This window comes from Oryza sativa, chromosome 3 (genome assembly GCF_034140825.1).
Source record: "Oryza sativa Japonica Group chromosome 3, ASM3414082v1".
Taxonomy (NCBI): Eukaryota; Viridiplantae; Streptophyta; class Magnoliopsida; order Poales; family Poaceae; genus Oryza; species Oryza sativa.
The window spans coordinates 929294-1050504 of NC_089037.1; the positions used below are offsets into that span (position 1 = coordinate 929294).

The window sequence follows — 121211 nt, forward strand, 5'->3', positions numbered from 1 at the left end:
AGGCGAAGGTGTGGTTTCGGAGGCACTGCTCCTTCCAAACGCCGCCAGCCAGTCACGCCACGCCCACGCCCACGCCCCGGCGCGCGCGCGCGCGTGTGGCATTCCGACCCCCACCTCAACTGGTCAACAGGGAGCCTCCAATAACTCCCTATTTAGGTTGAGATATTTCTCGCTTAAATCCTGAGGTGGTATTATTATCCTCAACATTTATTATGGGCCTTTGAGATTTAATATTATAAGTTGGGCCTAGCCCAATTATTCTAACATTCTTAAGGCTAAAGCTAAGACCTAGTCAAATTGTTTCAGCTTAATCTAAAGTGGGAGTGAAGCTGGCTAAAGCGCTATTACAAAATGAATTATAAAAATGGAGCTGTGTTTAAACTGCTCTAGAATTTAACTCCAAATTTAAATTTTAAAATTAAATTTAGAAGTTGGAATTCTATCAAACGAACGAATGTAGGCTGTGTTTAGTTTCTGAAATTAGGAAGAAGTTTAGAAAGTTGATAGTTTGGAAAAAAAAGTTAAGAGTTTATATGTGTGTAATAAAGTTTTGGATATGATGGAAAGTTAGGAGTTGGAGGAAAGTTAAGTGTGACCTAAACACAGCCATATTAGTTCCAAGTAATGCTCCGCGGCCTCCGCCTCCGCAACTCCGCGTTAGCATATCACCGGCGACCGTGGAAGAACCACCAACCAACGCCACACAATGCCTCCACGCACTGACCACTCGTGCTACGACAATATCTGGCGCTCGCCCGGTCAAACACCACAAGGCCACCCTCCCGCCAAGCAATTAACCAACCAGTACAACTAGTATTCCGCATTCCACTCGATGCACCCGTCCAAACCACGGGGGTAGGTGAGTGGTCACTCACCAACTTTTTTCTCTCTCTCTCTCTGGAGAATTGAGCGCGAGAGCCGGTCAGCCGTTCGATCGGCCGGGTCACCCACCAACACACGCAACGGCGTAATCACACGCTTATAAGTAGCGGTGGTTGACGCCTGCGCTCGGTAGCGGGTGAGCAAGCAAGCCGATCGGCAGCCACACCGCATATCATACACTCATACACATTTCGCTCGACCGATCCGCGCGCGCACGGAGAAGATGTGGGTGACGTCGATGCCGCAGGTGTGGGACGAGGAGGGGGTGGCGAAGGGCAGCGTGGTGACGCCGGCGCCGGCGACGGCGCTGCTGGGGTCGCTCGCGGGATGGATGTCCCGCGCCGTCGAGCCGCCGGCGCCGAGGCCGTGCGGCACGGAGGGTGGCCCGCCGGTGACCGCGACGAGGCTGAGGCTGCGCGACGGCCGCCACCTCGCCTACTGCGAGAGCGGCGTCCCCAAGGAGGAGGCCCGCTTCAAGGTCGTCTTCTCCCACGGCTTCACCGGCTCCCGCGAGGACAGCGTCCGCGCCTCCCAGGTAAACATAGCCCATCCACATCCATGTCTACATGTCCCTCTTCTCCTTAATCTGATTTCATCTCTTCCATCACAAATGCATGCACGATCTTCTCTGTAGTTCGAACTTTTCTTGACATACAGTACCTTGTAGATGTATTAGGTCGTGTTCTTGATTTCATCTTTCTAACTTCACCACTCTCATTTTCCCGCACATATTTAACATTTATAAACTGCTAATTAGTGTATTTTTTAGAAAAATTATATGAAAATTGCTCAAAAATACATATCAATCTATTTTTAAGTCTTTTTAAGCTAATATTTAATTAATTAAATGATAATAAGTTGCTCCGTTTTACATTTCTGGAGAAGAGTTCCCAATCATAACACAATAAAACAGCCTTGTTGATCGCCTTGTGGGCAGTCTATTGGATTATGAAATACGAATATATTAGTAAGAAATGGAAGAGAGAACGCGAGTATTTACAACTCAAAAGACTTTGCTTTGATTTTTTTTTCTTTTTAGTGGTAGTGACTGCTAACTAATCATGAAAGTCCCTTAGCTTAGCTAGCTCTCTGGCACGAAAGAGACTGTCGGTGACCGCAAAGGTGTACTGGAGGAAAAGGTCGGGTATGAGCTGGTGGGTGTTCGGTGGCTTCTAAGAATCAATTTGCCCGGTGGAACAGAGCTTTCTTTGAGCATAAAAAATTTGCTGTGCAAGTCTCTCTTGGAAAAAGTCTTTCATGAATGTTAGGTCGCGGTTGCTGTGTATCGGTTTGTCTAGATCAGCCCAACTGTACCAACAGCTGTATCTAAAACTCCCAATAATCTCACCAGCAGCAACAACTCAGATACATTCATGGTGGTAGGGCCAGATTAAGTATATTTATAGTTCAGTTGATGTGCTGCCATGAACCCGGCCAGATCATAGGATCAATTCTTTTGTTAAGCTAGCTTGCGCCTTACTGGATCCGTGCCTGTATCAGTATAAGGAGCTTTTGCTTTCGACCATCCAAAATTCCAAATGGTTAGCTGCCTGTAAGCGTCTGATTACTGCTCTCTGGAGTAATGGACAAATGTCATTTGTGTAGAGCCTACGCGTCCTGAAGTGTCGTGTACTCTGTCTCGGCTAAAAATTTAGCCGTATTCGACGGAATCTTCTTTCACACTGTTATTAGGAGTTACAGTAAGGTTAGGTACAGAAATATACCAGCATGGATGGCCACACGTTTTCTTTTCTTACCTGGAAGCAAACACTATCATGTTCCACTCCAAGTGCGGTGAACTCCTGCTATTGTCAGTTCCACTGTTCATATGGAGAGTAAAAATTGGATATGTTTAGTTCTCCTCGAACTTTCAGAAATTTCGTCACATCAAATATTTAGACACATGTATATAGCATTAAATGTGGACGAGTAAAAAAACCAATTACACAGTTTGCATGTAAATTGCGAGTCAAATTTTTTGAGTTTAATTACGTCATGATTTGACAATATGGTGCTACAGTAAACATTTGCTAATGACAGATTAATTAGGCTTAATAGATTCGTCTCTTAGCTTACAGGCGGAATCTGTAATTTATTTTGTTATTAATCTATATTTAATACTTTAAATATGTGTCCGTATACTTTAAAAAAAAAATTGGCCGTACAACTAAATACCGTTGGGTAGTTGGGTAGTTACCTGGGTACTTACCTTCCCTGTTATTCCTCCTCCATCTTGCATAACCAACTTAAGGACCCGTAACTTACAAGAAAAAAGCAAAAAAAAGGAAGAATAGTCTAAAGGCACTCCCAAATTAACACGTACTACTAATACTAGATACGCTACCGTACCACTCAAGGCCACATGGCCAGGTCATTCAGATTTTTTTAAAAAACAAAAAATCATTCAGTGTCTTGTTGTTTGTCTGTCCACGTGAATTCAGGTTAGGAAAATTGACCTTTTAGCTCCGTTCCGAATCGTAATATTCTCTCGAACACCGTTGATTTGATATAGTGTCAATCATTTGTTTTGTTTAAAAATTTCGATGAGCATCAGCCTTACCCATCCCCATACTAACCTTTGACGAGCAGCAGTTCTCCTCAACGTGCTTCCCACCGACTGGCCCCCTAGAAGACCAGGCAACTCTTCTAGATAGTCTGGGTCCTAATTTTTCATTCTGTGTATGTTTAGGTATTGCTTATTAGTAATTAAAAAATAATTTATAATTAAAACTTTTATATACGTATCTTTAACGATTTAAACGATTTAAAGTCAAATGTTATAAAATCAACTATAATAAAAAATACATAATATTAAGTTTTAAAATTTAAACTTTACTCTCTCCGTCCCAAGATAAGTGTAGTTTTGCACTATTCATTTTTAACGTTTAACCGTTCGTTTTATTTGAAATGTTTTTATAATTAATATTTTTATTATCATTAGATGATAAAATATGAATAGTATTTTATGCGTAACTAATTTTTTTTTAATTTTTTTATAAATTTTTTAAATAAGACATACGGTCAAACATTAGAAACGGATATCTATGACTCGCTTATTTTGGGACGGAGTTAGAATATAATAATATGCGTACATGAAAATAAGCCAAAAAAGGGGCTGCCCGTCCTTGGAATTCCGGGGAGAAAACTGTTAACTTCACGTCAACCTAGGCTGGATCGCACGCCACGTTTCTGCTCCTACTAAAACCGTACGGCTGTATGAGTATAGCGCAAAACTAGCCCCACCTACCTACCCAGCCAGCAAGAACGAGACGTGGCCGGCGCCCGAACCCGCCGGAGCAATGGAGCTGCTGACCACGGCGCCGATGCTGAACTGCGCCGCCAAGAGGGCGGGCGGGTCCGCCCTGGGCCCGCTGGCCGACGCGCTGGGCAGCTGGATCGCCCGCGCCGTGGTGCCGCCGCCGCCGCCGCCGCGGATCTGCGGGTCGCCCGGTGGGCCGCCCGTGGCGGCGCCCCGGGTGCGGCTGAGGGACGGGAGGCACCTGGCGTACGCGGAGTCCGGCGTGCGGAAGGAGGACGCGCGGTACAAGGTCGTCTTCTCCCACGGGTTCACCGGCTCCCGCCTCGACTCCGTCCGCCCCTCGCCGGTCGGTCAGCCTGCACTGCCACTCCCCCCGGGTTTGCTAATTTTGGGTTCCCTTTTCTGGCTTGCTATGGCGCGAAATCGGGAATGGCGCCAAGGCAGGGTTACGACGGAATCGATGCTAGAGTAGATGGGGAATATACATTGGAAAGGCTGTAGCTTTTTTGGTTCAAAAGATTATTTCATGAATGTAGTCGCAGCAGACCGATTAAATCCCCAAATTCAGTTTTTTTTTATGCTTGATTTATCTTATAACTGCCTGTTTTTGTTGTTCACATCACTCAATTGCTGTCACATTTCCCTCCTGATTGGCCTAATTGCTTCATGGCATCTTGTTGCCCACTTTAATCGCCTGGAAAGATGATATGGATTCTGTCGGTGGCAGCGAATTGCAATTCTAGCCTAGGACTTTTCAAGACAACGCTTTAGTTTTAGAGATAGCTAAATCCAAGTCAACCTATCCAATTTAGGATGTTGAGTAGAATATGTTTTTTCAATTCTTAAATATGATTTGTTAGTTTCATGACTGACCATGTACAAATGCCATGCTCAACTTCAGATTTCTTTTCCTAATTGTTGAGTTTGTCAATTGTCAGTGCCAGATTTTCATTTTCCAGTTGACCTTGTCATATGAATGGCTGGACTCTAGATGTTCTCTTCGAACGTTAACTGTTCCCATTTTCTTATTTAACTTTATATATCCTATTGCCCATTCATTCTGCATTGTGGCGCATACCAACTCATAAACTTGATGTGATTTTCAGGAGGTGGCTGAGGAGTTGGGCGTGTACATGGTAGGCTTTGATCGCGCTGGATATGGTGAGAGTGATCCAAACCCCAATCGGTCTGTGAAGAGCGCTGCCCTCGATGTTGAGGAGCTTGCGGACGCTCTAGGATTAGGCCCCAAGTTCTATGTGATCGGTATCTCCCTCGGCTGCCATGCTGTTTGGGGCGCCCTCAAGTACATCCCAGAAAGGTGAGCAACACAGTGCCTGCCAAAAGTGTCAAACACGTCCAGTAATGTAACAAATCAAGCAGTAGGTTGGTGTCAAGAAGAGTGACTGACAATAGCGGTCATTGTTGTGCGTACAGGATTGCTGGAGCGGCCATGATGGCACCGGTGGTGAACTACTGGTGGCCGGGGTTCCCTACCGATCTGGCTGCCGAGGTGTACAACAAGCAGGAAGTGGGTGACCAGTGGGCGCTGCGTGTTTCACACCATGCACCCAGCATCCTCCACTGGTGGATGGAGCAGAGCTGGCTTCCCACCTCCACCGTCGTGGCTGGCACCACTCCCCTCCCCAACAAGCGTGATGCCGAGATCCGCAAAAATATGAAGGCGGATGGCTCGTTCCAGAAGGTCAGTCCACGTTGCTTCCATTTCAGCTAGCATTCCGTTGTCACTACAAGCTAAAGTTGTGATGCTCTTATTGGAGTATATGTCAAGTCTTAACATTTTTTGCATGTGGTTTTGTAGAAAATGGACTTGGCGACACAACAAGGCATTCATGAGTCGTACTACCGTGACATGATGGTGATGTTCGGCAAGTGGGAGTTTGACCCGATGAGCTTGCCGAAGCCGCCATGCCCTGTGCATATCTGGCAGGGCGACGAGGACGGGCTTGTGCCGGTGGTGTTGCAGAGATACCTCGTTAGCCGGCTCAGCTGGGCGAACTACCATGAGCTCCCCGGAACCGGGCACTTCCTGTCTGCGGTTCCCGGGCTTGGAGACACCGTTCTTAGGACCATTTTCGGTTGAGTATATGTAGCAGTCAGAAGAAGCAACAGTTCAGAATGCTGATACTAAGTTATAGTGTCCCACCCGGTACATTACTTCGTTTAAATGGTAAGGCTGTTCGTTACTCGCTGATTAGCGATGATGATGATATAGATGAAAGGGCAGTGTAAAATGAGCTGCTCTGTTTTTTTTTTGTTTTTTTGGTGTAAAATGGCGTGGCCCAGATGCTACCCAAAAATGTTCTTTGACCTTGGAAAGAAAGTGATAGTATTATACAATGTGGACTCTTTTGTTTCGTACTCCTACATGTTACTACATCTCTACTTACGGTTTCAGCCTGCTCCAGTGGCCAGTGTCCATAACTCAGGGAAATTTTAGCCCATACAAAAGCCAGCAGCTCATGACAAGTGGCGTATGAACGAGGCGTTCCTAAGTTCTAGCACGGGGGGCACTGCTGAAACGCAAATTAGCAGTGTTCAGGTGGGCAACCGAATGCATTACCCAGTGAGACGGTGATGACGGAAAGCACACGGGTATGGGCGTACACAGGCAGCTCAGCTAGCCTGCTAGTACTAACACCGAAACAACAGCGATCGGAAGTCGGAAGCAGCCGAGAGCTGTCGGCTCTTTCAATGCGAGCATGGATCACGCGGGGTACTCGGCTTCTTTCTTTAAGACGGTGGGGGTGGGTGGATCACCCGTCACGGCCTCACCGAGTCACCGGACGCATCACGGTCGCGGTCGCGGCCTCACGGGTTGATAGCCGCTACGGCGCTACGAACAGCCGGACGCAGCAGTGCCAGTGCACTGCAGCACGCGGAAGGCGGATCCCCGCACGCGCACCTCCCTCTGCCGCGGTGGGCTTACAGTTACTCCGTGGGACTGGGCTGAATTTCAAAGGCCTCCAATGGCTCTTTTTACAAGCTGTGCGCCGTATGTATGGCTGTTTATTTTGCACGAAATTTAACAATGTGACCCTTTCAAAAACTAATTTCGCAAATGAATTGTTGCTAAAACTTATTTCAAAAATAACCTTTTAGTTTAATATCTAATTGTATGACGCTGAACTTAAACATATCAGCGCCAAATAGCACGGCACTGAATACACGTTGGCACACCGACTCAGCCTCCCATCCACGGTGGCACAACATTCAGAGCCAGTTGACATGGCGTTGAGGTGTCTAAGTTCAGCGTCATACGATTTGGCGCTGAACAAAAGGGTCATTTTTAAAATAAGTTTTGACAACGGTTCATTTGCGAAATTAGTTTTTGGAAAGAGTCAAATTGTTAAATTTTGTGGTTTATTTTGCCGGATAAGTTTCAACTTCAACTCTTTTTTCCTTTTTCTTGGTCGAGCCGGCAAAGAAAGCGGCTGAAGTTTATTAAGATTTAGGGAAAGAGTTTAGGATATACAACAGCCATAAGGCCTGCTACATAAAAAAAAAACAGATTTACACTCTAAGTTCCTCCCAGCAACATGCTTTGCCGTGGAGTGTAATCCGAGATGAAACACAGAGTTCTCTTGCTGGTTATTGTGCCAGGTAAATTTCAACTTCAACTTGCTGTTTATTATGCTGGTAAATCTCAATTTCAAACTTGCTGGTTTGTTATGCACTTTTTATACGACACATCTTGCATAAACCAATGGTTTCGTTCTCAGTAACATATATGCACGGAGCAATCGATTCAGCCACACAATATTACAATTCAGGATGGGAATGATTAGGGTCGATCCATTTATCCACTAAACCTATCCGTAAATTTGTGTTAACGGATTTGTAGGGTCGCTCCAAAAAATATAAATGGATCAAACGGATCAAACCATTAGAACCTAATGTTCAAGGGGTTCGACCCAAAATGACTTCACATGTATAAATGTTTCAAAAAATTGTATAAAGTTGCTTCGCTATATAATAATTCATTCCTACAAAATTCAACTAAATTTAACAAGTTTTCATAGGGTGAACGTGAGTTTAAAAATTTTGGGTCCGAGTTTTACATGTAACTGGAATTTTTGGGTCTTAGCAACGCATCGTGGGCCCCACATGTATAAAAGGCTCAAAATTTACACAAAGTTGCTTCTCTGTGCAATAAATTATCCCACCAAAATTCGACTGAATTCGATAAGTTTTTATAGTGTGAACGCGAGTTTAAAAATTTTGGGTCCGAGTTTTACACACGTATAACTAGAATTTTTGGGTCCTAGTAATGCATCGTGGGCCCCACTTGTATAAAGGGCTCAAAATTTATACAAAGTTGCTTCTCTGTGCAATAAATTATCCCACCAAAATTCAACTGAATTCGATAAGTTTTTATAGTGTGAACGCGAGTTTAAAAATTTTGGGTCCGAGTTTTACCCACATGTAATAAGAGTAGCCGATCCATTTGAATATCCATAGATAACCTATTGATATAATAGACTCATAGTGGATCGACCCTATTAAATCATGGATTAACGAACTCACTTAAAACGGTTTAGGTTCAATCCATATCCTAACCATTCCTATCCTGAATTACAATCAAATTGTACTAGATTAAAGAATCCTAAACAAAATTATCTCCCCGACACCCCTAGGGCCAGCCGACGGCTTTAATCATGCATCAGACAGCAGCATCTCGTCATTTGGAACGCAAGACACAGCTTTGCTAATCTGGCGTTACACCATCATCATCATACATATAACTTGTTAATTAGACTATCCGCAATCAGTAGCAGCAGCACTTTAACAGGGACAACAAAGATAATAATCCCCTAATGCACACACGCAGACACAGGACAAGACGATCCAGCACCGCAGCACAACGAACCAACACCTTATTCCAATTCTAATTCCAGTTCCAATCAGGATGAGCTAAGCCCAAGCTCGCACATGCACACGCGAGAATCGAATCGAACCCAATCCGGACGCGACCAACCGAGCGCACCACCCACCACCACCGCGCGCAGGAGGCCAAACCGACACCGAAACGAGCCGCGGCCGCCCACCCCGAGTGACTCGTCGAGCCAGCTATACTATACTATACCTTCCTTCCGCGACTACTCCGCGTCCGCCCCAAATGGCAACATGCGATGGCCAACTCACGCACGCGACGCGAGAAAAGACGGGAGAAACCCGCGTGCCGCATGTGTCCAGCCCGGGACGCCGAACCAACCAGCGGCAGCCCGGCCGTTTCGCCCTCCTCCCCTGCTCCTGCTCCTGCACTGCACTGCACTGCACATCGGCGCATGTAGCTGTTGGTTGGGTTGGGAATCGCTTGAAGCAAGGTACTAGGAGCTCGTCGTGCAGTTGGTTTTGTGTGCTACCGCGGCAAGAAACTGCTCGTCTCATCTGCATTGGTCCCTCCCTTTTGCCAGAACAGAATCGAGTTGGCCGTTTTCCATGGAGTGTGGGTCGCCGCCGTCGATGACCACCATTAGCATAGCCAGACAAAGAAGGTGTCAGTTGCTTTTTGGGTAAGGAATTGCGAGATGCTGCTACATGCGAATCGCTGAATCGCACACGCCTTGTCGGTGCCCTGCCAACCAAATTACAGTAAGGTGCGGCATACTGGCATCCGCGAAAAGATAAAGAAACCGAACCAATCTCTTGCTTTTTAATCATTGCGCAGGTAGTCTTAGCCTGGAAATTAGTTTCCAAAGGAAATCGTGACTTAATTAACACCATTTCTCTACCTTGATGCGATCCTTTAAACTAATAGAATAGCCGCTCCCACTACACCATGTGATCGGTATGCACCCTACCGTAAAAAGTCAACAGTAGCCATTCCACACAAATAGTACGCCCTGTGCATGCCATTCCTTTCGAGTAGTCAACGTGACACTACTGGGGTGAAATACAGGCTTCGTTCGATTCATCTTGGAGGAGGAAGATTTGTACGCCACACGAAACGAATAATATCATTAGCACATGATTAATTACAAAATAGATTTATTTGCTTTTTTAAAACTACTTTGATATAGATTTTCTTTTTTAAAAAAAAACTCATCATTTCAGAGTCTGAAAATTATTCTAACGTAAAACGAGTAAGTTGAAGTTTAGAGTTGAAGAATTGAGCATGACTTTCAATTCTTTAATTTGGACCAAATTTTAACATGCAAATTCGTTTTGCTAACTAGTGCTAGTTGTGTCTCGAAAACTAGCGCTAGTTGGTGAGATCTGGACCATTGATTTGATCTGCCGATTCAAACAACAACCGGGCAGGTCAAACTACTGTCACGAGACAGTAGTAACTGCGGGCGGCGCGCGCCCGCAACAATTCACACGACGAAGCAACCCGTCGTGCGCGCCGCGAGCCGTGTCGCGCCCGCTCGTTTATTTATTCCCGCCTCTCCCCCCGCGCATCTCGCCGTCCACCGCCTCACTCCATCCACCGCACCACCACCACTACCCTGCACCTCGATCAATTGAACGCGAGCAAGGAAAGAGAGAGAGCGAGAAAGAGAGCGGCAATGGCGACGTCGCACGCGGACGTGGAGAAGGGGGCGAGGAGGAAGGAGGTGGGGAAGGTGCCGTCGCCGCTGTACCCGCAGCACGAGGGGGAGAGGGAGTGGGTGCCGTGGATCGTCCCGTCGTTCCTCGTCGCCAACATCGTCGTCTTCGTCCTCACCATGTACGCCAACAACTGCCCCCTCCACACCCCGCCTCGCAGCGGCAAGTGCATCGCCCGCTTCCTCGGCCGCTTCTCCTTCCAGCCTCTCCACGAGAACCCGCTCCTCGGCCCCTCCTCCGCCACGTAAGTATATCAATCATTGCATCGATCTCCTGTACCCATTTCTTGACGAATTTGTTCGATCGATCGTCAATTAACTTCGTATATATTCAGACCTCAATATGATTCGAAAACTAATTCAACTTGCATTGGACTACCAGTAGGCCACCACACTTGAATCATATGTACAGAGTGGGGCGAACTGATTAAAGATGGATATGGATTGGTCTGTCCATTTCTGGACGAACTAATAATTTGGCATAGGGGATGCATGCATGCATGGGGTTGTTGATGCTTGATGATGAGATGGGGCCTGAGTGCCTGACACAATGTACTTGCTCCATCATGTTCTTGCAGGCTACAGAAGATGGGAGCACTTGTGTGGGACAAGGTCGTGCACGAGCACCAGGGCTATCGCCTCATCACCTCCATCTGGCTGCATGCCGGTGTTCTGCACCTGGTCGCCAACATGCTCAGCCTCATCTTCATCGGCCTGCGCCTTGAGCAGCAGTTCGGATACGGTAACAACTCACAACTGATACTATTTCCATCTCTCTCATTTTAATCAAGTATGCTAGTATTCGATTGCAACACAAAGATCTGAATTGGTGTTTCTTTCGCTGACGTTGCAGTACGAATTGGAGCGATCTACCTCCTGTCTGGCCTGGGCGGCAGCGTCCTGTCCTCTCTGTTCATCAGAAACCACATCTCGGTTGGTGCTTCAGGTGCTCTCTTTGGACTCCTCGGAGCCATGCTCTCGGAGCTTCTCACCAACTGGACCATTTACACCAACAAGGTACATACATGCACGCTTAATCTGAGCCATCTGCAATATCCAGTAACAATTCTTGCAAAATCCAGGCGTCTCACATGGCAGCGAATTGAATTAATTGGTACCGAATCTGCTGCAGGTCGCGGCCGTGATCACCCTCCTGTTCGTGATCGCGGTGAACCTGGCGCTCGGCATCCTCCCACACGTGAATAACTTCGCGCACATCGGCGGGTTCCTGACGGGTTTCCTGCTCGGATTCGTGCTGCTGATGCGGCCGCATTTCGGCTGGATGGAGCGCTACAGCCTCCCCTCCGGCAGCCCGTGCAGCTCCAAGAAGTACCTCGTCTACCAGTGGATCCTGCTTGCCATCGCCACTGCCCTCGTCATTGTCGGGTAAGAATTTCAGACCATTTAATTTTCAGTTTAAGCCGCCACAATTCACCAAGATCACGACACGCGTATTTCACTGTAGGAGATAGCACCAGAATTCTTAGTATTATTCATTATATGAAAGGAAGAAAAATAAAGGATACAGTAGATTGGTATGTGCGTTCTTGAGTGCGCCACATGCATGGATAGATTTTGACGCGCCAACTAAGTGGTGAGGCTGATCTGGGCTTGTTCTTGCACCCCAGATTCCTAGAGTGGCATTTGAAATGACAGCATCCAGAGCAGCACAACGCAAAGGCACAAACCGCACAACACCTCAACTTGCTATTTTCTTATGCACAGAAAAAATATTCCTAGATCATTATTGTAGTGCTAAGCTGGCCCCTTTCGTCGTCCATATTCCAATATAATAACGTGCTCGATTTGCCCTTTTTCTCCTCCAGCGTAGTAGCTAACATGCACCTAGATAACAGCCACGCTGTATACCATTTGCTATAGTTGTCGCAACCACTACGCTGACTAAGTTGTTGAGTTTCTGTCGGTGAATTTGGCAAAGTGGCAAGCAGGCCGAACTCATTCTTTCCGTGCTCTGTTCGTGTTGAACCTTTTGCAGATTCGCGGTTGGTATGACCATGCTCTTCCGCGGGGAGAACGCCAACGACAGCTGCCACTGGTGTCACTACCTCAGCTGTGTACCAACCTCCAGATGGACCTGCTCGAACTGAGAAATACAAGGAGGCCATGAACAAATTTTCTCTGTACTTTTTTTCTTTTTGCGTAATCCTGTATGATGCTGCAAACACATATTCTGTTTATCTGTAGATAGATTAAAGAAGGATTCTTGATCGATCGATCTCATACTGTAGGCAGGCTCGTCGGGGTCTTCCACTCTTCCTATCTCTTGTACAATTGATTCATTCTTTGTATTGCAATTATTGAGGCTTGGAATCTCTTCTGTCCCTGCATCACTTCTTCCAAATTAAAACATATCTTTGAACCTGTATGGACAAGCATTTAGCTACAGCTCGTCTACCACAAGCTGCCAGTTGGCATGTACGTTTACAGTATGGTCTAAAATTGTCAGCTTTGATCACCACATGTGAGAGATTCCATCACCAAGTGGATGGTAATCCATGCATATTCAATAGTACTCGTAGCTGTGGAGTTAAGAATAGTATGCGACGCGCTATGCAGGACCAGGTTTAACTATTCATGACCTGCGAGTAAAATAGTCCGGATCATCTCATCAGAAGGTCAAAATCGCATAAAAAATGCGTCATCAAGCAAGCCACCACGAGCTAACATTGACATTTTGGCTGCGACAAAACAAGTACTGTAGGAAGACTGGGAGACAAGTAAAAACGTACTAAGAGTTACTATGCATCACAGTACCAGCTCTAAGCATTTATATTTTAAAAAATAGCTTGGCCTCAAATGTGACAGATCGTTCTGTCAAGTCTCTAGATGCTTAAATATCCAGAGCTGTTTACACAGCATCATATTTAAAACCACAGCAAGCAAGGAATTGTCCGAAAAGGTAAAACGCATTTAAACAGACTTGCATGCTCAGTCATCAGTCTAATTCATGATTCATCACCAAAACTTCTCCATGGCCCATACACTTTTAGGCACAAAACAAATGTGTCCAAAAGGATAAGCCGGCACGCCTTGTTTCAGCAACAGCAGTGGCAGAGTTCACATCTTCCTTTGTCCAGCTCTTTGGTTGAAATCATGTTTGATGAGGTTAGCTCTCAGAAGCAAAGACTTAACATCTCTCTCAAACTCATTGCCTGTTTGAAGGACACGTTGAAAAGTTGCATTTCTTTGGTCAGCATGCCTCGCATAAAGAATCTTGTTGTGGGAGTCTATCCGAGCCTGCAGAAAATCACATATGAGCAAAACCTAACACAACCTGGAATCCCTAGGCATCGCCAATAGAGGATAAAGTACCTGTATTTTGTTCTCAGTGATCAGTGCAGCTAGCTCTTTCTCCAACATGGACACGGACGTCATAAAAGCAGCAGCCATCGTGTTAAGATCAACAGATATAAATGGAAGTGTATACTGTATGATAGCTTTGTGGCGAATATCCATGTATAGAGTTTCTACATGATCGTGCAAATGAATATCCAACAGGAGGTTTGTCTTTAGCTTCTCAAGATGCTCCAAACATGATCCATAGCGACTGGTTCAACGATTTCACGGTTAGCAGATATAACACACATCAGTTAAAAAATGTAAACTGCAATCCATCAGAATGAATCGAACAAATGTGACCTCGGAAAAGCTTTGGAATGAAATAAGAAGTGTACACAATCTATAACGTGGGAATAAGTGGTTTTAAATAAGGACTATGACAACTTTCAGCACATAATCGAATTTACATGATATTTTTAGATTCAACACTCAAAGGCACATGTATCTACGACATACTGTACAAAATAAGGTTAGAATTTGAAAGGATACAAAATAAGGTTAGAATTTGAAAGGAACAATCATTCTCATTCTACATCAAGACTACTGTAGATTAAATGTTCTTATAAGTTACAAGAGAATTTTGAGGACAACACTGTTCTAAGGAAAAGACTGCTTATATTATGTGATATTAATTTATTACAAACCTCTGAGGCTGTTCTGATATGAGACGAATATATATATAAAGGACAGTAACTGAATGTGATTCACTTGGGAAATGGAATAAGGTGTTATGCCCGATTTTGGATTAACAAATGCATTAAATCTTTCATTGATGGATTTCATTTAACATGTTATAAAAAAACAGCGATACACATGTTTATATCTAATTATGCGGTACACTGAGTACTAACTGGAACACATGAAGCTACAACTTTACCTTGAATAGAAATCATTAACAAGTTCCCTCACTTCAGGCACCAGCTCCAGAAAGTTTCGGAAATTACTGTTGTCGATAACTTTGCTCTGTAAAAAATGTTTATTCAATCATATCTGAGTACAATGGTTTAAAGGAACACACCCAGACAGGAAATAAGCGAACAGAAAGCAAACCTTTAGGTCTGAACGGTCGAAAGAAGCAAGTGCACAAAGGGCACCATAGACAGCAACATCTTGTGGAGCTATGACTTCAGAATAATTGTTTCCTAGTTCATGTCCTGTCTCAACAAACTTTAAGGGAGAAAAATTCAGCAGCAAATTCTATGCTAACAAAGAACATGACATATGAGTAAATACATACGGAGTACTTCACAATTGTTGACATCCCATTCTCTGAAAAGGTTGTGTGCACAGATCTGCTAGAACAAGTACATAGCTCTCCATAGCACATGTAACTAGGAAATTTTATTACGCGGGTTGGAAATTGTTTATTAAGTTAAAAAAATGAAAAATTTGTGTTGAAACATAAATAAATAACATTGACTTCTAACCATATGTATCTACAAAATATTGACTTAAAAGGTTAAGCATGAGGGGAAAGGTTATCAAGGCGTCCAGAAGATCCAGTGTGACCACCACAGCTGTCGCCTCATCTTAAGAGGCAGATCAAGGGATAAAGGAGGCAAATTGAAATGGGTGGAGATTGAAGTCGATACTGCCACTGCCAATAGCCATCATTGCAAATTACATTGTTTTTCACTATGCTGCTGTCCATTGCCATCATTGCTTCCCTTGTACATCAGCAACTTGACAGAGCAGGACAGAGCATCAACGAATGGCAGCTTGGGTTTTCAGAAGCGACTGAAACACAAGTGCAGATGCAAGGGATGCTAGAGCCGCACCTTGCCTCATATTACTGCTTTGATAACCTTACGGAAAAGGTAAGTAACATAGGGGGTTAGAGGACTAACCTTACGGGCCGCAAGTTTGTACTTCTTTGTTGCCAAGTAGGCTAATCCTGCAGCTGCTCGCAACTTTGCAACAATGATAGGGTCCAAAGTATCTGGGGTTTGCTCTGCTTTGCTAACATAGTTGGAAACATGTGGAAATTGTCCCAACTCAATGCTAACCAGAATCACATTCATACACATCTGAACTATATGCTTGGAAGTGGTACAATAATCACGTGTACGGATGTAGCTTTTGAAGGCATCTGAAAGGTGGCCATGAGCATAGAAGAAATCACCAATGTCATTGTAACCCATTCTGATGCTCTCTTTGATAAGGTTGGTCTGCAATTTGAGAAACAAAATAAATCCAGAAAAGTTAGTTTCTTCAATAAGTATGCCATCACCTTAGAATAGAAGTACGCACAACAAGGCCACAAAGCAAACAATAACCCAAAGCCAAACAAAAGAAAAGAGAAACAAATTACAGAAGCTAGTTTATGCAGGCTTTGATGAATGTTGTGCCATATACAACATCAGCAGAAGATTCAACTCCCAAAGAGGCCACAATCATAAAAGTTTGGTGAACATAGACTCCATGCACTTGCACTGAGATCCAAAACCAGCTGATACAGCAGCACACTCAGAATCTGAAATTCAGCGCTGCGTCGTAATCTAACAAGCATTTGCATCAATGCATCCCAAGAAAATAGCATCTAAATTGAAACGTTATAGCTAACTACACAAATTACCTAAATTTCTCACAAAAAACGTGTTAGGAACATATTTACCAATATATATCATACTCCGGTGGGAATCAGCGCAAAGCAGAACAGTCATCCGTGATCCACATAGTAGGACATACATGGAACTAACTCAGCGTACTCCACACCAACACCGTAGTCATAAATCAAGCAAATAATGAGTCAGTGAGATGTGGACATGCTTCCATAATCCATATCCTCCAATGCTCAAACCCATCATATCACGAGCAGAATTAACGGAAACGAAGAACCAATTTCATCTAAACATAAGGATTAGCTCCAATGCTCAAACTCATCAAATCACAACCAGAAACTAACGCAATTGAAGTACCGATTTCATCTAAACATAAGGATTAAGTGGTTAGGTTTTCGCACCCTGTAGCCATTGAGCTCGCTCTCGAGCTTCTCCTTGCGCTGCTCGGCGCGGCGGTTGACGGAATCGGTCCAGGCCTGGTCGAGCGCGTATTTCGGGCCGAGGCGGCCGTTGATTTTGTTCGTGACTTCCCGGTGGAACATGGTGTCCTCCCCCCGCTTGATCTCGTCATACGCCATCCGCAGCGCCTCGAGCTCCACCGCCTCCACCCCGCACCTCTCGGCGATGAACAGGAGGCGCGCCAGGCGCGTCCGCCCCGTGTACTGCGCGGCGTACGCCTCCACGTCCAGCTGCTCCGCGGACACCGGCGCCGGGGAAGGCTCCGCGCCGCCGAGGCCGTTGGCCACGGCCTCCGCCGCCGCGGCCGGGACCTCGCCCTCGACGTCCATGCGCGCTGGGATCGAAGGCTAGGTTTTGCTCCAAAACCCTAGATAGGTGAGGCGAGGCGACGGAGAGAGTGGAAGGCGGAGGAAGGAGAAGACGATGCGAGAGTGCGAGACGAGACGAGGGCCTTGGCTTGGAATTTGACACATCGCAGGGGTAGATAGGTAAAATCATATTGGGCCGGCCTGGTCAGCAGTTTGGGCTTTCATGGGCCTACACATCGGCCCATTAGTTTATTATGCTCGAAGCCCAGAAGAGGAAACTCCGAAAAAACCTCAACGTTGGGGAGGACGAGTGCTCGAGCTGCGGCGGCGGCGGCGATGAGGGCGGTGAGAGGCGAGGTGGTGTCGTCGAAGCCGGTGGCCCTGAACAAGGCCGCGCGCGTGTTCAGCCTCTTCGCCGCCTCCGACGACTCTGGGCTTCCATCCGACGGCGGGGCACTGTTGCTCTGCGCGGCCGAGGCCGCCATGGAGCTCCACGTTTATCGCCGGTATGGTTTAGCAAGTGGGCAGAGCGAAGAGAAGCGACCTAAGAAGAGGAAGAGGAAGAATGATGCGTGTAGCACATCCGGTGTGGCCAGTCGCGTTGTGTGATTGGAACTGTACCCTAGCTGAAGCTGCGAGCAGAGCACCGATCTGTAGGTGTAGATCTGTTTGTTCTTGGTTAGTAAGACTGTAATCGTTGTGTCGATCGAAAGATTCAGTTTCTGTTCACTGAAAAGATTCAGTTTTAGTTCAGTGTAATCGACCGAAAGATTCAGTTTTTGTTCAGTGAAATCGACCGAAAGATTCAGTTTTTGTTCAGTGAAATCGACCGAAAGATTCAGTTGTTGTTCAGTGTATTTGACTAAAAGGTTCGGTTTTCATTCAATGAAATCGCCGAAACTTCTCTTCGTTGTGGTTTGGATATCGCGAGAATTGCACATTTGCATGGTGCAAATTGATTCAGTGAAAGCCGGAAAGCTCTGCAGAACACATTGTCGAGAGAGGATGCTGACCTGTAATACACTAGTTTAATCAATCATTCATTCATGTGTAAGTAGATTCCAACTACAATCTGCGTCAGTGTCGGGCCATTGGTGTTTCTTTTTTCTGTCCTACGACGACTAGTACGATAATCTGCGTCGGAGATGAGTCATCTCAGAGATTCGTTCAACTACCCAAATGCTTGCAAGTTGAGACGCCGAAATCTAACACTGGCAGCTTCTGAACCCATCTCCAGCCAGTTCAGCCGCTAGCTGCCATCTTCGTCAGCTTTTCTATCTGCAACTGCAATTCTACAAGAGTCTTGGCATTGCACAGTCCTTCAGGATGGTTACATTTGATACAGTTGAGAATAACATAAAACGCACGAGGAAGTTTTCCAATTTCACATTTTTCAGACAAAATTCTGCAAAAGTCATGTAAATTTTCTGTGTCTCACTCGATTTCAACTAATATTAACAACAAAACTCCAAGAGTTAGGCGGACATAGCTACGGGACACCAAACAGCTCTGAATTAGCACTGGCAACCAACCACAACCACACAATTAAAAGGCTAAACACACCTTGCACCGGAATGCACTTTATTTTTCATCTCCATCCACGTGTGCAGCTGCTAGTATGCCGCCACGTGTACCACCCCTGTGTGTGCTGACTCAGATCCACGCACCTGTGCAATGGCAGGGCGATATTTTGATCCGGTTTTATCCACTCGGAGGAGGAGGGACCCATGCGTGAGTGAGACCCCCATCCACAAAACATATCCCAGCTGGTTTGGGTAATTGGGTTCAGGGCGAACTTAATTAAGTGCAGTCCCAACCCATAACACTAGATATGGTTTTCATAAACTCCACATCATCAAGAAACTAGTACTAGACACTACTTTTCCAATACAAACACCACTATTCCATACTTCAATTTAATGCTACTTATCTCATATGATGTCTTGGATATTGTGTAGAAACCATATTTCATGCAAGACATGATTTCCTTCTCTTTCCTTATTTATTCACCTGCCACATCATTTTTTGTCCTATGTGGCAACTTATTTAATACTATGGACATCATACTAGTCATTGGGTTGGGAATGCCCTAATCAGGTCATTCAGAAAAAAAAAAAAAAGTGCAACTTGGAGATGTTGATGTGAGCTGGGGGAGGAAACCGGGAAAGTTGCATTTTGTGGCATCTTTTGCTTCGGTTTGCTTTCTGGTAGGGACCAAAAGTGCTTGGACTTTGGTTTTTAAAACGAGGGTGACGTGTAAATAATCGATGATTATTAAGGCGGCCAATGGATTTTGTGCTGGTGTGCAACAGTGATCAATAGCTGGTGACTCTTAATTATCTGGACAGTGAAGAGATCGGATTTTTATATAAACATGGTATACAAAGTGGATTTTCTTGTTGCTAAAAAACAACTGGATTATTATCTAAAGAAACAAAAGGATTTATTATGCCATGCATGATATTAGGTCTCAGAAGAAGACTTTGAGCTTATTTACACCGCCTATACCTGAATATTTCGTTTGGCTATACACGACCGTGACACTCAACAAAAATATTCGGTGGGCAGCCAGCCATTAATATATAGGATGAGACAAGTAATTAAGAATTTTAGATGCATAATTCAGGTGAGAAAAGCATATATGTCACTCATGCAAGAGCATTTCTTATTGCAAAAGCACTTGATCATTCATGCTTTATTTGGTCTTTACACCAGGGTGATTAGTGAGGCACAAATTATGGTTTCGATCGTTAGATACTTGTTCATTAGATTTCTTGTCGGCCAGGTGGCCAAGCTTTCTTTCAGAACATGTAGAGATTGGTCCCACCTTCTAATTACCAGCTTAAAATGGCCATTCTGGAAGACTGGCTCTTCAGATTTAGTTACACTTTCAGATTAAGCAAACATATATCACTTCGTCTGATTATAGAATCACGTTGTCGGGTCACCGGAGATAGGCGCCAAGTTTCATTTACTATGGTTGAAAGTTACTTCTGGGGTTTCTGGCGCTTTGAAGATTACTTGGAGATAAGGTAGAGTAGTTCTACGTCTTCTAGGTAGCCGCGTGCCTCGTCAAATGAAGAAACTGAAGTAGAAAGCTACTAGTAGCACAGAACGAAGTTCGTTTCTGCAGCTTAGAAAGTTAGAATTTTTTTCAAACTTCAGACATGTTTCTGAAAGAAATGTTCACACATGTATACGCCTACCCCTGAACAAGTCCTGGTTCCTATGAAAATGCTAAAAATTGATGTTAGGGACCATTTACAATTCACCTTTAGTTTTTAACATTTGTTATTTCATAATCCATGCCATAGTCTAGAAAAAGGGAGTGTTCCGCAGGCCGGCTGCCATAGCTACGGCTGCGGCTGCGCACAGTGATGGCACTCTTCGTGCCGGCTGAAAATGGCAGCCGAAAAGGCCTTAAAAAAATGGGCCATAGCAGTGATATTTTTGAAAGTGTCCCTGGTATCCTTAGTATTAATTTTCAATAAACACTTACATACTAGTCATTGACTTACGAAAAATTCAGGTAAGGAGTTAAAACGGAATTAGTCGCAATCGCTGGACAATTCAGCACTTTCAGATGGTTTGAACTTTAAAAGAAGAAAAAAAAATGTCGCTGATCAGAGCTCTCACAGCATAAATTAGCACCCACCTCTGCCTTCCTACCTTCCCCTCCCCTTGCTTTCTCCATCTCCGGAGATCGGAGCTCGCGTTTTTACCTCACGAATAGCGCGAGCTCGCACAAATTCTATTCCGCGACGCGATAGTCTTGCACTCTTGCCCCGCGCTGAGTCCTTGGCATCTGATGCTTTATCTCTCCAAAAGTTGCAGCTTAAAGCATAGCAAGTGCGGTTATTGGGAGGCTTTTGTTGCAAGAACTGGATTTTTCCCGCCGGTTATTCGAATCGGGAACGCTGGAATCACTGACACCTATTCGTCGTGAGGATTGATTCCGCGAGAACTCGATTCGGGATCGAGTTCTTTGGAAGCTGGTTCCCCATTGCTGCGCCGTGCGCGCGTGGAATCCAATAATAGGCGCGGCTTCTGTGCTCGTAGATAAGCTGCGGCGACCGGAGGCGGCGAGAGGGAGCATATGGGCGCGGGCGTGTCAGACCTCGCGGCGGGGATGGAGGCCGTCGGCAAGGTCGCGGGCGGCGCCGGGCTGGGCGAGCTGCCGGAGCTGTGCGCCGCCGAGGTGCTGCTGCACCTGGACGCGCCGGAGATATGCCGGCTCGCGCGGCTCAACCGCGCGTTCCGCGGCGCCGCGGCGGCGGACTTCGTGTGGGAAGCGAAGCTGCCGGAGAATTACGGGTATCTCCTGGACTTCGTCGATGGCGCCATGGAGGGCGGAGGAGGAGGAAGAGAGAGGAGCGTGATGGGGAAGAAGGAAGTCTACGCGAGGCTCGCCAAGGCTGTGCCATTTGACGGTGGCAAGAAGGTGACATTTTTTTCTTGTAGAGTATTTTGTTCTACTACGATGGTTCAAGTTTTGATTTTGAGTTCAGGAGTTTGAAGAGCGAGGGTTCCGAGATGGTCGGAGTTTTTCTTTTTTAAAAAATGAAAATCAAACGTGTTTCTCATGTTCTGAGATTCTGAAGAAAATTTTGGTAGTGTTTTGACCCATGCTTCTCTTTGTGTTTGGTATTTCTCGAGGGATTTTTTTTTTGGGTTAGAACTGTGTTTACATGTTCTTACGTAAAGGATGGGATTTGATTCCACAGTAGCTTTCCATATAGTATTTGCTTTTGCAATTTTGCGTTTAAGTGTTTGATTTATAGTATGGTCTAAGGATGGAATTTGATTTTTCATGTGTGCAAATGGTAGCAAACTGAATACAACTTTTTTTTTTCATTGATAATTTTCTATGGACAAATTTCCCAACTGTGTTTCTGCTCTGTGCTTCAGGAATTATGGTTGGAGAAGAGCAAAGGCGGTGTTTGCATAGCCTTGTCGTCGAAATCACTGGTGATAACGGGAATTGATGACAGGAGATACTGGTCTCACATGCCAACCACGGAATCTAGGTACTAACAACTAACGGTGATTTTTTTTTTCATCTTTCTCCCAAGTCTTACATCTGTTTAAATTAGTTCTTCAATGGCAGCCACACCTTCTACTTGTTGCAAATGATCAAATTTCGATTTTCAATATATGATCAAGTACACAAATCTGAGCCATTTGCTTCTTGATGCAGGTTCCATTCGGTTGCATACCTGCAGCAGATATGGTGGTTTGAGGTGGTTGGAGAGCTCGAATTCTGCTTCCCGGCAGGGACCTACAGCCTCTACTTCAGGCTCCATCTTGGGAAGGCATCCACACGTTTCGGTCGCCGCGTCTGCAGCTCGGAGCAGATCCATGGCTGGGACAAGAAGCCTGTGCGCTTCCAGCTCTCAACGTCAGACGGCCAGCACGCCTTGTCCCAGTGCTACCTGGACGAGCCAGGAAGCTGGATTCTTTACCATGTTGGTGATTTCGTCGCATCGACGACTGAACAACCCATCAAGCTCAAGTTCTCCCTGGCACAGATCGACTGCACCCATACGAAAGGTGGTCTCTGCGTCGATTCAGTGCTGATTTATCCCAAAGGATTTCAGCAAGAGAAGGTGATTAGTTCTCAGAAGTGAAAGTGAGTTTGTGCACTCGACCAAAGTTGCTCTACATTAGAGGATTAGAGCTGTAGATAGTGTAGTGTAGACAATAGCCTACCGTTTTTAACTTGGGCTTATTGTATGCAATGGAAGAATGGAGTGAATTTTTTTTGTGCGGCGGCGTGATGAGTGAGCTTTGTTGCTCTTTCTCACAGTGGTGGCCATGGTGCTGAGGGGAATGTCTTGAGCTCACTTACCTTCAGTCACGGCTCCAAAGTGCTTGTACTGATGTAAGCATACGAGCATAGTTTTCAGGTTTTGCTTTTTTTGCATTAGTTGCCTGTTGCAATGTTGAAAAGGATATACTACTTCATTAGTGGATTTCCCCTGTTTTTTGCTCTCCAACTTGTGACGATGCTGTTATACTCATTAGTTGATTTTAGTCAGTTTTGGCATGACATGGAGAGAGTTAATCGTGAGAAGCTCATATGAGGAGTTGCAATGAGAAGGCTTCCCGGTCTCCAATCTCCGTGCGATTGTACGCAGGTCCAACAAATAACCCGACATAATTTGAACCGGGCCAGTAAGGCTGTGGACCATAGCCGACGATTAGGCCCCTTTGTGGCCCATAAAGATTCACAAGCCACAAGGTGCGACACGAACTTTAACCACCTCTAGCTACTTCCTTTTTTTCTTTTTCCCATCCCTCAAGCGAAGCTGCATTGGTGTGCCCTGTGCGTTATGCATGCGACCTACCCCCGATAAAATAAGAAAAAAGAATGCCTCCCACTTTATATTATAAGATGTTCAGCTTTTTGTTTTTGTCAAATTTCATAATTTTGATCAATATTTATAGAAAATATAGTAACATCTACAACACAAATTAGTTAATTGAATATAACATTTCATATAGTATTTTGATACTGTATTTATTTTGAATTCAAAACTTAAAATATTCCTACATTTTATATATAAATCTATTTGGAGTTAAAACAAATTTGAAACGGGGAAAGAGAAAAGTAAAGAAACAGTTGCAACGTCACCAAACCGCCGATGAAGCAAGAAGATAGGAAGAGCGTTGGCGGCGTGACACGTGGCTCATGCAACCAGCGAGGGCAGCCACGTGGGTCGTGTAACCCGGCGCACGCATTCGGAGTCCAGCACGCCAAGGGCACACGCCCCACCCAATCACCCACGCGACGCGACATGAAGGGAGAGCGGAGAAGGCGGGCGCGACCGCTGCGGTGCGCCCCCCGGAAGCGGAAGCCCACCACAAAAGCCTTAGCACGCAAGGCAAAAACACACACACAAAAAAAGAGAGAACCAAGGCGAAAACGCAACGAAAGGCCGTGGAGGAGGACGGCGTTGCGTTGGCGGTTGGGCGTCTCGTCCCGTCTCGTCTCGTCTCCCCACGACAAGAAGAGAGGCGGTGCGCTTCTCCTCCTCTCCTGTCCTCTCCTCCTCTCGTCGAGCGGCGACGCAGAAGAGTAGTATGGTGCCCGTGGAGATGGAGGTGGACGACCCCCGCGGCTGGGACTTCGTCGACTGGGTCGGCCCCGACGCCTCCGCCTCCATCTTCCGCTCCCTCGACGACCCCGCCGACATCGTCCGCGCCGCCGCCGTCTCCCGCTCCTGGCGCCGATTCGGTTCGCCCCCTCCTCCCAATCCACCACTCCTCGTGTTCGCGCTGCTTAGTTTGGATTTAATTTCTTGATTTGTTTGTTTTGGGCAGTTGTTGAGAACGAATTCAGCAAGAGCATATGCTTGCGGATATGCCCGGAGATCGCCAATTTCACCAGCGCGGAGGAGGTGAGCAGATCGCCGCCGCAGCCGCCGCACGCCGAGTCCAGCCATGGCGTCCAGCGCAAGGCCCTCGAGAGGGACTACAGGATCTACTCCTACCTCAGCGGCGCCCTCGTCTCCAACAGCCCCTCCATGGACTGCATCCTGCAATGCATCGGCGCCTCCAGCACCGACAACTTCCCCGACGAGACCATCGAGAACACGCTCATACCACACGATCGGGTCAAGCACCGCCCCTCCTACTGGTCCAGCGGCGGCCACGACGATCCCGACACACCAGAGACCTTGACGTACAGGCTCAACTGTGATATGTGCATCGTCGATGAGATCAAGCTGCAGCCATTCAAAGGTACAAGTCAGGATATGCCTAATTAAGACCGTGAATCTCAGAACGCCCTTGGATATTACAAGTTGCTTGCTCGATTGCATAGATTACACTGACCTCGGTTTCAAACTGCCAGCTTATTTTCAGTATGGACATCCTATATACTCTTCAAAGGCAGTCAGATTCCGGATGGGCCATTCCAAGCTTCCTCATGGCTCGGATTCCTTTGTTACGGTCGAGGATGAGAATCTGATGGCAATTGCTGACGAGAATTATGTGTGGACTTACACTTCACCAGAGTTCCCCATGTTGCAGGTGAGTTGTTGGGGCCTTTTCTTGTTTACTACTTTGTTGACCTGTCCACAACCGAGCAACTTCATATTAAGACTGCTTTTAGATGCTTTATTCGGCCTGTCATGATCAATTGCTTCAACTGGAACATATAAAATAGAATTGTATCACCTTTTGGAAATTCCTAAGTTGGTATACCTGGGCAAGTTTTTATTTTTCGCCAGGATGGTGGCGAAGGAAGTCCGGTCAATTTTATTAAGATCATGAGGAGTGAAGTATGGTTTTTGTATTAGGTTCCATCCTAACATAGTTTGACAACTTAAAAGCTCAGGACAGGCCCTGAGGTAGGAAGAAGCACATATATATCTGGGAAAGTAGTTTGGCTTGTTTTGGCGGTTCTATAGAAAGTTGTCTCGTTGCATTTATCAATATGAAAACCACATACACAATTTGGCATCCAGAAGTATACAACAAATTTGCATGTTATCTCAAATCAGCATTTCAGAGATTCTGGTGACATCATTTTTTTGTTACTTCTCTGTCATGTAGTATTTTAGTAGGAGGCTGTTACCTTTTTTGTGCTTCTTCCCTTACAAACTACAGCAAATTGCTACAGGCTTGCCATCTAATTTATATTAATTTGAACCAATTAAGGATTGATCTGTTACCGAATTCCAAGCATGTTTTCTTTCCAGGTGGACATGATTATGCATTGCGATATTAGTGATGCTGTAATGATCTAATGAAGCAACACCACAATTGGGTAAAATACCATCCTTACTGATGCCATAACATTGATGTGATAGGAAAATGTGCTACAATCCTTCAAGCTTCCGCGCCCAGTCCTTTGCATTGGTGGTATAGTGAAGGTTGAACTATTGGGCAGAGTACAAAAACAGGAAGCAGATGATAGGTACTACATATGGTAAGTTCTTCTCAATGTTTAGCCTACTTATGTTGATTGGTCACCTTATATTTGCTGCTATAGTTTTGTTCAACAAATATTGAGGATGGCAAGAATCCTTTTTACGAAAAATCAGCATGACAAACCATGCAAATTTAGAGAGTCAACATATCGGCACTCTGGCTTGGAGTAGGGTACACATCTTTACTGGTTTTACTGCACCTTAAAGAGCAGAATTGTGCACATCAGAGTCATATTTCTATGCAATCGTAATTGCATTGCAATTTTGCTGTTACACTTTATCTGGTGGCATATGACGTTTTTTTTGCTTATGCTTGTATGCTTCAGGATGTAGGATGTGCATTTGTGCATAATGTTGGCATAACTATGAAAACATGAAAGTTTATCTCTGCAGTAGAGTTTTCTTTGCATATGCACTTGAAAATTTCCTTGAATATGGACAGTACAGATGCTTATAATTGCTACGCTTTTTTGCATGTTAAATGGTTCACAGTATCTGCCATGCTCAAGTGAGAGGGCGTTCACTTTCTCCAGTTTTCATGGTTGATACCTCTGATCCTGCTGGTTATTCAGTCCTCAAGTACTTGCCGGATGCAAAAATCCTACGCTCCGAGGACGCAATGCTGGACGATGGCAGCGAATCGCTGGAGTGGCACTCACTTGTTGCTAGGTACAGGCGGATGAGGCATCTAGCGATAATGAATGTGCTTCTTGGACCTGAAGAGTTCATGGATGAAGATGATATTATAGGTGGCGTGTTAATGGATGAAGATGATTTAGGTGGTATGTTAGAGGACGACCCTTTTGTGTAGGCTTGCTGCTACAGAACCACCCGGGTTTTAAACTCTCTGTAGTTAGTTTTCCTTGCAGACATCTGTGAAACATTCTGCAACTTCGTCGAGAAAATACAGTTGTTCTGATCTGGAGAGAAGAACAAATGGATTGTTACTGCGCTCAATCTTGATCATGTTTATATGCTCTGCTTTGTTGTTTATTTATTGCTGGGCTCATTCCGAGAACACACAATATTTATTTCTATGACAGATAGGCCTCACCGTCTCCCGCTAGCTGGAGTAGAAACCAAGGGGAGGAAAAGTTTGGATGGTTTTCAGTGGTTATTAAGGGAAAATTTTAAATCAACTCCAAGAAATAAATTTTTCCAAAATGCGAGTAACATATTCGTTTCCTTAGGTCAGATCTATGTGATTGGGGATAAATTGAGTGTGTGAAATTGAGGATATAGGCTTGTTTAGTTCTAAACTTTTTCTTTAAACTTTAAACTTTTCCATCACATCAAAACTTTTCTATACACATAAACTTTCAACTTTTCTATCATATCGTTCCAATTTCAACCAAACTACTAATTTTAGTGTGAACTAAACATACACATAGCTACGGTGTATCAGTTGGACGAAGGGATGGAAGGAGGACAGAGAGCGATTTTACAATTGAGTAATTATTCACTGCGTTGCTCCTCAAAAGATTTTTTTTTTAGTTGAGGAGATGAAGAATAGTTGAGAGTACCCGCAATGTAAGGACACAGAAAAGAGAAGAACAAAGGACTAACTCTATCCATTGCAGTTACCTTTTGCATCGGTCCTAACCCTAACAATTCAGAGAAAAATGGTCTCAAACCAAGCACCGAGTAGCTAGAAAACAATTCTGAGAAAGAAGATGCTCTAGTTTTTCTTAGTTTTCCTTTCTAATACGATGTTTACACGTGGCAGAGTTTAGTATCCCTAAGCAGATTATACATTGCAGATGCTAAAGAGGCCGAGATAGTAAAAGGAGAAAGGGTCCAAGAATCGGCAAAGCCCAAAGAGAGGCGAAAGGGAGCCCAGCGACCCCCGCTTCGCCCAAAGCAGCCGGAACAATCTTTCCCCGAGAATTTCTTGGCAGAGGCGGCGGCGGCGAACTCGCCGGGGAGAAGCGCAAGCGGGAGGAGAAGGAGGCCACTGGAGATGCACCCACTTCATCGGATACCGCCAAAAGCGGCGGCTTTTCCCAGCACTCGATGTGGAAGACGAGCCTATGCTCCTCCTGCTTCCATCTGATTTCCCACCACTGGATAGGCAAGTTTTGCATTCCCCACTTTTCATCTGATTCTGCTCTTCAGTTTTTCCGATTGTTTCCTAACTGTTATCAAATCTTTTCTCTCGCAAGTCCCTCCAACTGATAACTGATGGTATCTAACTTATCTTCTGCAAGGAAGGTATCTAATTCTCGGTATTTGAGATGAAAATTCCTACAACCGTTCTAAACAATCCTACTACAAGAACTTCTCGAGACCATAAATCAAGTTCTGCGAATGAAACAATTTTTCTTTAGTGAAAAGCCATTATATCATCTACTGCACTACACAACATAATTACCTTCAAGCGTACCACCTTCCGTATTGCCAGAATTAGTCCTGGCATCAGGCATTGAACATTTGTCACATCATGTCTTAAGGTGTAAATCTGAAAATGTTGGTGACTGGTCAGTTGAACAGTTAAAATCGGTGCCCAGTCCAGCCATGTTTCAAGCAAACATATTATTGATACCTCTCCAGGGCCTGAGAAGTTGATTGATGTGCTGGAAGCAAGGCCTGGTAGAACCATACTGTGGACACGCACCCCATCTTCTCCAAGTATCTGACCCCTTGCCTTTTCCAAAACATTTGTCCATTAGTTTTGTGAAACAGTATTGTGCAGCTGTAAGCTGTTATAGAGGTGAAAACTGATTCCAGTTTGTACTTTCACTGTTTTATAATGAACTGAACAGACTACAATATCCGTTTCTGTATCATTAGATAGATAGTGATGCAAAATATTTCCCTCACAACTTACTGGATTATCAGAGATCTTCCCTGTTGTATATCTGACCAAGATCTGATATATTATTTGCAATCTGTATTGCATCTTGTGATGGCAAATCCTGCCAGGCTGCCAATTTCAACCATTGATGTCTATCAGTCTTTGTACACCTGAGTATTTGTCTAGTATGTATTGACTACTGACAAGAGTGCTTCTAATGCTGATAGTTGTTGTTGAGTTTTTTCTTTGGCATTTGATTGATTGTTAGAATATACAATGTTTATTGCACATGATGTTCTGTATCTGATGGTTTTGGAAGGCATACTTGTATGGTGAATTAAGAGTTACTACATGGAAAAGCCCATTACTGATGGGTTAGGTCTTGATTCCACTATCTCGACGCTATTGTAGTGGAATGAGGCCTGGATAGCAGCTTGTTGTAGGAGCACTGAGCCAATTGACAATGTTGGCGCTACCAAGCAACCTTGATCATGAAATCAGCACAAGTCATGCTAAAATGATGTTAAAATGGTAAATACATGATAATTGCAATAATGATGTATAGTATTACCATGCTTGCCTTCTCGCAGAATGCTGACAGCTCAGTTACTGTATCTAACTCAATGTTTGGAACGTACACCACACTGTTTAAACCAAATGCCGCTGCCTGTTTATGAACCATGTTTGTGTCGATAAAAACAATTAGATTTCAGAAGATTGTACAGAATCTGAATGGCATTATACTTCTTTATCAATGTTGTGCAGTGTGATTACTGAATTAGAGGGCACTCATGTGGTCCTGGTGACTAGTATTGGTTAGTTCATTGAATGTGAACTGTGACCTTTTTCTGTTATTTGGTTACAAAGCAAATAATTCTTTTACTCGTATAAACTCATGAATTGATAATAATGTAACCTTTTAGAGTAATAAGGTTATACTTGGTACAAGATTTAGTTATACTGCCCTGATGCTTCCCATTGAATGGATCAAACTGGTTTGTATTTTGTATAATCCTGTACCTCACAATCCCACTTTACAATGTAACTTAGTTTTTTTCCCCATATTGTAGGTGGATAGCTTACCTGTTTGACATTGTCATAAACAGTTGAAGGTTCACTGAAATCAACCACCACTCCAGTTGCTCTCGACTGAAAGAACATAAGTTTCCATTAGCAAACTGTGCACCGTACAAGTGAGCATAAGCATTTTATCGGACAATGAAGAGGCCAGTACCTGTGCAATTGAGCCGAGAACCATTGTGAGATCATTGAGCACCGGAATTTCCAAGGCTTCTTCCATGCCATTTATCTAGAAGAACAATGCCGGCATTTATAAACTCTAGGAGACAAAGATCAAGCAGCTATTGCAGCGGGGAGACGGTCTAATTTCAAGGGAAATGGTGCATTCAGTGAATGGTGAGTACCTCTCCTGCATCTAGGCCTACACACTGAGAATCTATGGCCCCTGCAAGCTCCATTCCCCTTGCTTTGCTTACTGCCACTATTGCCGTTCTTCCGATTTCTCTTGTGGCCCCAATGATAACAACCTTTTCAATATACCACCAGATTTTGCCCTCAGAGCAAGTTACAGTGCTACTAGAGAAGAAGATCCACAAGGTCATAACCCACAGTACCTTGATTGTGATCTGAGATGGCGGCATCTGCGTTGAGCAGAAGACCTTTGCTGCTGCATTTCTCCTGCCAATCTTTCCGGATGCTCTGGTATGAACAGAGTGGCATAAAGTAACCATGCTTTTGTTCTGAAGACGGAGATTACAGGAAAGCGAAGGTTCAGGTAAGCCATGTCCTCTCTATTTGTCTTGTTTTTCCCTAACCTTGAGCTACCTTATCCTGCTGTGAACCCAGCGTGTGTGTGGCTTAAAATCGCTTCGGTTGCACGCATACCATCAGCCTCTCTGGACCATCTGATTCCATGGTATTGTCAAACACCAATTTAACGCTATACTATTTTCACAGGAATTGCATTAGTCTGCATTAATCAGGCGTCCTGGAGCGAGCATATTGTGATTCATCAGTTCACATGGAGAGATGGTGAATTGGTGACCATCGCCGTGGTGTACTGATGGTGTGGATGATGCTGATCCATGGTCCGAAACCCAAATTAGCTCTCACTGAAAACGGCTGGCCGAGCCCAACAGCAACAAGGTGCCAAAACCCAAACATTGGCACAGGCATACGAGGCACTTGTCGGGGCAGCAGAGTGCAGACGCCAGAAGCGGCAGGTAGCCAGGTACAAGTAGCCATTGCTCCCCATCTTCTTCTAGTCGTCTTCTCTCCCACTCGCACGCACGCACACTCGAGTGATGAGCTCATGAGCATTTGATGGTTTCTATCTTGGTCACAGCATTGTTCGGGCTCTTGTGCGTCTTGGCCATCGCCGTCGTGGAGGGGAGGAAGAAGAGCAGAAGAGGTAATGGCTTTCTTTTGACTCTATATATTGTATATATTCTGGACAAAGCTTTTGTTCTTACATTGGCATGTCATCAAATTTACGTAAACCTTTTGTGCCGTAGAATCAAGCGCTGCTACGTTGCTTTACCCGACTTTGTATTTATTTCATCTTCCAAGCCAAGTATCCACTTTCTGCCTCTGCTTTTGTCACCTTTCGATACGTCACGCTCGCAGCCTGCTTATCTTATTTGCAAGAAAGCAAATTCGTTTCAATTCTTTCAGAAGAATAGACTTTATTCGTGAATTGCAAAATAAGTTTTTTTTTCCTTCGGTATTTCCCTTTCTTTTATTCATTACATGAAAGAGACATTGCACGCACACATTGTATAACACAGGCAACATCACATTGACACTTTCGTGAATACATTCTCTAATATAAACTCAAGAAGATACAGATCAGGGGCAGCTCCTAGCCACTAAAATTTTAGAGAAAATGCACCACCGATTTATTTATGTGTATTATTGGTGGGAATCAGGATTTAAATCTTGATTGCTTCATCACTAGTGTAACCCTTTTCCATTTGGTTGTTTTCTTCGTTCTTGTTAGTGAACAGGAGGATTTTTTTTTCTCAACTTATTACTATCTGGAGTACTCCTGTTTGTTCACGTTCGCAACATAACCAGGAAGAAATCATATCGGAATGATAAGGCTGCCGCTGTTAGCTGAACACAACTGAAACGTTTGCAGTGTTGCATTCGGATCAGAGGAGGAAAAAAAGCTGTACCTGCATGCAGGACAGGAGGGGCATAACAGTAATTTGACACTAGGCAGGCGTGATCTCGACAGGGACGTCTCGGTAAATCCACCCAAACCGAAGAAGCCTTGGGCGCCTCGTCCAGTCAAGAGCCCAGAAAAACCCATCGGGACTCACTGACACGTGGGCCCCACGGGACCGGCTCTCCTTTGGATGGCCGGTGCGATGCAACCACGCGCACTCGAGTGTGGCTCGAGCCCGACCTGATCAGGAACCCGATGCGCCGTTGCTGGGCTCGGTCGGATTCGGGCTCGTGACTGCCGCTGCTCCTCAGTCACTGACAACACTGGGCCACCCATTATTGTGCTGCTACTGTAGCAGAAGTACGTGCGTTGCGTTTGCATCGCGTCGCATGTGCGCACGGTTTGCCACGACGCCCACTCGCGCCTTTTCTAGTGGTCGCGCAAAGTTTGTTGCTTACACTCTCTCTCACTGACGCGTGGGACCCACCAGGCTCAGCCCTATTGTGGCGGTTACCGGCTTGGTTGAATCGTTGCCTTGTCAAAATGACAACGCGTCCATGTGTTAAAGAAAGCACATGATCTTTTGATTAAAACACAATAAAGTACTTGCACTGTTACCAAATCGCAAATCTTACACCCCCCCCCCTCTTGCAAAGATACGGCAATTACCAGCTTGCTTTTGCTGTAATCGCCATGTGCCCAGTGACTACTAGTACCACGAGCCCTTTTTGTTTTTTCTTTTGCTCATTGATTGATACTAGTGAGGATGTTGGAATTTTGCCTAGTACTGTAGGCGAGCAATGGTGTCTGTAGTATGCCTGTGCCCCTCCTGCTTGGGCAAGTACCCCTACTGCCAACATGCAGTAGATTTATAAACCCATCTAGTCCTTCGTGCCGGCCATTCGTCTCATTCCCCTCGAGTCCAAAACCCACTCTGTTTTTAACCTCATCTGGCTGACGCATTAAACCTTGGTCAAACTCAAAAAAGATGCGAAATCCAGCAAGAGGAGGGCACATTTCTACCAACCCGTAATCTCCACGGACGCCTCTGCCGCCTTGGTACGGCAATTGATGTGAGACGTCTCACCCGACCAAAATCTGAACAATTTAAATCTCTTACTCCCTCCATCCCAAAATAAAGCCATTTTTTAAGTTAGCACATGTATTAAAAAAATAAGTGAGAATAATTAGAGTAAGTGTATGATTGGTTGAAAAGAGAAAGTAGGTGAAGAAGAATGGTTGTGATTGGTTGAGAGGAGGAGGTAGGTGAAGAAATAGCTTCATTCTGGAACAAAACACTGTGCTAGAAATAACTACATTTTGGAACGGAGGGAGTAGCTTATAGCTTAGAGCTTAGCTAAGTGTGGTGCTCATGGTTGCAAGTATCTTTCCACGCTGCAATGGCGATGTGCTGCTACTCATGCTTGTCCTAGGCTGCGTTCTTTCCCACCCTCAACAGTGTTCACGGAAAACGGAGCGATCCATTAGCACATGATTAATTAAGTATCTGCTATTTTTTTTAAAAAAATGGACTAATATGATTTTTTTAAGTAACTTTCGTATAGAAACTTTTTACAGAAAAATGCACCGTTTAGTAGTTTGAAAAGCGTGCTAACGGAAAACGAGGAGAATCTAATCCTACTAGCCTGAAAAGAACGCAGCCCTAGTTGTTTTTGTGCCTTAAAAAAAACAGGAGGATTCCTTCGTCTCCCTGCTCGTTTCTTCTCTAGTGTTTGTTCCCTTGTTTCTTTTCCAGTCTTGCTTTGCTTTGTTTTGTTTGTTTGCTTCCTCCTATCAGATGAGTCTATGGAAGCATCCGGCCGCGGCCGGAGACGGCGAGGTGGTGGAGACGGTGGTCGAGCTGCTCGCGCGCGTCCGGGGGATGGTGCCTCCGGCGCTGGGCGCGGCCGGCGCGGCGGAGGGCTTCCCGGGGCGGTGGAAGGCGATCGCCGCGAAGCTGGAGGGGCTCCCGGCGTGCCTGTCCGACCTATCCAGCCACCCTTGCTTCGCCAAGAACGCGCTGTGCCGCGAGCTGCTGCAGTCGGTGGCCGCCACGCTCGCGGAGGCGGCGGAGCTCGCGGCGCGGTGCCGGGAGCCGCCGGCTGCCGGGAAGCTGCAGATGCAGAGCGCCATCGACGCGCTCGCCGGTAAGCTGGACCTCAACCTCCGGGACTGCGCGCTGCTTGTCAAGACCGGCGTGCTGTCCGATGCCTTCACGCCGCCGCCTCCGACCGACGAGGCGACGTCGACGGCGACGGCGGCGCAGGCGGACGTGCGTGAGCTGCTTGCGAGGCTGCAGATCGGGCACACCGAGGCGAAGAGCCTGGCGGTGGATGGTCTTCTCGAGGCGCTCAACAAGGACGAGAAGAGCGTCCTCTCGGTGCTTGGTCGCGCCAATGTCGCCGCTCTGGTGCAGCTGCTCACGGCGCCGGCGACCAAGGTGCGGGAGAAGGCCGCCACGGTGATATGCCAGCTTGCGGAGTCCGGCGGCTGCGAGGGGCTACTCGTGTCGGAGGGCGCGCTGCCGCCGCTCATCCGGTTGGCCGAGTCCGGCAGCCTCCTCGGCCGTGAGAAGGCCGTCATCACGCTGCAGCGCCTATCCATGTCATCTGACACCGCCCGCGCCATTGCCGGGCACGGTGGCGCACGCCCGCTCATTGAGATGTGCCAGACCGGGGACTCCATCTCGCAGTCCGCGGCGGCCGGCGCGCTCAAGAACCTCTCGGCGGTGCCAGAAGTGCGGCAAGCATTGGCCGACGAAGGAATCGTCCGCGTCATGGTCGGCCTACTGGATTGCGGCACCGTGCTCGGCTCCAAGGAGCACGCCGCCGACTGCTTGCAGAACCTCACGTCGAGCAGCGACAGCTTCCGGCGCGCCGTCGTGTCGGACGGCGGGCTCCGCAGCCTGCTCGTGTACCTCGACGGCCCGCTGCCGCAGGAGTCCGCGGTGAGCGCGCTCCGGAACCTGGTGAGCGCGGTGTCCCCCGACAGCCTCGTGTCGCTCGGCGTGCTCCCGCGGCTGGCGCATGTGCTCAGGGTCGGGTCAACCGGCGCGCAGCAGGCGGCGGCCGCGGCGATCTGCAGGATCTCCACCACCACGGACATGAAGCGCGTCGTCGGCGAGCACGGCTGCGTGCCGCTGCTGGTGCGGATGCTGGACGCCAAGTCGAACGGCGCGCGCGAGGTCGCGGCGCAGGCCATGGCGAGCCTCGTGGGCTACCCTCCCAACGCCAGGGAGGTGAGGAGGGACGGCAAGAGCGTGCCATGCCTGGTGCAGCTGCTCGACCCGAGCCCCGCGAACACGGCCAAGAAGTACGCCATCGCGTGCCTCCTGTCGCTCGCCGCGGCCAAGAGGTGCAAGAAGCTGATGATCTCGCACGGCGCCATTGGCTACCTCAAGAAGCTCTCCGACATGGACGTCGCCGGCGCCAAGAAGCTTCTGGAGAGGCTGGAGCGCGGCAAGCTGCGCAGCCTCTTCAGTAGGGACTAAAGCAGCTGTAACTACAAAGCTTCACCACTTACACGTTACGTTGCCAAGTTTTTTTTTTTTTGTTGTATAACCTGTATAAAAGATCACATCTTGTTTTCACAGTCTATGGAACACGGGGCTTGTGCAGTGCAAATGCTCATCTTGACTGAATATACTGAGGTGTAATTTTCCCTATATTCTTTGTGATGGATACTACTCCTATGTAGGAAAGCAAATTATACTATCTGGTTAAACCGAAATTAATGGATAACCGGTGTACTCAAGTTATTGTTTAATGTGAACATTTCAGTAAGCTAATGTGGACGACATGATGACGCTATCAGCATGGGAGTGAGATAATTGGTGTATGATATGGACCAAACGCTGTATATGATGTGGAAGCAACTCTACTCGCGCGTGCGCCTTGCTTGAGTGGACAGTTGGACACATGATCTTCGCCCATGATGATTAGCTGCTCAATTTGCCCGATTGATAGTCAAGTGTTCATCGGCTGGTAGCGTGTCACCCTTTTAGCGTGATGACGCACCAAACTGCCGTGGTGACATATGCAGTGTTATGCCATAGATACTTAGTATTAGTGAAGAACTATTATAACATATCTCTCTCAAAAGAAATTATTGTACTTCTATTCTACTAGCATGTTGGGGAGTAGTGGGCATACATGCTCCAATGAGTATAAATTTGGCAGCCATGTTGGAGTACAAAGTAGAAGACATGCATGAACACATAAACCATGTTCATTACAGTTCAGGAGGGTATTGTGTGAAGCCATAAACCATACGTACAACTGAAAGTATTCTATACTGATTATCATAGACAGATTATCTCACAATCCATGCTTAAGAATTACGTCTGCAGATTCCAGTGATGGACTCCCTTTGGGCTACAACGGCAAATATCCATCATGCCTTCACTTTGATAGCGGGAGCACGAGATGGAAGTTGCTGCATGGCAAAATGGGACAGTTGAGTACAAAATTCCAGTGCTAGTCTCACTAAAATTCTCCAAGAACATTGACTGGATGAACAGATTCAGTGGGTACCTGATAGCAGGAAATGAGTGAGGTGACGAATCCAAATGCCCCTGTTACCCTTGGAGTGATCTTCTTGGGTGACAGCTGAAGAAGCCCTACGGCCACCACAACATCCATGGCCGCCTTCACCAGTGCTAGCAGCCGTTCATCCGACTGTTTCATCTTGCTCTTGTACTGGTCATTCTACAAACCAAGCAGAAAAAGAGCGAGAAGGTTAATTGCATAAGCTCTATAAAATTTGTACTCGTCAATCGTCATCAGTTTCCAGTGGGATGCAGAGATGATGAAAGAATGCACACCTCATATTTGTCAGTATCCCTCAGCTCTCTCGCCAGCTTCCTCATTGATTTTGATAGCCTCTTAAGCTCTCCAAGCTGCCAAATGGTATATATATGTTCAATGATTTTTATTGACTATCAAAATGAGGTAAAGAATTGCAGTGAATTACTGAAGTATTTATACCTCAACTAGCCCTGCACAGACTGAAGAGGCCATCCAGCAGTAGAGGGATATCCTTACAATCCGGTCTGTGCGCTCCTTGTTCTAGCAGCAAGAACAGAAAAAAAATATATCATTTAGACAATCTTGTATATCAACACAAGGCCAAAACACACACACACACACACACACACACACACACACACACAACTGCTGAACCGTGTATCAATCTTGACAACCTTGTATATCCCTGTTCTTCCCAACCATACAAATTGGTCCAGGAACAAGAAAGTCGAGAGCAGCGCATTTTTGGACTGCAATTGTAAAAGCCTTTGGTTAACAATCGCATCATTCTCAAGCAGATAATTCTTTGTTCGAATTTTTGTAAAAGAAAAGAAATACCTTCCCAAGCAAGACCAGTGTAAGAGGAGTCCCCTTAGCAGGAGGGCTGATAAGACCATGCAGATCATTGACCCACTGCAAATGCAAGACAGAAACAGTTGAAAGAACATAAGTTGCCTGACGCTGAGTTAACTGCTGTTCGATACAAGTATCAACTAGTACTAGCAAGCAAGGAAGGATATCATCGTTAGTGACCTTGAGAAGCCGGAAAACTTTGCGAGCAAGGGTGGTGGACCTGTCGACATCCTGTGCCGTGCCAGGCTGCCCGTTACTGATAAACTTCGAGCCGTATTGGATCGCCCTGCATATCTTGTCCCTGGCCTCGGCTTTGTTCAAGTACAGAACAACAAGGCCGAGCTCTGCTCGCGTGGCATCTAACGTGCTCATCTTCCTACCCTGAAGTAACCAAAGACGAGAGAGCCACAGAAAATTCACAAAATCAAATGCACATATACAACATATCTACCAAAGCACCAATCATCTAGCTACTTCTATGCTTTCTTCAGATTAAAAAAGCTTGTCTGGAAATGAAACTAGTGCACTGCAGCATAAGCCTGGAAGCATCGCTAGAATCAGCAAAGGTGCAGGAAGCAGTGAGATTAGGGATGTCTGATCAATTAATTACCTTGCTATTGCTAACCAGGGAGTAGGATGCAGCGCTGCAGAGAAGAGAGCGAAGTGGATAAAGGAGGGACGGCTACCTGATGTTTGCCGAGCCCTTCCACTCCTCCTGGAGACTGGAGCAGGGAGGAGCAGTGGCTTTCTTCCCCACGGCTATTTCACCATTCGATTGGTGTGGATTGAGATGAGATGAGATGACTCGTGGTGGCTGGACGGGGCGCGATTCCTCCCTTGGATTTGGGAGACTGACACGTTTGGATTTTAGTCCCCCCCTTACGTGTGGACACACAGGAAGCTCTGAATTTATAATCCGAGGTTTTGTACTGACATGAACGATGATATGGGCCTGAATTTGTAGCAAACGCCTCTCTATTGGGCCTCTGAAACCAAGAGATGCAGTTGGACCTGGCCTTTTTCGCAAGGCCCAACGTTGATGAGGAAAAGCAGATCGAACGCGACCCGGCGATGGATCGACGGCGGCGCCGGCTCCGGCGGTTTCGCGAGATGGTGCGGCGGCGTGAGGCGGCGTTGCGTGGGTGACCCGGAGACTCCAACCAAAACGCTCCGGCCGATCGAGAGCCTCTCCCGGATCTGACGTCAGATGAGGCCGTACCGTAACCACCTCGCTTTCTATCACACAAACGGCTCGTTGGATTGGGGGAGTCTCCTCTGCGCGACGGACATGGCCTCCTCGCTCGTCTCGCGCACCCACCTCACTCCGCGCCCCGCCGCCGCCGCCTCGACGGCCTCTCCTTGCAGCGCCCGCTTCGCGGTCCGGCGGCGCCGTGGCCTCGTCGGCGGTGTGCGGTGCCAGGCGCAGGCGAGCGACATGGACGGCCACTACATGCGGCGGTGCGTGGAGCTGGCGCGCAAGGCGGCCGGACACACCAGCCCTAACCCCATGGTCGGCTGTGTCGTTGTCCGCGACGGCCGCGTCGTCGGCGAGGGATTCCATCCCAAAGCCGGCCAGCCCCACGCCGAGGTCAGGTCAACTCTCTAGTGCTCTTACTTGTTTCCTCATACGCGTTAGACTTAGACATAATCAAAAGGTTCCTTTCGATGCTGCTTTGTGCAAGATTAAAGTTGTTGACGTTTGTGGAATCCATTCAATCTTGATGCAATCATTGTGTTAAGAATTCACACTAATCTTGATTTTTAGGCACGCCATCGGTAACATTGCAATGTGTGCATATGGAAAAGATGGAAATTGTAAATATTAATACAAGTAAAATTGAAGCTCGTTGTAACACACTGCAGCACACTGCATTGCTGTAGGAACATTGTCCATTGCCTATTTTATCACCTGCAATGGTCATGTATAATGAAGTTGATAATATCCTAACATATTTCAGTGTTACCATCTGCAGGTGTTTGCTCTGAGAGATGCTGGGGATTTAGCAGAGAATGCAACAGCCTATGTGAGCTTAGAGCCCTGCAACCATTACGGGCGGACACCTCCCTGCACTGAAGCACTCATCAATGCCAAAGTTAAAGATGTTGTGGTGGGGATGACTGACCCAAATCCTATTGTGGCATCCAAGGGGATTGAAAGGCTCAGAAGCGCCGGGATAGATGTGAGGTTGTGCGTGGATGAAGAAGCGTCATGCCGCAAGCTAAATGAGGCTTACATCCATCGCATGCTTACTGGGAAGGCCTTTGCAACTTTAAGGTAGATATTCAAATATCTTTGCAACTGTTATTTGTTTGAAATATATACAATGCGGAATGTTGGTGAATTTTAATCTGTTACATGAATAACAGAACTACACTCTCGATGAATGGAGTTGTCATCAATCAGATTGGGAGTGGAGCTGATCAACCAGAAGGATACTACTCGCAGTTATTGAAAGAATACGATGGAGTAATAATTTCAAGCAATTTTGCCAAGACAAATACCTTGCCTGTATCCCGTGAAGCTGGTGCGAAGCAGCCTCTTTATATCATCATAGCGCAGTGCGAAAATTCCCAATTAAACATTCCGTTTCTCAAAGAAGAGCGTGCAGCCGAGGCAGTAGTTCTGTCGGATAGTCCTATCACTGTGGAGCCAGCAGGAGTTGATGTTTTAGTCCTTGATCAGATGAACCTGGATGCCATTCTTCAACTTCTTGCACAACGAGGGCTATGTAGTGTGCTGGTGGATTTCAGGGAGGCTGGAGGAGGCATTGCATCACTTCTGAACAATTTTCAGGATGACAAGCTGGTACAGAAGGTTGTTGTGGAGCTCCTGCCTGTCTGGGCGGTCAGCAAAGGGCCGAGCGACCTGGCGTTTGGTGGGAGCCAGTCATTTCCACTGAAGGATGTGGAGCACAGTGAGGTAAATGGATCCGTGCTGCTTCAGGGCTATGTGTAACAAACTTTTTTGGTTCGAGGTTGATCCTGCCCTGAGTAGCGCTGCATATTTTTACCTCTCACTCTCTCTCGTTCTGGCTCTGGTAAACTGTCCGTCATGTAAACTTACCTGAATCTGCAGTCAATGCGGTGGTGCTCCTAGACAGGGATCTGGTTCTTCTGATTTTTACAGTATCATGCAATAAATCTATGAGAGAACTGCGAAATACTACTGTATCTAGCACTGTTCGTTACTGTTTCGAAATTTCTGTAGATCAGAAAACACTTTGCCAGGTACTGTTTAAGTGCGCTGTAGTGTATTTTCTAGTCCATTCATCCTGGACTGAGATTTTGACAATTTAGCTCTTTTAAAAACATATTTTAAGAATGAACCTAAAAAAATAACATATCAGTGCCATATAGTTCGACATTGAGGCCTCATTACGTTCAAAGGATTTCCATAGAATTATTGTAGGAATTGAAATCATACGATTTTTTTCTTCTAATCCGTCCCAAACCCTTCTAGGTTGAGTATTTTTGGATGGAGGGAGTACATCATTCGTTTTATAGCAATAGATCCTACCAAATTCCTAAGGATTAGTCTTACAATTATATTCTATAGAATTCTTAGCATGAGGTAAGACCTCTTCGAAAAATTCCTATGGATTAAAATGCATATAACATTCTAATCCTTTATTTTTCATATTCCTATAATTTGAAAATCCTTTGAACCGAATAAATCCTGAGAGTCTCGCTGAGCTGTCAAACTCCACATTAGTAGAAGGTCACATTGATGCACACGGGGACTGTTTGGGTGAAGGCTAACTTTGCCACAACTCCATTTGCCATAATTGTGTTGGCCGTAACTGTGGCAAACTTTGACTAGAAAATGAGAGTATGACATGTGGGCTAATGTGCTAATAAAGTGTTGTTTGACTGAACTGTGGCACTCAACCAAACACTAACCTAAAAAATTGTGGCACGCCTAATGTTTAGTGTGGCAAACTGTGGCCACCAACCAATCAGCCCTTAGTCCCCTTCTTACAATTATGTTACATTTTCAACATTGTTTGAATGACCCTTAGTCCCCTTCTTACAGTTATGTTACATTTTCAACATTGTTTGAATGAAAGCAATGAGTATTTTAACATGTAATATGGATTCAGCGCCAAACACCTCCCCATGTAGAACTTGTACCATCTTAGCGAGTCAAGTTGAGATATTATACCTCGGTACCATTGTTGATTGCACATAGCTAAAAACCATTATTTTTGAAGTTTTTTGCAAGTCTATTTCTAAAATGGGCTAAATGTTCGAAATTTCAGCCATCTTGGATTGGATGACATGAGGCGTACCACAAACACAAACACATTGTAGGATAAGGATCCAGTGTGCAGTCATAGTAGAGATTGCAAGCTTGGCAGTTGGTCAGTTGGGACCGTTTTCCATCGTTGGATATGGCAATGAACGGTCCAAACAGATACTACAGTAGTTTTAAACTGTAAATGCTACATGAACACGCTTTGTTTATGCTGTGTTTAGTTCCTTCCAAAGTTGAAAGTTTGGGTTGAAATTGGTATGATGTGACTGAAAAGTTATGTGTGTATGACATGTTGATGTGATGTAAAAAGTTGAAAGTTTGGATCTAAACATAGCCTTAGGTAAGATCTAAGGACATCAATTTTTGATCCAATGATGGCTATAGGACTGTTTAAGTTACAGTAGCTATAACTATGTAGGTGATCCCAATCCAAGCATACGGTACTCCGACAAATACAAACACGAGTCAAAAGTCAAAAACCTACCGAACGTGCACCGCGCATTATCTTGGATCAAGCCCAACCACTACAACACTAGTTCTCGGGGCTGTTCGTGAGTTGGACTCTCCACTCCTCTGCTGCTCAGCTCTCCCTGTCCCTGTCCATCATGGCGTCGGAATCCGAATGCGTCGCCGTTGCTGAGCCGCCGCACGTGCACGTGCACCTGCACCCCGACGGCACGGAGCCACTGGCCCACATCGCCGTCGACTACTGCCCCGAGGCCTGCCACCACGCCTCCGAGGACGGCGAGATCCACGTCACCTACGACGACCGCGGCGGCGCGCGCTGGCGGTCCCGCTGCCGCTTCCTCCCAGGCGGCGCCGTCGCCGCCACCATCCGCGCGCCGGCCGGGGACACCGCCGGCCTCAACTACAACCTCTACCTCTCCTCCCTCGAGGGCTCCCGCGACATGGACGAGATCGACTTCGAGTTCCTCGGCCACGACAAGTGCGCCGTGCAGACCAACTTCCACGTCGCCGGCGGCGGCGGGAGGGAGCAGATCCACGTCCTCCCGTTCGACTCCTCCGACGGATTCCACCACTACGCCATCGCCTGGGGCGCCGACGCCATCGAGTGGCGCATCGACGGCGAGCTGATCCGGAGGGAGGAGCGCGTCGCCGGCGAGCCGTGGCCGGAGAAACCCATGTTCCTGTACGCGTCCGTGTGGGACGCCAGCCACATCAACGACGGGAAGTGGACCGGCACCTACCACGGCCGCGACGCGCCATACGTCTGCAGCTACAGGGATATCAGGGTGCCCCTTGCGCTCTCGTTGGAAGACGAGGAAGATCCATACAAGTGTGCATGTGTAGGAGATGCGTCTGCTGCCATCGCCGCCGCCGATGCTGCGGAACAGGTGGATGCTGGAGATGCGCCTGCTGCCGCCGCCGCCGCTGATGCTGCGGAAGAGGTGGATGCCGGGGATGCGCCTGCTGCCACCGCGGCCGCCGATGTTGCGGAACAGGTGGATGCCGGAGATGTGCCTGCTTCCGCCGCCGCCGCTGATGCTGTGAAAGAGGTGGACGCCGGAGCTGGTAAAGATTAGATGATTAGATCTTTGCGCCTGTACTGTTGTTCGTTTCTGTCGTTGATTTGTGGGGGAAACGTGTTTGAAGGTTTGATTGTAACAATAACATGAAATCTTGTATAAGTTGGTTCAATAAAATGTCTGAATTTTCTGCATTTGGTTATGAAGTTTTCAGCATCTCTGTTCAGCATAATTTTCTTGTTCATCGTTTGGTAATAGGCCTATCCTCGATACAGTTGCACAACAATTGTCAGGAGAAAATGTGCATAGCTTTGTCCACTAATATGGGTAAATTGAATCTCAGCAAAGTCTTATATGCAGTGTATTCTGCAAAAGAAATCTTTATTGATGTAGTATTGAGAAAATTCGGTTTTATCAGTTAAGTTTAGGTCTTATTTGGATTGGAGGAATTTTTTATAAGGATTTGCAATGGATTCAAATCCTTAATATTCTATTTCTGTGGGGCAATCTAGCGAAAAGGGCCCCTGGTCGCTCCGCCCCAGGGGCGACGCGGGCGGCGATTCAAGCTGCGCCGCCCCCTTCCTTCCCCTGCTCTCCCTAGCCTCGCCGCCGCCAGAGCAGCCGCCGGCAAAGCCGGGCGGAGGCAAGGAAGGCGGCGGCGGGGCTTCCCATCTCCCTCGCTCGTGGTCAAGGCGGCTGGGGCGTCGACGAGACCGGACGACGGGAGTGAGGCGACGACGACGGGAGTGAGGCGACGACGACGAGAGTGAGGCGACGGCGACGATGTCGAGTTCCGGCGCTGCCGAGCACGGATCCGGCCCTCCCGTGGCCGGATCTGGTCCTCCCACCGGCGGGAGTCGTGGGGGACGGCGGGATCCGCCGTCCTCCCGGCCGGAAGTGACGACGCCGCGGCCTGCCAAGGAGAGGTGGGGGCTGGCGCGCCCGAGCCGGTGCGGCGACGGCAACCGTGGCGGGAGGCCGGTGACGGCGTCCGATGCCATCGTTGGGACGGTCGGCGATGGCGGGAGGCCGTGCGACGCGGCGAGCGGCGCGGGGCTTGGCGGCGACGGTAGCGCAAATCCCAGATCCACGCCAACTCGGTGCGGCTGTGGCGGCGGCAGTAGCTGGCGACGGCAATGGCTGACGATGGCGACTGGCGACGGCGGCGGCGGCAGCAGCTAGCGGCGGCGGTGGCTGGCGATGGTGACTGCCGATGGCGGCGGCGGCAGCAGCTGCGGTGCCTGCTGGCGTCGGGGCAGCTCCTAGCTGCTTGCTGGTGGAGGGCAACGGCGGTTTGCGGAGGCGGTGGCAGCGGTGACGGCTGCCGTGAATGTGGAGGCGGTGGCGACGTCGACGGCGGGGAAGAAGTCGGGTGCGAGGCGAGGATGGCAACGGCGAGGTGGCTGGGTGTTTCGGCAGCAGCGGCTGCGGTGGTGGTGACCGTTTCTGCGGTCACCGGAGACATGACGGCCTCGGACGGCTAGCTGAGGGCGTGGGAGACGGCTGCATCTGGCCGGCGCGGCATTGTTTGGTGGAGGGGTCGGAGACCGGCTTGGCGTAGAGAAGCGCAGCTGATGGCAGCGGAGGCTGGCTCGGCGCGAGAGGTGCGGGCGGCGGAGATGGAGGCCGGCGTGGCGCGAGAGGCGCGGCCGATGGAGGGAGGCCGGATTGGCGCGAGAGGCGTGTCCGGTGGAGGAGTCCGGGTTGGCGTAGAGAGGCGTGGCCGGCGGTGGAGGAGGTGACCTAGGTGTGAGGAGGAGCTGCCGGTGGGTGTGGCGCGGTCTTCAGCGCACGAAGGCTGGCCGGTGGGGGACGCCGGTGCAGGGGTCCCACATGTCGACAAAGCTTGTGTGGTGGTGGAGCATCGGTGCGTCAGCCGTGGATTCGCAGGTGGTGAGCGGCGGGTGAAAACCCAGTCCGGCCTTGGTTGGACCGACAACGATACCTGAGGGCGTTGTTGTGCTGTCTCACCCCTCAAGGTGGTTGCCGGGCGAAAGCCCAGTCTTGGCTCCTTTGAGTCCTGACGGACGGCGGCGGCAGTTTTCCGTCGCTTATCTTCTTGAAGACGTCGTTTTTGGCATCCCCTAGGGGGCGATGTCGTCTGTGTCACTTTATTGGTCTAGTGGCGGTCGGTCACGCTTAGCTGCTGCCGGTCCGGTGTTAGCCTTTTCCTGGGCTTGTGTGTTGGCGATGTCAGCGTGTGGGTGGTGGTATAGTTTTTTCCTTTTTCCTGGTTACGATTCTCCAGGGTTGTAATCTTGTAATTTTTTCCTGCTCTATCAATAGAACTTCGCACCGTCTTGTGCGAGTCGTTTAAAAAAAATATTCTATTTCTATAGGGTTCTTTGGGATCGAAGGAATGCAACTTAAAAAATCCTATGGATTTGATTTCATATGCCTCATTCCAAAGAAACAGCAAGCATTAGTTCATAGCACATGCTCATGTTTTATTTTCCTTTGAAAAGTCCAACACACTCTCTTTAGTTCTCTCTATTTTCTCTCTCTCTCTCTCTCTCTCTCTTACCAAACAAAGTTTCTTCAAAATTCCTATAGTTTATTTTCAGTGAAACATCCAAAGGCACATATTATTTGTGTTTTGATTTTGATATCTGTGAGCTGTAGAAGAGTGTGGAGATTATGGGTACCCCATACCCACACGGCATGGTTATCCGACTAGTTATAGGGGATAACTTATATATATGAAATATGTAACAGATCATGACTTGGGTATTACGTTTCCCTGTATATTATGGAACGGCCTAAAGTCCTGGTTTGATAAGATTGTAAAGTAGATTTAGGAAACCGATACCGTATTGGTTAAGGTTTCTATCTTGTAACCCTGCCCCCCAACCTATATAAGGAGGGCAGGGAGCCCCTCTAGGGGCATGAGACAACCTGATCGTCAGATCAATACACACCCGGCGGATTCAAATCCCCAAACAGGAGTAGGGTATTACCTCTCATTGAGAGGGCCTGAACCTGTCTAAATCCTTTGTCTCTGCATCCATCCACTTTAGGTCTCGTACGCTACCCCCTTTTATTATTGCCGAATTCATGTTTCGACAGTTGGCGCGCCAGGTAGGGGTTGCGTCGAGTTTTCCGTCGAGAAGTGCGATGGAACTTTGTGCCGGCATCATCGGTGCTACTCTTGTCTTTGGCCGTGATCCTCTCAACAAAAGGGCAGGGTCTTCGTCGCCAAAAATTCTATCTGGATCTGGTCAATCAACCAGGAGATTAATCACCGATCGAATCGATCTACAACCAGCTTGTTACCGTCAATTTTACCTCTGTCAGTGAGATCAAATCCGTCGCTACAATGCTGCCATATCTGTTGGTCCGTCGGTTTCGTCACCAGGGCATGATTTGAAGCAATCAGCAAGCAGCCGCCGCCGAAATCATGCGAAGATCACCGTCGGTTGAGCCTGTACATCACCAAGTCAATACTGCTCGGATACGTACGGCAAGACACAAAGTCCAGGATACAAATTAAATATACCTGGTCAAATCTGTGGTCAAGGAAATTAATCCATACACAAATCAGCTATTACATGCACAAAGTGGTCTCCAAACTAATCCGTGCATGTGCTACCGACGATTACATGTCTACACGGCTGCATGACACGGCTGCATGCTACGGTTCATCCATTCACAGGCCTCGAATCAAAGCCGCCTTCGTCGCTGCCGATTGGTTTCATCGCCTCCACGGTTGGTGTGCGCCGCTGCCGTTGCTGATGGCGATATCGTCTTCACCGCCGGCCTGCCTCCGTCGCCGCCTATTGGTGTCTTCGCCTATATGGTTGGTTGGTCACACCACCGTTGTTGGGCGTCTACGTCTTCACCGCCGGCATGCCTCCGTTGCCGCCGAGTGGTGCCTCCGCCTACACGGTTGGCCTATTATGCCGCCGCTGTTGGGCGTCCACGACTTCACCGCCGGCCTGCCTCCGTCGCCGCCGACTGGTGTCATCGCCTATACGGTTGGTCGGTCACACCACCGTTCATGGGCGTCCATGTCTTCACCGACCGGCTGGCCTTCGCCGCCGCCGACTGGTGTTTCCGCCTGCACGGCTGGCCTATTATGCCGCCGCTGTTGGGCGTCTACGACTTCACCACCGGCCTGCCTCCGTCGCCGCCGACTGGTGTCCTCGCCTATACGGTCGGTTGATCACACCACCGTTGATGGGCATCGTCATCTACACCGCCGGCCTGCCTCCGTCGCCGCCGACTGGTGTCCCCGCCTATACGGTCGGTTGGTCACACCACCATTCATGGGCGTCCACGTCTTCACCGACCGGCTGGCCTTCGCCGACTGGTGTTTCCGCCTGCACGGCTGGCCTATTATGCCGCCGTTGTTGGATGTCTACATCTTCACCGTTGGCTCACCTTCGTTGCCGTCGACTGGTGTTTCCGCTTACACGGCTGGCCTATTATGCCGTCGTTAGTGGGCATCTTCGCTTTCACCGTCGACCGCCTTCGTCGCCGCCGACTGGTGTCTTCATTGTTATTGATGGACGACTTTGTTCCCACATTGGCCACTTCTGCCATCACCAAGGGGAATATTACAAAGCTAAGTCATCATTTATTTTATTCTTTATATGATATTTTTCCTTTTCCTCTGCCTCACTACACCAATTGGTCTTCCATTGAGTAGTAAGTCGGGGGCTACAGATGTTATATCATATTTTTCATAATATTTATCTTGATTGCTTGCGACATAATCTGAGTACAAAAGTACCTATCGAGTTATGGAGTTCTATCTTCCTATGCTTTCCGTTTGGTTTGCCAATGGATAGTTGCCTTTAGGCCGATTCCTAGCACCCGGGGGCTCGTTGGATGGACCGAGTAACGCAAGGTGCTAAGTATTATTCGGAATAAATCAAAAGCATAGAGATAAGATAATTTATTTTCTGCTCTTAATAATTGCAAAAGTACCCGAGTAGTAAACTCCGATCCGTGAAACTTTGTTCCATTAATGACGAACTCATGTCACTCATATGCATGTTTGGGAAGTGCTTAGGCCGACTCCCAGTGCTTGGTGGCTATGACTAGTCGGGCAGAGTGTTTAAACGTAATGAGTCATCTGCTCGGGGAAATCAAAATTAACAAGAGAAGAAATACGTATTTATAAACTGTTTGATTTTTTCTCGAGTATTATATTTATATCAGATACTACTCATCCTATATGTTTGTTCTGCAGGATCCAGATCCAGATATGCATAAAAGGGATTCATGGCTTTAAGCTTATCTCTTACGCTCCAGGAATGGATCAGTCAGAACATCACCACCGGCTCGCCTCGACCGCCGCCGACTGGTGTTTTCGCCTGCACGGCTGGCCTATTATGCCGCCGTTGTTGGGCGTCTACGTCTTCACCGACCGGCTTGCCTTCGCCGCCGCCGACTGGTGTTTCCGCCTGCACGGCTGGCCTATTATGCCGCCGTTGTTGGGCGTCTACGTCTTCACCGACCGGCTTGCCTTCGCCGCCGCCGACTGGTGTTTCCGCCTGCACGGCTGGCCTTTATGCCGCCGTTGTTGGGCGTCTACGTCTTCACCGACCGGCTTGCCTTCGCCGCTGCCGACTGGTGTTTCCGCCTGCACGGCTGACCTTTATGCCGCCGTTGTTGGGCGTCTACGTCTTCACCGACCGGCCGCCTCGTCCGCCGCCGACTGGTGCTTCCGCCTGCACGGCTGACTTATTATGCCGCCGTTGTTGGGCGTCTACGTCTTCACCGACCGGCCGCCTCGACCGCCGCCGACTGGTGTTTCCACCTGCACGGCTGGCTTATTATGCTGCCGTTGTTGGGCGTCTACGTCTTCACCGACCGGCCGCCGCATCCGCCGCTGACTGGTGTCACTGCCTGCACGGCTGGCCTGTTATAACGCCAACTGATGCTACCTTCTTCACGGCTGGCTACATCGCTGTCACTACTAATAGGCATCAGTATCTTCAACACAAGCTGCCTACGTTTGCCATGGCTGCCGACTGGTTTCTTCACTTCCATGGCTGCATGATTCTGCCAGTGTTGATTGGCCTTATCTTCTTCACCGCCGGTCGTCTCGTCTGCTGCTGACTAGTGCCCTCACCTCTACGTCTGGTTTATACAGCTACCACTACTGATGGACATCATCGTCTTCCGTTGCCGACTGGTTATGCCGCCGCCGACTAGTGCTTTTATCTTCACAAATGCGCGTCTTCGCTACCAGTTTGCTTCTGTTGCCGCCGACTCGTGTTCACTTCATCACGGCGATGCAACTTTGTCATCATGGTGGAGCGACTTCATCTTTATTATCTTCGGCACTGGCAAACTCTATTGCTGCTACTTCGCAAGTTTTACTACTTCACCAACCACGACGTCTTTGTGAACCTCGACATCTCGGCATGCAATGCCATGATATTTTACTACAACAAGTGACTCTCCAATATTCAGGATTTCTACTTGGACACCTTCAACACATATCTTCAATCAAGCAATGACTACTCGACGACAAGAAGCTATAATTCTCGACTCTATGTTCAGTTGTTTCCCAACTAACCAAAGAGTCGGGGGCTACACAAATATAAGGCTCAACATTTGATAAATTTTATGTCAAGCTGAAGAAATCAATTAATCAGCCAATGAGTCAACTCCAGGAGTCATTATCTTCATCTTTGCTTCGGAACAGACATTCTACTTCAACAACTTCAAATATTTCGGTTTAGACGAGTTGGGCAACAACATCAACTCTCCTCCAATTATTTGTCTTCACGGTTGGCCTACTACGCAACTGCCGATAGAGGATCTCATCGTTATCATCGGCTGCTACATCGCTATTGACTGGATCACCGACATCGTCATCTTCATCAACATCTTGTTAAGCCTCTTCAACATAGCCTACTCTGCTGCCGTTGATGGGAAACTTCGTCATCATAGTCGGCTATCTCTGTTGCCGCTAATCATCATTACCGTCGGATGCGTTTGTCGCCGCCGATTATTTTCTTCATCTTCATGATTGGTGGATTTCGCCATCACCGTTGATGCGCGTCTACGTCTTCATCGTCGGTTTGCTTTTGTCACCACCGACTGTTCTTTTGTTGTTGTTGGGCGCCTACATCTTCACTGCTAGCTGACCTGACTGTTGCCGACTGGTTTCTTCGCCTCCATGGTTATGCAACTTCATTACCTTTGATTGGTGTCACTGTTTTTACTACCACTGACATCTTCCGTTACTTCTGATGAGCAATTTCGTCTTCATGTTGGTCATTTCATCTCCATGCCGACTGCGTCAGCTATTGCCAATAGACAATTTTGACTATGACAGAAGGACAAGCTATATGCTCAGGGGCTCATCAACTCAAGCGTGAGGATTATATCTCCAATTTGGACTTGTTCCGGATACATTCCACATGGATTCATAGTCATGAGTCTATTTTCTATGCTCAAAGACTGGACCAATTATTATTCCCCGTAAGGGCTATCAACCGAATACTTGCGCCAGTCGGGATTCAATTATTATATTTATTTTGGAGTATCCCATAAGGGATAATCATTCAGATCAGAAGCTATTCATATGAGCTACACTTGGTCTATATTACCCGGAAGATTTATTACTCGGGAGCATGTTACATGCGTCATCCTTTAAAGGGTGTCGAAGGCATATTTTTTGGCCTAGGCCTAATATGTCTGCAGCCCATATTTTCAGGTGTGGCCTGTCACGTTCTTTTAGGGACTTAGGCACTTTTCGCTTAGGCCAAAGTGCGCGTGATCAAGTGCCCAATACCTTAAAATCCTTTTATACCGCAGTTACTCGACTTTTTAGGAGTTGGTACAATGCATCTTAAAAGGTGTCAAACAGTAAAGCTTTATATAGCTGCCCCGCTGACTTTTTAATATAGTCATGGTGCTGTTTGGGTTTTTAAGCAATTGATTGGATACAATATCGTTGCTTTTTGCCACGTAAGTGTGTATTTTTATTGACCAATATTATGGCTTAGGCTGATTATATATTGTGGTCATTTTTCAGGCGGTTGGTAAATCCTTTATGAGTTTATTTACTCGGATTTTATACCACATATGCCATATATTTCCAGGTGTGGTAGAACCATGTGTCTTCTAGGGACTTAAGCACATCTGTTAAAGCAGTGTGCGCATGGCGTATGCCCAATACTTTGGAAATTTCTTTATTCACAACATACAAGCTTTTTTATAGCTGTTTTGCTATGTGAATTTTCAATAATGTAGCCAACTTTAGGTTACACTCATCATATTTTACAAAGCAGTCGGTATATCACTCGGATCATGTTATTCAGGGATTTACACCGCATATGCTACATATTAATATCAAGTCGCTTGGTTAACTATAATTATCGAAGCCACTCGGTTGGTTGGATTATTTATTCCTTGACTATATGCTTGGTTTGTTCACTTAACCGCATAGTCGAGGGCTACACCTATTAGGTGCATCTAGTCGATGCACCTGACTTTATTTTTCAGCCCTCCACAGTCTTCAGATTTGGTAAAAGTACTCGGGAGACCATGGCAAAGATGATTGAAGTACTCGGCTTTGGAGTAATCTGGTTCGAGAGAAGATTATCTTTTCGACTGTGAAGGTCTCAGGGGCTACTGTGGAGATTATGGGTACCCCATACCCACACGGCATGGTTATCCGACTAGTTATAGGGGATAACTTATATATATGAAATATGTAACAGATCATGACTTGGGTATTACGTTTCCCTGTATATTATGGAACGGCCTAAAGTCCTGGTTTGATAAGATTGTAAAGTAGATTTAGGAAACCGATACCGTATTGGTTAAGGTTTCTATCTTGTAACCCTGCCCCCCAACCTATATAAGGAGGGCAGGGAGCCCCTCTAGGGGCATGAGACAACCTGATCGTCAGATCAATACACACCCGGCGGATTCAAATCCCCAAACAGGAGTAGGGTATTACCTCTCATTGAGAGGGCCTGAACCTGTCTAAATCCTTTGTCTCTGCATCCATCCACTTTAGGTCCCGTACGCTACCCCCTTTTATTATTGCCGAATTCATGTTTCGACAAAGAGCGTGGCATTCTATTTCTACTCTCTTTTTATGTTTTCATGTTCGTCTGAGAATTCTGCGTTCAAAGCCGATTACAACGTCCAGGCCCACAGGTCGCTGATCTGCGGCCCGTCAACCTGTACGGTATAGGCCCAAGAGATAGCGATCAGTCCTGGGCTCCGTCTCAAAAAGGCTCACTAACTACTACTCCGTACTGTATAAGGCTGCGTTCGGAGTCTCTCCCTCGTTTTTTACGCGCACGATGTGTTTTTTAAAAAGTTTATATACAAAAGTTACTTTAAAAAATTATATTAATCTATTTTTTAAAAAAATAGTAAATATTTAATTGATCAAGCGCTAATCGCTGCTCCGTTTTCCGTGCGAGCCCAACCCTCACTCCTGATTCTCCTGAACGCAGGAGCCCTTAATGGAAGAGAGACACAGCGAATGTACATTTGCAGATAAGACCCTATGTTATTTCGTGGCAAGCCAACCGCACCGCGGCGCGCGGCGAACTCGGTGTGCAGAAAGCGAGCGCGACGGACGAGATGGCAAACGTGGCGCTGCTGTCCGCCGCCTCGCCCTCCACCTCCTCCGCCGCTCCCCGGCTCCGCCACGTCGCTCGCCGTCGGCCGTCTCGCCGCTCCGCCTGCCCCCGAAGCGCGGCCTCCAGGCTCTCCATCAGTAAGCCCCGCCTCCCCCCGGTTCCCTACCTCACCTCTTCACTTGGCTCGCCATTCTACTTGTGCGCCCAAATTTTCCAGTTTAGATTCGCCGGGCTCGTGTATGGATGTATTGTCGATTCTAGACTAGTGCTGGTTCTGGTGAGGAGATGCGAACTCCAGTATTCGAGATGAAGTGAGGGCCTCAGGATTTGGATAGGGGACTGGGTTTACTCGGACGGAGCAGTCGCAAGTAGTATAGTGGTGGGGTGGTGGCTGTTGATTCCAGTTTCCATGGGTAGTTTAATGGCATTGCACAATTACAATACTGTAATAGCTGTAGATGTTATGCACCATGTTGTTTTGTTCTTGTTTCCCTCTTAGCCGGATTTGCACGAATTTGCCAGTGGCTGCATTGGGCGAGGATCCAATCAGGCAATGGATTCTAACTGAAGGGAAGGCCACGAAGATCACCGGGGTCAGTTCCATCGGCGGTGGCTGCATTAACTCTGCTCAGTGCTACAAGACCGATGCCAGTTCCTTCTTTGTGAAGACCAATGGGTGTGCTAACTTCCTCTTTGAATCAATGATGTCTTTGGAGTTGCACGATTAGTCATGGTCTGGGTTTTATAGTGGCAATGACAGAAAATGTACATTTCATTATGTGCCAGGCGTATTGGTCCATCTATGTTTGAAGGGGAGGCTCTTGGTTTGAAGGCCATGTATGACACAAATTCAATCCGTGTTCCATTGCCATACAAGGTTAGTAAAGGTTTTTCCTCTAAATAAAAAGGGGTTAGTAAAGGATCAGATGCATGAACAAGTGTGTTTTTTTCCGTAATGCATAGAACAGCACAGTACATTGCATGTAAGCACATGAGTGGTTTTATTGTCCTACACATACACGATGGATGTATATCCATGATTTGTTAATATCCAGACCTAACTAAGAGTTCTACTTGTTTGTTTTATTCCATTGTCTAAAAAAAAAACTAAGAGTTCTACCATTTTATTAGCATCAAAGTACATGTTTCTAGTTCTTCTCATGTGAATATTGATATGTGTTACATCATCTTGGGTGCCTGGTATTTGCTGATTGGACTAGACTTGACAGGCAACCAGTTACATAGATGGCTCAGGCTGTGTAGGCATATACTATGTTGTTTTTTCACCAGTTACCTTAGTCAGCTTCTTTTTCTTCTTCAGAGGACTTAAGCTTCTTCAGTTTTTATTTCTTATTTATTATGTCCCTGTTGCTATAGGTTGGGTCATTACCAACTGGTGGTTCTTTTATAATCATGGAGTTTATTGAATTCGGTTGCTCTAGAGGTGACCAGGTAAAGTTATGCAAATATAGTTCGGATTGCTACCTTTTCCTAAAATCCTTTGAGGTTAACAAACCATTTGTTTTCAGTCAGCTTTGGGAAGGAAACTAGCTGAAATGCATAAAGCTGCCAAATCTGACAAGGGCTATGGTTTCTATGTTGACAATACAATTGGAAGGTACCATATCCCTTATGTCTGCACACTATAAGTTTCGTGAAACATGGTATATCAATCAAGTTTCCTTGCAATATCTATCTTGAGCTTTTCTAATCATCCTTTTTACTGTAGCACTCCGCAAATTAACACTTGGACTGCCGACTGGATTGAGTTTTATTCAAAGCATAGATTGGGCTTCCAATTAGAGTTGATAACCCAACGATTTGGAGATTCGGCAATATATGATAAAGGTGCGTGGGGAAAGGACAACATATAAATCAAGCACCCGTGTTCTCATCTTTTGTATGAGATACTCTAATATGCTTGCCATTTTTCTGTTGGTTCGTGGTCCTTCATCTTTGCCAACTTATGCTCCTTAAGTACAGGTCAGCGATTGATCGAGAATATGCATCCACTTTTTGAAGGCGCTGTTATGGAGCCATGCTTGCTTCATGGGGATCTATGGAGTGGAAACATAAGTTCTGATACTAATGGTGAACCTGTTATATTGGACCCAGCTTGCTACTGTGAGTAATATTCATTGTTCCTTGTTTCGAATTCCAGAACCATGGTTATGGATTGGAATGGTATTTTCTTAATGAAGAAGTATTTCCTGGAGTACATTTTTCTATTTTTGTGAGAATCATGATCATTTGTTGCATTAGCAGTAAAGTGGGTTTCTTATTATTTTGTCTTCAAAGGCAAATATACATTGTATGCTTCTGAAAATAATTTCGTGTTACCTATGGCACATCAACTTTTTTGTGTTCATGTTGATATGCCTGGATTACTGGTTGTCTTATCTATGGCACATCATGACCAGTAGACAATTCGTTAACAGAAACTTATTGCTGTTTAACTGCAGATGGCCACAACGAAGCGGAGTTTGGTATGTCATGGTGCGCTGGATTTGGGGGGGAATTCTATAGCTCCTATTTTGAGGTATTCACTTTCTTGTTCTGTTCCATGTATTTGTTTTATGCACCAGCACTTCAGATTAAGAGTGAATTTCATAATCTGAAATGCTGAAACCCATCCACTTTGTTGATTATTTGTTACATTTCAGAGTTTCTCTATAGTTGCCTTTTGTTTGCCTATAAAGCTAGCAAACCTGCAGGATGGACCTGAAAAACTGTAGTAAGAAGGTTCCTTGGGATAGGTCTGACAGGACAATAGGAATAGTAACACTTACTGGCTTAATTTACACTAGCACGTTATTTGCTGGCCAATTTGTACATAATATAATACATTATATATCCAATCAATATATGTTATCATTTGGACCAACCACAAACTACGTAAATAATTATCTTTGTCTAGTGATTAACATTTTCTAGACCTTGACAACAAACATAGGGGCTACCTTTTCGACTTTTTTTAATAACATCATATATTTGGTTACAGGATTTATAACTTGTAATTGTAGTAATAATAAAAAAAGACGTGAATAGTAGGGAAGGAAATATCAAATAATTAGAAGGGGTGAGGCTTCGAACTTGTAATTGTAGTAATAATCAAATAGTGCACCGCTTGGGAATCATTCCCACAAAATATCTCCTCAACCTCCAGCTTTCCTTCTAACTGCATTCTTGATGCAGCATGTGGTCACAATTCTGTTTAGTGCCTCTCCCTCTCCCCTATCTATTTAATTATTGTGTCTTCTGTCGGATGGACTACAGATTACTCAATTCTTTACTACTAGTAGTATGGAAATTTGGAGGGTGTAAATGGGTAGTTTATGCTCTACTCTGCTGATTCAGGTGATGCCGAAACAGCCAGGCTTTGAGAAGAGGAGGGACCTGTATCTTCTGTACCACTATCTGAACCACTACAATCTTTTTGGCTCCGGGTACCGCTCATCAGCTATGTCCATTATCGATGACTACTTGAGGATGCTGAAGGCTTAGCTTCTTCCGTTTCCCTCTAAAGAGAATAGGATGAAGAAAAAGTACGTATATCTGACATTTTTCTTCTATATACTGTAGTCTCAGTATATATGTTTTGAATTCATTATGACATCTTTACATCACCGTATCAACCGAAAGGTCCTCAAATCTGTAAATATCTTACTGTTGATCCACCGTGATCCTGTTTCCGGATGTGCTAGGTGTCGCGCAAGAGCAATGTATTCTTTCCTTTTTGTCATCTTTTTGTGGTGTGGACTATGATGATACTGGCGTCAGATGAGGAACGGGTCAACGTGACAACGATCCTCTGACCTACTAATCTAGCCAGTCAACTTGGAATGACACTATGATAAGATGCACATGTGCTAGTTGGATATCCTTAACAACATATGTTAAAACTTAAAAGGCAATAATATCCTTTGCCCGCGCACTAGAGACATTTTTAACAACCCAAGTCCACCTAACGTGGCGCATCGCTATTCGACCCCCGCGTAAAGAGCATCAAAAACTCTAGGCTTTGTTGCACCCTGTGCTCCCCAGCTAATCCCTAGCAAAGCAAGCAATCCCCAAACGCGTCTCTAATATTTTTCACCACCTAACTCCGCTGTTTTTAAACCCTCGTCACGAATCACGATCCTGCATGATCACTTGCATTTCATCTTTTCATGAACGTTTTTTTGTGCATGTTGTTTACTGCATTTTTCAGTTTCAGCTGTGTAGTAGCACACTCTGTTTGCTTCATCGTTTGTGTTCGAGATGGATCGAGACGAGAGCTTGGGCACGCAGCCATTGACCGGGAGGCGGGTGCGCGCGGACACAAGGCACCCGGTGTACCGCGGCATCCGGCTCCGCAGCGGCAAGTGGGTCTCGGAGATCCGCGAGCCGGGCAAGTCCAGCAGGATCTGGCTCGGCACGTACCCGACGCCCGAGATGGCCGCCGCGGCGTACGACGCCGCGGCATTGGCGCTGCGCGGCGCCGACGCCGCGCTCAACTTCCCCGGCACGGCCACGTCGCGCCCGGCGCCAGCCTCCGGCTCCCCCGACGACATCCGCGCAGCGGCCGCGGCCGCCGCCGCGATGATCGGCTCCGGTCACCGTGGCAACCAGCGCGCCGCCGACGCGAGCACGTCTCGCGCGGCGACGGCGGCGCCGGAGGCCGCCGTCGCCGCTGGGGCGGGCGATCAGAAGCGCGTCGTGGACGAGGACGACGTCTTCGAGATGCCGCGGCTGCTGGTGAGCATGGCCGAGGGCTTGATGATGAGCCCGCCGAGGCTGAGCCCCTCGACGGACGGCGTCGGCGGCGTGTCGCCGGAGGACGACGAGGACGAGGACGGCATGAGCCTGTGGAACCATTCCTGAAATGGGCTTACGGGTGCATAGCATTTGCAGGAGGACACCATGTATTTTCCATGTGTTCGTATGAATTCTGTGCCTACGTACAGTACGTACTCGGCACGTATGCGAGATAGGAACAGAGCAGAGCAGGATACTGAATTTTATCGTAGTTGTCCTGTTACGTGTATACGGTATATATGGTCACTCCACTGATGTATAAGCCATCCGTAGACGAATTATGGCTGAAAACGATGCCCCTGACACAAAATTCGTACCGCATTTGGCAGGATTTTTCTTTCCGGGGACGAGAGATCACTATCAAAGATTAGGAGTAAATGCGATGGGATTTTCCCTTAAATGAAATGTTGTGACTGAAAATGGCAATACGCTGGTTGTAGTTGCACGTACATAAATGAAATGTGCCATTCAGAATCTGTCCTTGGAATCGAGGGCATCAAACATTATGGGTTCAGTTTCTGTTAACTAGGACAGGATTCTCGCACTTTAATTTGGGTCTTAGAAATGTAGTGTGGTAAGAGAGTGAAAAAATACAGATGAAGATTGGTGCCAAAATGAGTGAATGATACAGGATAAATCCCTAGGTTGTGTTATCTAAACAAGTGTTTTGTGTGACACCACTTGATATACCGACAAATCTTTCCTCGCTACAAGTAATATGGTTGCACCGAAGCATTTCCACATCAAAGGCCTAAAAAGAGAAATATATACAAAGTGCGTAACAACCAAAAGTCATGCACATATGTAAGAGCACTCTCTAAGTCACTAGGGGCATTATTATGCTTTACCTTTTCACTGCAGGAACCTGGGCCATTTGGCTTACGAGGAATGACTAGGTGTGCAATAACAAACTGATGTCTAATGTCATTAATTTACCTTACAAAGTTATTTCGTTTTTCTACAGTGGAGAAATATGATCCCAGTGAAACTGAGGGGTGATTTGAAGTCAGCAAGGGAATCACTGTTTAATTGCCAGTATCCAAGAAACAAGAGGCAAGAGAACCAAGCAACAGATGATGCTTTGTGATAGGATCTGAGATAGTTCTGTTAGCTTTCATCTTTGTTTGCCTCACACCACTGGCTTGTTAGTGTCGTGCCAGCGGCGTTGGGCCTGACTTGCCTTTTGCTTGACTAGTTGGCTGGAGTCCCCAGCAGTTTGTCTGTTTTCTGATTTTTGTACAGTACTCTTATATTTTCAGTAAAGCTGGGCACGATCCTTTTCTCTAAAAGTCACTAGACAGTTAGTAGCAACAAAAAATAAATATTGTTAGTTGAAGTTATGCAGTCAGCAGTCATAATTCTTGGCCCGGTTGGTCCTAATACGAGGTCAGTATGCTTAAATCCAGGCCGCACCAACTACTCATGACGCCATAAGCATGAAGGCACTGTACCTTCATATGTGACAGAGACTGTGGATCCAAACATGTATGTGTCGGAACGAAGGTCCCGACCGCACGGCCGTTCACCTCGTCGACCGCTACGGACGGCAACACCGAGCAACCTTATTGTAATAATCACCTTATTGCTCTAACCGAACAAAGCATGTCATGCATGCCCCGTTTGACAACTTGACATTTCAACCTGTGAAAGTTGCAATCCATCCAGCCCTAAACTCGAACCTGAGTTTCAGTGCTCCTTTCTGCTGAGGTACGTTGGCGTGAGACTCGTTGCCTGCGGGAGAAATGTATGCATCGCAACGGACCCTGGGTCTCTCTCGCCGCACGGTTGCTATAACTCCCGCAGGCAGGTCACAAGGCGAGGTTCTCGATATATCCCCTGTGCCACGCCCACACACGAACACGCCAGATGGCCTTGCACACGTCGTCCTCAACATGCACGTATGCTGTTTCCACCAGGTTTACATTACCGTTGACCACTAAATTTCGAGTCTCATCGGTATTACGGTTTTTGATAAATTTTAACTAAATCTACTGTTTAACCTTTAAAATTTTAATTAAAACTTAATTTCGAGCCGTGTCGAAACGTCGAAATTTCGCGGAATTTGACCGGTTTCGTCGGAATTATAAACTCTGGTTTCCACCACAGCGCCGCGGCCGGCATCTCGGCGCGGGCGCGTGGGCGGGCGAAATCAAACCCCGCGGATTTGGAAAGAGAGAAAGGCGCGCGCAGCCGCGCAGGCGATTGATGAATTTCCGTCTCGAACCCGCGAGGCGCGGGGCCGTGCGCACGTGACGAGCGCGCGAGTTGCTGCTGCTGCTGCTGCTGCATTGGTGCATGCGTGCGTGCGAGCGATCTACCGTTGACGAGTACGCGGCATGATATCTTATCCTTCCGTGCCGCGACGCAGATCGACCGGCACCAGCTGGGTATCTGCAACAGGCAGGCTGGCAATGCCGCGCAATGGCATATTGGCATGGCGGCCCGGCCGGGACGACTCCGCGCGTATTGAAAGCCAAGTACACGCTCTCTTCGCCTCCTGCGCGCGACGACCTCCTCGAGGACTCCGAGACGCCCGGCGGACCACCGGGGTACGGGCCGCCACAATTGCCTGCGGATCGTGCCGGCGGTGGCACACACAGACACACTGCTTCTGCTTTGCGTACGGCACTTGGCATTACTGAGGGAGCTCATCTATGGACCGTTTTGTTCGACGCCACCACTACCGTTTTCTCTCTTTGTTTTGCATCTGCCGGCACGCATGGCAGTGGCGATTCATGCAACTTGTTTGTTTATACTGACTATAACTGACAGCATCCGGCTTCTCATATCATAATTCAGGGGTGAAGAAGAGGCCGGCATTAGAGGCAAGGGGCATCTAACGTTTAATGGCACAGCTGGATGGATTGCTGGAGCCCAAATCTAGGCACACTCCTGCGTACTGTTACTGTACGCTGCTACTAGTCGTAATTAACAACAACACGGGACGATACTTATACTACTAGTATGATCTATCTGGCCCCTACCTACATGGCTACATGTGCGCATCCGTACTTTCTATTTTACACTGTGTAACCTGAAAAACGAAACGGAATCCATCCATGCATCGCTGCGGGCGACGAATCAATCCTGAACACGCGGAAACAGTGAGGAAGGTTCACAGGTCAATGCCTTGCCTTCACCGTCGTCTCGGTGGAATAGTAGATCGATCGGTTTACCGTTTACTGTCTCAGGCGACAAAATGGCGTGGTCGAGCAAGATGTGCTCTACCTCTACTGCCGAAATGTACAGCGAGTACAAAGTCGGAGTAGTTGTCAGAGCAACGGAAAACATCAAATTAGCAGATTGATGTTGGAAGTAAATTGGATCGATGGTACTCGTTTGACAATGTTGACATGGGAGTGAATTCAGGGATATGTGCAAGACTCGCTAAGGAGATCTAAGGTATGCAGATTGGGAAACACAAAGATAAGAAAATTAAGGATATATGATATATTTATGGCCTTCTGCGAAGGCCATAAGCTGATATATGGCTGCAAATTAACGCATATAAAACGAACAACTTATACGTATCTACTCACGCATAAGCACTCAGATATATATTCAGAACTCAGATGACAGGCCAGAGTTTGTTGTTCACCTAAACAATGCATCAATACAGGAGGTGGTGAACTGCTGCAATACCTGAACCTTTGGACCCGGAGTAAAAGGCGGTGCTTAGTGAAGCATGGAGTTCAGCAGCCTAATCTCGACAAGACACAAGTAGGCAAACAACTTCTCCCCATCTCGGCAGTTGACAGTTTTTATTTGTCAAATCCAAACAGATGTCGGGCCTGTTCATTTTGATGCCAAAAAAAACCTTATCAAATTTTGACGCAACTTATCAAATTTTTGACAGGATTTCTTATATAGTTACCAAAATTTGACAGCAAACTAAATGTAGCCACTTTTTTGGCAACTTTATTAAAACTAGCATGGTGACCCGTGCAGATTGCGCGGCTAGCATCATTATATTTTCTCTCATATAATAGCATATAGTCAGGGGCGGAGACAACGTGGGGACGGGGGGAGGGGTCTTTAGACCCCCTACCCCCTAATATACTATTATAGCCCCTATAATACCCCCATAAAATTCTAATCCATATGTTTATAGATGAGGGGGCTAATATAGATTTTGTTTGAGGTTGTTAGAAGGCCTAAAAGGCTAAGAAGGCCAAAAAAAAAAACTAACCCAACCCTAAATCTCTCTTAGTTACTCTTGGTCATTTTGGTTTAGCCTCTGCTATAATTTTATCTTAGCCCCGCATACAGTATGTTTTCTCATTATATTATTCAAACATATTAAAATGATAACATAATTTTAAATTTTGCAATAACTTTACAAAACTACTAATGTGTAATATTCATATTGTATTTTATATATGTGTTAGTAATTAATTATTTTTAATATCAAAATTTAGTTATTTGTAAATTAAATATATTGACTTGTTTTTTAATATTTTTTAATTCTGAATTTTCTATAAATTGTGTTTCTATATAGACTCTATGCTCTTCTTCCAATATTATTTATTTTTATTTCTAAATTTTTATTATTTCTAATTGTATTTGTATGTGGACTCTAAACTAATTTTTAATTTCGAATTTCAATTACTTCTAAATTGTATTCCTATATTGACTTTAAACTCTTCTTCCCATGTTTTTTCTTAATTTTGAATTTTAGTTATTTATAAATTGTATTTTTATACGGACTCTAAACTCTATTTTTAATTTTATTATGTTTATTCCAAATTTTAGTTGTTTTAAATTCTTATATGGACTCTGTACTCTACTTCTAATATTCCTTGTTTTTTAATTCTGAATTTCTATATTTTTCTTAATTGTATTTCTATCTGGACTCTATACTCTACTTCTAATATTCCTTATTTTTAATTCCGAATTTCTATTATTTCCTAATTGTATTTCTATACGGACTATATACTCTACTTCTAATATTCCTTATTTTTAGTTCTGAAATTATATTATTTCCTAATTGTATTTCTATATGGACTCTATACTCTACTTCTAATATTCCTTATGTTTAATTCTGAATTTAAGTTATTTTCTAATTGTATTTCTGTATTTCTATATGGACTCTATACTCTACTTCTGATATTCCTTATTTTTAATTCCGAATTTCAGTTATTTTCTAATTGTATTTCTATATGGACTCTATACTCTACTTCTGATATTCCTTATTTTTAATTTCGAATTTCAGTTATTTCCTAATTGTATTTCTATATGGACTCTATACTCTACTTCTAATATTCCTTATTTTTAATTCCGAATTTCAGTTATTTCCTAATTGTATTTCTATATGGACTCCAGTCTTCTCTTCCAATATTCCTTATTTAATTCCGAATTTCAACTATTTCTAAATTGTATTTCTATATGGACTCTGTTTTTTCTTTTTCTCCGATTAATGTGAGAATTTCTAGGCCACGAGAGCGAACGTGGAGGCTCCTTTTTCTACTCCTTTAATAATATAATAGATTTGGTAAGGTTGAAAATGACATCAAAGTGAGCAGGCCCCTCATATGATGGTTGTACAGAAAAATCTGAAACTACCATGCCTGGGTGGGATTCTTGTGTGCTCAAGATAAAAGATAAAATTAGGACACATAATACAAGAAAGCTATTGGCGTAAGAGTAATAGTGTTTTAGGGCTTATTCAGATTGTAGCCAAAATAAACCTGGTGATATTGCCAAAATTTTGGTAGTATTTCTTATGTATTTATCAAATTTAGCAAGAAACTAATAGATATATTTTTGGCAACTTTGAAAAAAAATGGTATGGTTGAAAAATAGCATCAATCTGAACAACCCCTTAATTAGTATTATAAACTTAAAAGATAGATTTATACAAGATGTGTCGTTTAGTAGTTTTAAAACGTGCTAACGAAAATTAAGTTAAATCTGTATTTCAATTAGAAAATAACGGGGCCAACAAGTAATCAAGCATCCCTTAATCGACCTGCTCTACATAACTCACTGGTCCGAACACTACATTTGTTAAAGACCACACAGCAAGCATACGTATACACGCATGATACTACGTATCTACTCTTGTTAAACAGCGATCACACCTGGGATATACGACGAATACTCCATACAAATTACAATACTCTGCCGACCGGGACCGGCTCAAGAAAAATACTCGACCGCCTGCTCGCTGCCAAGGCCGAGCGGTGAGTGGTGACCACTGTCCCGTGTCCACTACTCCACTCCAATAGCAGCAATCTTTAAACGCCCCCCTGCGTCCGTGCATCTACTTCTACTTATAAGCTGAGCCCACCAGGGTCCATTTCACCATCTGCCACAGCCGCGAGGCTTCACTTCCACTACTACTACGGTACTACCCCCCGCTGTTCCGCCCGCGCATCCACCGATCCGTCTCAGCTCAACACCCCACGCTGCCACGCTGCCAGCAACGCAACCCCCGAGTGCATCTCTCGCGCGCGCGCGTACATGGCAACAGCGTAGTACTTCGCCACTTGCTGCGGAGACGACGATGGCGGTGGCGGCGCCGGCGAGGAGGTTGACGCCGTTGACGCTGCGGGACTTCCTGGAGCAGTCCAGCAGCGAAGGCTTCCGCGCCTACCCGCGTTTCCCCGTTGCCGACGAGGGAGTGGCCGGAGGAGACCTCGCGCCGCCGGTGCGCCTCCTCATCGAGGCCGGGCTACGCCGGAGCCCGTCGCGGTTGCCCTCCTTCTACAACTTCTTCCACAAGAGCCCCGGCACGCTCGCCAAGATCTCGCGCCTCTCCAGGAGCCTCTCGCGGCGGTTCAGGGACGGCCTCTGGAGGCGCCGCGGCGAGGATGACGGCGAGGAAGACGACGACATTGCCGTCGACGAGAGGGACTCGCTCGGGCTGCCGTCGCCGGTGGTCAGCAGCTGCTCCTCGTCGGAGTGTGAGTACATGGCCGAGTCAGAGGCTGAGCTGGCTACGACGGAGGAGGAGAAGTGCGCGTCGGCGTCGTCGGCGTCGGAGTACGAAAAGACGTCGCAGTCGAGCACGGGGAGCGTCGCCTTCCATGGCGCTGCCGACGCCGGAGGAGACGGGCATAAGGTGAGTGTTAATGCTGCTTCTATTATTGTGCGTTTAGTTAGTTGGGATGGCATAAATACAATGGTGATCGATCACGATGCCCATGCATATATGCTGTGGGCCAAAATCATACATGCAACTGTTCGGTTATCAGGTCTAAATCTCTATCACGAGCAAAACTGCAAATATCTGTCACTTTTTACCTCCTTTTTTTTTCTAATTATCAGACATTAGTGTTCGTTTTGCTCTAGAAATTATCACTGAATTTTAAAGCGTGTCCTTCTGAACCTTAGAGCCCTCATTTTGAAAACGAAAAGTTCCATGAATTTCTAGAGTTATAGAATTATACTATCATCTTCAATCAAGTCATGGCCCAATTTGGTGCATAGAGGGACATGAGCTATGAGCCAATTTAGGAGGGCCTCTTGTGGTCTTTGAAACCGGGGGCATATGAGTGGATTACTGTAGAAACTTTTAAGTTAGTCCCTCCTAATCAGAGACATGATGGACGGGTACACTTTTTATTGGTGAAACCCAAATATTCTCTCCCTGGGTTTGATGGGACTGAAGTGACTAGTGTAGCCTTGGATTGTACACCCCGGCCGCGCATGCCTCGTCGTCAACTCGAGTGATCGGCCATACACCGACAGACGGCGAGCGGAAGCCGCCATGTCGGCATTCGACAACTCCTGGCCCTTTGGCAACTGGCAACTGGTCCTAGTCGACTTTGCAAAAAGATCATCGATCTGCCTCTTAATTCTGAAATGGGAGTGGTTTTTCTTCAACCGCAGTTGGCTGGGCGCAGTAACTGATCACACTGTTAGCTCCAGAGTCCAGCCAGTACTAGGAATTCCAGTCTGTAGATGCAGTGAAAATTAAGGCTTCTTTTAAGAGTAGTTACTCTTACTACTACTAGTTGTAGCATTTTACAGGCGATCACTGATCAGGATTGCGATCTAGTGCTATGGTTACTACTGCTACTTTTACTTGGGAGAATCAGGCAAGCTAGCAGCTGGATTAGCTTCGTTGCTGCGCCTAGCATCAGGCTAAGATAGCTCTTGGGATTAGCAATATATATCGTCTCTCCCATCCCGTGGAGCCATGACTAGTAAATTACGGAGTACAGTACTGTGTGGGTGTAGTTATCTGGATCTCAGTAGTGTGTGAACCATGACAAGTACATTAAAATCCAGCCAGGTTGGAGTAGCATTTGTGGAGCCGTGGACACTGTCGGTTTGCTGAAGAAGAGAAGAGAGGAGCACCAGGTTTTACGGATGCCAAATATGCCAAAATCGTGCCAAACCACGTTCTTTAATTTTGGTCTATCTACGGCCGGCTCCCGTGCCATGGTACTCGGTGTGACCACATGACTTAATGACCTTGTCAAGGAGCAGTTAGCAACAAAAACCTGTCGAGATCACTAGTGTGTTGTGTTCCTTGCTCCTCTTCCCTTAAGGTTTCCATCTGTTCAGCTTGTCTTTTCCGGAGAGAAAAATGTCCGTTTCCTTAAACCGTTCCGTACGTACTGTGAATCTGTTGCACTGTAGTAGCTGCAGCAGCAACTTAAGCATGGTCATAAATAAAGCAGATAGAATTACAATGCTAATGTGATGGTACGTGAATGCATATGCAGGAGGATGTGGGTGACGAGCCCGTGGGGCGCAAGTTGGAGATGGAGGACAAGCAACAGCTGAGCCCCGTGTCCGTTCTGGATTTCCCCTTCGATGACGACGACGGCGAGGAAGGAAGCGATGCCGGCATGTGCTCGCCGTCCTTCCAACAGTGCCTCGCCGAGCTCCAGAGTAAGCTCTCCTTGTCCTTGATCTGTTGCCGATTCAGTCGTTAATTAGTTTCCTTGCCATATATGCTACGTACTGTACTGTGCTAGAGCGGTGGCGCCTGATCATCTACCTGGCTTGATGCTTGATTAGTGTGCCGTTTCAGGATCTACCTAGTTCAATAGTTGTACTAGCACTAGCAGTACGCACAAATGCGTTGCCCGGACAGGATATGGGCATTAACGCCGCGCCAACTCTTGTTTCCGTTCTGGAATCTGCTCCACGCACCGGCACGTACATGCAAGGACCACAGGCCACAGCCCACAGGCACGCAGCGTCGCAGCCGCATTGTAAAAAATTTGACTCTAATATCAACAGAGTAGAGAAACAATTTGACTCTTGCCTCTGTGCATTAACAAACCGTCCTGGACTAGTGTGGTAGGTACTGACCCATGGCATGTGATTGTGACGACTGTCCGAATCACGTCCCCAGGTCAACTACCATGGATCGAGCTAGCGGTACACCAATCAAGGTCGATGCCGATGCATCGTCTGCTATAAACAAAACCCCCGCTGTAGTAATTGCCGATCCTGCTACAGTGGTACAGTTTGATTAGAAAAAAAAAAAAAACCGTCCTCACTGACATGAAACTCGTGCAGGATCGAAGGCGGAGCTGCTGCACAAGATCCGACGGCTGGAGGGCCTGACGCAGGTGGTCGTCCCCGTGGATCTCGAGGCGCAATTCACCGAGTCTGATTCCTCCGAGCGCACGCATCTCAACGCCAACTCGACTAGCTCTTCTGATGACACCGCGACGACGGCGCCCACGACGCCACGGCAATGCACGGACGACCAAGATGTCGTTAATCACGGCGAGGAGGAGGAGGAGGAGCACAGCCTGCTCGCGCGGCTGCTCGAGTCGGTTGTTGTCACGGACGAGGTCTCCGAGTGGCTCCTGCTCGACTTCTTTGCCGAGGGAGTGGACCGGCTCCGGTCGTCGGCGTCCAGCTGCCCTCTCAACGATTGCGAGGAGGCGGCGCTGCTGCGCGCCGCGGGGGATTGGGCGCGCGGCGCGGGGCAGCGGTGGGGCGTCGGGGACGTGGTGTTCTCCGGGTGGGCGGCGGTGGCGGACATGGAGCGGAGCCGGAGGTGGATGTGCGTCGCCGAGGAGGAGCGGGACGTCGGCGCGGAGGTGGACGGGCTCGTGATGGACGCGTTGGTGGACGAGCTGGTCGCCGACTTGGCACTTGGTGGTGCGACCACGGTAGGGGTGGAAGTGTGTACGTGCCGCCGATGAAGTTTCGAGCGTGTCAGGGTGTAACGTTTTGTGTGGACGTTAACTTGAGTGTTAACGTGACAGGGTTTACGCCGAATCGTTCAAAAACAGGATGTGTATGATGCAAGAGCGGGTGCTTTCAGTCATGGGCTTTATGACTTTCTCAGGATGAATCAGTACATATAGCAGATTAATAATTCAATGTTGCGAGTACCAAATATCGTGTGTGCTTGATGATGAACAGCGTTCCGGAACCTGAAAGAGTTGTGGTACGACAAAGAAACGATAAACTCTCTCTGATACGAGCTGTTTGGAGTCTTGCACGCTTGGGTACAACTTCCATGGGCCTCTGGTCAGATGGGCTGCACCGTACGAAGCCCATTCAACGGTCCAACCCGATGAGGAAAGAGGCCAGACAAAGTCTACGGCCGGCCAGGTTGTGCATGTTCTGTGGATTCTACAAAAGAAATGTTACCTTCCCTCGTGATTAGTCCGGGTCACAAATCACAAAGGAAAGACATAACCACATAGAGTACACATTACACAGCAATGTGGTTTGTTGTTGAATTTTTTAACGAGTCGCCAGATCATCTTTTGTGTTATCCCCATACAATGCCTATTTATTAATCTGGAACATCAGACGGAAAATAATAGAGATCTAGTAGGAGCTACCGAGATAACAATACTTTGAGTGGATTCGCGTGTTTGTGGATGAGTAATCGCGATGGCGTTGGGATGAATCGAGCGCGCAGGATTAAGAAACCATGCGTCGAGCGCGCAACGATGTCGAATTCAAGCAACGCTAGATGGTCAAATGATGGAAACATGTGGAGGCGTACTCGCATAGTACTACGAGTATACTACTTGCGCCTGTTTGGAGTCGAGACACATTGACAATCAACTCTTCGTGGATGCTAATTAACCGGTGTTACTACTCTCGAAAGGAAAGTTTAGTGTACCACTCTACTAATTCCTTTTGGTTAACGATTCGAAGCTCCTAGGAAATTCATCAAGTAAGCTGTGATCGATGATATACTACGGTACACAGCCGGTAGTAGTCTCTATTTTTATGTGCACTTGTTGGATGGAGCGGTCAAAATAATCTTCTGTTTTCCACCGAGCACGCAAATTAATCGTGTGTCATCGGGCAACCACACGATGACCTTGCAAGTATAATCTCGTGTCATCAGGCAAACGAGGGAGCATCGCATTGACACATCTCCAACCCTGAAGAAGACGAGCATTGATTTCAGACGCAGAGATCAAAACAACTCAGCTCAGTAGACTGCAGAGGACGCCACTCCGGCCGGTCCGACGCTCCAAAAACCAGAGCAGCTATCCTATCACGTCCCTGCCCCTGCGAATGACATATGGCCCCCACCATGATAGTAGCCAACGGAAAACCGTGACGAGTCCAGTGCAATCCGTGCATGCACGCCCTGCGCTGCCACGCGGCCGGCATCCGCCAAAGCAACAGGTCGTTCCCGCGAACTCCCAGGCAGAGAGCAAGGGTATGTGGTGCCATCCTCTTGTAACGCACACGCGGGTCTTCCTCGTTTGCGCAACTGCATCCACGAACAAAACGGCTGCCTCTCTCTCCCTCCATCTCCCTCGCTGGAGTGGAGACTCTTCAAGGCCAAGGAGAGTAGCAGGCAGCCAGCACAGCAGCGAGTGATAAAAAAGAGGCAGCTCTTGGTCGTTGGTGTGCATGCTCACGCGATTCGCGTCCAAAAATTTATCAGGAAACCTTTTTCGAGGTCGCGGTAATACTCCCTTGCCCTGAGCGCGTACAATTGCGGTTATCCCTTCTGTGCATCTAATTCTTTCCTTCTTCAGAGAGCTGTATCTACTTCTGTCCCGTTCGTCGTTATCCATATATCTCATCTCCTCCCTGTTTCTTGGATTCTTGCAGAGTATCAATACATCTTCGTGCTAGTGCGTGTGTGAGAGAGAGGGAGGCGGCCATGACCGGAGGGGAGGAGCAGGGGAGGAGGCTGTTTGGCGTGTCGCTGACAGACAGGCCCAGGTGGCAGCAGTTCTTGATCTGCTCATCGGGGTTCTTCTTCGGCTACCTTGTCAATGGCATCTGCGAGGTGAGTTCATCTTCTTACAATCCATGATCCTGTATGATAATCTGGAAGGCTCTAATAATTTGCGCCCAATTTTTTCAACTCGGATAAGATAATTGAATGGGGTTACACGCAATCGGTGCGAAAATGTGTGGTTATACGTACAGAAATGGTGTGGAATTGAATGAGGATGCTTGAGTTTTTCCACCCCGTTTTTATTCGTCATGATCTCGTACGCAGACTCTCATACATACAGTTGCTTGGTCAACTTTTTTTTATTTTTTGGGGTGGGGGAAGTCCATTTTCCCGACTTTTTAGCTATGTACATTTCCAGTGCAAAATATCTTCAGATGAAACTTTCTTATTCATTTTTTATCCCATTTTTGGCATTGCTAAATTCTCTGCTTAATTATCATATCGCAGGAATACGTCTACAACCGGCTTCAGTTCAGGTGATTCTTGTACTGCAACACCTACCTAACTTCTTGTCTGTACTTTCTCCTACTGTTTCTGCTAGTGATCACTTGCAATTCTTAGAAATTTTTGTTGTGTGCTGCAGCTTCGGCTGGTACTTCACATTTGTGCAGGGGTTCGTGTACTTGGGTCTGATTCGCCTGCAGGGATTCACGGTGAAGCAGATGGTGAACCCGTGGCGGACGTACGTGCGGCTCTCGGCTGTGCTCATGGGATCCCATGGCCTCACCAAGGGTTCCCTCGCATTCCTCAACTACCCCGCCCAAATTATGTTCAAATCCACCAAGGTTAACTCTTCCTCTGTTTCAGAGCTTGGAAATAGATACTCGCAATCCGATAATGTCTGTAGCTGAAAACAGTAGTACCGAGAATTTATCTTCAGTGGACAGATTTGTGCACCTTACCTTTTCTAAGAAGTTCAAAATCACGTCTACATGGTTTTAGTTGAAAAGCGACATTTTTTATGCTTAGAAGACTCCAATATGAGAATGCAACATCAGAGGTGATGTTCAGTTTGGTGCCAAACTAATAGCTCAATCATATATCTTTCTACGTTAGGATGGAATGGTACTCCTGTGGCCAAAATCAAATAAATTAGCAAGCAGGATAACGTTGTTGATAAGCCCCTTCCTCAGCCCATCTTTCCTTACTATCAATTTTTATTTTAGAAAGTTTGCCAAGAAAAATACTTATAGACTTATAGTATCTGCTTAAATAACTAAGATTTTGCGAGGAACATGATGCAAATTTGGGAATGCAAAACCAATATACTAGAATTAGTTCTGAAAAAAAAATGTAACGTTAAAGATAGCGTTTTCCTGTAGTGCTTCCTCATTTGTCATCCCTTGGCAGTACAATATAAGCTGATATGAGGATATAAGTGTTTGTTTTTCCATGGATTATTAATATCCAGTGTTTCGCAAATTTCCATTGAAACAATATTATTTCCCAAAAAAAAATCTCCAAGTGGTAGTTTGGTCAATATTGAATATTGGTGATGTCTGAATGTGATTTCAGTGACACACATAAACCCATCCTTGTATTCAGGTTTTGCCAGTGATGATAATGGGAGCATTTATACCTGGATTAAGAAGAAAATATCCGTTCCATGAGTACATATCAGCAGTGATGCTTGTTATCGGCCTCATACTATTCACGCTCGCGGACGCACAATCATCACCTAATTTCAGCATGATTGGTGTGGCCATGGTTTCTGGAGCGCTTGTCATGGATGCATTTCTAGGTAATCTGCAAGAAGCCATATTTAAGATGAACCCTGACACCACACAGGTACCCCCATGTACTGCAGTTTTTCTGACCTTTGCTACTGTGAGGATTCAGAAAAAAAAATACTGACAAAGCAATATAATTTCTGAATAGATGGAGATGTTGTTCTGCTCAACTGTTGTTGGCCTACCTTTCTTGGTGGTGCCAATGGTGTTAACAGGGGAGCTGATGCGGGCGTGGACTGCATGTTCCCAGGTAAATAATTGGTGTCCATTCCCATGCTTTGTATAAAGAGATTCATGTTGATAGCTAGCTTTACTGCTCTGTCAAGAGAACTTCGCACCGTCTCATGCGAGTCGTTCAAAAAAAATGTTGATAGCTAGCTCAGTGACAAAAAAAGCATTAGTCCATTTTGGTATCACTCATAATACTTTCTGAATGTGTATACCAGATGGTAGGAAAAGAATCAAATGCTCCTTGCTCTTTAGTGCAACCACCCTTTCTGGAATCCTTGTTTATACTACTTCTGTGAAGAGAATAATCCTAACACTACAACTTCCTCACTCTATCCATGTTCTGACCTCATTGGCTGGAAAAGTATCGGATCCAAAACAAGAAGAAAGGATTTGCTAGTTAGATCGCCATTACTTATATTTTATTTTCTGAAGGAGATTGACCATACCTGTGACCTGTTCTGACCTTATGTTAACTGAAACGCATGCAGCATATGTACGTGTACGCCGTGCTGGTGTTCGAGGCGATGGCCACGTTCGTCGGCCAGGTCTCGGTGCTCTCCCTCATCGCGCTCTTCGGCGCCGCAACAACAGCTATGGTCAGAACACTCGTCCTGCTCCTCAAAGTAACAGAATTTGCACCGGATAAAACTGGCAGAAAAACCAATTTTTCTGTTGTGTTGATTGTTCAGGTGACGACGGCGAGGAAGGCGGTGACCCTGCTCCTGTCGTACCTGATATTCACCAAGCCATTGACGGAGCAGCACGTCACCGGGCTGCTGCTGATCTCCATGGGCATCGTGCTGAAGCTCCTGCTGGAGAACAAGGAGAACGTCCCGCGCAGGCAGGTGAGGAAGACGGTGCAGCATTGGGACGACAAGCAGCGGGAGATCAGAGAAGTAGAAGAGGAGAAAGCTCCCTTGGTATGACCATTTTTTTAGTTGGCCCAAGCAAAGGCTGAACGAATCACAATACACCAATTGCAGGACAGGATAGAAAATGCTCAAAAAAGAGTAACAACCCCTCTCCCTCTGTCTCTCTCATGTAATGTTTTGCTGTTGTGAGATTGTTTTGTGGGTCTATGCCAAAGGATTCGATTGACGATAATTACAGATTAATTTGGTTGGAGGTGATATCGCATCACTGCCAGTTCTTCATTGTTTCTCGACAATTTTGCACTCAAGTAACGTCGACAGGATACCCGGAAAAAAAAAGAGAAAAGGAAAAACGAAGTGACGTTCACAGACCACAAATGTGTGACGTTGTTGTGCTCTGCATTTATATGGGCTGGTGGTGATATGATATCTTCTTGCTTGGTCCTGTGCTCATGGCCCATCTGGACCACAAAGCCCACATTTCGCAGTCACTCATCCCACGAGGAAAGCGAAGGGACACATCTGCAGACTGCAGTTCGACGAGCAGCTCAGCTACCATCTTGATTAGTACCAGTAGGTCATTGCTATTTTAACATGCTTTTATTTTTCACCTATCCAACACTCAATAATTATTTAATAGTGCAAAATAAAGACAAACCATAACATCTTATTTTATCAAATCTCAACGTAATTAGTACTCTTTTTATCTACTCTCAATATGTTTATCGACTCTACGCTCTCTTCGGTCTCAGTAGTGTTAGAGTCCATTCTCTCGAATGGCCGTCTGTGATCCTCCGCGGGTATGACTACTTTTGAGGTTTTCTTGGGAGTGTAGAGTGGCGTCCCCACTCTCTCCCGTTGATCGAAGTTGCGTTTAGTTGCCATAGTAGTCCCCTTTCTCCTAGCTGCTGTTTTGTTTTATTTTTTTCCTCCTTTCCTTGCATAGGCCAGTTTGGCCGATTGTGTCGTATAACAAAAAAAAAACTCTTATCTTTCTAATATATTGATGTGTAACTTTTTACGTATTCACATTCTGATACAATTTAATTATTTAAAGTTAAACTTATTTTAAAACAAATGAATTGTCGGACAGTATGCAGGGCGGAAGATGGATTGAGCTCCGATGGGTGCTTGCGTGCGGCCTATGAATGGATTCATTGGATTGGCCAAGGTAGAAAGCGTATCGTCCCGTCCGTGCTGTGCTGAAGTGCTGACGGATCGAGCAGGAAGGACTGAAGTACATGCGTGCCGGGAGTGTTTCCGCGACTTCGCTAGGACAGTAATGGCTGCCACCTACCTAAACTAATGAAAGCTCTGGACTGAATGCACACTGAACGCACGACGGGGCAGGACCGTCGTACAGTGGTACACAACTTACTCGGGCCGCGGGGGCCAAAGGCGCCCGGCCACCACCAAAGCAATGCCGATCGCCAAAGCAGAGGAGGAGGAGAAGCTTTTGCTGTGCGTGTTGTTACTTGACAGTGCAGGCCAAACTTTCTTTATGCATATGCTCTCTTCTGCCACTGCACCCCGCCAATTCACTCCCCGCTTTTATGCGCGCCACATGCCCGCCGCGGACGCCGCTTTTCATGCGCCACGCGATCGCTCGCCGTGCGCCCGTGCCGTGCACTGCTGCTGCTGCCCACCACCACCGGGCCGGTGCACAATGCCAAGTCCGGCTCGCCGCCCCGCGCGCAGCACGCGCCCCCGCAACGACGAAAACCTTAACGAATCACGCGACGCGACGGGGGGACGCTCGTTTCCAAGCGTATAACGCGACGACACGGGCCAACGTTGGTTGTTGCCTCGCTCCGGCCTCCGGGGTTGGGGCGATCGGTCGCCAACGTTGGCAAAGCGAGGCCTCGTCCTTTCCCTTTTGTTTGACGCCTGTGTCTTTGCTCCGTCCACGCGTATAAAGCTCGCAATGCAAGGGAGGGAGAAGCTCGGAATCGGAGCCCCATCGCGTATGTTTTTTTATGTCGAGATGCACGATATTACTAATATCCAGTCACCCACTACCGCCACGGCGGTATTAGGGTTCACATCTACGACAAAAATAAAAAATCAGTAATAATAAGATACATGATTGGATAACTTTTTGTTCACAGCAAATCAGGGACAGGTGTACGAGTTAGTCTTTGATAAACACGTCCACATTTCTTTGCCCGGATTGTTTTTCACCTTTTTTTTTCCTTTTTCCATTCCTGGCATCAGCTTTCTGCCCGTGTCCATTTGGATTTAACACGATTACAACTTTTTCAAAACAAAGACAACGGGAAAACTACCTAATCTGTTTGTATACACACGAAAACTTAACAGAGAAAACTTAAACAGAGACAACGCGAAACCTACCTAATTTGGATTTACGAGACGAAAAAAAGTCTTTCAAGTAGGTCCTATTGTTTCTCTGCTAGCAATGCCACTATTCCCCCTATTATATCGAGATAATTGGGCCATTTATCGAGAAAGCAACCACCAAGCTAGTAAATACGTAAGATGTTTATTGTATCGACAAAACACCTAAACTAAGTTGTCGAATTGCAAACAAGAAGTTAGTTTATCAATTAAGCATTTGGTTTAGGGATAAGATAGAATGTATTGAATTCATTCCTTGTGTTTTGATGGAATGGCCTCATCTACTTGTTTGGGATAAGTGACGGAATGCTTCCAATGTTTTAGGAATGGGAGTGTGGTTCACATGTCAACGAGAGAAATGAAACAGGTTGGATTGGTCCATCAATTTTTGAGGTATGAAGCTAACCTGGATCTAGAGGAATCATTTTTTTAAAGCGATCATTCTATCTTACACCAGACACATTAAAAAATGAGTTCGTCCCAACCTGATCCATTCTATCCCTTGGACCAAACACATGCGAAAAGAAAACTGGTTACTGAGAAACATACGACATACACTGAGATCAGGATAGCTCTAGCACTTTAATAAAAAAGCTATATGATATATAACAATACTACAAATAATAATTGGTTTGCATTGGTGTTAGAATAGGATATAATTACTAGATGCATTACAACTAGAAATCTACTACTAAACCACACAAGCGGAAAAAAAAAAGGAAGGGGGGGGGGGGGGGGAAGAAAAAAACATATAACATGAGAGAAGAGGATAGCGTTGGCACCTTGCCGCAGCAAAGGAAAGGGCGAAAGGCGCAGTCAAAGAGAGTCACATAAAAGGCAGGGCAGTTAGGGGAAGCAGGCAAGGCAAGCGAGTTGGGAGGAGGACCAGCGAGCAACCAGCCCCCCGCCCCCAATGGCGGCAGCAGCAGCTTTGCCCACCGCTGCCGCTTTTGCCCACCTCTCCTCCGATTAATCCCCTCCCCTCCTCTTCCTCCCACTTCTCCGCCTCCTCTTCCTCCCCTCGCCGACCCTACCTACTCGCGCCGCCGCCGTCGCATTGGGCGGCAAACGGAGGGGGGGTTAACCCTGATGGAGCAGGTGAGCGCCTCGAGCGATCTGATTCGATTTCTGTTCTTGGGGGACTCGGGGGTTTTGATCCTGCAAACCTTTGCTTGTTTTTGTGGCTGTGTGTGCGGCGGGGGCGGGGCGCAGTACGAGAAGGAGGAGAAGATTGGGGAGGGCACGTACGGGGTGGTGTACAGGGCGCGGGACAAGGTCACCAACGAGACGATCGCGCTCAAGAAGATCCGGCTTGAGCAGGAGGATGAGGGCGTCCCCTCCACCGCAATCCGCGAGATCTCGCTCCTCAAGGAGATGCATCACGGCAACATCGTCAGGTCCTCTCTATTAACACTCTGTTGTTGTTAGGACTTTGGATTGACTAAGTCATCACGGACTGATTGATTGGTTGCCTGATTGATTGACTGATTGATTGATGTGGGCAATACATTGAGCTAGCATTTGCCTTTATGCAACAGTAGCTAGGCCTGATTTTAGGACCATTAATCATACATTGATCATAGTTTTGTGCAGTGTAGTAATAATGCTGTTACTTTGGCAGCGAGATGATTTGCATTGTTGGTTTGCTGAGAAACTCTATCACTGCGTGCAGGTTACACGATGTTATCCACAGTGAGAAGCGCATATATCTTGTCTTTGAGTATCTGGATCTGGACCTAAAGAAGTTCATGGACTCTTGTCCAGAGTTTGCGAAAAACCCCACTTTAATTAAGGTGAGTGGCCCTAAATGCAAAAATATGTTGTCATGACTCACTTCTATTATTTTCTGCATATGGTTGAACTCGAAGTGTTGGCTTGAGCATTATTGATCAATGGTTTGTTATACATCTTATAACTTGGAAACAATGTGAAGGTGGTATAAGTAACCTTACTAAAGAATTACTCTTGGCTGCATAGACCAAAATGTTAGTCTAGTATCTTCTCATTTCATCTGAAAGAATTCAGCACTAGTGTCATTCAAGATTTTGGTGCAAAGATGTATGTGGAACCCGCAGTACATCTTATGCTCTCCATATTTGGTTTATGGACTGTTGACTCGTTCTGTCGCGGTGTTCCATATCATAGGAGGAAGGTGCCCGGTTTGTCATTCCACTAGAGCAATACTTAGCATAAACCAGAATGCACAATTTGGGAAATAGGACCCATGTGTATGTTACTTCATGCGCTCTTCATGTTTGGACTGTTGCTCTGTGACTGCCATGATTTTTTAGGAAAAATGTGCATGTGCTCTTTGGACATATATGTGCCTACGTGCATTTTAAAAAACTTTAGAGATGCAATGGACTGACATTGTTTGGGTAAGGTTGGGCTTTTCATATTCTCATACGCCTATCAGTAACATGATAGGACCAGTTCCTAAGCAAATTGTTTTATAGTACTTCTGTGCTCTTCTGAGGGCATAGCTAGTAGCCATCATGGATTATCGCCCCTAAATAAAGAGATGCGTTGTAAAGCAATTTTTGCTCCACAGTAAATCCTGTAGACCGTAAATAAAATATATCTTCACTGTTAGTGGGGCTTCTCTGTGGCCAAAAATGTCTGGCAGCGTGGCACCACCACCACCAGCTCAGTACTGCATGTTCCCCATATAGGAATCATTGCTGCCATGCTTGTTTTTGGGTAACTATTCAGAATTTACTGCACAAAGAACTGGCACTCTATTTCCTTCCACTATCTTTTTTGGGTCAGAACTATCAATTCTGACAGTCAAGTTTGGGACCTTGGGTCAAAGTGGTCTCAACTCATCCTGTATTTTCTTGTCCTCATTAGCATCGCATATACTTTGAATCTTTGCCCATAAGGTATTGGAAGTCATGATGAAATTCGCTTAAATATGTAATGTGGCAACATGTTTTTATCCTTTGAATAGTGTAGCTTAGTAGTATGAAGTTGATGCAGCCTTACTTGATCGGAGTGGCTGCCTTATACAGTAAAACAAAGTAAAGATTGGCATGATTGGAAGCTTTCATGCTTTTCTTCATTATTGTGTCTACATTCCTGTTCATGCGAAAAATGTGTCTACATTCCTGTTGCATTCATGCTTGACCAGAAAGTGTATTAGTTTATTGTGGTTGCATCTTGGAATGTGACTGTTTTCTTCTTTCTCCAGTCATATCTCTATCAGATACTCCGCGGCGTTGCTTACTGTCATTCTCATAGAGTTCTTCATCGAGATTTGAAACCTCAGAATTTATTGATAGATCGGCGTACTAATGCACTGAAGCTTGCAGACTTTGGTTTAGCCAGGGCATTTGGAATTCCTGTCCGCACGTTTACTCACGAGGTACTATAGATTTGTGTTCAACATTTTGTTTTCTTCATAAAGTACATTTTTTTTCGTCATAAAGTTCATTTTTCATTTACCTTTTCTATACACTAGCACATTAACTCACAATGGATGTCTATGGGAAGTATTTTTCAGGTTGTAACCTTGTGGTATAGAGCTCCAGAGATCCTTCTTGGATCAAGGCAGTATTCTACACCAGTTGATATGTGGTCAGTTGGTTGTATCTTTGCAGAAATGGTGAACCAGAAACCACTGTTCCCTGGTGATTCTGAGATTGATGAATTATTTAAGATATTCAGGTTCTATTATTGTACTGAGATTACCTTTTTTTGTTCTGTTAATTGTGTTTTTGCCAACTCTATGATTTATGTGTTGTGTTCTGGTTACTTTTGAAGGGTACTAGGAACTCCAAATGAACAAAGTTGGCCAGGAGTTAGCTCATTACCTGACTACAAGTCTGCTTTCCCCAAGTGGCAAGCACAGGTATGACAAAACAGCATAAAGATTTTATTAGGCGGGTGAACTGCATCCATATACTGTGCCACTAATATTCCTTGACTGAAATCTTCATCCCAGGATCTTGCAACTATTGTCCCTACTCTTGACCCTGCTGGTTTGGACCTTCTCTCTGTAAGTCGAACACCACTCACCTTTGTTCATTAGCATGTCATAATATACCCCAAAAAAAAAGTATCCCATCCTTGTCTCGTTTCACTGTCAGAAAATGCTTCGGTACGAGCCAAACAAAAGGATCACAGCTAGACAGGCTCTTGAGCATGAATACTTCAAGGACCTTGAGATGGTACAATGACCCTGCTATGGCTTTACATTGGATTGGCATATGTATGGGCTGGGCTCCTCATTTCATTCCTTCTGTGAACGCTGTGCCCTTCGTTTGGGCATTTTTGTCATTCAGCTGGATATTTCAAATCTTGTGTGTTTGATATGTATTCAGGAACGCTAAATAGATCACCGTCTTGGTCTCTATTTGTTCAGAGTAAATATCTTCCAATGCTGCCTTTCAGTTTCCATTGAACCTATTCAGATCCAAATAGCCCTTCGTTGCTGTTACACACACCTTTCTGGTGTTCCACTGGGACTGGGGTCAACTGGGGGACACGCATCATTGGTGCTCAGCAAGATCCTTTCTCGTCTTGTTGCATGCGTTCGACATCATCAGACCAGAGTGCCACAACGACTGATCATGAACATGCACTGACAAAGGATTCCACTACCAAACGGAAAAGAAAAATAAAGAGCTTCCAAAAGCCGAAACGTGCGGAGCAAAATCTGTAGCAGATGCGAAGGATTCCACGAGAATGAGAATAACAAATTTTGCACTGGTTGGCCCCTCTATTCCATGCTTGATGTGTGAGTGATGTGGCCATAAATTAGACGGCAGCTAATGAGATTATTATGCGGTCACGCCACGCCACGCCATGCCATACTCGAATCGAACCACAACTTGAGGTTTCCAGCTGCATACCATACCATGCCTGATGGCAGCATGGGAAGGAGTCGTCGTCGCCGCCTAGTGATGGAAGTCGTTTCACGTCGGTTAAAGTGGTGCACTCTGAAAGGGCAGGAGTAGCGAGTCGGCTACTGGGGTGGGTGAGTGGAGTGAGCCAGCAGCAGCCGCGGGGGCACCGAAAGGGGCTTGTCATGGACAGGGAAACGCCACTTGGACCGTCATTGGGTCCACTGCTGCACTGCGCAATTGTAGGCGCCTAGCCGGCCACCATTTCAGGCTCTCAGCTCGTCACAAGTTCTCAACGAACCCTATGAAAACTTCGTTTCGAGGCTGCACGTTTGCAATGTGAGTAAATAAAATCATTTATTGAAGATTACAATTGTATTTGCAAATTCAGTTAGCTAGAGGGTAAATCTTTTTCAGTTACAGTATCTTTCCTAGGAAATTCATACCGAATTTTGAATCATCATGTTCTGAATTTGTACTATCATACACTACAAAATTGATTCAGCCACTAATTGTTTAGGCTATCCAAGATTTCTGCTAATTATTTCACAGAAAATGCTTGCCATCTCTGCACGGCAATAGAGGGCGGGTATCTCGTCCATCCCTCTTGGTCCCGCACTCTCTCGCGTGGAGCTTATCTTCCAACGGATACTTGAACAAAGCTAATCGCCTTGTCAGACACCCGCATCCCCACCATCCAACCCCAACTCATTCCCGCTATATAAACCCTCCACCCAGCGCAGCGGCAACAAGGCAACAACTCGCACTCGTCAAAGCAGAGCGAACTCTAGTGAACAAGCAAGAGGCCGAGACGCCAACGCAAGCTTAGCACAGTCATGGCGAGCAGCAGGCGGCAGCAGCACAAGGGTTCGTGGTCGTGGACGTCGCGGGTGGCGGCGGCGGCGGACGCGGCGTCGTGGTGCCTGGCGCTGTCGCTGGTGGCGCTGCTGCTGGTGTGCTCGCTCGGGCCCGGTGGCGCCGCCGGCGGCGAGCAGCGGGGTGGTGTGGCGGCGGTGTTGCGCGGCGCGGCGCTGTCGGCGCGGGCGTGCGAGGAGATCTACGTGGTGGCGGAGGGGGAGACGCTGCACAGCATCAGCGACAAGTGCGGCGACCCGTACATCCTGGAGCAGAACCCGCACGTCCACGACCCCGACGACGTCTTCCCCGGCCTCGTCATCAAGATCACGCCGTCCAAGCCCAGGTAGATTACCACAAATCACATCGACACGGGATATGGACTCCATCGCCACTCGAGGGATGAACTGGTCAACGTGTATGAAACACACAAGTGTTCGTCCGAGAGCATCGCGCAGGCCTGGAATGGATCGATGCATCAAAACGCGCGATCTGGATTCGATCGATGTATCTCTGCAAATGTAACTGGCAAGGAACATCAGTTCTGATATGTGAATATACACGCGATCCTAGTGCAATTCTATGAGTAGCTTCCTCTGTTGTTTTGGTCCAAACTCCAAAGGAAACTCTTGTTTCCTTCGGCATCTGTTTCTCGCATGACAAGGCGGCGGTGACCGCGGAGAGAGGGACACGCAGCGGATGGGGTGGTGGCACGTAAGACCAACGGCTACGTACGTCGTCCTTAGCCGTTTCGTTAGCTTGTCCTTACATGTGCTGTGCTACAGTTGAGTTGATCTGATCTGAGGTTGGGTGTACCGGAGCAGTACACGTGCTGTCGTATGCAGGCTCTTGCCTGTATCTAAACAGGTGAAACCAATGGAAGGAAGATTCCAGCTACTCCCTTTGTACCGTTGGAGAGAGGCTCCAGTGACAGTGGAGACCCGGCCCCTTCAGTTGCCACTTGCCAGACGAGGGCCCCGCGTCCTCGACCCAAACGTGCCCGTAGGAGTAACCGGCGGTGCGGTTTGTCAAATTTCATCCGGATTTAATTTTTCAAAATGAAGAGAAAATTCAGAATATAATCCTGTAAGTAGTACTTAAATTGTAATACTATTTGGTGAAGAATTCTTTTGTACAAAAGAGAAAGTTAACATAGCCAAACTGGTAATGACTTAAAATGACAAAAGAATAAATGGGATTCTTAATTCAATTGTTGAATGCAAAAAAAACATAGCAAAGGTCATGCCGAATTTTCCTATATTACATCAATAGGTCAGTTCTACATGTTCTAAATGTCTCCTATATATATTCTTATAATTTTCGCCCTAAATTTTCTACGTACTGCTTTTTTTTTTTAAAAAAAAAAATAAACCAAACTGCTCTGGACCATAAGGTAAACGTTCCAAAACAGTGAAACCACCGCCGGCTTAAAAATATTGAATTCCAATTTTTTGAACGCTAATTTCACGGGGTTATTTGCGCTGTATTCATGATACCATGGGAAGCTAGTGACAGAAGGCCCTATTCAGTGGATGCACATCCTCTACAGTACTGCTGCTGCAATAGCAGTGGCTGACATGTGGACCCGGACCCCCACATTAGCGTCTGCTACTGCATCAGCAGTACGGCAGACAATCCCTACTGTGATTCCGTTAATCTCTCTAACAAGAGAATTAAGGGGGATTTAGAACGAATTAATTCCACATCTATTGTAGCGTGGAGATATTCCAATCAATCCCTCTAAACTAACAAACAGCCAAACGGTATGGTAACCTGGCCGGTACGCGTGCAACCAAGGCGATTTCAAGCCACACGCTAGCTGCGTTCATAACAGGATAAGATAGCTCAAGGTCAGGCGAACAGAAATAGAGAGAACATAACTACCTGAACCTCCCTTTCATGTAAGCTCAGTCTTCAGAACAAAATCATGGCTACTTTATGCCACTCTGCTCATACCAGAACATTCGGAAAGATTGGCAGGAGAAATGCAGCAAAGGTCCTCTGCTCAACGCAGATGCCGCCATCTCAGAGCACAATCAAGGTACTGTGGGTTATGACATTATGAATGTTCTTCTCTAATAGCACTGCAACTTCCTCTGAAGGCAAAATCTGGTGGTATATTGAAAAGGTTGTTATCATTGGGGCGACAAAAGAGATTGGAAGAACGGCAATAGCGGCAGTAAGTAAAGCAAGGGGAATGGAGCTTGCAGGGGCCATAGATTCTCAGTGTATAGGCCTAGATGCAGGAGAGGTATTCACCATTCACTCAATGCGCCATTTCCCTTGTAATTAGGCTGTCTCCCTGCTGCAATAGCTGCTTGTTCTTTGTCTCTTACAGTTTATAAATGCCGGCATTGTTCTTCTAGATAAGTGGCATGGAAGAAGCCCTGGAAATTCCGGTGCTCAATGATCTCACAATGGTTCTGGGCTCAATTGCACAAGTATTGGCCTCTTCATTGTACTATAAAATGCTTATATCCACTTGTACAGTTGTACTGTTATACACTTCACGGGTTTGCTATTTGAAACTTATGTTCTTTCAGACCAGAGCAACTGGAGTGGTGGTTGATTTTAGTGAACCTTCAACTGTTTATGATAATGTCAAACAGGTAAGCAATCCACCTACAAGATGGGGAAAAAAGTAAGTTACATTGTAAAGTGAGATTGTGAAATACCGGACTATACAAAGTACGCACCAATGTGATCCATTCAACGGGAAGCATCATGGCAATATAACTGAATCTTGTCCAAAGTATAACCTTATTAATCTAGAAAGTTACATTATTATCGATTCATGAGTATATATGAGCCAAAGAATTATTTGTTTTATATGAGCCAAAGAATTATTTGCTTCATAACCAAATAACAGAAAAATGTAACAGTTCACATAGAATGAGCTATCCAGTACCAGTGACCAGGACCACAGGAGTGCACTCTAATTCAATAAGCACACTGCCCAACACTGATAAAGAAGTATAATGCCATTCAGATTCTGTACAATCCTCTGAAATCTAATTCTGTACATGGTTCATAAACAGGCAGCGGCATTTGGTTTAAACAGTGTGGTGTACGTTCCAAAAATTGAGTTAGATACAGTAACTGAGCTGTCAGCATTCTGCGAGAAGGCAAGCATGGTAACACTACATATCATTATTGCATTTATCATATATGTACCGCTTTAACAACATTGGTTATTATCAGGGTTGCATTTATCATATATCTTGTGCTGATTTCATTATCAGGGTTGCTTGGTCACACCAACATTATCAATTGGCTCAGTGCTCCTACAGCAAGCTGCTATCCAGGCCTCGTTCCACTACAACAACGTCGAGATAGTGGAATCAAGACCTAACCCATCGGTAATAGGCTTTTCCATGTAACTCTTAATTCACCATATAAATATGCCTTCTAAAACCACCAGATACAGAACATCATGTGCAATAAACATTGTATATTCTAACAATCAATCAAATGCCAAAGGAAAAGGCACAACATCATCTATCAGCATTAGAAGAACTCTTGTCAATACTTAGTTACATACTAGACAAGTGCTCAGGTGTGCAAAGGCTGATAGACTAATGTTTGAAATTGACAGGATTTGCCATCGCAAGATGCAATACAGATTGCAAATAATATAACAGATCTTGGTCAGATATACAACAGGGAAGATATGGACTCCGATAATCCAGTAAGTGTGAGAAAAATATTTTGCATTGCTATTTATCTAATGATACAGAAACGGGCATTGCAATCTGTTCAGTTCATTCTAAAACAGTGAAAGTACAAACTGGAATCAGTTTTCACCTCTATAACAGCTTACAGCTGCACAATATTGTTTCACAAAACTAATGGACAAATGTTTTGGAAAAGGCAAGGGGTCAGATACTTGGAGAAGATGGGGTGCGTGTCCACAGTATGGTTCTACCAGGCCTTGCTTCCAGTACATCGATCCATTTCTCGGGCCCTGGAGAGGTATTAATAATATTTTTGCTTGAAATGTCGCTGAATTGACCACCTATTTTTAACTATTGAATTGACCAATCACCAACATATCCAGATTTACACCTTAAGACATGATGTGACAAATGTTCAATGCCTAATGCCAGGATTAATTCTGGCAATACGGAAGGTGATACGCTTGAAGGTAACTGGCGCCAAACTTTCTGTTGTGCAGATGATATAATGCATTTTCACTGAAGAAAAATTCTATCTTTTGCAGAACTTGATTTATGGTCTGGAGAAGTTCTTGTAGGATTTTATTAGAATGCTGGTAGGAATTTTCATCCCACATATCAAGAGAAATACAAGCTATGGATATTCATGGTAAGGATAATGCAAAACAGTAAGAAAGCCAGCAGGTATTACAAGACTATGGGACAAGAAAGATGCGAAGAATGGCTCCACCAAACATGACTGAATTTTTTTATGCAGATGTTACCCAAGATACACAATCTTGCTGCAAGTTCAAGGTGGAAACCAAACACATGTCAGCAATATTCGGGAAAGCAACCATGGTGATAACCATTGTCACCAAAATTGAGCCAATTAATAAATGAGTGGTTGAATTGACTCAAGGCCTCAAGCATATGAGTTCCATCACAGAACATAAGGGAACTCTAGCTGTAAGGAACTATGTTTGGTCCTGGGTGATGCTGACGCAAAATGTTTATAACAATGCATGGTGCGTTGATAGGGAACTGTTTTGATCCCTTGAGATGAAGTGATGTCCCCTTGTTTGTAAAACCCATCAAAATAGTTATGAGTAACCTTTAAACCAATTTGCGCCATTCATACAGCATACATATACCACTCCACGAAATCTTAGGTCTAAACTCAACTCGCGCATTAAGACATATAAAAAAGAAGACAAATTCAGCGTATGAATAATAGTGGTACTATTGTTCTTTTTCCCCTCAATGTATAGGTCGAATTTAAACATGATTTTTGGTGGAGAGATAGATGTTACTAAACTCTACATTGTTAAAAAAAAAAACTAGATGTTACCCGTATATCACATATGCACAAAGGCAATCATCAACAAGGTGACGCAGTCTCTAGTCTGTACAGGAGAGTTGCTTACCGTAGCCAAAATGTGATGACTGATCAACCGGGGTCACCGTCTTCACTCTTCAGTTCTTCACGAAGCAATCGCGACCGCCAAGAAACCGAAATTCTTTAAGATAGAAAACCAAAGACCGATGGTTCGGTCTAAACCATCGGTCTGATTGTGGCGACCGATCTGGCGTGGAGGTAGCCGGTAGGCAGCGGCGCGGCGGCTGGATTGCAGTGCAGAAGGCGGCGGCGCGGCGGAGATGCGGGAGTAGGACGAGGTACCGCGCGGGGAGCCGCTTGCCGTCGCGGTGGACTCACGGAGGACGCCGGAGTGGTCGGAGCGAAAAGGCGGCGCTGATTCCTGCTGCTACTAGACGCCGACGGGCGACGGCAAGCACGAAGGGAAGTTAGCGGCGGTGGAGGTCGGACTCCTCCGGGAAGCAGTCCACGGAGGGTTTTGCTGGCCGCTGCCGACGTTGAGCTCGACGCCATGGCTGCGGCCTTTCGAGCCTTCGAGGAATAGTAGATTTGGGCCCAATAATTGAGTGATTTGGCCCAGTCCAGGAACTAGTAAGTACTCTGCAGAGTACGCAGAAAAATAGTCTCCACGTTGGTGAACTCGTTGCTTGATGGGAACGCATGCAAAGGCTCTGATCGACGCTGATCTCAAATATTTCGACCACCATTGCCCGTATTCCTCGGTGTCCATCTTTGACATCTGCTGCACCCTAATTGGTATCTACTCCTCATCTAATCGAATCGCAACTCGTCATGTATAAATTAACTCCACACCTCCTCCTTTATCTTCAAATCTCAAGATTACTCTGCCAAAATGGCGCCTGGTCATAGGCACGGCTCAGTGCCACCAGTGGTGTTACTCCTACTAGTAGCCACTGTGCTTGGCTCCCTCTGCCTTAGCCTCACCGCTTCACCCGAAGGTACATGAGAAATCACGTACGTGTTGCTCATGTGTTGTGTTTTTTTTATAGAACTTTGACAATGTGGTCGTGCGTGTGTCGTGGCAGCGCAAAAAGGGTACAATTTTCGGTTCGCGAGGCACGCGCGGGACGCGCCGCTGGTGTCATATTACAACTACATCGTCGTCGGCGGCGGCACGGCCGGGTGCCCGCTGGCGGCGACGCTGTCGGAGCGGTCGCGCGTGCTCCTCCTGGAGCGCGGCGGCCTCCCCTACGGCAACCGCAACGTGTCCAGCGAGTACCACTTCGCCGACGCGCTGGCCGACACGTCGCCGAGGTCCCCGGCCCAGCGGTTCGTCTCCGAGGACGGCGTCGTGAACGCCCGGGCGCGCGTGCTCGGCGGCGGCAGCTGCCTCAACGCCGGCTTCTACACCCGCGCCAGCAGCGGCTACGTGCGCGCCGCCGGCTGGGACCCCCGCCTCGTCAACGCGTCGTACCGGTGGGTGGAGCGCGAGCTGGTGTTCCGCCCCGACGTGCCGCGGTGGCAGTGCGCGCTGCGCGAGGGCCTCCTCCAGGCCGGCGTCACGCCGGACAACGGCTACACGCTCGAACACGTCCAGGGCACCAAGATCGGCGGCACCATCTTCGACCGCGCCGGCCGCCGCCACACCGCCGCCGACTTCCTCCGGCGAGCCCACCCGAGGCGGCTCACCGTGTTCCTCCGCGCCACCGTGTCGCAGATCCTCTTCCGACGCACCGGCACGTAATCGTCAACTTGCATGGTTTGCGCAACCATTTTTTAGCTCTAAAACTGACACGACAAGTGTTTGCAGAGGGCACGGCGACGCCGGTGGCGTACGGGGTGGTGTTCACGGACCCGGCGGGCGTGCGGCACCACGTGTACCTGCGTGGCGGCGCCAAGAGCGAGGTGATCGTGACGGCGGGGACGCTGGGGAGCCCGCAGCTGCTGATGCTGAGCGGCGTCGGGCCGCGCGGGGAGCTGGAGAAGCACGGCATCCTCCCCGTGCTGGACCAGCCCAGGGTCGGGCAGGGCGTGGCGGACAACCCCATGAACTCGGTGTTCGTCCCCTCCCCGGTGCCCGTCGCGCTCTCCCTCGTCCAGATCGTCGGCGTCTCCCGCTTCGGCACCTTCATCGAGGGCGTCAGCGGCTCGCAGTTCGGCATCCCGCTCCACGGCCGCGCCGCCTCCCGCCGCGCCCGCAGCTTCGGCATGTTCTCCCCCATGGTACGTTAGGCTAGCTAGCTGCATGCAGCGTGCAAACTAATTAATGGATGTTTCATTACGAGGCAGACGGGGCAGCTGGGGACGGTGCCGCCGAAGGAGCGGACGCCGGAGGCGATGCGGCGGGCGGCGGAGGCGATGCGGCGGCTGGACAGGCGCGCGTTCCGCGGCGGGTTCATCCTGGAGAAGATCCTGGGGCCCATGTCGACGGGGCACGTCGCGCTCCGATCAGCCGACCCCGACGCGAACCCGGCCGTGACGTTCAACTACTTCCGGGACCCGCGCGACGTGGAGCGGTGCGTGCGCGGCATCGAGACGATCGAGCGGGTGGTGCGGTCGCGGGCCTTCGCGCGGTTCACCTACGCCAACGTCACCGCCATGGAGGCCGCCGTGCTTGGCCGCCGCGCCGGCCACCTCCCCGTCAACCTGCTGCCTCGCCGCGCCACCGACACGCGGCCGCTGCAGCAGTATTGCAGGGAGACGGTGATGACCATCTGGCACTACCACGGCGGCTGCCATGTCGGCGCCGTCGTGGACCAGGACTACCGGGTGCTCGGCGTACGTGGCCTCCGCGTCGTCGACAGCTCAACCTTCAAGTACTCGCCCGGCACCAACCCGCAGGCCACCGTCATGATGCTCGGCAGGTAATTTAACCCAAGTGCATGCCTTCATTTTCAGCTAAATTTTGTTTGGTTTGGCGCTTGCTTGGATGAAATTCAGTCGAACATGCATTGCGCACACAGGTATATGGGGCTGAAGATTCAGAAGGAGAGGTGGACGAGGAACGACGAGACACATTAGTTAGCTCTTCTGATCACTTCTGCTTGATCTTATTCACGGTGGCGTACGATAATTTCTTCGTGTAGTTGGTAGCTTTGAGAGACCCAGATATTTCTTTCTTCTTTGATAGAGATTGATAATAGTCTGATTGTGGACTAGGATCTGATCCTGTGATCCATATGTACTTGCAGTCTAGCTTGCATGTTTTCTGCATTGTTTGATAGCGTTATTTAGACATGACCACACATCCAACATTCAATTAGTATTTTGGTGGATATGTGTTTGCAACTCTGCGTCAAATATTTTCGGGATTGCCTATCCATTTGTCGGGTAATTTCTAGCAAAAAAATCACCCAAATTTTTTCTACCCTTAGATTTACATCCAACGAGCTAAAAAAGAAAATAACAAATATATATTTACTTACACGGTATTTTTATCAAAATTACAGTGTACTTACATATCATATCAACTGAATTTATAAATGTAATTTTAGCTATATAGGACTGTAATTTTATATTTTAAAGAAAATAACAAATACATATTTACTTACACAATATTTTTTATCAAAATTACAGTGCACTTACATGTCATATCGACGGAATTTACAAATGTAATTTTAGTTATATAGGACTGTAATTTTATATTTTAATTAAAATAACAAATACTCCTTTCGTATTTTAATGTGCGATGCCGTTGACTTTTTGACAAACGTTTGACCTTTCGTCTTATTCAAAAAAATTTATGTAGTTATAATTTATTTTATTATGACTTGATTTATCATTAAATGTTCTTTAAGCATGACATAAGTATTTTTATATTTGCATAAAATTTTTGAATAAGACGAGTGATCAAACGTTGGTTAAAAAGTCAACGGCGTCATACATTAAAATATGGAGGGAGTACATATTTACTTACACATCATTTTTATTAAAATTACAGTGCACTTACATGTTATGTCAACTAAATTTACATATCTAATTTTAGTTAAATAGGACCGTAATTTTAGTTAGAGAGGAGAACGTACGAGAAATGAAGAGTGATTCCGGGCGGAGTTTGCGAGAGAGAGAAGAAAGAAACAGGCAGGCGTGCAAATAGAAAATCCGTACCGTGAAAAAAAAAAAGGGGTCGGAGCATCGAACCACGACCTTATCAACATGTGCACAAATCTTGTTGGCTTGGTGCACACATCGTGTGGCCGAAATATCCGTGAAATCGCTGGAAACAAATCACCCGACAGATTTCTAGCGAAATCGAATATTTTCAGGTAGGAATCCATGTATTGAACTGTACATCTATAAGCTTCAGAGGTACACTTGCCCAGGTGGGCCCATTCATTTATGCGACAGCAGCAACGGCCCATGGGCCTTAGAAATCACCTAATCTGCACAAAATGAAATGAAAGAGCACTTTGGACCTTTTTTTTTTACCAAAGTTTCACTAGGCCTTGTTTAGGTCCCAAAATCTTTTTTTCCAAAAACATTACATCGAAACTTTGGATGTATACATGCAGCATTAAATATAGATAAAAACAAAAACTAATTGCACAATTTGCATGAAAATCGCGAGACGAATCTTTTGAGCCTAATTAGTCCATGATTAGCCATAAGTGCTATAGTAACCCACATGTGCTAATGACGGCTTAATTAGGCTCAAAAGATTCGTCTCGCGGTTTCCAGGCGAGTTATGAAATTAGTTTTTTTTATTCGTGTCCGAAAAAACCCCTGTCGACATCCAGTTAAACATTCGATGTGACACCCAAAATTTTCTTTTCACGAACTAAACAAGGCGTATATATCACTATTATCCAGTATTTTCACTTTGGAATATATATTTTCATCTTACTAATAAAATGCTCATTACTTTACCATGGATAAAATGTACGTGCTTATTTAAATATATGTTATTCACTTAATTTAAATAAACATTAGACTATTATATGATATAAAAAATGTCATGAACTAATTTATAGGATAAGCAAAATTAGTGGTGGTGAGCTAGTGGCCACCACCACTATTGTATTTTATAGTAAAGTATAGATCGTAATTTGGACTACCCAAGCTACTTCTTCGGCACATCAGCAAAGCTCAAACACATTGGCGAACTTCCCTACGCTGCCAAATGCCAATATGCCATACCTTTGTCAGAGTAGAGATTAGATATGGCTAAAAGAATAGGGCTGGGTTAGTTTAAAGTAGAACAAAACAAAAGCTGATTAGTCCAAAGTAAATATATTAAATAAAAAGTGATCAAAAGTGAAACTATAGCGATAATTCAAACTACAATTCACTGGAAATGCAACGAGTGTAGAAAACACAAGGAAGCTTTGATAAGCTCCTTGAACTTCTCCGACGGCGAGTCGGCACCGAATAATCACAAATGTAGGCGAGTAAATTATGGGCTTGTTTGGTTTGGAGCCAATTTTTATCCAACCAAAATCTTGGTAGTGCCAAAACATTGGTAAATTTTGGCACTACCAAATTAAGTAGTATTCAACTTAAACTATTGTGGGTAGAATTTGGTAGCAAACCAAATATATACTTGCTACTATTTAAGTTACCAAAATTTTGGTAGGGTAATAAATTAGAACCAAACCAAACAGGCCCTATACAACTGCTATACATAAGATCAGACAAAGCTTTCAATCTCCCATGATTCGTCGTGGTGTGGATGGATCAATGATCAATCGATCCCGATTCCCAATCTCAAGCTCCCAACAAGAACTGAATTGAGTTCCGGCGCGCGTTCACGTCGGCATACACGTATATACTCGACCCACTCAGTGTGGCAACTGCCAACCAACTCCATTGTATCGATCTCCTCTCCCATCCCATGGCCCTGCGCCTCAGCCTGCAGTTTCCTCCTCGTAGCTTTAGCACAAGCAGACGAGCACCACCTACTACCTGGCACCTACCCACCCCGATCCTTAACACTCCTTGTGAAAAATGCTGCTACAGACCGCGAAGAAAATAGTACTACTAGTACTATGCATCTCCCCTTGTTTGTCGTCATTGATTGTGGTCAATCGTATGGGTCGTGATATGCAGTTTGAAATTAGTACTACCTCCGTCCCAAAATAAGTGCAGCCATAAATATCCGTATTTAGCGCTTTGACCATCCGTCTTATTTGAAAAATCTATGAAAAATATTAAAAAAATTAGTTACACATAAAGTACTATTCATATTTTATCATCTAATAACAATAAAAATACTAATCATAATCTTTTTTCAAATAAGACGAACGGTCAAACGTTGAACATGAATAGTGCTAAAACTGCACTTATTTTGGGACGGAGGGAGTACTAGAACTGTTGCTGAGAAGGAGGAGGAAAGGAAGTACTGTGAGCGTGTGGAACCCCGCATGAATGAAGATGCTACAATCTACACCACCCGTGAGGGAAGGCGAACATTTGAGACTTGAGAGCAGAGCATAGTGTGCCGTTGTCGTAGCGAGACTCCACGAAATCGTGAAATCGTCGATTCCAATTCCGCCTTTCTAATCGAAATCAATTTAATCGTTTGGCCCACGGCTGATAAGAAACTTTTTATGTTGGTGTTTCGTAATCTAAAGACTAATATTAAAAACTAAACGTGATTAAATAAACTTCAAAGTCTAAAATTTTACTACTAGGCCGAGTTTAGTTCTAAAATTTTTATTCAAACTTCTAACTTTTCCATCACATCAAAACTTTTCTACACACACAAACTTCTAACTTTTCCGTCACATCGTTCAAATTTCAACCAAACTTGTAATTTTAGCGTGAACTAAATACACACTAGCTACGACGCAACTGAATCTTAGGGCCTGTTTAGCACAGCTTCAGCTCCAGCTCCACCCCTTCTGTAGGTGGAGCTCAGCTCCCATCGGATGGCCCAATAAGCCAAAGAATAAGCCAAATTTTGAATTTTCAAACTTAATTTTGAGATTGATTTCGAGATATTTTCAACATAGTTTTTTTTCAACATTGGCTTTTAAGTTACAAAGAACACATATATAAAAGTTTTATCTATAAATTTATTTTTATTCCCTAATAAACCGTTTTGGTTTATTAGAAAAAAAGCCAACCGATGGGGCTTTCACAAAATAAACTAGAGTTATGGAGCTGGGTTTAGCAGCTACACAACTTCACTCCTAACCCAACTTCTAAAGCTAAATTTAGTACCAAACAGACCCATAGCTGCAAGACGGGGGATCCGATTCCAGTATAGAATCATGAGACAGAATACTTGTACTACTACCACTCAAGGGTCTTTACCGTGACGCCATCAGTCTGTTCATCTGCAGGGTGCTTGCTTGCATGGCAGCATGGAGTCCCAGACTCATCATCCAGCTCCGGCCGGTCGACGCAGGGGAAGATGGCGCCATAGATCCAGATTCTGTCCACGTGTTAGGATCCGAGGGCAACCAGCGAATCGAAGGCGATACCACCGAGGGATGTCAGCTGTCACCTCAGTAATTACCAAATAAGAACAGGTAGACTATTAGTCAGCTACAAATATATTTTAATTTTAATGAGATAAAAGATAAGAGAAAAGCGCAGCAGAATACATATCTGTAGCCAGCTGCAGCATGAACTCCAAAACGTAATGTGTGTATGACAGGTGGGACTATATATTAATAGTACAGTAAATAACTATGGTATGAATTGGCTATTAGATTGACTATAGACACTAAAGTTAAGAAAAGAATAACCACACACAAAAAAAAAACACACCGTGATAAATAAACGGACTGAAGGAGGAGGCGGCATGCACAGTAGGAGGCGTATATAAAACCGACCGGTGCGAGAGGAGAACCCGCATCACATCCACCTCCTCCTCGCTCGATCCGCTCCTGTAGGTACTCGTACTACTCCAATTCTTTCTCTCGCCTACGCCTTCCTCCCAATCTTGTTGTTTCGGCGGCGGCGGCGGCGGCGGCGGTGAGGGAGATGGCGGCGGAGAGGAAGGACGTGGGCATTCTCGCCATGGACATCTACTTCCCGCCCACCTGCGTGCTCCAGGTCAGCCACCAATCGATCTCATCTCCCGATTCTTCCCTACTGATCAACCTCGTCGATCGTATCATATTTCTCCCACTACAATCCGTGTTTTTCTTTTACAAATTTAGTCCCATGTTTTCAACTTTTCATAACTTGCAAACACGAGTGCAATCAAAACAAGATTTGGAGGAAGAGGAATCCTTCAAATATTTTTAGAAGAAAACATGAGCGTATTGAGAATTGAACACATTATCTCGAGTTAAAACCACACACCTCTTATCACTCAAACAGAGTGCAATCGCAATCTAGTCAGATCTTTTGCCTTTGGATAACCCTTTCCGTTTTCTCGTTTGTTCGGGAGATCGAGTAAAAAAACACACACACCCTTTGCGTGACTTTCTCTGCGTAACTGTGGTGGAATCACGGTTGGTGAGAGGTTTACTTTACTACCGGTTTCCGGTGAAGATTTTCCAGCTTTCCACCCCCTTCTTCGCCAGCATCGCAGCGGGGAGAACCAGCCACGTGCGCCTGGGCCACCTCCGCGCATTCGGTGAACTGGAGCAGAGAGCAAAGAAGAGTTCAGAGTTGCGATTCCAAGTTTACTCCATGGCTGGACTATCCGTGAAAAAAAAAAAGAAAGAAGCAACTAAAAAATAATTTACCAGTAAAACTTTTATAACTTTGGTCTCAGTGGTTTAAAAGCCAATGCTAAAATATCAAATATAAACCGCGATGGAAAAAAATATATATCAAAATCAACTTTAAAATTAAGTCAGCAAATATATGATTGCTGTAGTGAGTACTAATCGTGCTACTCGTTGTAGCTTACGTTACCATTTAGGAGTATAGTACAGGGGAGATTAAAGCTGCCGTTTTCAGGGAGGCGTGATTAATTGCTGACCGCTTACGTGTGGAATGTTTGCACCTGCTTCTGCTTGAGTTGAGAGAAATTAATTAAAATGCTGTTCCGCGGGAGAATTTGCTGTGGAAGATGCCAATTGAAACAGCTTGGCACAGAATCAGTAGGGCCTTGACTCGTTTAAGATTGTGTTGACAATCGATCAAATCACTAGAACTAGATGGTGATGGCTTCCAAGACATGGCGGCTTACTATGCACATGTGTACATTGAATTGGGTGCTGATAAAATGGTTTATGTTCTTCTGCCGACGACCGGGATATGTCGGGACCTTTTCTTTATGGTAGTAGTTCTGTCAGTGATATAACTTGTACAGAGTGGTTGTGTGTTGGCAATATCTCAATGCTGTACATCATGTCGATATTAATAATCTTTATTTCGTGTTTCACCTAGTATTAGACTGCAAATGCATGTGATGTTTGCTACAGGACGAGCTGGAGAATCATGATGGCGTGAGCAAAGGGAAGTACACCATTGGGCTTGGACAGGATAGCATGGCCTTTTGCACTGAAGTGGAAGATGTTATTTCCATGAGGTATGCCTGTTCCTATGTAGAAAAGCACCATTGGTGTGGTAGAGTTGTGTGTCCTACCAGGCTCAAATCCTATTCCTATGCATTTTCAGAGAACATGTGCAACATAGTATTTGTGATTCTGAAGACAAATGTGACCCTCAAGTGTCCTATCCGTGCCCTATAAAGTCAAACAGTGATAAACTATGCTAGATCCTTAGCCAAGGATTTTATGTTGAAATTTTAATTTCAGGAATAAAGACATTAATCTCCATTATTCATTTATCCCTTTTTTATGCATTTAATTGATCGAGAGTTTAACGCAGCTTGACAGTAGTGAAGTCACTCCTGGAAAACTATAAGATTGATCCAAAATGTATTGGACGTTTGGAAGTTGGCAGTGAAACAGTAATAGACAAGAGCAAGTCTATAAAAACATGGCTGATGCAAATATTTGAGGTTTGGACCTTTCAGCAGAACATAGGAGTACATATTATGGTTTATGTGCTTTCATAAGGCTTATGACAACTTTGTTTAAATGCAGGAATGCGGTAATACTGACATTGAAGGAGTTGACTCCTCAAATGCATGCTACGGTGGAACAGCTGCTTTATTTAATTGTGTTAATTGGGTCGAGAGCAACTCATGGGATGGACGTTATGGGCTTGTTGTTTGCACAGACAGCGCGGTATGTACAACTCCAGTGTTAATTGGGAATACTTTTCCTTTCATGTACTCAATTTCGTACTGTACAGATTACCAGTGTACAACTCCATTTCTTTTCCTGGGTTACTGATGATGGCTATATGAGTACATGTATTCATATATATCACGTCCTTGTTTTTCTCATTTTTTTTCTTAGTTTCTGTTATTGACCACCACCACAAATCCACAAGTGTTTTTCCTTAAGTACTGAAGGCAAGCATAATATAGGTTTGCTACTATGGTTCTCATGCTTACATTTTGCATCCAATATTAATTCTATAGCTGACATTTGTCTCTTTAGGTTTACGCTGAAGGTCCGGCTCGTCCAACCGGTGGTGCAGCTGCTATTGCAATGTTGATTGGACCAAATGCTCCAGTTTCTTTCGAAAGCAAGTATAGAGGATCTCATATGGCACATGTCTATGACTTTTACAAGCCTGATCTTGCTAGTGAATACCCGGTCTGCCTCTGGCCCACACAATTCTTACACCTCAAACCCAAGTTCGGATTAGCACATAGAGAACTAGCTTGAAATAAACTGGAATTGATTTATTTATGGCATCTGCAATTTGTTCAGGTGGTCGATGGAAAGCTATCACAGACATGCTATCTCATGGCATTAGATTCCTGCTACAATGTCTTCTGCAAAAAGTAAGCTGTATTCCATATTGCTTTAACACATTAGTCAAGCTGAGCCTGTTGATTGAATCAGAACCCACTGGTTTTCATCTTTCAGGTATGAAAAGCTTGAGGGAAAGCAATTTTCTATTCATGATGCAGACTATTTTGTATTTCACTCCCCATACAACAAGGTACCATAAAAATCTCATATCATGTACCTTAGTAGCATCTTGGTGGTATAGTGGATTACAGCCACAATTGTGCAGACACTTGATATTCACACTTATTTAAGGCATCTTATTCACTGAAAGAAATAGGGCATCTTATTTAAAAAACTTTTCAAATAAATAGAACTCGAGGTTCCCGACATGAGTAGTGAGTAGAATATATGCATATTTAGACTGATTCTTGATTGCATACTGTCACATGACATGGATATGCTGATCTTACCAGTCTGCACTTCGATCTTGGTTAGGAGTCGCATGCTCGCATAACTTACCTTGCCCTTTTGATATGTTGATGTAATTTTCAGAACTTATTTTTTTCCTTTTTCATTGTTTTCTGCAGCTTGTGCAGAAGAGCTTTGCACGCCTATACTACAACGATTTTCTGAGAAAATGCAGGTTGGTCGGTCATGCTTAGCATATTAGGATATAGGAAGACAGTTGACTGGAGTAATATTGTTCAGTTTTTAGTAGTTAACTAGAACTAACTATAACGATTTTTTATGCCTGTTAATTAGCACGGTGGAAGATGGATCAAGAGAAAAACTGGAGCCTTATTCAGGTTTGTCATCCGAGGAAAGCTACCAGAGTAGAGAACTTGAAAAGGTGCGAATATTTCTGCTTGGTCATACCATCTGGTTCTGGACTTTTAATAAGCTGCGTGGTTCTGATACTAACTTTCAATATGCAGGCTTCTCAGCAAGTTGCGAAGCACCTCTATGATTCAAAGGTTCAACCAACTACATTAATCCCGAAACAAGTCGGGAATATGTACACAGCGTCTCTATATGCTGCTTTGGCATCAGTGATGCATAACAAAAATGAAACTCTGGTAAAAAAGGAAAAGAACACTTAGCCTTGTCTTCATTATATTTTCATGTGATAAGATTACCACTTCTCACCCTCCCCTTTTGACATGTCCAGGCAGGCCAAAGGATTGTCATGTTCTCATACGGCAGTGGCTTGACATCAACAATGTTCTCTTTCAAGATCAATGAAGGCCAGCATCCATTCATCCTATCAAACATTGCAGGCATACTGGATGTCTCCAAGAAACTGGAGTCCAGGCATGTGGTAAGTGCAGCTGCTGACCACTGCTTCATCTTGTTGACTGAAAACCTGAAACTAGTAGCTTGACATGAACGGATGAACCTGAATTCCTGATCAACAAATGCTTTGGGCCGCAGGTTGCGCCGGAGAAGTTCGTGGCGGCGCTGAAGCTGATGGAGCACCGGTACGGCGCCAAGGATTTCACGACGAGCCAGGACACGAGCCTGCTCGCTCCAGGCACCTACTACCTCACCCACGTCGACTCCATGTACAGGAGGTTCTACGCCGTCAAAGGTCAAGCCGTCACCGAAGTGTCCAATGGCCATTGAAAAAATTGTGTTGTGATGTGTGGTTCATTCAACCTGAAGCTGCAATAAGCCAACGGCATAGAGGGTTCAGGGCGTGGGTGTACCAAGTTTTCTGATGAAAGCTTGTAAAGGGTGCTAGGTTAGAGCTGTTGGATTAGTTGGTTCGCTATTCGCTAGTAAGGCTTACTTGGTGAAATGGTATCTCCACTTCGTTAATGTTCTTCAGTGGAACACACGGTAGCGAGCTGTAAGAATTCTTAATAATCTGCCGTCCCGTTCTTTTCTCTCCCACAAGAGTAGGATGAAGATTAAGATTTTCGTGGCACGCTTTTCAAACTGCTAAACAGTGCGTTTTATGCGAAAACTTTTTATATGAAAGTTGTTCTAAAATATCATATTAATCTATTTTTCAAGTTTGTAATAATTAAAACTCAATCAATCATACGTTAATATCACATCGTTTTGTGTAAAAAACTTAATCTTCATCTTCAGGAGAAAAAGAACACACCGGATCATGTCATGTTGATTCTAAGCTCTATGTTTCCAGTATATCGCCTACAGATCCCTTTACAAAATATTAGAACTAAAAAAAATTGGTGCGACGATATAAGCATTTCTGATGCATTGATTTTGAAATCGAGCTATCTATTTTATGTCAAATATTTCAGTTGACCACCAACAAAAAAACATTAATTTGTACATGGTGAAAAAAACATAATCCCATTTGAAATGTTTAAGAATAATGTGAAACACAGTGAAATACATGTTGAAACATTTCGCTATCACGCGTGCAACATTAAATTTTAACAATTAAAACACATGTTTTTCTTTCACCGGAATGCAATCACATAACATCTTGTTATAAAGATTTACAACGGTTTTGCTATCATGCAACATTAAAATTTAACGGTTGAAACACATGATTTCCTTTCATTCGAATATAATCACATGACATCTTGTTATGAAGATTTAATTGTAACGAATAAAACAGTGTATTCCACGTTACAAACCTGCCGTCGTATTAGTCTCTCCCTTTTTTCCTTGTTTTTTTTGGTCTTTTCTCTCTTCCCTTGGCATAAGCTGGTCTGGGCTGGTTGCGTTGTGTAAACAAACACTCTTTTCTTCTAATATATTGATGTGCAATTTTTTTGCGCGTTCGCGAAAAAAAAAGAATACAACGATGTACTCGAATTGTAAACCGGATTAATAATTTAAGAGAAGAAAATAATTTAAAGCTTAACAATGGAATATGGTTAATTTACACGGAAGAAGAGAAAAGGGGTGGGAGAGAAATACTAGCAACATGCATATGAGAACGAAGAATATGCGGAGGAAGTAGCTAGTGCGCCCGTTTATTTTTTGGCTAGATCGGACACTCGACCTGAACCATTCTGAAGAGAAATCTAAACAATTTATAATTCGAAATTTAACCATCGAGAGAATGGTAAGAAATTCCTTAAGAAAATTACTATTGCTGAACAGCCTAGAATATTTAACCATCGAGTACTACTGACAGAAATAGCCAAAATGGCCGGCAAGTCTCAGCCCTAATATGCTGATCTGTGCCGTCGATTGCTTGATCGAACGGTCAGGATCATGACTGCGTTGATGAAAAGGGGATATGATACGCCGCCGTGGCCCGAGGCCGCCGCTGCACGCCTGCACGGTATCCCCATTCCATAACCATTCCAGCAACAGCTGTCTCCTTCTCTCTCCGCCGCCGGCGAAACCGCAACGGCGCAGAGGAGAAAATGTGGGAAGCCGAGGAGATCGAGGACGAGGAAACTCTAGAGGCGCTTCTAGAAGCTTCCCGAAGCGCCCAGGGCCGGGCCGCGCTCTCCGACGCCCTCGCCGACACCCTCCACCTCCTGCCGGCCTCCACCCACCGCCTCCTGCTCCTCCGCCTCCGCCTCCTCCGCAACCTCCTCGCCGGCGACGACCTCAACCAGGGCACCTTCGTCCTCCTCTCCGGCCCCGCCGCGGTCGTCTCCTCCGCCCTCTCCTCCCCCTCCGACTCCCCCGACGTCGCGCGCGCGGGCCTCCAGGCGCTGGGCAACGCCGCGCTCGCCGGGGAGCACCACCGCGCCGCCGTCTGGGATGCGCTCTTCCCTGGCTCGCTGCTGGAGCTCGCGCGGGTCAGGGAGAAGGGAGTCCTCGACCCACTGTGCATGGTGATCGACACCTGCTGCTCCGGCGAAGGCGGCCGCGGGAGGCTCGAGGAGCTCTGCCACGAGGAGTTAGGGCTGCCCATACTTGTGGAAATCGTCACTACTGCCTGGCAAGGTGCGTGCGCCGCAATTAGTTGATGCCTTTTTTTTTTATTCAGTAAATTCATCTGGTAGATGTCCTGCAAGCTTTACACAGGTCACACTTGCTATTGTATGATCGTGGGAGCACGAATTGTTTAGCTGTTTGTTTCTGTGAAACTAATGTAAATCAACATGAGTAGGATGTGTGTATGTACACTGTAAATCACATCATAAGGAGTAAGTAAGATGTGCATTCTGTAGACTTCAGCAATAGAAAAGTTTGCGAACTGTTAGTTGTTCATTAGTATGACAGGAAGTGGTAATGTGCTGGAAAAGTTTGGGGAAGTAACTTGTTCATTAGTATGGACAGGAATTGGTAATGTAATATCTGGGCCTTTGGGTCCAATTGGGTATCAGATGCTCTCCTGCTAGTATGTTGAGTGTGGATAGAGGAAACGGAATTTAGTAACTTAAGAGGGTGGTTTGTGATATGGCATTGTTGAAATTTTTAGATTGACATTTTGGCAGATAATGCCTGTTCACCTACTTCATGTGTGGAAATATATCGCCACTGTGTTGTTTTAAGTAAAAGGAGTTCGGACCACACTATCACAGGTTTCATATGTTACATTGAAGTAAAAAAATATATATCAGTGATTGGAGCTGTGATCATGTATATCTTCACATAGTTGCCTGCATCATGTCTAAAGTGCTGGATCTGTGTTTCCTCACATATTGAGGGCAGGATTTCACGTAACTATAACTTGAGAAATAATACAGTCATATTTTTTTTCTTTATTATGTAACTTTACTTCATAGGGACTCCTTAGGCTGTTGTTGAAGTTCACATTTTGCTCTCAGGTTGTTTTATTTGTTTACATTTTTAATTTATGGTTACTTTGATATGAGTCTAATCCGAGGTATAAAATGCAGTGGGGCATGATGAAGAATGGTTAGAATGGCTTCTCTTCAAAATCTGTGTTGAGGAGCAAAAGTTTGAAACATTGTTTGTAGCTTTATGCTCACGCAATGATGCTGAGCACAGTGATGGTGATGAATGCAAAACTGAGTTTAATGCTAAGCATGCATATCTTTTGGGTAAATTGTCAAAATGTTTGGCTAACCGACCTAAAGAAGTCAGTGTATCGATCAGTTTTGCACTTGATATTTTCAATGCACAGAAGCATGCTGCTGAGATTGTGGATTTTACTTGCCGAGTTAACTCTCCTCTTCCAACTGGTCACCCTGCAATTGATGTACTTGGATATTCATTGGTGCTCTTGAAGGATATATGTGCTTGGGAATCCCCTCCGTCAGACACACAGGCTCCTGTTGACTCACTGATGCAGACTGGTCTTGTAAAGCATCTTCTAACGTACTTACGTGAGCTAGAACCCCCAAGTATGATCAGAAAATCTATGGCAAGGGGACAAGGAGATCATCAACCAGCCTTAGGAACTGCAAAAGTCTGCCCATACATTGGTTACAGGAGAGATGTAGTCGCTGTGATTGCTAATTGCTTGCATAGAAGCAAAAAAGTGCAGGATGAGGTGAGGCACCTGGATGGGATTATTTTACTCTTGCAGCAGTGTGTTGTTGATGAAGAAAACCCATACTTGAGGGAGTGGGGTCTTTTTGCTGTGAAGAACTTGCTTGAAGGAAATGAGGAAAACCAGAAGGAGGTATCTGGACTTAAGATGCAAGAAGCTGTTATAACTCCAGAGATTGCTGACATAGGTCTAAGAGTGGAGATAGACAAGGAAACAGGACATCCGAAACTGGTTAATAACTGATGATGTAAGTATCTCGGACCAGAAGTTAAACTTAATTACATGTATACATCAACTGTATCTGCATTTTCTTGTCATCTTGTAATCCTATGATGGTTTTTGATATATGGTTGGTCCCACATCTAGTTTTGTAGTATTTCAAATCTCACTTATAGTTCTGTTATTTAAATTTGTGCATATATTATCTTGTGATTGGCAACTATGTGCTTGATTCATAACTGAGATGTATGTTCAAATTTTCATATGAAGAAATTTGGCTTGCATGCAAACATTTTAGTATCTTCTGGCTTCTAAAGTTGCTGAAAGACTGGTGTTTGTGTAACCTTGGTATGTCAAATGTTGCATTGCGTTGCCTGACAGCATATTTTGTTGTGCAGACTTTCCATTTTGATCCTTCATGTTTGAGGTGAAAAGAAAAGGGAGATCAGACTCACGTACCGACGTTCCTCTCATTAACGGAAGCAAACTAATATTGCCGCTGCCTTCTGCACCCCCGGGAAGATAGGTGTTGCTTTTTTTCATTAATGTTAGTCATGTTAATATTGATGGCGAGCATTTGAACCACCGGGATTCAGATACTTTCTTGGAGAAATGAATGCTAATGGTTTTTTACGTTGCATCAAAACAGTGATGTGATGAGATGTTTCTAGATCCACTCTTATCATAGGCGTCCGTTTTTTAATCCTCGGCGTGTGCTGTTATTTGGTGGCTAATATGTTGATCCTGGTATTCTTTGATAGCCTTTGGGTATTTAGCTTTCACTGTGGCTGTCAGATTTCCACTGTAATCGCTTTAAGCAAAGCATGATTCCCATGTTTGGCTTTCAGCCGTCCTGTTTCTTATACGTCGGCGGAGCTGCAGCATATCACAGCCAATGCAGTAACAGAAGATAAAACACAAATTTGATGTCATCACCTTCCAAGTTCATGTTGGATCAGTTACATGCTTTAGTACAAAGGTTTGTAAAATGGAAAAGTTAGCCGTTCGTCTATAGCATGCTCAGGTCTATAGTACTTCAACACAAGCATGGAGAATTCTCCAGCTAAGCAAATACAACATCAGAACGAAGCACATACTTGATATTCTTTTTCACAACCCGTGCTTCATGCAGCATGCATTTGGCACCATGAAGATGGAGTAGAGCCAGTCCTTGCACTGGAGCAACCTACAACAGAAGTAACCTCAGGTTAGGGGTTAGGACCAGCTTCGACGGTAATGGCAGCATTATAAATTGTGATGCAGGGTAGACTCATGCCAGCATAATAAAGGTGATATCATCAACCCCATATGGATCACCAAACTTCAAGTGGGCAATCTCTTTTCGTCAGAGCAACGTAGTTTTTCGACAAGGGTGTCATTGATGGAATTGCCAATGGAGTAGATCTTGCTAGTTTTTGTATAGCATAAGAAATTAAATATGTAGAGGGAGGGTGAATTTCGTCTTATTTATTCTTTATGTATGATCCTTTCAGTTTCATGATCATATATGCATCTCAACCTCTTTCTGACTTAGCTAGAAAGAACATGTGTGCACATTAATTTCAAGGTTAACTTCCAGATGAATGACAGACTAAACATACAATATATAGCTTGATACCAGACCCAATTTTCCATAGAACCAAACAAAAAACATATGAAATGGTCTAGCAAACAGTTGATCTTATAAAACATATTGCAATTTCAGAATCAGAAAATACCTCAGCGACAACTCCTCCACGATGATCATAAAAAACAGTCTCCCCTCCAACAAGAGCTTGCCCTGATGATTCCTTTGCACTTCCTTTGCCAGAGAGGTATATTAGCAAAGTATACAATGTTCTTGAACCATCTCCAAGGTCGACACTCTCATCAATATGCCTACCGAATCGCTGACCTTCAGTGTACCTATGAGGATGAGCAACAAGCAGCAATCAAGAACAGTGGCAATTTGTCCAACAGTGTGGTGCTAGTGCATCATCTTTGTTCAACTTTTGATAGCACACATACCTGTAGAACCTGATATTTGGATTCAAGCTGGTTGCTACTTTGCCAGAGATGCTGATGTCCTCAAATATTTTGTTTATCCCAGATTCCCAAATGGTCTGAGCAAGCAAAGGATCTGTCACAGATATCCGGTCATTATCTCTATAAGCTTCACCCTTCAGGGGTCCGAGGCTGCCCTGGTGCGTGAAGCCAATATTCTCAGCAATGTCGACAAAGGCCTTCGCCTCAGCGGAAGTGAAGAAGTTTGGCACCTATTTCAGTTTCAAGTAAGGCAATTGTCCATAAATAATAGGGAAACAATTATCAACTCTGTAATGAACCCTGTTATGCTTTCTTAGTAAAGCTGGGCGCACTGCCCCTGATCTAAAAACAATTATCAACTCAGCCAAAATATTGCTATGCCAACTGAACGGTCTCTTAGCATTTTCTCCTTGTGCATCAAATAGCATTTCATCCTAGCATACGCTTCATCACTTTGTATTCAGGAAATCTATTTGATTACTGCATTTAGAATCAACCGCACAACACAAGTAGAGCCAACCCAGATGATTCCCTAACACTCAAATCAAAATTGGCGCTCCTGGTGGTTCGCGGAAATCAAGCATCTAGTCTCTAATCGCCTTCTAGAAGCACTAATTCGAGCAGCAGTATACTAGATGCAGACATCAGAATTCAGACATGGTTGGGGTCAAAAGGGGAAGGTAGGCTTACGGTGAGGAGGTGGGTGCCCTTGAGGCGATTGACCTGGAGATCCTTCTTCGGCTTGACCGGTGGCCACCTCCCGCCGCCTCCGCCGCCGGAAGCGCCGCCCTTCTTCCCCTTGTTGGCCGCCGAGGATTTGTTCCGACGCTGCTGCTGCGGCGGCGGCGCGGCGTCCCCTCCCGCCGTCTCCATGGCTGCAGCCCTCTTCCGCTTCGGTGGCATCAAGCTGTGCAGCGACTTGGCTACGCGGCTGGTAATCCCCTCATCACCGTTGGATTCAGAAGATTCTCCCTTCCTGACATTGAATCTGGACCGTAGGAGTTGATTGCTGGGTCAGATTTGACCGCAATCTTGACAAATTGAACCTTCTATAAAACTTATTTCAATAATAAAACCGCGGCAAAAATTATTTTGAGAGATAGATCGCGACCTAGACATGAGGTATAATGTTTTTAGCACCATTATATTTGACATGAACATATTGACCGATGTGAGTATGTGACATAATTTGTTAGATCAGGATTAATCGTGTCACGTTAGATAATATATCAGCGCAAATGTTAATAACATTGAGATGTTATATCAACGAGGATGGCCCCTAGGTCACGATCTATTTTTAAATAGCTTTTAGCGTGGTGTATTGTTGAAATAAGTTTTGAAAAAGAGCTATTTTATCAAAATTTCGGCAGATATGATCCAGGATTCCAATCTGGAAGGGGGTGAAGTTGATAATCTAACACGTAGGAAGGGCTCTTATGCAAATAGAACTTATAAATCATGACCGTTCAATCAGGATCGAACGGTGTACGAATCACGAGTTCGTGTCGGCGAGCGTCCGGCCTCACGCGACGGGAGCCGGTGGAGCTCCGGCGAGCGGCGGAATTGTATGCGGGAGGCATCGCCGGCGGAGAACCCTAATCCCTCACAGGGTTCGATCTTCGCGGCAGCCCGGGAGCGGCTGGAGACCGTGCGCCGCTGCCTGAGATCGCCGGCGAGAAGCGGTGTATACCCTGCCGCTGCTGGAGACCAAGATAAGAAACAATCTCGCGGCGAAATCTAAGAAATCTGTGTTGATCCCAACCCAAAATTTCACATCCTCCAAATCGTAACGAAGAAAAGAGAAAAATCTGCACATCTACAACGAATGCAACGCGTCCAGGGCTGCTTTCACAAGAATCCCTTCTCAAGAATCGCAAACGAAAACATCTTTATCCTGTTTCATATGGTGAGGTTTTCTTGGATGGGCAGGAACGTGCCGCAGATGTTGCCGCCGAGGTCCGGGAACGCGGCGCATCCCGGCAGGGGCTTCACCTTGCCGTCGCGGGCGACGCTGACGGGGTACTTGACGAGGTGCCCTCTCATCTCGCTCACCTCGCTGGAGGCGAACTGCCTCCAGTTCTGCTCCCCGATGTGCCGAACCTGCCTCGTGCACTCCAGGCTCTCTGGGCAACTGAAGCTTTCCTCCACCGCTCCAATGTGCTCTGCCCACAGTGACATCCTGTACCCGTAGATCTTCGAGCTCACCAAAACCAATCCATCAGCGCAACTGTGAAATCTGTGGAATTTTGGGTGATCAAGGGATCATTTACCTGTCCACGAGGAGCAGAAAGCATGTTTGCCCATGTGTACTGGGGCTGGTACGCTCCCATGGCGATCTCGGTGTCTCTGGTTCCTTCCATGGATCTCTGGTTAATGTTAGCCGATCCAATTATCACGTATTCATCATCCACGATCATCCCTTTCGAGTGCACATACACCATGAACCTCCGGTTCTTCTTAGCTTGATCCTGAATGTACAGGTCGCAGCAAGACAAATCTGAACTCTGAATGTACGGATGGCATACAATTTGAGTATGCTGCGAGAGAAGCAGAAGTACTGCAGTCTCACCTGGGGATTGTTGGCTGAACTTGATCCTCTGCAAGTGCTAGGACTGCCGCCTGCTTCACGATTGCCAAGACAGAAGAAGTTCAGGTAATCCTGTGGCTCATATGTGTTATCCAGCCCTACTTCTTTCAATGCCTTGTGAATTACCTCATACATCATTTGCATTGTTTTTTTCTACAATGACAACAACAATGACAACAAATAAGTTACATTGCTATACTGAGAGAAGTTAGCTCTGTAGAATGTAGTAGCAGATAGTACACAGTTGAGCAGACTAGAAGACAATGCTAGAGAGACGCTCTAACCTGCCAGTAAAGTATTCTCTGTGTAGGAGCACCAGTAGGATTACCTTCAGGCCACATTGGAATTACTATGTACGCTGAAAACCTCTCATTGGCATAAATCTTGTTGGCAATTTTGAGAGCTATTTCAATCGGTATTAAGTTATTAGCACCTGCAGCAGAACAAATTTTAAGTCCTGAAATTAGGGGCAACCATAAGTACTTGTCGTATTTATTTACGTCATGATAAGGGTCAAGAAATTTTGAATTATTCTCCAACATAAAGCAGCAAATTTTAAATGAAGTTACTATTAGAGAACGCAATTGGAACGTGCCATAAAAGGCCAGAATACATTGAGTTGAACAACAAGATTTGAAGCAAACAAAGCTCATGCTTACCTACATCTTTATGTGAATCCCAATTAAATGAAGAACCAAGGAAATACTGATTTTCAATATAGATGAAGTGTTGAGCTCCTCGGATTGCATTCACATAAGCGGTTTGTACGCTCATATCAATTAGTACGTTTTTCCCACAAACGAGATTCTGTCAACCAAAGGAAAAGTCTGTGTCAGGTAAATACAAAGAATAACCAAACATAGCATAATTGGGTGAAATTTATATCTTAGTTACCTTACTGGTTGCTTCTCTTGGATTTTTGGGAAAACCCTTGACAGAATTTGAATCAATTGACCGGAATATCTGCTTCCAAGTTAATACTGTTCAGTGCTGTTTGGTCACATACTTTGTTTATCTGTAGCTGTGAAAACCTTTGAAGGATCTTACCTGAACATCCCATCGCTCTGGATCATTGTCACTTGAATACACTTCATCGTCAATGCTTGCAATATCAGGTATCCTTCCAATCCATAGCAATGTGTCATTATTTGCCTTTGACAATTTTTTAACCCCGCTGCGCTTGGATGCCTTTAACCAGCGCTCCTCAAAGTTTGTCAAGACATCATATGCCGCTGGGCCATCAATCTTAGAATGCAAATCATGCCATGGTTCTCTTGGCCCTTGGGCATCAAGTACCTGCAAATACAAGATGCGTCAATTACAGGAACTATTTTCATGTGTATAAACCACATACAGTGATACAGGCACATGAACAATAGGACAAAGTAATCTCACCGCAAAGTTTGGGTTATAATAGTCGTCCTTGTGCAATGTCTGGAGAGACCGAAAAAGAGGATGAGTAGGTGTATCATATCGTCCACCGCATAAATCAAGGCCTCCAACAAAAGCAACTATTTTCCTTTTATGGTTGCCGGCATCAGCATCCAGAATCACTGTTTTCTGATGATGTGTAAAAATGGTTCCGGTCTCCTGGTTCAATTTTCAACTGTTAACATCATTACATGGTCCACAAGAACAGCTATTTTGACTAAAAAGATGTTAGCTGGTGACATGTGTCTATATGAAGCAAATTATGGCATTCAGAGGAGACAAAGCTTACTGAAGAAAACAAATTGTAAATAAACAACCTGCTGCTTAACCCAGCTGTGCCTTTTCCCAGCAGAACGCGGGCAGAGCAGTATCTGAACTGAAGAATGCTTGAAAAATCTACGGGTCTCCTCATCCCGTGTGCCCATGTAACCTTCCTATAGAGAAAACTCTGACAACAAGTCAAGCTGTATTTGCATGAATATATTATTCACAGGTTTTCAGAGATCAATGTGTCACTCCATCAACCCCAACTACCATTAGACAAAGCAATGAAATTTGGACCAGAAGCCAAATAAGTGGTGTGACCATCAGTTTGATACAAGAAACAAATAGCCGAAAATTAATTTTGTGATTGCATGTTGCATTGTGCATACCATCTGGATACCAAGGACGTTCCTTGACGTTGGATCGTCCCAGACGAGGAGCAGCACCCTCACCCCCTCCTGCGACTTCCTCTTCAGCAGATCGCCCAGCGAGACGCCGGCGCCGCCGTCCCGCACAAGCTGAATGGTGTGGAACACCGACCACCCGGTGATATAGATGAGCCTCCTCGCCTGCGATATCGCGTCGTAGACATCGTGCCAGCATTGGCCTTGCCGGTAGAGCGCGCCATTGCCCAGCCTGATCTCCGGCAGCGAGCCCTCCGGCACATGCGCGTCCTGGTACAGCGTCACCCGGCCGCCGCGGCGCAGCGGGAAGTAGGTGTTGGGGACGCCGGCGAAGTCCGGGCCCGGGGTGACGCCGTGGTGGTACATGGTTAGCCTCGCCACGGGGATGTACTGCACCGACAGCCGCAGCACGGCGCCGGGGGCGCACGGCTTGCCGGCGGCGGGATCGAGGACCGGGTAGACGCCCTCGACGTGCTCCCCGGCCTCGAGCTGCTCGGCGGGGACGACGACCTCGCCGATGAGCTCGGCGCCGAAGACGTCGCTGTCCTTGACGAGGAAGTGGACGGCGGGCGCCTCGTGCGCGACGGGGATGAGGAAGTGCTGCGCCCACACGGGGTTCTCGTCGTCGTTGACGACGTAGGTGCGCGCGACGGTGGCGGACGCGAGCTGCACAGTGACGTAGGGGTCGCTGGTCATGGCGCCGTTGGCCGCCTTCTTCTTCTTCTTCGTCCCGAGGATGTCGACGACGGTCTTGGAGACGATGTCCATGTTTGGGAGGTTCCGCGCCTCGTGGATCCATATGTCAAGGCTGCCGTGGAGCATCGCCGACCGCCGCGACGCCGACGACGAGCCCCAGACGCCGTGCCCGTGCGGCCACACCACATCCATCCCGCTCCAATTCGACGATTTCGCGTCAACTGTTCGTGCTGTTTTACCTTGATCGATCGATGATCTCGTTGCATGTGCCTCGTGTACGTCGCATGTCCTCCTCTCCTCCCGGTTGATCGCTGCTTCCCCTGAAATGGAGGGGAGAATGAATGGGCCGTGGGCCCATGGACAAATGCCGTCTGATCTGTATGTACTCTCCAGGGCCCACTTGCCGTATTGCATTGCACCGCGACAAGTTTGTAATGCTGTGCCAGATCAGCCGTACGATCAGGTGTAAGCTCTGAATCGGGACATCACTTGCGCGTGCGCTTGTTGGGCTCAAAAAATGATACCTGGGGCCCACAATATTGCGCCACGTCAGCGGCTCAGGGTTGGCCCATATAATCACATGGGCCTGACTGCCCCGTGTGCTTGGAAAGGACGCTACTCAAAAAATATCCAACACAAACACAGTGTGTACCCCCTGGACCATATATATCGTCACATTCACCGCTGGCATCCGTGTGCATTTGATTTGATTTTCATCTCTTTTGGTCCTCTCCCTGACGCCATGGGGGTGCCTTTTTGCAGGTCAGTACGGTCGGTCTGTGAATGCACCGCTGTTGCTGGCTTTGGGCGCCTGCGACTCGATGCGAGCTCATGCCTCAAGTGTGAGGAGATCAACAAGATTCTGGGAGACGCACACGCGCACCAACAGTGTCAGCGTATGTACTCCTCGGCTCCAATGCTCTCAAGTCTTCTCATCAGGCTTTGATCGATCGATCTGTATCCTCTCTTTCTGCTGCTCTCTGATGATGTACTGTGCAGATGATGCGCATCTCGTGAGCTGCTACTGCTCTTTCTGTTCCAAACTCTGTGCTGAGAAGTTCAATCAACGGGCCTGAATATATAGCCATTTTTGGTGTATTCCGATCGACTTTTTGGAACGTTTTGCTGATAGGGAGGAGGGAATGCCGGAATGGTAGGTGCCCAGCATGAACGTGGAGGGCTTGAGCGAGATGCCTGGTCATAACCCGGCGGATCACGCGAGCAAACACCACCAAAACTTCGGCTCCACCTCCTGTTTAAGCGTGGCTAACCTTTTGGCAGGCTGGCAGGCAGCTGCCACCAGCAAAAGAGTGTACAAAATGAGGGAATTAGGGATGTTGTACCTCTCCTGAGAAAATGTGATGCCTTTTCATGCAGATCCAGTTCTGTTTTTATCTGAAACCATCATGGGTTATATTCATGCGCGCCGGAGGAAAGCACAACTCCAAGCAAAGTTGCTTGTACTACGTACTGTATTTGATACCTCTCCCTTCTTGTTGGTGATCTCGTTCCTCTCTACGAGCACATAGGAGTAGTAGAAGATAGTGACAGACAACCCAGCTGGTTCTTTCCTCCCAGATGCTAAAATGTTCGATTAGTACAAGGCGATCGAAAGGCACTTTTCTCTCTAGACGAAATTAGCGGTCCATGAAGGTAGCACATGCCTCGGTTTTTCGTTTTTAAGTACACCATGTTTAATGTTTGCTCCCTATTAGCAGCTTTCCAATCTCAATGCAGCAACAGCATGAGCAAGGCTTGTAGTAACAAACTTTGAGGTTTACAAACCAGGAAGTTAATTAGATCCTACCCACCAAAGTGTGGCTAGTTAATATGCTACTACTACCACTACGAAACTAAATCTGAAACAGTACATCTTTTTCTTTAGACCTGAACAGGCATTTGTTGGTGCCATGGTGTACCTAGCAACTGTTCGGTGTGTAGGAGTATTTGTTGTTAACCGAGAAACGAGAACAGCTTCAGAAAATGCAGCAACACGCATGAGACAGTACAAGTCCACAAGGTCGGAACAGTACAGAATTGCTCATCTCGCTAGCTCAGCTCAGCTCTCATGCGTGTACGGTGTCGCAGCGAATGAAAGTTACAGGCTGGAAAAATTGATGTTGCCGTCTGAAAGTGAATGTGGGGGTAGGAACGCCATAAAAACGACCGAGAGTTATGATCCCTGTGCGCGTATGACAGAACGCGTCTTCAGTAATGGCGAAACCCGGGCTAGCTATGCTATTGCTATGCATCTCTGTCTCTCGTTATTACTCCTGTGACGTTTTCTGGTTGGCATACGGTCCATACGGATCGAGCAAAGCAGCGGCTCCATAATTTTACAGCAGCTGCAGCTGGCCATCATCAGTTCACGGCCTTCAAACTCGATCGAGCAACCCAAAGGAAAAATCTCAAGCAAAAAAAGGCGGTGGTTTTAGTGCTCCATCTCCGATCTCCAAACGCGTTGGAATTCTCAGTGCACATCTTAAAGCGTACTCCCTCCCTCCGTCAAAAAAAAAAAGACAAATCGGGAAAAAAAGACAAAAAGAAAAAAAATTTATGTGTCCAATTTTGACTGTCGGTCTTATATAAAAATTTTTTATAATTCGTATTTTCATTGTTGTTAGATGATAAAACATGATTAATATTTTTGTATGTGACTTGTCTTTTTAATTTTTTTCATAATTTTTTCAAATAAAACGGACAGTCAAACGTTGGGCACGGAAACCAGGGTTTGTCTTTTTTTTTAGACGGAGGGAGTAGGAGTACTAGTCCAATTGATTTTATGATCTGTACCAGTACTAGATTCAATTAAACGGAATGATTGAAATGCCGGATCGATCGAGTCATCTTACAGACTAAAAATCCATTATTTTTCCAGTATTTACACAACTCCGTTGCAGCTGAGCTTGCTGCCGTTACAACGATCGGTAGCCCTATACAACAAATCGATCCGTAATACGCCTACGTCGCCATACGTTACGTACACCGGACACGTACTCTGAGTGCATTCTACTCTCGTCGAACACGAGCAGAGAAGCTGCTGATTTTGCTGCTCAATTCGATCCACTACACGACGGCCTTCGCTGGCGGTATCACGATCGGGCTCCTCACGACGTGCTCGTCGGAGACCCACTTGAGGTTCCCCTCGACGCCGGCGACGGCCGGCTGCCCTGCCCACCGCACGGTCACCGTGAAGCTCTGCTTCTCGTACGCCCTGGAGAAGCGCAGCAATGGCGGGTGCACGGTGACCGCGACGTTCTTGGGCATGTCCACCACGGCGGTGTACACGGAGTTGGCCTTCCCGACGTTGGTCACGATGCGGTGGACGGTGATCGGCTGGGACAGCAGCTTCACCACCAGCGACGGGTAGTTGAGCTCCGCCTCGGTGATGGCCTTGAGCTTGGCGCAGGAGACGCGGCGGTGGGTTATCTCCTTCACGCCGTCGTCGCCGATGCCGAGGCCGCAGAGGTAGGCGATGTAGTCGTTGGTGTGGAGGTCGTAGACGAGGCCCGGGTCGACGGCGCGGGACGGGTTGACGTAGCCGGCGCCCATGGTGTAGAAGCTCGCGCTGCGGTACTGCTCGTCCTTGATCGGCACGCCGTCGTGGTCGGCGACGTCGGACGACGTCATGATCGCCGACTTGATCGCCGCCGGGGACCATGTCGGGTGAAGGCTCTTGATGATGGCGGCGATGCCGCTCAGGTGCGGGGTGGACATCGACGTGCCGGACTCCATGAAGAAGGAGAGGCTGACGCCGTCGGCGAACTCGGTGTGCATCTCGCCAGGGGCCCACGCGGCGAGGATGTTCATGCCGGGCCCGGTGATGTCAGGCTTCAGAACGCCCGGGCTGGCCTTGTTCGGCCCCCGGGACGAGAAGAACGCGACGGACGGCGCCGGCGACGACCCCATCACCGTCCCCTTGAATGTGACGCTCGCCGTCGGCTTGGGAGTGGACTTGATGTAGGACAGGATCTTTGACCCGGCGGCGTAGCTCACATGCGACGCCGGCAGCACGTGCGCGTCGGCGAATGTGGTGTATCCTTCGACCGGCTTGTTCATCAGGATCATGCCGGCGCCGCCGTACGCGGACACGGTCTGTCCCTGCTCGACGTGCTCGACAATGCTGCGGCTCTCGCAGAGCACCACCTTGCCGCTCACCTCCTCTTCGACCAGCGTGCTGCAGTCTCGTGAGTCGGAGTCGCCGTTCAGGCCCGGGAACACCAGCGGGAGCTGGCGCCCGGCGGTGTTGTTCCGCGGCTGGTACAGGGACTCGCCGTCGAACACCTGGCCGTTGCCGAGCGTCACCGTGGTGCGTATCGCCCGGTCCATGGTGCCGGCCGCGACCGTGAGCATCCATGGCGCGCCGTTGCCCACGGTGGCGGCGACTGGGCCATCATTGCCAGCGGCGGAGCTGACAAAGATGCCATGCTCCATGGCCTTGAACGTGGCGATGGCGACGAGGTCGTAGTTGAACGGCGCACCGGGGGACGCGCCGATGGAGAACGAGAGCACGTCGACGCCGTCCTTGACGGCGGCGTCCAGCCCGGCGATGATGTCCATGATGGAGCACCGGCTCCTGGTGCACACCTTGTATATGGCCAGGTGCGCGTGCGGCGCCATCCCGGACGCCGTGCCATGGGCGTTGCCGCGGACGTCGGCATTCTCGACGAAGTTGCCCGCGGCCGTGCTCGCCGTATGCGTGCCGTGCCCCGCGTCGTCCACCGGCGGCGCCGTCGCATTGACCGCGGCGCTGCCGAAGGCGCGCGCGCCGATGATCTTGTTGTTGCATCCGCCGCCGGAGATGGCCTTGAACTCGCAGGTGCCCTTCCACTTCTTGGGCGGCGGCGGCATCCCGGCGTCGCCGAACGACGGGTGGCTGGGCAAAATACCGGTGTCCAGGAGCCCAATCACCACGCCCCGGCCGAACCCGGAGCGGCTCCAGAACCCATCATTGCCGAGGTGAAGCCCAAGGAACCCCGGCGAATGGGTGGTCGCCAACGGCAAGAACTCCTCGGGGTACAGTCTGATGCACCCCTCCTTCTTCCTCATCGCCTCAGCCTCGTCGTCGGTGAGCTGCGCGGCGAACCCGGACAGCACGTGGCTGTACGAGTAAATGATCCTCGGGCCATCATCCCCCGCCGCCTCCGGCGTGGCCTCCGGCAAGAACGAGCGGTGCCACAGCTCGACCGAGTCGGCGACGCCGCCGTCCTCCCTCGGGTCGAGATGAACCACGTAGTTCTTCCTCTCCCGCGCGCAGGAGACAACGGCCAGCATCGCTGAGGAAACAACCATGGACACTACTACGGCGAGGAGGATTCGTTGAGTCCTCATGATGTACACTGGTTGGATGCTGGCTCAGTGGCTCTCACTTGCGACTTGTGAGTAAAAACTGGAGCTGATATGATTTGAACAATGGTGGTGGGGAGGGGGGAGTGGCGTGGCAACAAGGAGGGGGAGTGCGGGGGTTTATGTAGGGGAGGGAGGGACAGGGGCAGTGGGTGGGAGGCGTGAGTGATGGGCGGCACTGGCGGTGAGCTGGAGAGCAGAAGCAGGACGAACGAAAGGAGGAGAGGAGAGAGAGGCAATGGCAATGCAGGGGGGGTCACCCAGTTGAATTTGAATTTGCTGCAAACTGCTCCCGGTGAGCAGGGTGACCGTTGGATCAGAAAACGATGGGTTCATGGCCTTTCCTCTAGAAGAAGCCCGGGCTTGGAGCTGGAGGTGGAGTTACTTTCCGGTGAAGTCCATGGATGTCGTATGGACTCCCCACGATTTCCTTCCGAGAAATCATATCTGAAGCGACACTTACCCGTAACTGCACCAGTTAAGGTAGGGGTAACTTCTGCTTCGAAGATATGGAATGGCGTGGTCGGCGTATAGCTCGGTTGAATAGTGTCATTGCACATTTGCACTCCAAGATACTCGTATTTTACGGGCTAGTATGAGCTTACTAGCTTAGCATTGCCACAAGTTTTAAATGTGCAGCAAGCAACGGTTCTTTTTGCTGCTAATAAATCATTCCTCACTGATGGGATCAATTTTACTCAAAAGTAGATTGTGTTTAGATTCAAAGTTTTGATCCAAACTTCATTCCTTTTCCATCACATCAACCTGTCATACACACACAATTTTTCAGTCACATCATCTTTAATTTGACACGAGAAGAAAAGTGTGACCTCCGCGGCTATGGCAGTGACTTGTGAAGCAGACGTCAGTGGAGCGAGCTGTATGCGCGCCACTGAGCCACAGAGCCAATGCTGGGCGGTAACTAGCTCCAGTGGAAGTGCAGGGGCGGCAATGCCGATGATTCGAATCCGCGTCGCTCCCGTGGATCGCTGGCCGTTTGTTGGCCACTGCGGCAAAACGCTAGCTGGACGCCGTGGACGGGAGCGACTCGGCGGCGTCTTTTTAGAACGTTCAGTACCAGTCCATTGCCTCCCCTCTTTTGCCTGCCAGTGGGGCCCACAGGGACCAAGGGACATTGGGCCCACCTGTCAACGACAGGGCTAATGATGGTCTAGCTCATGGGCCCAGAGGCCTCGGGGCAGGGAGATGAGGGGAAGAAGAAGCAGTGGATGAGACCATGAGACGAGGGTCAATCATTCTTTGACTCCAGCGGGGTGTCGCTTTTGTCGACAGATGTCCGAGCCACGAAGCCGTTTTCCGAGCCGCTGCTTGTCGCTTTGCGTGGGGAGAATGACAGTGCGCGAATAAACAAATATACAATTCGATCGTGCTGATATGCTAGAGGATTATTTATTGGTCGCCGAGTTCAGACTTTAATACATCCGTCCCATAATAAGTGCAGTAGTAGATATCCGTGTCCAACGTTTGACCGTTCGTCTTATTTAAAAAATTGAAAATATTTAATCACATATAAAGTATTATTCATATTTTATCATCTAGTAGCAATAAAAATACTAATCATAAAAAAATTTCAAATAAGACGAACGGTTAAACGTTAAACGTGAATAGTGCAAAACTGCACTTATTTTGGGACGGAGGGAGTACTTTCTTTCTTCGATTACGATTGTTTTTGGATTAGGACACCCGCAATGGTTATCTATAGACTCTCTACAAGAGATCTATGTCAGCATATTTTTCTACTTGGAAAAAATTAAATGGAGAGAGAGCAAAACTATCTACTAATTTAGAGATAATCTATAAAGAAAAACGAGGCAATGGATTAGAGAGCTATAGATACCAATGTAGACATACTATTGAGATGGTTTAATACTAATCTAGTTTGTTGCTGAGATGTATATGTTTTATATTTAACATTACGGGTGCTCTTACAGGAGCCTGCCTTATCGAACAATGCTCCCACAGCTCGACGTGGAAAAGAGAATTCCGATGTGTCCCTGTAACCGGAAAGAGACATCTCTTCGTGTACCGGGGAGATAGAGCTGTATAGGAGACTTGTTTTGAGCTCAGTGAAGATATGTTAGATTTGGTTCGATTAAGCTTAAACAGATAGATCTTCATCCGCCCTCCATATACTCGGTTGTGTGTAGCAGAGTTCCCTGGGTTCCATTTTTTGACAAATCGGCCAAATTAGTTCTACAGCAATAATTGGTGCATCTAACTCGCTCATGATTGTTCGCTCTCAATGTATCCATGCAATACATGATTGCAGTTCATGATGTCCGCCGATGGATTATACTATATGATCGGAACATCTACCATCTATCTACCCCCACATCGAGTGCACCGTATTGTCATATACGCGTACGTGGCTGGAATAATGGAACGAACAGACGGCACGGCGGCCGGAGAGGCTTTTTTCCGCTCTCTCGCCATCTTTTCTGCTAGTAGCTCGCCGCGCCGCCCACCTTTTCCTCGTCTCCCGTAAGATAAAGAAATTGCCTCGGCGCACACAACAGAGCAGTCCACACACACGCACGCACGCACTCCCTCGGTTGGCTCCTCCACTGCGATGTGCGGTCGAAGCCCCTAGGAATGGAATGCGCGAGAGGAGCTAGCCTGACGGATTAAACTAGTCAACGTGAGGGCTTATCGCGAATTCAACCAACACGTTGCCCATGGCGTACCAACACATGCGTAGATATACTGGATAGATACTCCAGGGAGATGAGCTGCTGATACTGCCTGCACCAGCTGTGGTTGGTACTGGTAAGCCAGGTCGCACGCTTGCTTGCTGCTTGCGGCCATATTTATATCCGCCAGCTGACTTTGATCCTCCATGCCAGGTACAGCCAAGGGCAAAACCTGCAGGCAGGCTGCAACTGCAGCTTGCAGTCTGCTTGCATTTGCAACTGCAGCTGGCTTGCATGCGGCCGTCTCGTCTGACCAGACTTCATATTTCTACAGTAGTAGTACCATGCACAGCACAACGGCACAGCACGCAATTTGCATACACAGGACGCCTAAACTAAAACGTGGTTTTCGACATATCTAGTCAGCTCTAACACAATCTTATCTGGAATAAATAAAGGCAGCTGTCTGTGCTAATGAGATAGAGATGGAGTATATTGTTTTGTTAAGTTGTCAGTGTTAGAGCTAATGATCAGTCTTTGGATATTATATTCTCTGGCTAGTTCATCGTCATCACTTTACTTTTGCATGGCCATTTCGCTTTCGCACCTCTTATTCGGGCACACGATTGGGAAGAATGGGCACCCCATGGGCCATGAGTTCCCTGCAGATAAGCCCTCCCGGTTCAAGATGTCCTACCTGACACGGCAGGTGCCCAAATGGAAGGGAATAGAAATTGTTAACGTCGATGCAGCTAAGCTTAGGGATGTTTGGAAATTAGGGACTAAACTTTAGTCTCTCTCACAAAAATATAAGTCTAGGAACTTATATTTTTATGAGAGGGACTAAGGGGGTGTTTGGGAGAGACTGGGGTGTTTGGAAACTAGGGACTAAATTTAGTCCCTCTCACAAAAACATGAGTCAGCCCCACTTTAGTCCCTCCAACCAAACACCACCTTAGGGGGTGTTTGAGAACTAGAGACTAAATTTAGTCCCTCTTACAAAAGTATAAGTCCCTATGGTAGGGACTTATGTTTTTGAAAAACATAAGTCAGCCCCACTTTAGTCCCTCCAACCAAACACCACCTTAGGGGGTGTTTGGGAACTAGGGACTAAATTTAGTCCCCCTCACAAAAGTATAAGTCCCTATGGTAGGGACTTATGTTTTTGTGAGAGGGGCTAAAGTTTAGCCCCACTTTAGTCCCTCCAACCAAACACTACCTTAGCCCCTCTCTCAAAAACATAAGTCCCTAGGGGAGAGACTTATACTTTTGTGAGAGAGGCTAAAGTTTAGTCCCTAGTTCCTAAACACCCCCTAAAGTTTGGCCTTCTCTTCCAAACACCCCCTTAATCATGCAAGCCCGGCGAGTGCTACGTCTGCCTAACCTAAAGTTTTAAAGGGCTAGACAATTAGTAGTAGCTTCTCCTAACCTCGCAGCAGGACAATTGACAGTACATTGCTACCATGATGATGAGTTTAGTAGAGCAGGTACAATAGCAAACATATTTTAAGAAGATAATAAGGAGAGAGAAGAGCAGCGGGCTACAAATTTGTAGCCAGCTGTAGCACAGACTCCAAGATACAGTGTGTGTATGACAAGTGGTACCAAGTATTAATAATGTAGTATGTAACTATTGTATGAATGAACTATTAGATTGACTATAAATGAATTAGAGTTAGTATTTGGCTATACTATTAAACTTGCTCGTAGGAGTCCCCTCAAAAGACTTGCAGTCTACTCGCGGGTCCAAAGTGATCAGCAGAATAAATTCTTCAGTCCAATAAGGCAATAATGTGTCTAATTTGTTTAATAATCAACCAAACTAATTAATACTATTCATTTGGATGATGATTGTAATTAGCGGAGTTGGAATAACACGATCGATTAATGATAAGAAATGCCGTCATTGCATATATATATATATATATATATATATATATATATATATATATATATATATATATATATATATATATATATATATATATATATATATATATATATATATATATATATATATATATATCAGCTGTGCCAGCTTGCATGTGTTATCCGACTGAAAAACTTCCTAAACTATTTCAATCCGGGTGGTCAAAAACTGTCAACACAAACTCAAGTAACAGGTCGAGATTATGAGGTATGCAGTGCAGCGTCAGAGATGGGCCGGTGCCCGTGCCGAAGATACGTAGGTAGTAGTAACGTACAAGGAACAGTCCAAAAAAAAAATGTACGCGGAGAACGGCGTACCAAACTGCCTAGCCAGTAGCCACTCGATGGTGCCAACTGGTCGATCTCATTTCAGATGAGAGTTGAGAGAGGTCCAGGCTATTGAGGATGCTATACACACAATCCAAACAGCTTGCATTGCTTGAATCCGATCGAGCCGTGCCAGAGCCGCCGCGAGGACCACCCCCCACCCCAGAATCCGTCGCGATTCCCCGGCCGTATACGAAATCCAATCATTCGGGGGAGAAGGCGACCGATGATCAACCAGACAAAATTCCAGCGCCGGATGGACGAAGGGCGTGCAAAACGCCGGGGCCGCGCGCGCCGCGCGTTGTTGGATGGATGGACGCCACACAGTGAAACACAGCGCAGGGATGCACGGCCGCGCGTACGGCCGGGGGTGACGCAAGGGGAAAGGGCCAAAAAAAAAAAACTGTGGCTCGATCGATTGATCTTGATCACATCGTGCATTCGTGCGTGCGCTGGATCAGTGAATGCGGCGTACTACGTTGGGGTGGTACAGGAGACCAATGACACGTACTGTACGAGTACGTCCTGGCCAGCGATTATTGATTGCAATCGATGCGATGGAGGTCATGTTCATGTCCAACTCAGACATGCGCATGCAGGCAGTCAGGCAGAGGCGTAGTAGGAGCAGATATCATTGCGCTGACGCAGACTCGGATTCAATGGCCTGCATGCCTGCCCGCCCGGAATCATATGGACGCCTGGATGGACGTTTACACGTCGTCCGTCCCGGCCCTCTGCTGATTTGGACCTCAGGCCACCCATACTCCTATCCTCTGCAGCTGCAGGGCACCATTCATCACTCATTTCCGTTCTAGAATTTTTGTTTTAGGGTGTGTTTAGTTTCTGAAAAAAGTTTAAAGTTTAAAGAAAATTAAAAGTTTATGTGTGTAGGAAAGTTTTTAATGTGATATGATGTGATGGAAAGTTGGGAATAGGGGGGAAACTAAGGGCCTGTTCACTTTGATGCCGTTTTCAACCTTACCAAATTTTAGTAAAGTTGTCAAAAAAGTGGCTACATTTAGTTTGCTACTAAATTTTGGTAACTATATAAAAAATCCTGTCAGTTGCCAAAATTTTGATAACTATGCCAAAATTTGGTAAGGTTTTTTTGACAACAAAGTGAACAGGGCCAAACACGGCCTTACTTTTTCATACTTTTTGAAAGCTTTAGTTTATAAATAGATCACTGTAAAAAAATTATGTTATAAATGGACCATTTTTCTCAGTGTCAAGCTTCAATGTCTAAGCGACGACACCCTCGTCTAGTCATCCCCCTAATAGCCAAACTGTTGATGTGAAGGGGATCGACGTTAAAGATTTATTATTATTATTTAAAAAAGGATTAAAATGTAAAAAAAATCTTACAAAACTTTAACGTCGATGACATGTTTGTAATA

The 121211-nt window shown here is 46.3% G+C and overlaps 22 protein-coding genes, 3 long non-coding RNA genes and 1 pseudogene across 37 annotated transcripts; 19 read left to right on the forward strand and 7 right to left on the reverse strand.

Moving 5' to 3' along the window:
* Window positions 1–1013: 1013 nt before the first annotated feature.
* Window positions 1014–6520, forward strand: LOC9267662 (uncharacterized). 2 transcript variants are annotated; one of them, XM_015777169.3, is made up of 4 exons: window positions 1014–4487; window positions 5248–5459; window positions 5576–5843; window positions 5961–6520. In XM_015777169.3, the coding sequence occupies exons 1-4, from the start codon at window positions 4182–4184 to the stop codon at window positions 6240–6242; spliced, it is 1068 nt and encodes a 355-aa protein (XP_015632655.1). In that variant the 5' UTR covers window positions 1014–4181; the 3' UTR covers window positions 6243–6520. The 2 variants fall into 2 exon arrangements, with proteins under 2 accessions (XP_015632655.1, XP_015632654.1); XM_015777168.3 differs by having other exon boundaries at window positions 1014–1417.
* A 4047-nt stretch (window positions 6521–10567) lies between these two features.
* Window positions 10568–13043, forward strand: LOC4331402 (RHOMBOID-like protein 2). Its single transcript, XM_015776129.3, has 5 exons — window positions 10568–10955; window positions 11289–11452; window positions 11564–11727; window positions 11843–12096; window positions 12707–13043. The coding sequence occupies exons 1-5, from the start codon at window positions 10672–10674 to the stop codon at window positions 12816–12818; spliced, it is 978 nt and encodes a 325-aa protein (XP_015631615.1). The 5' UTR covers window positions 10568–10671; the 3' UTR covers window positions 12819–13043.
* Window positions 13044–13472: 429 nt separating this feature from the next.
* On the reverse strand, window positions 13473–17525 carry LOC4331403 (COP9 signalosome complex subunit 1). The gene is made up of 6 exons (XM_015776128.3): window positions 17033–17525; window positions 15918–16238; window positions 15121–15237; window positions 14948–15033; window positions 14044–14278; window positions 13473–13968 (listed from the first exon to the last, which is right to left on the reverse strand). Exons 1-6 carry the CDS (start codon window positions 17417–17419, stop codon window positions 13789–13791), a joined length of 1326 nt encoding a protein of 441 aa, XP_015631614.1. The 5' UTR covers window positions 17420–17525; the 3' UTR covers window positions 13473–13788.
* Window positions 17526–21029: 3504 nt separating this feature from the next.
* LOC4331405 (F-box protein PP2-A13) lies at window positions 21030–23381 on the forward strand. The gene is made up of 3 exons (XM_015776501.3): window positions 21030–21839; window positions 22307–22425; window positions 22596–23381. The coding sequence occupies exons 1-3, from the start codon at window positions 21495–21497 to the stop codon at window positions 23023–23025; spliced, it is 894 nt and encodes a 297-aa protein (XP_015631987.1). The 5' UTR covers window positions 21030–21494; the 3' UTR covers window positions 23026–23381.
* A 1058-nt stretch (window positions 23382–24439) lies between these two features.
* LOC4331406 (F-box protein At4g00755) lies at window positions 24440–27291 on the forward strand. Its single transcript, XM_015776500.3, has 5 exons — window positions 24440–24635; window positions 24722–25141; window positions 25254–25432; window positions 26215–26333; window positions 26827–27291. Exons 1-5 carry the CDS (start codon window positions 24482–24484, stop codon window positions 27143–27145), a joined length of 1191 nt encoding a protein of 396 aa, XP_015631986.1. The 5' UTR covers window positions 24440–24481; the 3' UTR covers window positions 27146–27291.
* An 891-nt stretch (window positions 27292–28182) lies between these two features.
* LOC4331407 (protein ARABIDILLO 2) lies at window positions 28183–35982 on the forward strand. The gene is made up of 5 exons (XM_015775333.3): window positions 28183–28405; window positions 30199–30544; window positions 30695–30923; window positions 31106–31379; window positions 31494–35982. The coding sequence occupies exon 5, from the start codon at window positions 34117–34119 to the stop codon at window positions 35806–35808; it is 1692 nt and encodes a 563-aa protein (XP_015630819.1). The 5' UTR covers window positions 28183–28405; window positions 30199–30544; window positions 30695–30923; window positions 31106–31379; window positions 31494–34116; the 3' UTR covers window positions 35809–35982.
* On the reverse strand, window positions 28401–30894 carry LOC9272056 (dihydrodipicolinate reductase-like protein CRR1, chloroplastic; annotated as a pseudogene).
* Window positions 35983–36241: 259 nt separating the features above from the next.
* On the reverse strand, window positions 36242–38579 carry LOC4331408 (peroxisomal membrane protein 11-1-like). 2 transcript variants are annotated; one of them, NM_001402024.1, is made up of 8 exons: window positions 38307–38575; window positions 37877–38077; window positions 37682–37756; window positions 37519–37593; window positions 37304–37384; window positions 37141–37215; window positions 36851–37024; window positions 36242–36752 (listed from the first exon to the last, which is right to left on the reverse strand). In NM_001402024.1, the coding sequence occupies exons 2-8, from the start codon at window positions 38066–38068 to the stop codon at window positions 36711–36713; spliced, it is 714 nt and encodes a 237-aa protein (NP_001388953.1). In that variant the 5' UTR covers window positions 38069–38077; window positions 38307–38575; the 3' UTR covers window positions 36242–36710. The 2 variants fall into 2 exon arrangements, with proteins under 2 accessions (NP_001388953.1, NP_001388952.1); NM_001402023.1 differs by having other exon boundaries at window positions 36399–36752; window positions 38383–38579.
* A 195-nt stretch (window positions 38580–38774) lies between these two features.
* LOC4331409 (riboflavin biosynthesis protein PYRD, chloroplastic) lies at window positions 38775–40857 on the forward strand. Its single transcript, XM_026023888.2, has 3 exons — window positions 38775–39284; window positions 39670–39971; window positions 40064–40857. The coding sequence occupies exons 1-3, from the start codon at window positions 38904–38906 to the stop codon at window positions 40650–40652; spliced, it is 1272 nt and encodes a 423-aa protein (XP_025879673.1). The 5' UTR covers window positions 38775–38903; the 3' UTR covers window positions 40653–40857.
* A 1652-nt stretch (window positions 40858–42509) lies between these two features.
* LOC112936006 (xyloglucan endotransglucosylase/hydrolase protein 31) lies at window positions 42510–43632 on the forward strand. The gene has a single exon (XM_026023889.2). It carries the CDS (start codon window positions 42557–42559, stop codon window positions 43493–43495), a length of 939 nt encoding a protein of 312 aa, XP_025879674.1. The 5' UTR covers window positions 42510–42556; the 3' UTR covers window positions 43496–43632.
* A 9279-nt stretch (window positions 43633–52911) lies between these two features.
* LOC4331411 (protein-ribulosamine 3-kinase, chloroplastic-like) lies at window positions 52912–56743 on the forward strand. 2 transcript variants are annotated; one of them, XM_026024480.2, is made up of 9 exons: window positions 52912–53138; window positions 53524–53677; window positions 53788–53878; window positions 54379–54453; window positions 54531–54619; window positions 54731–54849; window positions 55024–55125; window positions 55464–55540; window positions 56359–56743. In XM_026024480.2, the coding sequence occupies exons 1-9, from the start codon at window positions 53003–53005 to the stop codon at window positions 56503–56505; spliced, it is 990 nt and encodes a 329-aa protein (XP_025880265.1). In that variant the 5' UTR covers window positions 52912–53002; the 3' UTR covers window positions 56506–56743. The 2 variants fall into 2 exon arrangements, with proteins under 2 accessions (XP_025880265.1, NP_001404094.1); NM_001417165.1 differs by having other exon boundaries at window positions 52936–53138; window positions 54985–55125; window positions 56359–56742.
* On the forward strand, window positions 56397–58203 carry LOC4331412 (ethylene-responsive transcription factor ERF027). Of its 2 annotated transcripts, none has more exons than XM_026024481.2 (2): window positions 56397–56546; window positions 57212–58203. In XM_026024481.2, the coding sequence occupies exon 2, from the start codon at window positions 57262–57264 to the stop codon at window positions 57862–57864; it is 603 nt and encodes a 200-aa protein (XP_025880266.1). In that variant the 5' UTR covers window positions 56397–56546; window positions 57212–57261; the 3' UTR covers window positions 57865–58203. The 2 variants fall into 2 exon arrangements, with proteins under 2 accessions (XP_025880266.1, XP_025880267.1); XM_026024482.2 differs by having other exon boundaries at window positions 56418–56546; window positions 57218–58203.
* Window positions 58204–64028: 5825 nt separating this feature from the next.
* On the forward strand, window positions 64029–68041 carry LOC4331413 (uncharacterized). Its single transcript, XM_015774535.3, has 3 exons — window positions 64029–64861; window positions 66474–66642; window positions 67279–68041. The coding sequence occupies exons 1-3, from the start codon at window positions 64304–64306 to the stop codon at window positions 67914–67916; spliced, it is 1365 nt and encodes a 454-aa protein (XP_015630021.1). The 5' UTR covers window positions 64029–64303; the 3' UTR covers window positions 67917–68041.
* A 1367-nt stretch (window positions 68042–69408) lies between these two features.
* On the forward strand, window positions 69409–73031 carry LOC4331414 (UDP-galactose/UDP-glucose transporter 2). Its single transcript, XM_015773619.3, has 8 exons — window positions 69409–69658; window positions 69808–69988; window positions 70388–70416; window positions 70524–70725; window positions 71486–71728; window positions 71819–71920; window positions 72390–72497; window positions 72591–73031. The coding sequence occupies exons 2-8, from the start codon at window positions 69860–69862 to the stop codon at window positions 72825–72827; spliced, it is 1050 nt and encodes a 349-aa protein (XP_015629105.1). The 5' UTR covers window positions 69409–69658; window positions 69808–69859; the 3' UTR covers window positions 72828–73031.
* A 2945-nt stretch (window positions 73032–75976) lies between these two features.
* Window positions 75977–81416, forward strand: LOC4331415 (cyclin-dependent kinase A-1-like). 2 transcript variants are annotated; one of them, XR_010739764.1, is made up of 9 exons: window positions 75990–76226; window positions 76341–76525; window positions 76801–76921; window positions 78319–78492; window positions 78631–78794; window positions 78891–78978; window positions 79072–79125; window positions 79217–80311; window positions 80493–81416. XR_010739764.1 is itself a non-coding variant. In NM_001402025.1 (8 exons), exons 1-8 carry the CDS (start codon window positions 76218–76220, stop codon window positions 79304–79306), a joined length of 885 nt encoding a protein of 294 aa, NP_001388954.1. In that variant the 5' UTR covers window positions 75977–76217; the 3' UTR covers window positions 79307–79566. The 2 variants fall into 2 exon arrangements, 1 of the variants encoding a protein (NP_001388954.1); NM_001402025.1 differs by lacking the exon at window positions 80493–81416 and having other exon boundaries at window positions 75977–76226; window positions 79217–79566.
* Window positions 80723–81416, forward strand: LOC9271805 (uncharacterized). The gene has a single exon (XM_015776148.3). It carries the CDS (start codon window positions 80809–80811, stop codon window positions 81175–81177), a length of 369 nt encoding a protein of 122 aa, XP_015631634.1. The 5' UTR covers window positions 80723–80808; the 3' UTR covers window positions 81178–81416.
* Window positions 81417–82693: 1277 nt separating this feature from the next.
* Window positions 82694–86354, reverse strand: LOC9267944 (uncharacterized). Its single transcript, XR_001544649.3, has 2 exons — window positions 85908–86354; window positions 82694–83449 (listed from the first exon to the last, which is right to left on the reverse strand). It is a non-coding gene; the product is annotated as an uncharacterized lncRNA (long non-coding RNA).
* On the forward strand, window positions 82727–85605 carry LOC4331417 (dihydrodipicolinate reductase-like protein CRR1, chloroplastic). 7 transcript variants are annotated; one of them, XR_001544648.3, is made up of 11 exons: window positions 82727–82868; window positions 82956–83078; window positions 83194–83268; window positions 83371–83436; window positions 83866–83961; window positions 84070–84186; window positions 84423–84515; window positions 84698–84799; window positions 84885–84971; window positions 85047–85150; window positions 85259–85605. XR_001544648.3 is itself a non-coding variant. In XM_015776143.3 (10 exons), exons 1-10 carry the CDS (start codon window positions 82755–82757, stop codon window positions 85077–85079), a joined length of 906 nt encoding a protein of 301 aa, XP_015631629.1. In that variant the 5' UTR covers window positions 82727–82754; the 3' UTR covers window positions 85080–85605. The 7 variants fall into 7 exon arrangements, 4 of the variants coding, with proteins under 4 accessions (XP_015631629.1, XP_066164635.1, XP_015631628.1 ...); XR_001544647.3 differs by having other exon boundaries at window positions 83194–83436; XR_010739987.1 differs by having other exon boundaries at window positions 83194–83436; window positions 84934–84971.
* A 357-nt stretch (window positions 86355–86711) lies between the features above and the next one.
* LOC9271148 (protein HOTHEAD) lies at window positions 86712–89107 on the forward strand. Its single transcript, XM_026024409.2, has 5 exons — window positions 86712–86817; window positions 86905–87555; window positions 87630–88042; window positions 88109–88683; window positions 88783–89107. Exons 1-5 carry the CDS (start codon window positions 86712–86714, stop codon window positions 88838–88840), a joined length of 1803 nt encoding a protein of 600 aa, XP_025880194.2. The 3' UTR covers window positions 88841–89107.
* A 4509-nt stretch (window positions 89108–93616) lies between these two features.
* On the forward strand, window positions 93617–98430 carry LOC4331418 (hydroxymethylglutaryl-CoA synthase). The gene is made up of 12 exons (XM_015776782.3): window positions 93617–93820; window positions 95146–95252; window positions 95555–95687; window positions 95773–95916; window positions 96235–96393; window positions 96511–96584; window positions 96670–96745; window positions 97122–97177; window positions 97297–97384; window positions 97470–97610; window positions 97703–97852; window positions 97966–98430. The coding sequence occupies exons 1-12, from the start codon at window positions 93749–93751 to the stop codon at window positions 98155–98157; spliced, it is 1392 nt and encodes a 463-aa protein (XP_015632268.3). The 5' UTR covers window positions 93617–93748; the 3' UTR covers window positions 98158–98430.
* A 1347-nt stretch (window positions 98431–99777) lies between these two features.
* On the forward strand, window positions 99778–102800 carry LOC136351266 (uncharacterized). The gene is made up of 3 exons (XM_066308539.1): window positions 99778–100419; window positions 101319–102182; window positions 102553–102800. The coding sequence occupies exons 1-2, from the start codon at window positions 99888–99890 to the stop codon at window positions 102176–102178; spliced, it is 1392 nt and encodes a 463-aa protein (XP_066164636.1). The 5' UTR covers window positions 99778–99887; the 3' UTR covers window positions 102179–102182; window positions 102553–102800.
* Window positions 102801–103067: 267 nt separating this feature from the next.
* On the reverse strand, window positions 103068–105095 carry LOC4331420 (uncharacterized). Its single transcript, XM_015776784.3, has 4 exons — window positions 104870–105095; window positions 104162–104409; window positions 103873–104059; window positions 103068–103340 (listed from the first exon to the last, which is right to left on the reverse strand). The coding sequence occupies exons 1-4, from the start codon at window positions 105080–105082 to the stop codon at window positions 103218–103220; spliced, it is 771 nt and encodes a 256-aa protein (XP_015632270.1). The 5' UTR covers window positions 105083–105095; the 3' UTR covers window positions 103068–103217.
* An 809-nt stretch (window positions 105096–105904) lies between these two features.
* LOC4331421 (phospholipase D beta 1) lies at window positions 105905–109875 on the reverse strand. 2 transcript variants are annotated; one of them, XR_010740453.1, is made up of 10 exons: window positions 108851–109875; window positions 108515–108631; window positions 108162–108356; window positions 107814–108062; window positions 107661–107729; window positions 107426–107573; window positions 107095–107199; window positions 106749–106919; window positions 106450–106647; window positions 105905–106372 (listed from the first exon to the last, which is right to left on the reverse strand). XR_010740453.1 is itself a non-coding variant. In XM_015774424.3 (10 exons), the coding sequence occupies exons 1-10, from the start codon at window positions 109751–109753 to the stop codon at window positions 106079–106081; spliced, it is 2493 nt and encodes an 830-aa protein (XP_015629910.3). In that variant the 5' UTR covers window positions 109754–109875; the 3' UTR covers window positions 105905–106078. The 2 variants fall into 2 exon arrangements, 1 of the variants encoding a protein (XP_015629910.3); XM_015774424.3 differs by having other exon boundaries at window positions 107051–107199.
* Window positions 106705–108024, forward strand: LOC107280360 (uncharacterized). The gene is made up of 3 exons (XR_001544376.3): window positions 106705–106832; window positions 107788–107881; window positions 107965–108024. It is a non-coding gene; the product is annotated as an uncharacterized lncRNA (long non-coding RNA).
* Window positions 109876–110264: 389 nt separating the features above from the next.
* LOC112938266 (uncharacterized) lies at window positions 110265–110979 on the forward strand. Its single transcript, XR_003241301.2, has 2 exons — window positions 110265–110457; window positions 110561–110979. It is a non-coding gene; the product is annotated as an uncharacterized lncRNA (long non-coding RNA).
* Window positions 110980–112395: 1416 nt separating this feature from the next.
* Window positions 112396–115003, reverse strand: LOC4331422 (subtilisin-like protease). Its single transcript, XM_015777438.3, has one exon. The coding sequence runs from the start codon at window positions 114890–114892 to the stop codon at window positions 112628–112630; it is 2265 nt and encodes a 754-aa protein (XP_015632924.1). The 5' UTR covers window positions 114893–115003; the 3' UTR covers window positions 112396–112627.
* Between the last annotated feature and the right edge of the window lie 6208 nt (window positions 115004–121211).

Coding starts and splice junctions, on each gene's coding strand:
- LOC136351266 (XM_066308539.1), top strand. CDS start 99,888: ATGTGGGAAGCCGAGGAGATCGAGGACGAGGAAACTCTAGAGGCGCTT. Junction 100,420..101,318: donor CGTCACTACTGCCTGGCAAG/GTGCGTGCGCCG, acceptor TATAAAATGCAG/TGGGGCATGATGAAGAATGG.
- LOC4331402 (XM_015776129.3), top strand. CDS start 10,672: ATGGCGACGTCGCACGCGGACGTGGAGAAGGGGGCGAGGAGGAAGGAG. Junction 11,453..11,563: donor TGAGCAGCAGTTCGGATACG/GTAACAACTCAC, acceptor CTGACGTTGCAG/TACGAATTGGAGCGATCTAC. Junction 11,728..11,842: donor GGACCATTTACACCAACAAG/GTACATACATGC, acceptor AATCTGCTGCAG/GTCGCGGCCGTGATCACCCT.
- LOC4331412 (XM_026024481.2), top strand. CDS start 57,262: ATGGATCGAGACGAGAGCTTGGGCACGCAGCCATTGACCGGGAGGCGG.
- LOC4331406 (XM_015776500.3), top strand. CDS start 24,482: ATGGTGCCCGTGGAGATGGAGGTGGACGACCCCCGCGGCTGGGACTTC. Junction 24,636..24,721: donor CCGCTCCTGGCGCCGATTCG/GTTCGCCCCCTC, acceptor TGTTTTGGGCAG/TTGTTGAGAACGAATTCAGC. Junction 26,334..26,826: donor GATGATAGGTACTACATATG/GTAAGTTCTTCT, acceptor AATGGTTCACAG/TATCTGCCATGCTCAAGTGA.
- LOC4331407 (XM_015775333.3), top strand. CDS start 34,117: ATGAGTCTATGGAAGCATCCGGCCGCGGCCGGAGACGGCGAGGTGGTG.
- LOC4331405 (XM_015776501.3), top strand. CDS start 21,495: ATGGGCGCGGGCGTGTCAGACCTCGCGGCGGGGATGGAGGCCGTCGGC. Junction 21,840..22,306: donor CATTTGACGGTGGCAAGAAG/GTGACATTTTTT, acceptor TCTGTGCTTCAG/GAATTATGGTTGGAGAAGAG. Junction 22,426..22,595: donor ATGCCAACCACGGAATCTAG/GTACTAACAACT, acceptor TTCTTGATGCAG/GTTCCATTCGGTTGCATACC.
- LOC4331421 (XM_015774424.3), bottom strand. CDS start 109,753: ATGGATGTGGTGTGGCCGCACGGGCACGGCGTCTGGGGCTCGTCGTCG. Junction 108,632..108,850: donor ACGTCCTTGGTATCCAGATG/GTATGCACAATG, acceptor TTTTCTCTATAG/GAAGGTTACATGGGCACACG. Junction 108,063..108,161: donor ATTATAACCCAAACTTTGCG/GTGAGATTACTT, acceptor TTGTATTTGCAG/GTACTTGATGCCCAAGGGCC.
- LOC4331403 (XM_015776128.3), bottom strand. CDS start 17,419: ATGGACGTCGAGGGCGAGGTCCCGGCCGCGGCGGCGGAGGCCGTGGCC. Junction 15,238..15,917: donor ACAAACTTGCGGCCCGTAAG/GTTAGTCCTCTA, acceptor TCTCCCTTAAAG/TTTGTTGAGACAGGACATGA. Junction 15,034..15,120: donor TCGACCGTTCAGACCTAAAG/GTTTGCTTTCTG, acceptor CATTTTTTACAG/AGCAAAGTTATCGACAACAG.
- LOC112936006 (XM_026023889.2), top strand. CDS start 42,557: ATGGCGTCGGAATCCGAATGCGTCGCCGTTGCTGAGCCGCCGCACGTG.
- LOC4331417 (XM_015776142.3), top strand. CDS start 82,755: ATGGCTACTTTATGCCACTCTGCTCATACCAGAACATTCGGAAAGATT. Junction 83,437..83,865: donor TTTATGATAATGTCAAACAG/GTAAGCAATCCA, acceptor GTTCATAAACAG/GCAGCGGCATTTGGTTTAAA. Junction 84,187..84,422: donor AATCAAGACCTAACCCATCG/GTAATAGGCTTT, acceptor TGAAATTGACAG/GATTTGCCATCGCAAGATGC.
- LOC4331415 (NM_001402025.1), top strand. Junction 78,493..78,630: donor TCCGCACGTTTACTCACGAG/GTACTATAGATT, acceptor AGTATTTTTCAG/GTTGTAACCTTGTGGTATAG. Junction 78,795..78,890: donor GAATTATTTAAGATATTCAG/GTTCTATTATTG, acceptor TTACTTTTGAAG/GGTACTAGGAACTCCAAATG.
- LOC4331413 (XM_015774535.3), top strand. CDS start 64,304: ATGGCGGTGGCGGCGCCGGCGAGGAGGTTGACGCCGTTGACGCTGCGG. Junction 64,862..66,473: donor CCGGAGGAGACGGGCATAAG/GTGAGTGTTAAT, acceptor ATGCATATGCAG/GAGGATGTGGGTGACGAGCC. Junction 66,643..67,278: donor GTGCCTCGCCGAGCTCCAGA/GTAAGCTCTCCT, acceptor AAACTCGTGCAG/GATCGAAGGCGGAGCTGCTG.
- LOC4331411 (NM_001417165.1), top strand. CDS start 53,003: ATGGCAAACGTGGCGCTGCTGTCCGCCGCCTCGCCCTCCACCTCCTCC. Junction 53,139..53,523: donor GGCCTCCAGGCTCTCCATCA/GTAAGCCCCGCC, acceptor CGAATTTGCCAG/TGGCTGCATTGGGCGAGGAT. Junction 53,678..53,787: donor TTCTTTGTGAAGACCAATGG/GTGTGCTAACTT, acceptor ATTATGTGCCAG/GCGTATTGGTCCATCTATGT.
- LOC9271148 (XM_026024409.2), top strand. CDS start 86,712: ATGGCGCCTGGTCATAGGCACGGCTCAGTGCCACCAGTGGTGTTACTC. Junction 87,556..87,629: donor GATCCTCTTCCGACGCACCG/GCACGTAATCGT, acceptor AAGTGTTTGCAG/AGGGCACGGCGACGCCGGTG. Junction 88,043..88,108: donor TCGGCATGTTCTCCCCCATG/GTACGTTAGGCT, acceptor ATTACGAGGCAG/ACGGGGCAGCTGGGGACGGT.
- LOC4331414 (XM_015773619.3), top strand. CDS start 69,860: ATGACCGGAGGGGAGGAGCAGGGGAGGAGGCTGTTTGGCGTGTCGCTG. Junction 71,921..72,389: donor CGTGGACTGCATGTTCCCAG/GTAAATAATTGG, acceptor AAACGCATGCAG/CATATGTACGTGTACGCCGT. Junction 72,498..72,590: donor GCGCCGCAACAACAGCTATG/GTCAGAACACTC, acceptor TTGATTGTTCAG/GTGACGACGGCGAGGAAGGC.
- LOC4331409 (XM_026023888.2), top strand. CDS start 38,904: ATGAGGCCGTACCGTAACCACCTCGCTTTCTATCACACAAACGGCTCG. Junction 39,285..39,669: donor CCGGCCAGCCCCACGCCGAG/GTCAGGTCAACT, acceptor TACCATCTGCAG/GTGTTTGCTCTGAGAGATGC. Junction 39,972..40,063: donor AAGGCCTTTGCAACTTTAAG/GTAGATATTCAA, acceptor CATGAATAACAG/AACTACACTCTCGATGAATG.
- LOC4331422 (XM_015777438.3), bottom strand. CDS start 114,892: ATGAGGACTCAACGAATCCTCCTCGCCGTAGTAGTGTCCATGGTTGTT.
- LOC4331420 (XM_015776784.3), bottom strand. CDS start 105,082: ATGCCACCGAAGCGGAAGAGGGCTGCAGCCATGGAGACGGCGGGAGGG. Junction 104,410..104,869: donor AGGGCACCCACCTCCTCACC/GTAAGCCTACCT, acceptor AAACTGAAATAG/GTGCCAAACTTCTTCACTTC. Junction 103,341..103,872: donor GTGGAGGAGTTGTCGCTGAG/GTATTTTCTGAT, acceptor CTTCTGTTGTAG/GTTGCTCCAGTGCAAGGACT.
- LOC4331408 (NM_001402024.1), bottom strand. CDS start 38,068: ATGAGCACGTTAGATGCCACGCGAGCAGAGCTCGGCCTTGTTGTTCTG. Junction 37,025..37,140: donor GGGATACTGACAAATATGAG/GTGTGCATTCTT, acceptor CTTGGTTTGTAG/AATGACCAGTACAAGAGCAA. Junction 36,753..36,850: donor CACTCATTTCCTGCTATCAG/GTACCCACTGAA, acceptor TTTGCCATGCAG/CAACTTCCATCTCGTGCTCC.
- LOC9271805 (XM_015776148.3), top strand. CDS start 80,809: ATGGCGAGCAGCAGGCGGCAGCAGCACAAGGGTTCGTGGTCGTGGACG.
- LOC9267662 (XM_015777168.3), top strand. CDS start 1,106: ATGTGGGTGACGTCGATGCCGCAGGTGTGGGACGAGGAGGGGGTGGCG. Junction 5,460..5,575: donor CTCAAGTACATCCCAGAAAG/GTGAGCAACACA, acceptor TTGTGCGTACAG/GATTGCTGGAGCGGCCATGA. Junction 5,844..5,960: donor CGGATGGCTCGTTCCAGAAG/GTCAGTCCACGT, acceptor GTGGTTTTGTAG/AAAATGGACTTGGCGACACA.
- LOC4331418 (XM_015776782.3), top strand. CDS start 93,749: ATGGCGGCGGAGAGGAAGGACGTGGGCATTCTCGCCATGGACATCTAC. Junction 96,394..96,510: donor ATCTTGCTAGTGAATACCCG/GTCTGCCTCTGG, acceptor CAATTTGTTCAG/GTGGTCGATGGAAAGCTATC. Junction 97,611..97,702: donor ATAACAAAAATGAAACTCTG/GTAAAAAAGGAA, acceptor TGACATGTCCAG/GCAGGCCAAAGGATTGTCAT.